The 129,410-nt window shown below is 43.6% G+C and overlaps 3 protein-coding genes across 7 annotated transcripts; all 3 read left to right on the top strand.

Annotated features, from left to right (window-relative positions):
• The first annotated feature begins 3,774 nt into the window (after positions 1–3,774).
• On the top strand, positions 3,775–71,434 carry slc26a6.2 (solute carrier family 26 member 6, tandem duplicate 2). Its single transcript, XM_078414683.1, has 21 exons — positions 3,775–3,862; positions 6,406–6,622; positions 23,081–23,220; positions 24,945–25,055; positions 28,282–28,463; positions 32,261–32,425; positions 40,381–40,533; positions 42,240–42,322; positions 46,767–46,914; positions 48,340–48,453; positions 50,924–51,001; positions 51,599–51,694; positions 54,103–54,209; positions 57,630–57,699; positions 60,991–61,083; positions 63,442–63,555; positions 64,322–64,564; positions 68,042–68,096; positions 70,536–70,675; positions 71,211–71,270; positions 71,408–71,434. Exons 1-21 carry the CDS (start codon positions 3,775–3,777, stop codon positions 71,432–71,434), a joined length of 2,484 nt encoding a protein of 827 aa, XP_078270809.1.
• A 16,104-nt stretch (positions 71,435–87,538) lies between these two features.
• On the top strand, positions 87,539–100,194 carry LOC144601765 (hyaluronidase-like). 2 transcript variants are annotated; one of them, XM_078414155.1, is made up of 5 exons: positions 87,539–87,888; positions 90,633–91,613; positions 95,998–96,087; positions 97,047–97,155; positions 99,516–100,194. In XM_078414155.1, exons 2-5 carry the CDS (start codon positions 90,708–90,710, stop codon positions 99,767–99,769), a joined length of 1,359 nt encoding a protein of 452 aa, XP_078270281.1. In that variant the 5' UTR covers positions 87,539–87,888; positions 90,633–90,707; the 3' UTR covers positions 99,770–100,194. The 2 variants fall into 2 exon arrangements, with proteins under 2 accessions (XP_078270281.1, XP_078270282.1); XM_078414156.1 differs by lacking the exon at positions 99,516–100,194 and having other exon boundaries at positions 87,542–87,888; positions 97,047–98,489.
• A 937-nt stretch (positions 100,195–101,131) lies between these two features.
• Positions 101,132–121,560, top strand: naa80 (N-alpha-acetyltransferase 80, NatH catalytic subunit). 4 transcript variants are annotated; one of them, XM_078414150.1, is made up of 4 exons: positions 101,132–101,317; positions 104,025–104,144; positions 110,095–110,139; positions 116,606–121,560. In XM_078414150.1, exons 2-4 carry the CDS (start codon positions 104,070–104,072, stop codon positions 117,770–117,772), a joined length of 1,287 nt encoding a protein of 428 aa, XP_078270276.1. In that variant the 5' UTR covers positions 101,132–101,317; positions 104,025–104,069; the 3' UTR covers positions 117,773–121,560. The 4 variants fall into 4 exon arrangements, with proteins under 4 accessions (XP_078270276.1, XP_078270273.1, XP_078270274.1 ...); XM_078414147.1 differs by having other exon boundaries at positions 101,132–101,293; XM_078414148.1 differs by having other exon boundaries at positions 101,132–101,275.
• The last annotated feature ends 7,850 nt before the right edge of the window (positions 121,561–129,410 follow it).

The following is a 129,410-nucleotide window of genomic DNA, read 5'->3' on the forward strand; positions in this document are numbered from 1 at the left end:
TAGGGTGGTCAAGAAGGCGTTCAGTAAATTGACCTTCATCAGTCAGAGTATTGAGGATAGAAGTTGGGATGTCATGTTACAGTTGTACAAGATGTTGGTGAGATCACATTTGGAGTATTGTTCAGTTTTAGTCATTCGGAAGTAGGGAGGATGTTGTTAAGCTGGAAAGATTGTCGAGAAGACATAAAAAGGTGTTGCCAGGACTTGAGGTTCTGAGCTATAGGGAGAGGTTGAGCAGACAAGGACTATGTACTTTGGAGTGCAGGAGGATGAGAGGTGATCTTATAGAGGTGTATAAGATCATGATGGGATTAGACAGAGAAAATTCAGTCTTTTACCCAGAGTAGGGGAATTAAGAGGGCACAGGTTTAAGGTGAGGGTGGAAAGATTTAGTAGGAACCTGAGCAGCAACTTTTTTTACACAAAGGGTGGTGGGTGCAAGGAATAAGCTGCCAGAGCAGGTAGTTGAGGCAGGTACTATCACAACGTTTAAAAGGCATTTATAATTTATACAGGTACTAGGTTAATTCCCGGAATGGCAGGACTGTCATATGTTGAAAGACTGGAGCGACTAGGCTTGATTACACTGGAATTTAGAAGGATGAGAGGGGATCTTATCGAAACATATAAGATTATTAAGGGGTTGGACACGTTAGAGGCAGGAAACATGTTCCCAATGTTGGGGGAGTCCAGAACAAGGGGCCACAGTTTAAGAATAAGGGGTAGGCCATTTAGAACGGAGATGAGGAAAAACCTTTTCAGTCAGAGAGTTGTGAATATGTGGAATTCTCTGCCTCAGAAGGCAGTGGAGGCCAATTCTCTGAATGCATTCAAGAGAGAGCTAGATAGAGCTCTTACGGATAGCAGAGTCAGGGGGTATGGGGAGAAGGCAGGAACGGGGTACTGATTGAGAATGATCAGCCGTGATCACATTGAATGGCGGTGCTGGCTCGAAGGGCTGAATGGCCTACTCCTGCACCTATTGTCTATTGGGGATAGGATATATTTAGATACATTGTATCTCTAAAATAAATTAAACTAAACAAGTAGGCAAGGTTTAGAGAGATATGGGCCAAACGCAGGGAGGTGGGATTAATGTAGATGGGGTATGTTGGTCAGCATGGGTAAGTGGGTTGAAGGGCCTGATTCGATGCTGTATGACTCTATGACTCTAACACCATGTTCCACAAGAACGTTTTTAAGATCAACAGTTTTTGTTCATTGCCAATGGACTGGATGTGTACATCACCAGCAAGACTAGTGTGTCCAAGTGTCCAAGTTGTCCAAGTGTGAGTCTTCTTTGAATAATCCTTATTCAGTCAATCAAAAATATTGGTGGGTCTGAGGTCACATATAGATGACATCCAGGAAAGATGGTTGGTTTCAGTCCATGACGAACATGAGTGAACTAGAGAGATCATACAACAATCCAGCCGTTTCACAGTTATCACGACTGATACCATATTTTTACTGCAGGCTTATTTAAATATTTGTGTTTAGAATCCCCAGGTTCCAGGATCTGACTCAATCTCACATCCACAGTCTAGATCTCTGGGATACTAGTCCAATAGCTTAACCAGTGTGCTGCCATGTCTTGATTACAGCTGCCCATGATTTGAGAGCTCAAAGGTAAGGACTTATCTTTAATTCACCAGCAATTTATTTTCAAGGGCAATCCAAGAATAGTGTGGGAGAGAGCATAAAAGACACAGAGCAACGGAGTGAGAAAAATCCTGGTACATCTCTTTGAAGACATCAAGAGAGTGGAACTTGGTTCTAACGTTTAATCAAAGACGTCTAACGCAAGGTAGAGTTTTTCCTTTTTTTACGTATTTATCTTTCATAATCACAGAAGCTCCTACCTTCAGTTTCAATTTTAGTTAGAGAATGGTAAATCTGTGGAATTCATTGCCACAGAGCGCTGTGGAGGCCAAGTCAATAGATATTTTTAAGGCGGAGATTGACGGATTCTTGATTAGTAAGGGTGTCAGGGGTTATGGGGAGAGGGCAAGAGAATGGGGTTGGGAAGGAAAGATAGATCAGCCATGATTGAATGGTGGGGTAGACTTGATGGGCCGAATGGCCTAATTCTGCTCCTAGAACATAAACTTATCAACTTGAGCAAAAACTGATAAGATCACAAGATGTTACTATAAAATTGTAACATAATTGTCTACATTTTTTGAAGAACTATTTTGATTCAGCGATTTGTGTACGATAGAACAGGACAAAATGTATGGAAAAGATAGCCTAATGTATCTGCCGATATTACAGTAGGAGACTAGTTAAACAATTTGCTTAATGAACTTTGCTGGAAGTATCTCAACAGAGTGCACACTACGCTTTTGACTTTGACTTGCCCATCACAGTTCCTTCATTGCTTGCACAAACTTGATTTTTGATCAATTTTTCATTGGAAGTCATTCATCTGTAATGGAATAAAATGACAGAACTGCCTTTAAACAATAACAGTTGACAGGCAGCTTGTTCTAGAGACATTTATTTGGTTCCTCTGTGTATTCTTGAATTAACATTGAGACGGAAGAGTTCATAATTACGCATGGGCTGTGAATTAATACAGCTAAAGTGTTGTACCAACAGGAAAGAAAAATTGCAGTTATCAATTGCCTCTCCTAATCTCATGTTAACGGTTATACTGCCGAATGTCGTAATTTTGTTTTGCGTTCACTCGTGTTGGGTTTTATGTAGCTTGTATTTCATAAGAAAAAAGGGCAGCACAGTGGGGCAGTTGTTGGAGTTGTTATTTCGTAACTCCAGTGGCACAGGTTTGATCCCGACTACTGGTGCTGTCTGTGTGGAGTTTGCACATTCTCTGTGTGACCATGTGGGTTTCTATGGGTGTTCCACTTTGTTCCCACATCACAAAATCATACAAGTTAGTCGTTTAAATGGCCACTGCAAATTGCCCCTTGTATGTAGCTGAGTGGTAAAATCTGGGGGGAGTTGATGAGAATGCAAGAAGAATAAAATGGGTAAATACATGCTTGATGTCAGCACATACTCAACGGGCTGAAGGGCCTGTTTCTGTGCGCTATCCCTCTTTAGCTATCTCTCTTTGACTCTCTCTAATGCAAGAGGCCAAAGGAGGAGGAACAAAGCAATCTGTGGCAAATGATGGACCTGGAAAAGGTGGGGATAGTCAAGAGGATGAAGGGGTATAAACTCCAGGAGCAAACTTTTAAAACTGGCACATTATATGAGCAGAACCATTGAGGGTGGTGAAGATAGGAGATGGCCAACAGAATTGTGGATGGTTGATGTTTACAGAGAGGGAAGATGTCAACCCTGACATGAAAACCTTCAACTTGCTCAATCTGTGGTAAAAATGGATCTAACGTGTAGAAAGGAACTGCAGATGCTGGTTTACACCGAAGATACACACAAAAAGCTGAAGTAACTAAGCAGGTAAGGCAGCATCTCAGGAGAAAAGGAGGAGGTGACTTTTTGGGTCGGAAGAAGGGTACTTTTTTTCTCCAGAGATGCTTTCTTACCCGCTGAGTTACTCCAGCTTTTTGTGTCTATGAACGAGCTGATGTTAAGCTGAGCTGAAGTAAGGCAAGTGACGTTACGATGGACGGGTTTAGTGATGTTTTGTCTGAATCTCAGTTTGGGGTTGGACATGGTACCAAGCTTGTGGAAAATTCCCTTCAACCTGTCAAAGTTGCTGAACATGGGGGTGGAATTAGGAGAGCGCATACAGACTTGTACATGCTGGAGATGAGGACTGGGTTAGTGGTACATGGCTCAAATGCTATGGCACCCATCGCAGAGCTTCAGGGAGGGAAACGTGGATCATTCATATGCCCTGAGGTGCTTTGGCAAGTGGAGCACATGGACTTGGGTAATAGTACCAATTATCTCTGTACTGCCCACTTACTGTGAGATAAACAATTGACATGTTCAACTTAGACAGGTGCATGGATAGGAAAGATTTAGAGTGATATGGGCCAAATGCAAGAAAATGTGACTATAGACAATAGGTGCAGCAGTAAGCCATTCGGCCCCCTCGAGCCAGCACCACCATTCAATGTGATCATGGCTGATCATTCTCAATCTAGCTTGAACAAACGTCTTGGTCGATATGGATGACTTGAACTGCAGGGCCTGTTTCTGCATATATAATTCCATGACTCTAAATTCATTGATTTTTCATTCATTGGTATCTGGAACTTTTTTGAACACAACGTTTCTTATGAGATTAATTATAAGCAGCATGCTGATAAAATCTAATTTTTAAAAACTCTAAGAGAGTGAAGTTGGGCCTTGGTAATTGTGAATCGGCGGCCAATTTTATGTCAAGTACATTGGGTTAAAACTCATCATCTTGAAACATCAGCTTGGTTTCTCACTCCACTGTTGCTGCTGAGTATTTGCAGCATGTTCTCGTGTTAAAGCCAGTTTAATACCATTGTCTAATTTATCAATTTCACTTTGGTAATCTTTTCAGTTGGCTGGCTGCAGGTGTGCACAGGGTCACTGTGGTGCTTGTGAAGATTTCTTCACTTGACATTTGAACTACTATTTCACAATGTGTTGCTTATCGTGCTGGAATTACAAAACAGAGGAAACCCATGTATACATTCACAATATGTACTGACCAGACTAAGACTGTCCTCTTTCATGGTAAGGAATCGAACATTTAGGATTGAGGTGAGGAGAAATGTTATACCTCAGGGAGTTGTGAATCTTTGGACTTCTCAATCCCCAAACACTATGGATCCTCAGATGCTGATCCTCAGTTGCTGAAACTGTTCAGCTTTTGGACAAGAAAAGATGAAGGGACAAGAGGGGGGAGAGAGAGGGAAGAGAGAGTCAAGAGTGCTTTATGTCCCGAAACGTTTCAATGAAATTCTTACTTGCAGCGGCAGTACGACTGGTTTGCAAACACAGTACTCAATACATAATATAATAAACTAACAAAAAAAATCAATGAATAACAAAAACAATATAGTACAAAGCCCAAAGACAAAGCCCATAGTGCAACCCAGGCACTTTGTAGTTCGGAGTTTAGTTGTAGTTCGTAATATTTAATAACCTGATGGATGTGAGGAAGAAGTTGTTCCTGGAGCTGGCTGTCCGTTTTTGGTCTCCCATATTTTCTTCCCGATGGCTGGAGTGATGGGAGAAGTGGAGATGTAGGGTGAGCCGGGAATTTTTTGAATCTGTGGAAAAGTTTATGAGGATATATGGACCATTGCTGCCCCTGTCTCTTATGTCATTATCTGCCTCACGCCCCACACTCAAACCAACTTGTAAATTGTGAATAGAAGAACGTTCCTTTGGGAATTAACATCATGGGAGAGCATTCCGCACGTTTACAATATTACTCACGCATGAGGTCAGATGCATTCACAGTGCCATAAAACTTCTCATCAAATTGTGTTTACGAAGGAACTGCAGGTGCTGGTTTGTGTTTAGTTTTGTTTAGAGATACGAATGGCATGGTTTCAGGTGCTTTGGCCCACCCCATCCACAGCGACCATCAATCACCCGTTTACACTGGTCCGGTATTAGAAAGTGTTCTTATCCGCCCCCTACACACTCGGGGCAATTTACAGAGGCCAACTAACCCAGAAACCCGCACGTCTTTGGGATAGGAGAAGATGGCTTGTATACACTGGAATTTAGAAGGATGAGAGGGGATCTTATCGAAACATATAAGATTATTAAGGGGTTGGACACGTTAGAGGCAGGAAACATGTTCCCAATGTTGGGGGAGTCCAGAACCAGGGGCCACAGTTTAAGAATAAGGGGTAGGCCATTTTGAACGGAGATGAGGAAAAACTTTTTCAGTCACAGAATTGTAAATCTGTGGAATTCTCTGCCTCAGAAGGCAGTGGAGGCCAATTCTCTGAATGTATTCAAGAGAGAGCTAGATAGAGCTCTTAAGGATAGCGAAGTCAGGGAGTATGGGGAGAAGGCAGGAACGGGGTACTGATTGAGAATGATCAGCCATGATCACATTGAATGGTGGTGCTGGCTCGAAGGGTCGAATGGCCTCCTCCTGCACCTATTGTTTATTGAAACTGGAGCACCCAGAGAAAACCCACTTGGTCACAGGGAGAACATGCAAACTTCACACAGACAGCACTCGAGGTCAGGATGGAAGCCGGGTCTCTGGCGCTGTGAGGCAGCAGCTGCACCACTGTGCCACCCAAATAAACGCATGACTCAGAGGTTTCCCATCCACCAACCCACCATAGACATAATCGGACATATGGATTAGTGCCGGGAACTGAACTCAACATTTGAAGAAACATTTGTTTTAGGAAAGATGTGGTATTCTTTGGAGTTGTCTCTCCCCATTACAGTTATTTCCATCGTGCGTGAGCTGTGTGCTTATGTGTTGTTTTTGTTTACTTTTGCCTCGCTGTTTTTCTCCAGTTTATTGCCCTGCTTTCACTCTTCGAAGGTCCGTGGCAAATCCAGAAAGGACAATGATTACCAATTCAGAAGACAGAGGAGCTTCCGAGCTTCGGGTGCGGAAATCCAACTACTACGTGGATCGACAGGTCATGGATGAGAAGGATCTGGAAATAGTGGCACAGCGAACAGAAAGAGCTGAGCCATCAATAAGGGAAGGGCTGAAGGAACGCCTCAGGTTAGTGGCTGCTTGCTTGCTGCTCGAAGGTGGGCATCAGTGCTGAGAGGAAAGCATTTTATTTCCACTTATAACCACTTATAACCAACAGCCCAATGCTTACAGCACTCGGGTCAAGACAAGTTGAGTATATTGTCCTAACCATAAGTACGGTGAGGTACAGATTAGTTTAGTTTATTGTCACGTGTACAGGGGTACAATGAAAAGCTTTTGTTGCATGCTAACCTGTCAGCGGAAAGACAATGCATGATTACTATCGAGCCGTCCACAGTGTACAGATACATGATAAAGTGAATAATGTTTAGTGCAAGATAAAGTCCAGTAAAGTCCTGTTAAAGATCATTCAAGGATCTCCAGTGAGGTAGAGACTAGCTCAGGACTACTCTCCAGCTGTTGGTTGGATGGTTCAGTTGCCTGATAACAGCTGGGAAGAAACTGTTCCTGAATCTGGAGGTGTGCGTTTTCACACTTGTATACCTCTTGCCTATTGGGAGTGGGGAGAAGAGGGAGATGAGACACATCTTTGATCATGCTGGTGGCCTTGTGGAAGCTTCTTTCCACGAGTGATAGATCTACTCAATAACCAAAGTCTGTAGTCTCTTTTTTGCTCTGGTTTATTTCCACCCACATGTTTAGACCGTAATGTTGTATCCTTATTGTTTTGATGTGTTTATGCTTTATTCTTAATTGTTAACTGTATGTTTGTGTTGTCATTTGTGAGTGGAGCACCAAGGCACATTCCTTGTATATGCACATACTTGGCCAATAAACTTACTCATTACCATTATTATCATTATTGCCGAGGCAGCGTGAGGTGTAAATAGAGTCAATGGAAGGGAGGTTAGTTTGTGTGATGGTCTGGGCTGAATCCACAATTCTCTGCAATTCCTTGCGGACTTGCATGGGGCTGTTCCCAAGCTGTGATGCATCCCGATAAAATGCTTTCTATGGTGCAGCTGTAGAAGTTGGTGAGAGTTGTTAGGGAGATGGCTTTCAACCATCTCTACTTGGGCATCATCAATGTGTACCACTTCGCTTTCTGAAGTCAATCACTATCTCCTTGTCTTGCTGACATTGAAAGAGAGGTTGTTGTCTTGACATCAGGTCACAAGGTTCTCTGCCTCCTTTACTCCTGATACAATGACAATCTCACACAGCAGCATCACAGGCAGCTGGATGTCATAGAAAATACATAAATAACACATCAATTCTACAAGACAGTGAAAAGTGAAAAGAGAAAGACTGCAAAAAAACCAAGACGTTAGTCAAACCACAATTAGATTGCAAGTCCATCGTATCGCAACAGGTAATGTAAGGTGTTCCGTTGTTGAGGTAGGATTAGTGTTGTGCAAATTGCTTCAAGAATCTGCAGGTTGTAACTAGGTTTAGGTTTATTATTGTCGTGTTAATGATTAACAGCATGCAATCCCGTCAAATCAGGTGATACAACCAAGCCATACTGAAGTACAATAGGTAGAGCAAAACAAAAGATAGAGTGTGGAATATAGTTCTCAACATTTTTTTTCATGCAACAGTTCCAGTGATAAATTCCAATGTCTGCCATGAGATAGAGGAGAGTCAGACTGCACGCTAGGATATAGAAGGACTATTCAGAAGCCTGGTAACCTGGTAGCCTGATGACACTAAAATGGGTGGTATTGTAGAAAGTGAAGTTGGTTGTCAGAATTTGCAGCAGGATCTGATCAGTTGGGCAGGTGGGCTGAGGAATGTTTGATGGAATTTAATACAGAGAAATGTGAGATGCTCCATTTCGGGAGGTCTAGCAAGGGCAGGGCATACACAGTGAATGGTAGGGCACTGGGGAGTGTTGTAGAGCTGAGAGATCTAGGAGTGCAGGTACACAGTTTCTTGAACGTGATGTCACAGGTAGATAGGGTGGTCAAGATGGCTTTCAGCACATTGGCCTTTATCAGTCAAAGTATTGAGTATAGAAGTTAGGAGGTTATTGTTACAGTTATATAAGACATTGTTGAGGCCACAATTAGATACAGCGTAGAAACAGGTCCTTCGGCCCACTGAGTCCACGCCAATAACAATCACCCGTACACCTGTTCTAATCTACATACCAGGGATGATTTACAGAATCCAATTAACCCACAAACCTGCACATCTTTGCAAAACCGAAGCACCCGGAGAAAACCTACCCAGTCATGGAGAATGTACAAACCCCGGACAGACTGTACCCGTAGTCATGGTCGAACCCAGGTCTCTGGCGATGTAAGGCAGCAACTCTACCGCTGCGCCACTGAGAGCTGATGGGAATGTGGAGAGGATGAAATAAAATGAGTGTAAATGTGTGCTGAAGGACTGACAAGGACTTGGTTTTGAATAGATAGAGTGCATGAAAGAATAAAGTGTTCTCAGCAGAGTAATGAAATAAATTCTAATCCTTTACACCGATAGTCAGGGTCGAACAAAGATCGCTGTGAGGTAGCAGCTCTACCAAGTCACGTATCGTCGGCACAGTATGATATGAATTACATGGAATATAAAGGTTTCTTCAATATTTAATTTCAGGGCACCAAACCTGTCACACTAGCATGGTATTTCCAGTTTGAATGCCAGCTGAGGTTTGTAATCAACAAGGCTAATTTGTTATTAATGTTGGGAGGGATTAGATGTTTGAACCAGGACTGGGCATCCTTTTAGTTCAAGTCGTTGGAAATGGCAGAGAGAGGAACCTTTATACCTATGGCCTGTCCTAGATATGAATCCAGAGCCTGACAAATAGTATGGAACTGAGCCTGTCATTTAATTCTCCTCTAACTCAACTTTGGGAAGTGAATGCGTAGGATGGAACTGCAGATTCTGGTTTAAACCGAAGATAGACATAAAACACTGGAGTAACTGTGCGGGTCAGGCAACATCTCTGGAGAGGGTCTGAAGAAGGGTCTCGACCTGAAATGTCACCTCATATCATCATATCATATATATACAGCCGGAAACAGGCCTTTTCGGCCCTCCAAGTCCACGCCGCCCAGCGATCCCCGTACATTAACACTATCCTACACCCACTAGGGACAATTTTTACATTTACCCAGCCAATTAACCTACATACTTGTACGTCTTTGGAGTACATCCCTCCCAACATCTTTTCCCCAGAGATGCTGTCTGACCTGCTGCATTACAATAGACAATAGGTGCAGGAGGAGGCCATTCGGCCCTTCGAGCCAGCACCGCCAATCAATGTGATCATGGCTGATCATTCTCAATCAGTACCCCGTTCCTGCCTTCTCCTCATACCCCCTGACTCTGCTATCCTTAAGAGCTCTATCCAGCTCTCCAGATTACTCCAGATTTTTGTGTCTATCTTTGGGAAGTGAATAGTGCTTTTATTTTCTCGACAGCCCCTTCTATCACACATGTGCTTTTGAATTGGCCGCAGAGAACATTCATATTACGGTCGCAAATCACACAGAGTAAATCACTGGTGAAAAAGCGATTTTAATAGTTGAAATATGCATGAACCTTGAACAAAGTGTGTAACAAATTGCATATTATACGGAAATTCCCCAAAGTTCCTTTGAAAATAAAACGTAATAATTATATGGCAATGTTTTTAAACCTGTTTACATTTTGAAAAATTATATTGTTTTATTTAATTTATTGAACGTTTTTGTGTTTATTGTAGTATGTTTACATACTGTATGTGTGGTGCTGCTTCAAGTAAGAATTTCATTGTTCCATTTCAGGACAAAAGGCAATAAAACACTCTTGACTCGTGGAATATGAGATACAGCAGCTCATATTCCACAAGGATGGCTTACAATCCAATGGTAACATATAACAACTACAGCATGGAAACAGGCCTGTCCGGCCCTACCAGTCCACGCCGACCATTCTCCCTGACCTAGTCTCATCTACCTGCACTCAGACCATAACCCTCCAATCCCCTCCTATCCATATACCTATCCAATTTACTCTTAAATAATAAAATCGAGCCAGCCTCCACCACTTCCACCGGAAGCCCATTCCATACAGCCACAACCCTCTGAGTAAAGAAGTTCCCCCTCATGTTACCCCTAAACCTTTGTCCCTCAATTCTGAAGCTATGTCCCCTTGTTGGAATCTTCCCCACTCTCAAAGGGAAAAGCCTACCCACGTCAACTCTGTCCGTCCCTCTCAAAATTTTAAAAACCTCTATCAAGTCCCCCCTCAACCTTCTACGCTCCAAAGAATAAAGACCCAACCTGTTCAACCTCTCTCTGTAGCCTAAGTGCTGAAACCCAGGCAACATTCTAGTAAATCTCCTCTGTACCCTCTCCATTTTGTCGACATCCTTCCTATAATTTGGTGACCAGAACTGCACACCATACTCCAGATTTGGCCTCACCAATGCCCTGTACAATTTCAACATTACATCCCAACTTCTATACTCGATGCTCTGATTTATAAAGGCAAGCATACCAAACGCCTTCTTCACCACCCTATCCACATGAGATTCCACCTTCAGGGAACAATGCACAGTTATTCCCAGATCCCTCTGTTCCACTGCATTCCTCAATTCCCTACCATTTACCCTGTACGTCCTATTTTGATTTGTCCTACCAAAATGCAGCACCTCACACTTATCAGCATTAAACTCCATCTGCCATCTTTCAGCCCACCCTTCCAAAAGGCCCAAGTCTCTCTGTAGACTTTGAAAATCTACCGCACTATCAACTACTCCACCTATCTTAGTATCATCTGCATATTTACTAATCCAATTTGCCACACCATCATCCAGATCATTAATGTAAATGACAAACAACAGTGGACCCAACACAGATCCTTGGGGTACTCCACTAGACACTGGCCTCCAACCTGACATACAATTGTCAACCGTTACCCTCTGGTATCTCCCATTCAGCCATTGTTGAATCCATCTTGCAACCTCACTATTAATACCCAACGATTTAACCTTCTTAATCAACCTTCCATGTGGAACCTTGTCAAATGCCTTACTGAAGTCCATATAGACAACATCCACAGCCTTGCCCTTATCAATTTCCCTGGTAACCTCTTCAAAAAATTCAAGAAGATTAGTCAAACATGACCTTCCAGGCACAAATCCATGTTGACTTTCTAATCAGGCCTTGATTATCCAAATAATTATATATATTGTCCCTAAGTATCTTTTCCATTAATTTTCCCACCACAGACGTCAAACTAATAGGTCTATAATTGCTAGGTTTACTTTTAGAACCTTTTTTAAACAAAGGCACAACATGCGCAATGCGCCAATCTTCCGGCACCATCCCTGTTTCTAATGACGTTTGAAATATTTCCGTCATAGCCCCTGCTATTTCTGCACTAACTTCCCTCAATGTCCTAGGGAATATCCTATCAGGACCTGGAGACTTATCCACTTTTATATTCTTCAAAAGTGTCCGTACCTCCTCTTCTTTAATCCTCCTAATTTCCATCACTACTCTACTTGTTTCGCTTACCTCACATAATTCAATATCCTTCTCCTCGGTAAATACCGAAGAAAAGAAATTGTTTAATATCTCCTCCATTTCTTCCGGCTCAGCACATAGCTGTCCACTCTGACTCTCTAATGGACCAATTTTATCCCTCACTATCCTTTTGCTATTGACATATCTGTAGAACCCCTTGGGGTTTACTTTTACATTACTTGCCAAAGCAGCCTCATATCTTTTTTTCGCTTTTCTAATTTCCTTTTTAAGATTCCTTTTACATTCTTTATATTCCTCAAGAACCTCATTTACTCCCTGCCGCTTATATTTATTGTATATCTCCCTCTTTTTCCGAACCAAGTGTCCAATTTCCCTGGAAAACCACGGCTCTTTCAAATTATTATTCTTTCCTTTCCACCGAACAGGGACATAAAGACTCTGTACTCTCAAAATTTCACCTTTAAATATCCTCCATTTCTCTATTATATCCTTTTCATAAAACAACAATTTCCATTTCACTCCTTTTAAATCCTTTCTCATCTCCTCAAAATTAGCCTTTCTCCAATCCAAAATCTCAACCCTTGGTCCAGATTTGACCTTCTCCATAATGATATTGAAACTAATGGCATTATGATCACTAGACCCAAAGTGCTCCTCAACACATACCTCCGTCACCTGACCCATCTCATTTCCTAACAGGAGGTCCAACACTGCCCCTTCTCTGGTAGGCACCTCTACGTATTGCTGCAAAAAACTATCCTGCACACATTTTACAAACTCCAAACCATCCAGCCCTTTAACAGAATGTGATTCCCAGTCTATATACGGAAAATTGAAATCACCCACAATCACCACTCTGTGCTTACTACTAATATCTGCTATCTCCTTACATATTTGCTCTTCCAATTCTCGTTCTCTATTTGGCGGTCTATAATACACCCCTATAAGTGTTGCTAAACCTTTCTCATTTCTGAGTTCCACCCAAACAGCCTCCTTAATCGAGCCTTCTAGTCTGTCCTGCCAAAGCACTGCTGTGATATCCTCCCTGACAAGCAATGCAACACCCCCACCTCTTGCCCCTCCGATTCTATCACATCTGAAACAATGAAATCCTGGAATATTTAATTGCCAATCGCAACCCTCCTGCAACCATGTTTCACTGATCGCCACAACATCATACTTCCAGATGTCAATCCAGGCTCTAAGCTCATCCACCTTTCTTACAATGCTCCTAGCATTAAAATATACACATTTAAGGGACCCATCATTTCTTATTCTCAGTTTATTTCTTTTCCCTTCTTTCTCTCCTACATTTTGGGTCTGAGTGTTTCCCTTTTCTGCCTCCTGCCTCACACACTGCCTATTAGCTATCTGTGTTTGAGTCCCTCCCCCCAACCGTACTAGTTTAAAGTCTCCGCAGTTATTTTAGCAAATCTCCCCGCCAGGATATTTTGTTCCCCTCGGGTTCAGATGCAACCCGTCCTTTTTGTACAGGTCATACTTCCCCCAGAAGAGGTCCCAATGATCCAGAAACTTGAAACCCTGCTCCCTGCACCAGTTCCTCAGCCACGTATTTATCCTCCACCTCACTCCATTCCTATTCTCACTATCGCGTGGCACAGGCAGTAAGCCTGAGATTATTACTTTGGAAGTCCTTTTTTTTAACTCTCTTCCTAGCCCCCTGAATTCTCCTTTCAGGACCTCTTCCCTTATCCTACCTATATTGTTGGTACCTATATGTACCACGACCTCTGGCTCCTCTCCCTCCCCTTTCAGGATATCCTGGACACGCTCAGACACATCCCGGACACCGGCACCAGGGAGGCAAACCACCATCCGGGTCTCCCGACTGCGTCCACAGAAACGCCTATCTGACCCCCTCACTATAGAGTCCCCTATTACTACTGCTCTCCTCTTCCTTTCCCTACCCTTCTGAGCAACAGGGCCGGACTCCTTGCCAGAGGCCCGGGCACCGTCGTTGCCCCCAGGTAGGCTGTCCCCCCCAACAGTACTTAAACAGGAGTACTTATTTCCAAGGGGTACAGCCACCGGGGTACTCCCTAGTCCCTGCCTCTGTTCCTTGCCCCCCCTAACAGTGACCCACTTGTCTACCTCCCGTGGTCTAGGAGTGACCACCTCCCTGTAACTCCTATCTATAACCTCCTCACTCTCCCTGATCAGACGGAGGTCATCAATCTGCTGCTCCAGGTTCCTAATACGGTCCCTTAGGAGCCCCATCTCGTCACACCTGGCGCAGATGTGGATGTCTGGAAGACTATCAGACTCCCAGATTCCCCACATCTGACACCCAGAACAAAAAACTGCCCTGGCAGTCATACGCTCCAAACAAAGCCCCGCGCTCGGTTACTAAACCTACCGCCCGGCCGCTACTCCAACCGCTCCAACCGCCCACCCAAAAGAACTGAGTGATCTCCTGGGAGAGGCGAAAAACCGGATAAAAAACCCAGGCCAATTTGGGAAAAAATCCGAGAAATTCCTCTCCGACCCCAAGCTAGGCGATCGAAACTAGTCCGGGAGATCACACAGGTCTTACTCCTTACTATCCCCACACAATCCCCACACACTACTTCCCAAGCAACACAGCTTGGTGCTGCTTGCTGCTGCTTGCTGCTGCTTGCTACTGCTGCTGCTTGCTGCTGCTACTGCTGCTTGCTGCTGCTGCTCCTGCTGATTGATGTACAAACATCAAATTCTCCAATTTTAGGTCACTTCTATAAATCCCCTTCCCCCACTTCTTTTCCCCGCTACATCCCCTCCCCCCTTTCCTTACCAGTGCCCCACCTGGACTAGCATCTATGTCTCCCCTCCCCCTCCCTTTCCTCCTAAATAATTTTCCTCTGGCTTCACAATTTGCAACTCTTCAATCCTTCTGTCTCACACCATCTGTTCTAATCTCTGGCCTTTGTTCCAACCATCTGCCTATCAAATACCCCTCTCGCGTGTGTCCACCTATTACCTGTCACGCTTTGTCCTGCTTCTCCTCCCTCCCAGCTTTCTTCCACCACCACCTCTCCACAATCAGTCTGAAGAAAGGTCCCAACCCAAAACATCATCTATCCATGTTCTCCAGAGATGCTGCCTGGTCCACTGAATTACTCCAGCACGCTGTGTCCATTTGGGACCATATTTCTCCATAGATGTCGCCTAACCCGCTGAGTTACTCCTGCACTTTGTGTCCTTTTGAGACCATATTCAATTCCCTTGAAGCCGAGTGTGAATCGGTCGTCTTTTATCCAGTGTCTACATTGCTAATTCCAAGCGACTGTTCTCCACTGCTGATGTTTCACCTGAGTTGACCCACAACACTGACATTTCCTTTATGGTGGCTCCAGGCTAATGATCTGAAGCTTAAATACCACCAAAGCAGTGAGGAAATCCGATCTATTTAATTAGCGTTAAAATGACTCAACTACTTTGGTGGGGTTTGAGTGAACATTTTCAGATCATTAACCTAGGGTCACCAGTCCAATGACTGCTGTGATACCATTAGATGACTCTTGGATTGGCAATAAAATGAGAATTAATTAGAAACACAGTTACATGCTTGAACCTGCCAACCGGTTTTCCATGCAGAGGCCAAATGCTTCCTCACAGAGAATAAAAATCAAAGTGAGTCATTTTTGTGCATTCCGAGATCAGGACAAATTTAGTACTTAGAGATACAGCGTGGAAACAGGCCCAACAATTCCATGACGACCACACTATGCTACTATGCTATCCCATGTTCGCATCCACTAGCTGCACGTTCAGGACAATTTACAGCAGCCAATTAACCTACAAACCGGAGCACCCAGAGGAAACCCACGCAGTCACGGGGAGAATGTGCAAACTCCGTATAGACAGCGCCTGTCGTCAGGTTAGAGCCTGGGGTCTGGTGCTTTAAGGCAGCAATACTGTGGCTGTGAGGCTGCAGGTCTACCAGCTGCACCATTGTGCCACATGCCACCCAAATATCCACTGGCTGTAACAGACACAGCCCAGCCATAAAAATAGCTTTGGAAAACCTCAAAACCTAAGAGGGTGAAGAGAAATATCGCAATCAGCCAGATGACAGTTGATGCAAAAACTGTCACAGTAAAGTGTGGTGCAGGTTCCACAGCCGCTGACAAACAGAAAGAACAGAGGTGAAGGTTTCAATAGAACAACTCTTTTTGCAAATGCAAGAGGTCGTGCTTTAAAGCCAAAGAACAGTGGCAGAGCTCTCAATAGAACATGATAGTGTTAATGTGCGGGGATCGCTGGGCGGCGCGGACTTGGTGGGCCGAAAAGGCCTGTTTCCGCGCTGTATATATATGATGATATGATTTATTGTCTCATGTACCAAGGTACAATGACAAGCTTTTGTTGTGTACTAACCCATCAGCAGAAAGACTATTCATGGTTGCAATCGCGCCATCCATTGTGTACAGATACACGATGAAGGGAATAATGTTTAGTGCAAGATAACGTCCAATAAAGCCAGATTAAAATGGTCCAAGGGTCTCTAATGAGGTAGATAGTAGTTCAGGACTGCTGTCAGAATGGTCCGGTTGCCTGATAGCAGCTGGAAAGAAACTGTCCCTGAATCTGGAGGTGTACGTTTTTACCCAGATTGGTCTTGATCTTGGGTGCTGCCTGTGTGAAGTTTGCACTTTCTCCCTGTGGCTCCTGCGGTTTCACCCACATCTCAAAGACATGCGCGTTTGTAGGTCAATTGACCACTGTAAATTGCCCCTAAAGTGTAGGAAGTGGATGTGAAAAGTGGCATAACATAGAACTAATGTGAATGAGTGATCATTGATTGGCATGGACTCAATGGGCTTAAGGGCCCATTTCCATGCTGCATCTTTCAATGAATCAATCAATTCAATCAACCAATGTAACCTTCTTTGTTTAGGAAGGAACAGCAGATGCTGGTTTATACTGAAGATAGACACAAAATGCTGGAGTAACTCAGTGGGCCAGGCTGCATCTCTGGAGAAAAGGAATGGGTGACGTTTTGGGTCAAGACCCTTCATCAGACTGAGAGTCAGGGAGGGGAAACTAAGGACTCTGCTGGAATCCAGAGCACCGAATGCTAATGATTTCATGATTTCTGGCTCCATGACACTAAATCTGCTGAGTTTCCGAGTTCAAAACACAACAAACATAAGATTGAATATAAATTAAGTAAATCTATTTAATTGTGACTGAATTGATTGGGTCATGATTGTCCTGTAGGAGGCCAATCATTCGTACGTATCTCTGATTAATGCTGAGATTTAAATATATAAACACCATCTGAAGTAGCCTAACAAGATATTCAGATGTATAATTAATGGCCTTGTAATTTTACCCCCCTGCATGCTCTCTTTTAATTCGCCGCTTAAAGTCTATCCCTTCAACTAAACTTTTGACCATTTACTTTATTCACCAAGATTTAGTTGTGTATTGCTATCCCACTGAACAAAACTGCAAAATTTCCCCCACCTAATTGCTTGTACGTTTCCGAGGGCCCTTGAGCAGATTTGCTAGAGAATGATGTTTACTCTAGGCCTGGTATTTTCAAATGTCAAGCTAATGTTTCAATGAATTAATGCATTCATGATTTGGATCAGTATCAACAGTCATGTACTGGAATTTATTGCGGGAGTACTGTGGTTCAATAGTTCATTGTATAATTCAGGGTCATAAAATAGATTACTAATTAACCTTTGGTCTATACATGGGCAACTGCAAATGTTAGAGTCAGTGAGGTACAATGTCCACACCTTCCTCTCAGAGTCACTGATATTTCTATGTTGTGATTTCAAACGTTGCTAATTAAGTTTTCAAGACAATCTTTCATATATATTCAACCAATTATTTATCATCTATTATTTCCTTCTATCTATTTGGGGTGGCGCAGTGGTAGAGTTGTTGCCTTAAAGCGCCAGAGACCCGGGTTTGATCCTGTCCACAGGTGCTGTCTGTACGGAGATTGTACGTTCTCCCTGTGACTGCATTGGTTTTCTCTGTGTGCTCTGGTTTCCTCCAAAGACGTACAAGTTTGTAGGTTAATTGGCTACAGTAAAAAAAACTGTCCCTCGTGTGTAGGATAATGCTGGTGTAGGAGGCTGATCGCTGATTGGTGGACCTCTGCACTGGACCACGTGGACAATAACAGCACATACACAAAGCTGTTGTTCATAGATATGTTCATGGACTACAGTTCAGCGTCCAACACCACCATCCCAGCCAAACCGGTTACCAAGCTCACGGAACTGGGTCTCTGCGCATCCCTCTGCAACAGAATCCTCGACAACTCATCAACAGAATCCTCATCAACAGAACACACTCGGTATGAATTGGCAGCAACATTTCCTGCTCAATAAACATCAGCACAGCAGCACTTCAAGGCTGTGTGCTCAGACCCCAGTTCTACTCACTCAATACCCATAGCTATGTAGCCGGACATAGTTCCAATTTGAATCCTCCATAGCTCCATCTTCAAATTTGCTGATGACACCACTGTTGTGGGACAAATTCCAGATGATGACGACCCAGAGTATAGGGGAGAGATCGATCAACTGACTAAATGGTGTCAGAACAACAACCTTGCTCTCAACATCAGTAAAAACAACAAACTGCTTGTTGACTTTAGAAGAGGATCAACAATGGGACAGTCACTGATAACCATTGTGTGTGCCAGATCTGCCCCATTCTGATGGTAGCTCATTCATCTGCCCTCTGCATTTTCATGAATGGCCAGATCTCTCTGCACATCACCATTTCCCATTCGTTCACCATTTGAAAACTCTCAGTGTTTCTGTTCATACACGAGTTGTGTAATAGAACATGTATTGCTCCAATGTACTGTTGACAATATTACCTCCATGGGATATCAATTGAAAGTGTCAAACAAAGGTACCCTCATCAAGAAAAAAAAGACACAAAGTGCTGGAGTAACGGGTCAGGCAACATCCCTGGAGAACATGAATAGGTGATGTTTCGGTTTGAGGCCCTTCTTCAAACATGGATAGGTGCCTTGTGAGTTGGAACACTTCTTCAACAAGGATAGGTGACGCTTTAAGTCGGGACCTTCCTTACAATTTCATCTTTATTACGGGTGGCGCTGTCAGCAAAGGCAGCCTCGCCAACCGTCTGTCTTTTTGTCTTTTTTGTTATTTTTAGTGTGTTTTAGAAAGTTTGTGTTAAAACACTTGATTTATACTAAATCTCTGGTTTGTTTTATGTGGGGGGTGGGGGAGGGAGTCGGGGAAAACTTTTTTTCAATCTCTTACCTAGCCAGAGTTGCAATTGTTTTCTGGATCGTATCTCCGGTCGCTCTGCGGCCTAACATCATGGAGCTGGCGGCCTTGCCCCGGACTGACTTTGAGCCCCACCGTGGGGCCGTGGACTTACCATTGGAGCCTGCGATCCCTTGCCAGGGATCGACGCTCCATCCGTGGCCCGCGGATTTCAACATCGAGGAGCTCGCAGTCTCGGGTAGAGACTAACATCGGGAAGCTCCAAAGTCGCAGGAGATTCGACCAGACCCGGGGTCTAATCACCTGGCGCGGTGAGCTGAGATCCCCCTGATGTGGGAGCTTCATTGCCCCGACGCGGAGGGCCCATCCACTGGCTACGGGAACCAAGATCGTCCCGTCAACGGAAGGCTCTAAGCCCTCGACCGCGGGAGAACAAAGAAGGGAAAAGATTGAACTGTTTTCTCGCCTTCCATCACAGTGAGGAATGTGGAGGAGTCACTGTGGTGGATGTTTATGTTAAAATGTATTTTGTGTGTCTTGTTGCTTTTTATTGGTATGACTGTATGGCAAATCAAATTCCGTGTATGTTCCCGATGTTGGGGAAGTCCAGAACAAGGGGTCACAGTTTAAGGATAAGGGGGAAGTCTTTTAGGACCGAGATGAGAACGTTTTTTTTCACACACAGAGTGGTGAATCTGTGGAATTCTCTGCCACAGAAGGTAGTTGAGGCCAGTTCATTGGCTATATTTAAGAGGGAGTTAGATGTGGCCCTTGTGGCTAAAGGGATCAGGGGGTATGGAGAGAAGGCAGGTACGGGATACTGAGTTGGATGATCAGCCGTGATCATATTAAATGGCAGTGCAGGCACGAAGGGCCGAATGGCCTACTCCTACACCTATTCTCTATGTTTCTATGTCTATACTTGGCTAATAAAGTATGATTGTGATTGTGATTGATTATGATTATGATTTATTTGCACTAGATTTACTTCAGCATGCATGCATTGCTTTGATTTCGAATAACTTCACATTTGGTTTCCAATAACTTCACATTTGGTTTCCTGTTCCAATTTATCACTTCTTATACCAAATCACAAGACTCGCAGCTTGGGCTCAAATACGACCCATGTGAAACGAGCTATCCAGATTCACCAACAGACAAGAGCTTAAACTCAAACTGGAAAGATTAATAAAACAAAACTCAAGTAGAAAAAATAAATTATGTTCAAGGTCAAATTGGAAGCATTTGTAGTTTGGGGTTGGCACTAAAATTCAACTGAATTATTCTTATGGTGCTTAAGCTGACATTAATAATTTAATAGTAATTAAAATGTTATTTAATGATATAACAATAATAATTATATTTTGATCAATATAATAATAATATTATTATATTATAATTCATATAATATAATTGTACCATATTGTATGATATTAATATAATATAATATAATTTATATTATTACATTAATAATATATTTATGTAAATAATATTATTGTATTTATAAATGTAATAATATATTTACAATAATCAACGTGAATGGGTGATTGCTGGTCGGCGTGGATACTGAGTAATAAGAGCCTTTTTCAATGCTCTGTCTCTAATAATTTCACAAATGTGGGTCCCTTGAAGGCAGACACGGTTGAAATTATTATGGGTAACAAGGAAATGGCAGAAGAGTTGAACAGGTATTTCGGAACTGTCTTCACTAAGGAAGATACAAACAATCTCCCAGATGTACTGGAGGACAGAGTGTGATAGTCGCCTAGACTTATCCATGAAATAATCCAAAGAACACAAGACTCAGTTAAAACCTTTTACTTTAACACCAAGGTGGGAGAAGACACAGAGACCTGAGTGTACCATCGTTCACTCAGGCACCTGCTTCCATCTTCTCAAACAATACACGGATTACAGGCAATATTTATACAGCTCAAAGCAGCACAAAAAGCACTAATGGGACTGAAGGATGATAAATCCCCTGGGCCTGATGGTCTGCATCCCAAGGTCCTCAGGGAGGCGGTTCTAGAAATAGTGGACACATTGGTGGTCATTTTCCAATGTTCAATAGATTTGGGATCAGTTCCTGTGGATTGGAGGATAGCTAATGTTATCCCACTTTTCAAGAAAGGAGCGAGAGAGAAAACGGGGAATTACAGACCAGTTAGCCTGACATCGGTGGTGGGGAAGATGCTGGAGTCAATTATTAAAGAGGTAATAACGGTGCATTTGGATAGCAGTAAAAGGATAAGTCCAAGTCAGCATGGATTTATGAAAGGGAAATCATGCTTCACTAATCTTCTGGAATCTTTTGAGGACGAGACAAGTAAAATGGATGAAGGGGAGCCAGTGGATGTAGTGTATCTAGACTTTCAGAAAGCCTTTGATAAGGTCCCACACGGGAGATTGGTGACTAAAATTAGAGCACATGGTATTGGGGGTAGGATGTTGACATGGATAGAAAATTGGTTGGCAGACAAGAAGCAAAGAGTAGGAGTTAACGGGTCCTTTTCAGAATGGCAGGCAGTGGCGAGTGGAGTGCCGCAAGGCTCGGTGTAGGGGCCACAACTGTTTTCCATATATATTAATGATTTGGAAGAGGGAATTAGAAGAAACATTAGCAAGTTTGCGGATGACACAAAGCTGGGTGGCAGTGTAAACTGTGAAGAGGATGTTAGGAGGTTGCAGGGTGACCTGGACAGGTTGAGTGAGTGGGCAGATGCGTGGCAGATGCAGTATAATATAGATAAATGTGAGGTTATCCACTTTGGCGGCAGAAACAAGGAGGCAGATTATTATCTCAATGGAGTTAGGTTAGGTAAGGGGGAGGTCCAGCGAGACCTGGGTGTCGTTGTACACCAGTCACTGAAAGTTGGCGTGCAGGTACAGCAGGCAGTGAAGAAAGCTAATGGAATATTGGCCTTCATAACAAGAGGATTTCAGTATAGGAGTAAAGAGGTTCTGCAGTTGTATAGGGCCCTGGTAAGACCACATCTGGAGTATTGTGTACAGTTTTGGTCTCCTAATTTGAGGAAGGACATCCTTGTAATTGAGGCTGTGCAGCGTAGATTCACGAGATTGATCCCTGGGATGGCGGGACTGACATATGAGGAAATATTGAAAAGACGGCTTGTATTCACTGGAGTTTAGAAGGATGAGAGGGGATCTTATAGAAACATATAAAATTATAAAAGGACTGGACAAGCTAGATGCAGGAAAAATGTTCCCAATGTTGGGTGAGTCCAGAACCAAGGGCCCCATTCTTAGAATAAAGGGGAGGCCATTTAAAACTGAGGTGAGAAAAAACTTTTTCACCCAGAGAGTTGTGAATTTGTGGAATTCTCTGCCACAGAGGGCAGTGGAAGCCAAATCACTAGATGGATTTTAGAGTTAGATAGAGCTCATGGGGCTAGTGGAATCAAGGGATATGGGGAGAAGGCAGGCACGGGTTATGGATTGGGGACGATCAGCCATGATCGCAATGAATGGCGGTGCTGGCTCGAAGGGCCGAATGGCCTCCTCCTGCACCTATTTTCTATGTTTCTATGAACTAAAATTAAGCTAACGTTTTTGTTTGGTATCTAAACTAACTTCAGTAGGCAACTTCAATATCTGATTTTGTTTCTAGTGGAATGGAGTTCAGTTGATTTTTATTTGGACAGGTGAGTTGTGTTCAACTATCGGACAACAATTTAGAAATATCGTTGCTGGATTTTCTGAAGGATTTCAGTAATGTCTTTATGTTGTCCATAGGGAGATCAAAAATGTCTACGAAGCTAACACTAACTAAATACCTTGATTTTTTTCAGATGTTCGAACTCCAAAGCCCAAGCTTTACTGTTCAAGTTGGTCCCGATCCTTCACTGGCTGCCCAAGTATCCTTTGCGGGAATGGCTGCTGGGTGACGTCTGCTCTGGATTCAGTGTTGGAATTGTGCAGTTACCACAGAGTGAGCACTTCATCATTTGCAAACATCAATTCATGGCAATGGCTAGGCCCCTTCCGGACATTAGAGGCACATACACAATCCCAGGAAGTATGATGGAGTCATAGACTGAGTCACCAGATGAAATACTTGCCAAAATGCACTCCAAAACATTAGGGTGGAACATCTCGTTGAATATTAATGTTTTGGCCAGCATTAGATGTCACACCTTATACTCAGTGTTACTGAGGTGAACACTAAGAGGAGCCACCATTACTGCATTGATGATCCTGTTTACTGAGTGGAATATGGCTAGTCATGTTCTGCTCTTGTTTAACCTGACTTCTAAACCCTTTTTTTTTGTAGTTCTGTGCCATATAACCAATCCCAGCTTTCTTTTTACATAATGACATAATCTATGAAACAGTCAGAGAATGCTCTTAAAAGGGATCGCTGATGTTCTGGTAGAGTAGCTGCCTCACAGCGGCAGAGAACTGGGTTTGATCCTAACCTCGGGTGCTGTTGGTGTGGAATTTGCACGTTCTCCCTGTGACTGCGTAGGTTTCCTCCAGATGCTCCGATTTCCTCCCTCATCCCCAAAACATGCGGGTTTCGGGTTAATCAGCCTCTGTAAATTGCCCCTAGTGTGCTGGGAGTGGATGTGAAAGTAGGATAACAAAGAAATAGCGTGAATGGGTGATCGATGGTCAGCATGGACTTGGTGGGCTGAAGGGCCTGTTTCCATGCCGTATCTTTAAACTAAACTAAACTTCTCATTTGTGGCTAAGAAGAGTGAACATCTATATCACCTTCTCTCTCTTGTTTCCCTGTCCCCGACTCTCAGACTGAAGAAGGATCTCGACCCGAAACGTCACCTATTCCTTTTCTCCAGAGATGCTGTCTGACCCACTGAGTCACTCCAGATTTTTGTGTCAATCTTCGGTTTAAACCTGCATCTGCAGTTCCTTCCTACATATTATTATTATTCATTGTTTAATATATAAACTAACCCCAAGGGGAACAATCTGATAGCTATTGCTTTCTCTGTCGTTGTACAACGCAATTGAGCTCTTATGGCCAGAGAAAGAATCAATAAAATCAAAAGTTGTACGATGTAATACATCTAATAAGAGGATTCCTCACCAGAGCCTCCACGTTCTAATTCTCAGGTAATTGAACAGGACAGGGCAAGCAATATACGTTTAAATAGGCGTAATATGGCCATGGATTATATGTTGAAAGATCATGAACCCAAACGTCTTTATTTCAATGAAAAAAAATCTACTAGTGTTAGAGCATTAACCTAATTTGTGTAGGAAGGAACTGCAGGTGCTGGCTTACACCGAAGATAGACACAAAATGTTGGAGTAACTCAGCGGGTCAGGCAGCATCTCTGAAGAAAAGGAATAGGTGACGTTTCGGGTTGAGACCTTTCCTCAGACTGAGAGTCAGGGGAGAGGGAAGCTAGAGGTATGAAAAGGTCCAGAACAAATCAGGGCCGGCACCGGTGACCAAGGAAAGGTGGAGCCAACAATGGTCCATTGTGGGCTGTGGAAGAGGTGATAACAAAGGGATATGCAGAGACGAACAGTGGAGCTAGCAGGACGTCTAGGGTGGGGGAGGGGCGGAGAGAGAGGGAATGCAGGGGTTACTTGAAATGAGAGAAATCAATATTCATACTGCTGGGTTGTAAGATGCCTAACTGAACCTAATTTTAAGATTAACTTAATTTGCATTTTGCTTTACAGGTATGGCGTATGCTCTTTTGGCAGCTGTTCCCCCTGTATTTGGTCTCTATACATCTTTTTTCCCTGTGCTCGTCTATTTTATATTCGGGACTTCCAGACATGTTTCAGTAGGTAAGTTCGGCACTCTTCTTTTCCTGTCAGTACTTGATCTTCCACTTTTGTGGGTGCAAAGGGACTTAGGAGTGCTGGGCAGAATTCCCAAAAAGTTAATTTGCAATTCAAATCGGTAGTAAGGAAGGCAAATGCAATGCTAGCATTTAATTAGAGAGGGCTGGAATACAAAAATGGAGATGTCAAGCCTTATAACACGGAGATGTTATAAGACACTGGGTCAGACTGCATTTGAAGTACTGTAAGCAATTCTGAGGAAGGATGTGCTGGCATTTGGAGAGGGTCCAGAGGAGGTTTACTAGAACGAACCCAGGAATGAGTGGGTTAACATATGATGACCATTTGAAGTCACTGGGCCTGTACTCGCTGGAGTTTATAAGGAAAAGGGGGACATTATTGAAACTTACCGAACAGTGAAAGGCCTAGAAAGAGTGAATATGGAGAGGATGTTTCCATTAGTGGGAGAGTCTAGGACCGGAAGTCATAGCCTCAGAATAAAAGGATACACCTTTCCAAAGGAGATGAGGAGGAATTTCTTTCGTCAGAGGGTGGTGAATCTGTGGAATTGCCACAGACGGCTGCGGAAGCCAAGTCAATGGATATATTTAAGGTGGAGATTGACAGATTCTTGATTAGTAAGGGTGTCAGGGATTATGGGGAGAAGGAAGGAGAATGGGGTTGAGAGGGAAAGATAGATCAGCCATGATTGAATGGCGGAGTAGACTTGATGGCCTGAATGGCATAATTCTGCTCCTAGAACTTATGAACTTTTTCCCCTTCTTCATCATCCCTCCTTTTGCCATCAGAAATCTCTTACCACGAAATCCATTCCCTTACGAGGAAGAAATGTCTATGTGGATAAACCTGACTGCATCCTTTTCATTTTCGCTTATGGGATCTGGGCAATGCTCAGAACAATCCATCTGAAGAAGGGTCTCGACCCGAAACGTCACCCATTCCTTCTCTCCCGAGATGCTGTCTGACCTGCTGAGTTACTCCAGCATTTTGTGAATAAATCCATCCCACTGATCTTTCCCCTGCCACCACTTTGTGACAAAGAAACTGTGTCATGCATTCCCAAAATCTCTTTGGCTTGCTCCATCTCCCCCTTGCACTTTCCACCTTCCACCTCCCCCACCCTCTGCATAGAGCACTAGTCATACATCCCATGTAGCTCCCTATTTCGACATACCATTGAGCTCACTGGTATAGGTTTATTATTGTCATATGTACCAAGATATAATGAAAAGTTATGTCTTTCATGCTATCCAGGAAAATCATAAGATCATAAGGCAAAGAAGTCTGCTCCCATCATTTGATCACGGCTAATCTAACACGTCTTAACCCCATTCTCCTGCTTTCTCCTCATAACCTTTGACGCCCTTACTAATCATGAACCTATTGATCACTGCTTTAAAAATACACAATGATTTGGCCTCTGCTGCTGCTGCTGCTGTCTGGGGCAATGAATTCCACAGTTTCACCACCATTCATCATCCAGACATGATTACAATCAAATTATATTCAAATACAACAGAAAGTGTAAAGAAAATGAAAGTAAACAGGGTGCAGATTATAATGTAACATTTCAAGAGAATGCGCAGAAATTACAGCTCCACTACGCACACCATCCTGCACTGTCTATCTACCACTTCATCCCTTGCTATCTGTTAGCTGCTGATATGACTTTTCTACACACAATGTTCCAATGCAGTTGGAGTATCCTTCCTAAGGGGATTGACTCATTCAATAATGACAAGTTGTACTTATTTAGGACATGCAACAAAAACATTCCATGGAGCATTGGCACATAAAACTAGAAACAATACCATCGGAAGGTATTTGAACCATTGACCAAAAATATGGCTAGTATGAAGGTAGAAATAAGAACATGAAACATACAATAAAAGAGTCACCTGAAACCCATATTTTTGTTGTCTTCCTTTCACACACATTCACCTGTTACTACTTGTTGCATTAGATTTACTGAATGGAAAGTAATTATTATCATCTGATCTAATCCATAATGTTAATGGCAAACTGAGGTTTTTATTAATTTCACCTACATCCATTTCTGTCTTTGCTTTTTTTCTCCCTATGTTCACCTTCCCCATTTTCTCCCCTCACCTAGTTGCATCTGGCCTTCATCTCCTTCCCATCTGGTTCCACCGATCATCGACCATCCTCTACCTCAACCCCTTCTCCCTCATTCCCCATTCTCTTCTTCCCTCTCAGTCCTGATGCAGGGTCTCGGCCTGAAAACATCGACTTACACCTTTTGCCTTCACAGATGCTGCTTGACCCACCAGGTTCTGTTTTATGTTCTGGGTTGGAGGAGGTTGCAGATGTTGGCGGATTGCTGAGTTGAGGGAAGTCAGAGAGATAGGGAGAACAAAAGAGACGTGAACTAAAGGGATCTGTAAACAAAGATGAGCATTTTAAAACTCTGCAAATATTCTACCTGGAACAAACTTCATATGTTATTTGTTGAATTTATGTTATGTGCATTACTTAAAAAAAGACCCAAAGTGCTGGAGTAACTCAACAGGTCAGGCAGCATCTCTGGAGAACATGGATAGGTGACGTTTTGGGTTAGGACTGATTGCTGTGAGGACTGGACAAAATCTAACAAGTGCTAGGTGAATACAGGTGAGGGGGAGGGGTGGAATTTAATGGGCAGATGGTTGGACAAAGTACAAAATGTTGAAGTAATAGTACGCTATGCAGTACGATTTTTTTATCATTTTATTCAAAGCACCATGAAGTGTAATGCTTTTTCATTCCATGCATGTTATGTTGTGTTACTACACGTTGCATTCGATTTACTGAAGGGAAGGTAAGAATTATCATTTGTTCTAGTCCAGAATGGGGCAGCACAGTGGTGCCACAGTAGAATTGCTGCCTTACAGTGACAGAAACCCAGGTTCAATCCTGACTGTGGGTGCTGTCTGTATGGAGTTTGTACATTCTCCCCGTGACCGCACGGGTTTTCTCCTGCTGCTCCAGTTTCCTCCCACATTCCAAAGACGTGCAGGTTTGTAGGTTAATTGGCTTCTGTAAATGGCCTCTAGTGTGTGGCATACAAAACTGGGATTACATACAACTAGTGTGACTGGGTGATCGATGGTTGACGTGGGCCGAAGGGCCTGTTTCAATGCTGTATCTCTAAACTAAACTAACGATGTTTGTATTAATTTCACTGACATCTATTTCTGTCTTGTTGTAGGATCCTTTGCAGTCCTGAGTGTGATGTTGGGGTCTATAACTGAGAGGGTGGCTCCGGAGGAGGACTTTGTGATCAGTTCTATGAATGGTACGAACGGAACAGTTGTGATAGACACGGTGGCGCGAGACATGATGCGAGTGAAAGTGGCAGCGATGGTCACCTTCCTTGCTGGGATCTTCCAAGTGAGTTATCACAAGGGAACTCGGAGCGAGTATTCATGTGGGGCAGAAAGGTGGAAAGGTATGATTGAGGGCTGCATCGTTTAAGATATGAAGCACAAAAAGTTAGCCATGCAGGTGCAGCAAGTTAATGGGAAGCAAATGGAAGTTCAGGATTTACCTTTTGGAAACTGCCCCTAAGTGCAATGCAGACAAGGAGGGGCAATTTTCTACCCCGAGCTTAACAATTTGCAACCCTTTACCCTTTTGGCTCATATCTGTCTTCTTATCTCTGACGATCGACACAAAAAGCTGGAGTAACTCAGCAGGTCAGGCAGCATCTCTGGAGAAAAAGAATAGGTAACGTTTCGGGTCGAGACCCTCCTTCAGACTGAGAGTCAGGGGAGAGGGAAACTAGAGGAACAGAACAAACTAGATGGCACCTATGGCCATAGAGCCCACAAAGGTCGATTGTTGGCTCAGGAGGAGGTGAGACCGAAGGGATATGAACAGTGAAATAGATGCCATCAGAAATAGTCATGGCCATTTAGCATGAGCCAGTCTGCCCACACCAAGCTCACACATACAGCATGCTTGCATGAGCTTGCAAAGTTGCAATCATACATTATTTCATTGTAATGATCAGTGCGGGTAACTATCTGCTCAGATGTTCGGGCTAATTCTCCTGCTGTTCTTCAGGAAAATACTGTGGGATCTTTATATCGACTTCAAGAGCAACGGACAGCTTTTCCAATGGTGCATCACCGGGGCAACAGTGTGGATACTGTGCTCAGGTTGCTAGAGCAGGTTTTGAATGTAACCTTCTGAACCAGGGCTGATAGTGGCCCCGGTTTGATCCTTAATAGTAGGTTCTATCTGTGCAGTTTGCACCTTCTCTGCATGACCTTGTGGGTTTGCTTCAAGTGCCCCTGTCTCCTCCCACATCCTAAAGATGTGCTGGTGGGTTAAGTAGCAACAGTATATCACTGTTTAGTCTTGCATTTTAGTTTTAGTTTTAGAGATACAGCGTGGAAGCAGGCCCTTTGGCCCATCGTCCACGCCAACCAGTAATCACCCGTACACTAGTTCTATCCCACACACTTGGAACAATCTACAGAAGCCAATTAACCTACAGACTTGCACGTCTTTGGAGTGTGGGAGGAAACCAGATCAGCCAGAGGAAGTCCATGCGATCACAGGGAGAACGTGCGAACTCCGTAGAGGCAGCACTCGTACTCAGGATCGAACTGGGGTCTCTGGCGCTGTATGGCAGCAATTCTACCGCTGCGCCACTGTGCCACCCTGGTTGATGGGTATTTGTGAGAGAATCTGAGCATGTACAAAGAAACGGACTGTTGGGATTGTTTCTCTCGGGAGCTACATAAATCAATGGGCTGAATGAACTCCTTTGCATTGTTATAAGTACAAGTGGCACACTGAGACATCTTCAACACCCACATGTAAGCAAGCACAATCCATCTCTATCATGAGCACACAACTCAATCTCTGTCCAACAGCTCTCCCTGTTTCTCACACCCGAATTGCAAGACATCCAACCCCTTTTTTTCCTGACCCTTCACCAACCAGCCACCAACAACTCTGCACAATTCATGGCTCACGTCTCTACACCCAGGCCAGCCTCTGACTTGTCCCTGCTTATCATATGCTCAAAGTATAAAAAGATACCATCAGAGAGAGAAGAACGAGCATGATGTTGAATTAGTTTAGTTTAGTTAGGTTTAGTTTAGTTCAGTTATTACATGTACAAAAGGTACTGTGAAAAGCTTTTTGTTGCACGCTATCCAGTCAGCAGAAAGAAGATAAATCATTTCAATCGAGCTGTCCACTGTGGATGAATACAGGATAAAGTGAATAATGTATAGTGCAAGATACAGTGTGGAACCAGGCCCTTCGGCCCACCAAGTCCGTACCCACAAGTGTTCCCTGCACATTAACCTATCCTACACACACTAGGTACAATTTACACATACCAAGCCAATTAGCCTACAAACCTGTACGTCTTTGGAGTATGGGAGGAAACCTAAGATCTCGGAGAAAACCCACGCAGGTCACGGGGAGAAGGTACAAACTCCGTACAGACAGCACCCGTAGTTGGGATCGAACTTTGGGTCTTCGGCGTTGCAAGCGCTGTACGGCAGCAACTCCACTGCTGCGCCACCGTGCCACCCTTTGCTGTGCCGCCCTAATTTACTGACCTTACTGATTATTGCCATACATAAATACAATCCCCAATTAAGCGCCGAATATATTGAAACAGCCCATTGAGTCCATTTGTAAGGGTCACCAGGGTTTTGGCACTATTTTCACAGTCCCGGAGTGACTAGGCTTGTATACACTGGCATTTAGAAGGATGAGAGGAGATTTTATCGAAACGTATACGATTATTAAGGGTTCGGACACGTTAGAGGCAGGAAACATGTTCCCAATGTTGGGGGAGTCCAGAACAAGGGGCCACAGTTTAAGAATAAGGGGTAGGCCATTTAGAACTGAGATGAGGAAAAACTTTTTCAGTCAGAGAGTTGTGAATCTGTGGAATTCTCTACCTCAGAAGGCAGTGGAGGCCAATTCTCTGAATGCATTCAAGAGAGAGCTAGATGGAGCTCTTAAGGATAGCAGAGTCAGGGGGTATGGGGAGAAGGCAGGAACGGGATACTGATTGAGAATGATCAGCCATGATCACATTGAATGGCGGTGCCGGCTCGAAAGGCCGAATGGCCTCCTCCTGCACCTATTGTCTATTGTCTATTGTCTGTTGTCCCTGCTGCCGTTGGCTATATAAAGGCCCATTGCAGCCGTCACCTCATCAGAATCCCCAGCAAACCATCCTTCTCCACCAGCAAACCTCCTGCAGCCAACTTTGAGGGCAAGGAAGGTGCCCCACCAATAAACCAAATTCCCCAGTACTTATATGAAGTAGTTCTACTTTATCAGAAAGATTACTCTTATAGGAAGATGCGATAATCTTATCTCCCATTATATGGTCGACTTCTTTTGGTGGGAAGCACAACAAAATGATTGCAAGGGATACAATCAATACATACATGCAGGATGTAATGTAGACGTGTCTGTATTCTTATCCCATGTAATGTGTATGGGTTGGATAATGGGCATTTGCTGTTTTCTTCCACCAGTGGTTAAAATTAGATTCATTTGGCCTTATCATGGACTTTACCCATATTTGATCTTATAAAACAGGCGATGAATCTTAATGAGACCTTCAAGCAGATAATGCTGTGTTAAAGGGCACAGCATGTAAGGCAATGAAGAGGAAACATAGTTGTTCATTAATAGTGGACCTAATCAACATAGTTCTAAACAAGGTCACAATAGACCCTGCGATATGGCAGCAGGTTTAGGCCATTTGGCCCATCGAGTCTGCTCCACCATTCAATCATGGCTGATCTATTTTTCCCCCTCAACGCCATTCTCCTGCCTTCTCCCCATAACCTTTGAAACCTTTACTAATCAAGGACCTATCAATCTCCGCTTGAAAAACACCCAATGACAGCCTCCACAGCCATCTATGGCAACGAATTCCGCAGATTTACCACCCTCTGGCTGAAGAAATTAATCCTCCTCTCCATTCTAAAGGTACGCCTTTTTATTCAGAGGCTGAATAGTGAGAGATCTCCCACTATTGGAAACATCCTCTCCACATTCACTTTACCTAGGCCTTTCGTTATTCGGTGGGTAAGTCTTGGTTTAGAAAGACTGTTGGGTTACATTATGATCACAAGAGGTGAAGGAAAAATGCTTTCTGCTATCTATCTGTAAACTTTGTGCCGTTTCACGCTGTGCAGGTCCTGCTGGGGATGATACGGTTTGGATTTGTTGTCACGTACCTTTCCGACCCTCTTGTCCGTGGATACACCACGGGGGCAGCAATCCACGTGCTGGTGTCACAGCTGAAGTATGTGCTCGGCATCAATGTTTCCAGGAGGAATGGACCCCTCTCGCTCATCTATGTGAGTAATGGGTGCCTTTGTGAAATGTGGTTTTGCAATTATAACTGGAGTTTTAAACCGCCATTATAGCCAGCCTCACTGTCACGTAACTTTCCACTGAGTCTGAAGAAGGGTCCCAACCCTAAACATTGTCTTTCCATTTCCCTCCATTGACACGGCTTTTCCTCCAGTACTTTGTATTTTGCTCGTGATTCCAACATCCACAGTCTCTTGTGTTTCCAAATTCCCACTGTGCTGTCCAAAGGTGAGGAGTCACAGCAAGAGCGTTACATAGCATCTTCGGTCTATGCCATAGGAACAACAGCCTTCTTGAGCAATGTCTACCATTTGTAGAGGTGATTACTGTTCCTTGTCTGTGTCCACTAGAACAAAATATCCTCTCATCCCTTAGCATTCCAGAGGGGGTCTTAACTTCTGCACCCTCAAGGTCAGCTGTGGGAGGCGCCCCTCCCTCCCTCCCCTGGGGAACAAGGGCTGAAGAGGGCCGTGCAAGGAGAGGGAGATGTTTCGCAGGACGACCAGAACGGAGGCGACGGTTGCAACGGGCCTTTGCAGCCAACTGCAGCTGGGACTGCAAAATGGCGCCTCAGGTTTAGATTCAGTGGGCTGTTATGTACATTCTGTACTAACCGGGGGATTGTGCTTATGTATGGTGATAGTCTTGCTGAGCCAAATGCAAAAAAGGTATTTCACTGTACCCTGGAACACGTGATAATAAAGAAACCATTGACTATTCTAGTATCATACAAACTCAGCCTGGTTACCCACTGTCCACAGAGGCAGGGAGTTCCATTTATTTACACTACTATTTCAAATGAAGAACATTCTTCCAATCTCAGGCCTAACTCCATCACTTTACCATGTGACCACATGCTAAACTTGCCTGTTGAAAGAAAGTCTGTCAACCCCTCTCAAAGGGTGTGCAAAGGTTTGCAGGTTGATAATTGGTTAAACTTGCATAGCAATTAGTCATTAATCAATATCTTATAGTTAGAAAGAGAAGGAGAGAGGGAGGGTGGTTCGGTACAATGTTTCTTTTCAATCTAGAGAAACAGCGCAGAAACAGGTCCTTCGGCCCACTGAGTCCGCACCGACCAGCAGTCCCCCATACACTAGCCCTAAGGACAAGTTACAAGTTACAATCTTTACCAAAGCCAATTAACTTACAAACCTGAGGTAGACACAAAATGTTGGAGTAACTCAGTGGGACAGGCAGCATTTCTGGAGAGTAGGAATGGGTGACGTTTCGGGTCGAGACCCTTCTTCAGACTCAACCCGAAACGTCATCCATTCCTTCTCTCCAGAGATGCTGCCTGCCTTGCTGAGTTACTCCAGCATTTTGTGTCTACCTTCGATTTAAACCAGCATCTGCAGTTCTTTCCTACACAACTTACAAACCTGTATGTCTCAGGAATGTGGGAGGAAACTGGACCACTGAGGAAAATCCTCGCGGTCAGGGGGAGAACGTACAAACTCCATACAGACAGCACCCGTAGTCAGGATCGAACACGGGTCTCTGGTGCAGTAAGGCAACAACTCTACCGCTGCGCTACCTTGCCGCCCCCAATGTTAGAGAGCAGGATACCAGTCGTGAGTCAGAGAGAGTACATAGGGTTTGCAGAGATTTCTAGAGCTAGTTGAGGTTATTGGTTCGGGGCTGGATAAGTACAAAGAGAGATTTGAATAGAAGATACAAATGTTAAATTTGAGTAATTTGTGAACTGGAAGCCCTTGAAGGTTAAAAAGTATACTGTAAACAGGTGAGCAGAACAGTGTCTATTAGGATACGGATAAAACATAATGCAGGTAGACACTAGAACACCAAATATCTCAAAGTGCATTAGACTATCAACTAAAATACCTGCCCATTAGATGCATTCAGTTCATATCTGATACGTGACTCAATCAAGCAATAGGATATGTGATGAGAAAAAGTCATGCAACATTTAAAAAAAGACATTGGAATTGTTGCTGATTTTAATTCTTTAACAATGATGATGTATAAACCATCAGTAAAACACCCGTCAATTTGCTTTACAAATTACTCGGTGTTTCACAAGGGGTGAATGTGCTAGTGTCTGATCTGATGCCACCAAGGGTTAAACTTTATTTTGTTTGGCTTCATGTGAACTTTACCCACCCTATTGAATGTCATGGAGACGGCAATATGTGAGTTGATCAAGAAGATAAATTGCCAATTAATTGATGGGTGTCAATTTCCACTGTTCAGAAAGAACACAGAACACAGCCAAGTGCAACCAGTCGTTGTTGATTAGCGGAAAGCTTGTAAACTAACTGAACTTCCAGGGGAACCCAGTCACCAGGATGAACACTCCCAAATTTCATCGCAGGCCAGAGTTTAAAGAGGAGGCAGACTGCATGCAAATGGTATCTGATTACAACCATAGAGATAAGAATAATCTGACAGAGGCATATGAGGAATGATAGATCATTCTCTGGTTGACCAACTTTCTCCATTCATGGAGGTCGCAGTTTATCTGCATCCTAATTTCATTTAGATGTTGCGATAGGAAAAAAAATATCCATTTCAGATTTACAGTTTCTCATTTTAGTACAAATTTTAGGCCCACCCTCTTTTCCTCATAAAATGTTTTCCAAACATCTCTACGGAACATGGTTCCATCATTGTTACTTAGATCTACATGGATTACCTACATGGATAGGACGTTTGGAGGGATATGGACCAAGCGCAGGCAGGTGGAACTAGTGTGGCTGGGACATGTTGACAAGGTGTGGGCAAGTTGGGCTGAGTGGCCTCCTTCCACTATGACTACCTTGGGTCCAAGTCTATAACTCTCTGAAAGTGGCGACACGCATAGATAGAGTGATATTGAAGGTGTATGGTATGCTTGCCTTCATTGTTCGCGACATTGAGTCAGGAAGTCATGAAGCAGCATTATAGCACGTCGGTTCGGCCACATTTGGAGTATTGCATGCAGTTCTGGTCACCCTGTTAGAGCTAGGATGTGGAGGCTTTGGAAAGGGTGCAGAGATTTACCAGATTGATGCCTGGATTAGGGGACATTAGCTACAGGGAGAGGTTGGACAGAGTCGGATTGTTTTCTCTGGAACACTGGAGGTTGCAAGGAGACCTGGTAGAAATATATAAAGTTATATGACATGCATCGATAAAGTAGACAGTCAGAATCTTTTCCCCCGGATGAAATGTCAAATAGTGGAGGGCATAGCTTTTAGGTGAGATGGTCAAAGTTTAAAGGAGAGGTGAGGGGTAGGTGTTTTACACAGACAGTGGTGAGTGCCTGGAACGCACTGCCAGGGGTGATGGAGAAGGCAGATATGATAGTGGCATTTAAGAGACTTTTGGATAGGCACGTGGATATGCAGGGAATGGATGGATATGGATTATGTGCAGGCAGATCAGAGTTGGTCTTGCCATCATGTTCATGCAGATACATTGTGGGCCAAAGGGCCTGGTCCTTGTTCTGTACTATTCAATGCAGGAAGGAACTGCAGATGCTGGTCTACACCAGTGCTGGGGTAACTCGGCAGGTCTGGCAGTACCTCTGGCGAAAAGGAATAGATGACCTTTCTGGTTGGAACCCCTCTTCAGACTGAAAGTAGAGAGGGGTGGGGGGAGAACTGGAGGTAGGAACAAATCAGGGCCGGCAACATATGACCAAGGAAAGGTGGAAGTCATAATGGCCCATTGTTGGCTGGGGAAGAGGTGATGTGAACAGTGGAACTAGTAGGACGACTGAGTCTGGGGGAAGGGCAGAGAGAGGGAATGCAGGGGTTACTTAACATTAGAAAAAATTACCATTCACTCAACATTGTAAGCTGCCCAAGCGAAATATGAGGTGCTGTTCCTCCAATTTGCATGATGCCTCATGACTGTACTGTTCCAGCTTCGGTACTGTGATCTGCGTTCTATGCATTTGTCCATGGCACCCCCACAAACAATTAAAATATTTCTCTCTGTGCAATCCTTTCAGATTATTTTTGAAAATCCTGAAAACCTTATTTAAATGATCCTTAACACCCGCATGGAGTTTCATTCTAAACTGGGAACAGAGATCAAGAGTGACATTTCAGTGCTGTGCTGAGAGACTGCAGGGTGCCAGCTTACAGATGAAACCTGAACCAAAGATCCTGTCTGCTCTCTATAGTAATTAGTTCCATTATTCCCATCGTTCTTGCCAATATTTATCCCTCAATACCAGATTGGCTGGTGATTATATCTCTGTGATCTGTGTCTGAATTAGCTGCTGCATTTCAAAGTGACTATTATTCAATGGTATCTTAAGTGTGTTGGCATGTTCCGAACACAATGTGTAAGGTGCTGTATGAGCAGACATCCTTCTTTTTGAACATTTTCTAATCCAGGTACAGTAAAGTGGTTTAGATATCAGTAAGTTATATAAATAAAGACACAAAGTGCTGGAGTAACTCAGCGGGTCAGGCAGCATCTCTGGAGAACAAGGATTGGTGACGTTTTCGATGAAGGCCAAGTGCACAGAAGCCGTCTGCTGAGCCCGCATGCAAGAGGTGCCATGTTTTGAAGGGACTTGAAAGAGGGATGACTCCAAGGGTCCTAACCCGAAACGTCACCTATCCATGTTCTCCAGAGATGCTGCCCTACCCGCTGAGTTACTCCAGCACTTTGTGGGGTTTTTAAACCAGCAACTGCAGTCCCTTATTTCTGCAAGTTATATAAATAGTCTGCTTTCACTTCAAAAGACTTCAAGGATTTATTGTCACTTGCACGAAGTGCTAAGATAAATTCTTTATCTTACAATTAGTCCAGTAGAGTATTGCCATACCCCAGATTAGCAAGTGTACAGAAATAGTCTACTAAACCCGCATACAAGAGACGCCATGTTGTGAAGCATCTTGAAAGAGTGGATGACTTCAATTTCTGGAACTTGGACAGTATTTAAGATTTTATGCTGTGTGATGTCTTGAGAGGTCGGGAGCTTTTCTCTTGAAGGTTGGGAGGTGTGGGTGCCGGAAATTAAGACAGAAAAGTTCTTGTTTTCAAACTTAAATTCCATATATTTAGTCTTTTCCAAAAACAGGTAAACTTAATTGTTTGCAGACAGGTACACAAAACCAAAACAGGTAGTTAAATCAAAACTGTAGCTTGCTGCCTTCTTACAAAAATATAACTCAAACACTGCTTCTCTCCCTCTCTGCTCCAGTCGTTGTCTCTCTCTTTAAATATACTGCTTCCCTTCCCTTTTAGCTCTCTCACTGAGGCAAGCAGCTCATCTGGTTCAGCTGGGCAGCAATCAGTGTCAGCAGCCATCAGTGTCAGCAGCCATCAGTGTCAGCAGCCATCAGTGTCAGCAGCCATCAGTGTCAGCAGCCATCAGTGTCAGCAGCCATCAGTGTCAGCAGCCATCAGTGTCAGCAGCAATCAGTGTCAGCAGCAATCAGTGTCAGCAGCAATCAGTGTCAGCAGCAATCAGTGTCAGCAGCAATCAGTGTCAGCAGGGCAGGCAGCCCTGCTGAATATGGGTTTTGTAGTCTTTTGCTGGCAGCCATGATTGTTTGTAGTCCTTGTTGCATCCACCGGGAGGAAATGTATCTCCCCTCTATGACTCTACGTCTCATGATATCACAGCTGGAACAGAAATGGATCACCATCAACTAATTAGAACACATTTTCCTCCTTACTGGAGGAGATGGGAAGAGAACTGTTGACTTGGCATGGCTGCAACATATGACATCTTATCATGAATTAAGTTAATTCTCTATCATGAACGCAGTTATCTATTATATTCATCAAATACGTCAACAGGTTCTGAATGATTGACCAGCTAGGTAAAAAATCTGGTGTGTGCGATGAACAATGGGGCTCTTCAATCCACTCCAGGTCTTTCTTCACCATGGGCAATGAGTTTACAAATGAAAGAAGCTCAGCTCAATGCCCAAGAATTAAAGCTGTCAGTAGTCAAGCAATCAACCCCTCCCACCTCTTGCAATCTCTAAAAACATATCAAAGTATCATAAATACCTACTTGAGTAATTGAAATAAATGTTATCTTTGTGTGAGAAATCTGCTAATGGAGAATGAAGTTCAAGTTAAATTATATAAATAGTCACTTTACTGTTCAGATAAACTTCAAAGTGAATCCACCAAGATTTATTTTTAACTTTCTGCGTGTTTTTCTTTGTTTCTGGCCAACCTTCTATCATTATGTGCTGGGGTATTGGGCGGCACAGTGGTGCAGCGGACGAGCACCAGAGATCCAAGTTCAATCCTGACCTCGGGTGCGTGCTGTCTGTACGGAGTTTGTATGTTCTCCCTGGATTTCTCCGGGTGCTCCGATTTTCAAAGATGTGCGGGTTTGTTGGTTAATTGGCCTCTTTAAATTATCCCTAGTGCATAGGATAGAACTCGTGTATAAGGTGACCACTGGTCGCCGTGGACTCGGTGGGCCGAAGCACCTGTTTCTACATTATATCTCTAAAGTTTAACGTGTAAAGTCTAAAAGTCTAAAGTATGGATTCATGGTGCTATGTTCAGTTTACTGTCATTCCATGTAGCCACATACAATGGCAATAGAAGTGTTGGGGAGAGAGGGACAAGAATTCAGACATTAAATTAGTACTTTTTTGTTTGGCTGATGGGTTGCCATGATCAGGAATATGTTACCTACAAATGTTTTAGTTTAGTTTAGAGAAACAGTGCAGAAACAGGCCCTTTGGCCCACCGAATCCACGCTGACCAGCAATCCCCATTACGCTAGCACACACTACACACTTGGGACAATTTACAATTTTTTAACCAAAGCCAATTAACCTACAAGGCTGTATGTCTTTGGAATGTGGGATGAAACTGGAGCACCCGGAGAAAACCCACATGGTCTTTGGGAGAATGTACAAACTCCATGCAGACAGCACCCATAGTCAGGATCAAACCCAGGCCTCTAGCACCGTAAGGCAGCAACTCTAACGTAGCGCCACCGTGCCGCCCTTTCCAAAAATTAGAATTAATATGAACTTGTTTATAGTGGTCCAAGTCAATCCTATTCCCCGAGTTTTTCTCCACAGTACGGTGTAACTTATGGGCAGCAGGCCAATTGGTTCTGCTAGTCTTTAATATTCTCAACCACCCAGATTCTTAGTCTGGCTGCCACTTTGATTTCATCCGTGTTCATTATTGCTCTCAGTCTGACTATATTTTGCCTTATCCACCCATGAAATGTTTACCTAGTTTCATTTTTGAAAGCTGCAACCGAATTTGCATCCACCACACTTATGGACAGTACATTATGGAACGTAACTCCTCTCTATGTAAGAGTAATTTTTCTTTGCATCTCCCAAGGATCTGTTGCCAATTACCTTGGATCTGTCAGTCTGGTTCCTAACTCCTCTGCTTAAAGAGGCAGAAACTCGATTCAGGTTCATCAAAATGTTGCTTCAAATCTCAGTTCTGCCTTTCAAGCAAAAATGCCCAGTTTCTCCAGTCTTTCAACATGACAGAAATCCCTCATCTGTGAAACTATTCTAGCAAATCTCTCCTGCACCCTCTCTAGGACCTTCATGTCCTTCATAAAATGCAGTGATCATAACTGGACACAGAAAATGCACTTCATAAAGATAAAGCGTTCAATGAAAGTATTTGACTTGGACAAAAGTACAGAATGTAGAAACAAAGAACTACAGATGCTGGTTTACAGAAAATGCTGGAGCAACTCAGCAGGTAAGGCAGCATCTCTTGAAAACACGGATATGTGATATTTCGGATCGGGACCCTTCTTACACTGGAATTTATTCAAAAACCAGGGAAGCTTTTCCCTCCAAACTTAACTAAAAATGTCAATGAAGGTATTGCCTACCTAGTGCAAGCTTTCCTGGAGATCAAACTGATAAAAACTCAGTCACTAGTTTGTGCATTTAAACCCCTCGGTTGTATGTCACTTGCCTTGATCGGGTACATTTATATTGATCTTTTATGTTCCCTACAGACCTTAATCGATGTGTTCAACGTGATACACTTGACAAATATTGGCACCCTGGTTGCAGGTTTAATCGCCATGTCCACAATGCTGGGAGTGAAGGTGATAAATGACTATTTCAAATCAAAGCTGCCAATACCGATTCCTATTGAACTCATTGAGGTAAGAATAAGTGTTGTCTGATGGATTAATGAAGTCGGCTTTCTTGGTAAGACACTCGCACATATTTCAATGCATTTACTGCACCGACGTGGAATATAGAACATAAACTGTACAGGCCAGGAACATGCCCTTCTGCCCACTATGTCTATATTAACACGATGCTAGTTTAAACTAACCCCTTGTGCCTGCACATGAACCATATCCCTCCATTCACTGCATTTCTATACACCTACCTAAAAGCCTCTTAAATACATCTATCTTATCTGATTCCACCATCACCCATGGCATAACATTACAGGCACCTACCACTCTCTGCTTACAAAAACATGCCTCACTCAACTTCTTTAAACATTTTCCCTCTAACTCTAAAACGATGTCTTCTAATGTTTGATATCCTCACCCTGGGAAAATGGTTCTGATGGCTCTACCTCTCATAATTTTATAAACTTCTATCAGGTCTCCCTTCAACCTCTGACGCTGCAAAGAAAACAACTTAAGTTTGTCCAACCAAGTTTAGTTTAGTTTAGTTTTTAGTTCATTATTATTGTCATGTGTACTGAGGTAGAGTGAAAAGCAATATTGTTGCATGCTATCAGGTCAATAAGAAGACCATACATGATTGCAATCAAGCTGTCCACGGTGTACAGAAATGGGGTAAAGGGTATTTCGTGCAAGATAAAGTCCAATAAAATCTGAGTAAAGATAGCTCAAAGGTCTCCAATGAGGTAGATGGTAGGTCGGGACCACACTCTAGCTGGTGTGAGGATCGTTCAGTTGCCTGACAACAGCTGGGAAGAAACTCTCCCTGAATCTGGAGGTATACCTTTTCAAACTTCTGTACCTCTTGCCTGATGGGAGAGGGGAGAAGAGTGGTGAGACTGGTCCTCGATTATGCTGGTGGCCTTGCTGAGGCAGTGGAAAGTGTAGAAGTATAGATCCTCTCCTTTCCCGTATCGTCTAATCCAGGCAGCACCCTGGTAAACTTTTTTGCACCATTCAAAGCCTCCACATCCTTCCTGTAATAGAGTGACCAGAACTGCACACAATACTCCAAGGGCAGGTGAACCAAAGTTTTATAAAGCTACACAGTGACTTCCTGACTCTTGCACTCAATGCTCCAAAGATAACAAGGTCCAAGGTACATCAAAATTCTTCTGCACCCTCCCTTTCTTCTCCACTGTTAGCGCTTGTCTTGCTCATTTGCCTCCTCTTAAAAGGTGGAAACAAGCCAAAACATTACTGATATTGTAGCAAAAAAGCTGATATTAAATGTCAAAATTAAATTCAATTGATTTTGCAGCTTTAAACATCAATCTAATGAGCAACAAATAACTCCAATTCTCTGAAGTTGTGAGTAGCGAATCAGTCAGTGAATATGAGAATACTGTTTGTAAAAACAAGGTGGTTTATACCAAAGATAGACACAAACTGCTGTAGTAACTCAGTGGGCAGGCAGCATCTCTGAAGAAAATGGATGGGTGACGTTTCAGGTGGAGACCCTTCTTCAGACTGACGATTCAGGTCGGGACCTTTCTTCAGACTGAAGAAGGGTCCCGACCTGAAACGTCACCCATCCTTTTTCTCCAGAGATGCTGCCTGACCTGCTGATTAACTCCAGCAATTTGTGTCTATCATGAGATTACTGTTAGTTGTTTAAGGAAAGTTAAAAACCAACAAGGCTAATTTTATGCTCTGCCCTCAAATAGGTAATAATTGCCACGTTGGTTGGCACGTACGTGGACCTGTCTGGAAAGTATGGAATAGAAATTGTTGGAGATATACCGAAAGGGTATGTTGATCATGAAATACTTCCTTAAAATGGGCAACTGGATGAATTGGAAACCACTCTTTGCACGCACGCACGCACGCACGCACGCACGCACGCACACACACACACACACACACACACACCCCCCCAATGTCCCCAAGTCTATGTAGTTCAGAGCTTATTTGGAGGTTTGTGTTTAAAAGTGTTTTTAGCCTGATGGCTGTAGGGAAGAAGCTATTCCTGAACCTGGACGTTACAGTTTTATAATAACCAAAGGATTGCCATTTTATAAAATCATTTATTCTCTCATAGAATATGAACCTCTTTGACATTAATTGTCTCGTTCTAATTGCCCCTGGTCTGAGGAGGCACTTTGTGGGTCTGGAATCAAATAATAAACTTCCGCCCTGATGGCCTCTAATGTACCTGATAGTCTTTCACTTGCTTCCATTACTGACACAGTTATTATTAAGTTCCAGGTTTATTTGATTGTTGAATTTAAATTCCCTGGTTGCTATGGTAAAATTCAAATTCATTTCTCCAGATGAATGGTCCATATCTCTGAGAACTGGGTCAGAAACTAACGATTATGCTTTCCATTCCCCACGAGAGAACACTGTTAATAATGCAAAATCACTCTTCCTGCCTGAACAATCTATCATTGAATCTCCTGATCATTATACATAACATTAGTGTGAAATGTTAGATTTCAAACCCTTTGAAGCAATTTTACAAAATAGTGGCTGATCTATTTTTCCCTCTCAAACCCATTCTCCTGTATTCTCCCCCTAACCTTTGACACCTTTACTAATTGGGAACCTACCAATTTCTTCTTTCAAAAAACCCAATGACACGACCTCCACTGCTGTCTGTGGGAATGAATCCCACAGATTTGCAAATATGCAAAGAGCTTGCTTAATTTAGATTAGAGATACAGCATGGAAACAGACCCTTTGGCTGAGTCCACACCGACCAACGATGCCTGTACACTAACACCAGCCTACACACTGGGGCAATTTACAATCTTTACCTACGAACCTGTACGGTGTGGGAGGAAATGTGAGCACTCGAGGAAAATCCACGTGGTCATGGGGAGATCATACAAACTCCGTACAGACAGCACCCGTAGTCAGAATCGAACCCAGGTCTCTGGTGCTGTAAGGAAGCATAGAAACATAGAAAATAGGTGCAGGAGTAAGCCATTCGGCCCTTCGAGCCTGCACCGCCATTCAATATGATCATGGCTGATCATCCAATTCAGTATCCTGTACCTGCCTTCTCTCCATACCCCCTGATCCCTTTAGCCACAAGGGCCACATCTAACTCCCTCTTAAATATAGCCAATGAACTGGCCTCAACTACCTTCTGTTTGCAACTCCACCACTGCACTACTGTGTCGCTCATTTTTCCATTGTCTTTTCCATTTTGTGGAATATGATGTTCGCCCTGATGTACCACTTAAAAGTGAGCATATCGAAGAGGACTTGGCCTCATCTTTGACCTGCTTAAATGAGCAGAATCTCAAGACAACCAAGAATTGCCTGAAATGGGGCTTCTACTCTGGCTAGCTCCTGAGATGCTTGCACAGTGGGGATGGAGTCCTCGTGGAATTCAACAGCACAATGCAGACTTCCTCAACTTTCCCAGCATTTAAGGGTTGGGATATCTTCCCAATGAATCTGCTGCAAATCCAGCAAGTCAATTGAAACCATTAGAAAGAAATGGCTGAGAGGAGAATTGCAAATACAATCATTTCCTTTTAAATCAATTGAGCTGATTTAAAAGGAAATCTTAAACTAAAAGATATTTGGACAGGTGCATGGATAGGAAAGGTTTATATAGATATGTGCCAAATGCCAGCAGGTGGGACTAATGTGGATGGGCCATCTTGGTCGGCCAGGGCATGTTGGGCTGAAGGGCCTGTTTTCATGCTATATGACTCTAAGACTTAAACCATATAAAACATATTTGTTCATTCTTAATTCCTTGTGGGCATCAGTCTTTATCTTTTAATTCAAAATAATTTAATTTGTTGCAGTGTTTCCTTTTTTTTTACAATGCTTGACTCCTTTGTGAAATATTAATGACTGTCACAGATGTTCAAATGAATGTGAGTTTTGTTGGCTAGTCAACTGGGGAATCTACAGCCTCTTCAGCTCCACATGTAACCCAGAGGGCAGAGCCTGTCAGTTATGCTGGGCTAACCTTTGCACTACACAGGTGCAACCAAACAACTGGGAGCTGGTGCCCCAGTAGGTGACCGCACCCAATGATCTATCTAAGAAAGGGTGGTCTCTAAGCCGGGCAACCACTGCTTGGTTCCAGAAGGTGACCAAGCAGATCTAAGAATAAAGGGGAGGCCATTTAAAACTAAGATGAGAAGAAAATTTTTCACCCAGAGAGTTGTGAATTTGTGGAATTCTCTGCCACAGAAGGCAGTGGAGGCAAATTCACTGGATGAATTTAAAAGAGAGTTAGATAGAGCTCTAGGGCCTAGTGGAATCAAGGGATATGGGGAGAAGGCAGGCACAGGTTACTAATTGTGGATGATCAGCCATGATCACAATGAATGGCGGTGCTGGCTCGAAGGGCCAAATGGCCTCTTCCAGCACCTATTTTCTGTTTCCATGTGACTCACTGCACCAAAGGACCATCTAAGAAAGTGTAGGCTCTCAGCCAAGTGAGCAGTGAGTTCGGACAGCTCGTTGATCAGTGGAAGATCCCCAACCCCCAGTATCTTTGAACATCACAGGTTGAAGTTTAAAAACATGTCATGGCAATATAGTTCAGTTGGTAGCATTCTTTGCTTCTGATATCAAAGGTGTGCTGTTCCAATTCTGTAGAAGACACAAAAATGTAGGAATAACTCAGCGGGTCAGACAGCATCTCTGGAGAAAAGGAATAGGTGACATATTGGGTTGAGACCCTTCGTCTCAGGGGTGTCATCTATTCCCCTTTTCCAGAGATGCTGCCTGACGCGCTGAGTTACTCCAGCTTTTTGGGTCTATCTTCAGTTTAAACCAGCATCTGCAGGTCCTTCCTACTCTAAAATGTAGGCTTGAACTTCAGGTCAATACCAAGGGTAGAGTGCGGTGTTGATGTCGTTGGTTTGGATGAGATGCTTACCTGAAACCCCATTCGATATATTTTAAAAGATTCTGTATCACTGTTTTGAAGACCTCACAGATTTCTCTGGTGTCCAGACCAATACTTTTTTTTTCTGTTGAGGAGAAGCAGGTTATTTAATCATTAATAGACAATAGGTGCAGGAGGAGGCCATTCGGCCCTTCGAGCCAGCACCACCATTCAATGTGATCATGGCTGATCATTCTCAATCAGTACCCCATTCCTGCCTTCTCCCCATACCCCCTGACTCCACTATCCTTAAGAGCTCTATCTAGCTCTCTCTTGAATGCATTCAGAGAATTGGCCTCCACTGCCTTCTGAGGCAGAGAATTCCACAGATTTACAACTCTCTGAGTGAAAAAGATTTTTCTCATCACCGTTCTAAATGGCCTACCTCTTATTCTTAAACTGTGGCCCCTGGTTCTGGACTCTCCCAACATTGGGAACATGTTTCCTGCCTCTAATGTGTCCAACCCCTTAATAATCTTATATGTTTCGATAAGATCCCCTCTCATCCTTCTAAATTCCAGTGTATACAAGCCTAGTCGCTCCAGTCTTTCAACATACAACAGTCCCGCCATTCCGGGAATTAACCTAGTGAACCTACGCTGCACGGCCTCAATAGCAAGAATATCCTTCCTCAAATTTGGAGACCAAAACTGCATACAGTACTCCAGGTGTGGTCTCACTAGGGCCCTATACATCTGCAAAAGGACCTCTTTGCTCCTATACTCAACTCCTCTTGTTATGAATGCCAACATTCCATTGGCTTTCTTCACTGCCTGCTGTACCTTGTTTTGCTATTTGTGGCATCTTATTGAGTGGAAGCTGACAGCTATGAATCTTCATTGCACAAGTGACAACACTTCAAAAACACTTCAGAGGGACATTCTGTGGTCATGAAAGGCACCATATAAATCTTGTGTAGGAAGGAACTGCAGGTGCTGGTTTACACCAAAGATAGACTCAAAATGCTGGGGTAACTCTGCGGGACAGGCAGCATCTCTGGAGAAAATGAATAGGTGACGTTTCGAGTCGAGACCCTTCTTCAGACTTTTCCAGTCTGAAGAAGGGTCTTGACCTGAAACGTCACCTAATTCCTTTTCTACAGAGATGCTGCCTGACCCGCTGAGTTACTTCAGTATTTTGTGTCTACCATATAAATCTTCCTCAGTCTGAAGAAGGGTCCCAACTCGAAACGTCACCCATCCATTTTCTCCAGAAATGCTGCCTGACTCATTGAGTTACTCCAGCACTTTGTAGCTATCATTGGAATAAAGTGTTCCAATATAAAACTTCCTTGTTCTCTCTGATCTCTCTTCTCCTTTGTACTCTCCAGCTTGAGAGCTCCAGTTGTACCTGAGTTCAGCCTTGCCTCCAGCCTCCTGGGAGATGCCTTTGCCTTGGCCATCGTAGGGTACGGCATCACAATATCTTTGGGCAAGATCTTCGCTCTCAAGCATGGGTACGAGGTGGACAGCAATCAGGTAACGAGAGGTTCATTTAAGGTTCCGGTCATTGGTGATGTTATCACAAATTGTTCGACACATCATGTGGAAACCAAAAACTGCAGATGTTCGTTTATACCAAAGATGGACACAAAGTGCTGGATAACTCAGCGGGTCAGGATCCATCTCTCGAGAAAAAGGATGGGTGGCATTTCTTGTCGGGACCCTTTTTCAGACTCTCCAGAAGAGTCCTGACCCAAAACGACACCCATCCTTTTTCTTCAGAGATGCTGCCTGATCCGCTGAGATACTCCACAATTTGAATCTATCTTTGTTCGACACATCAGCCTGCTTTGCCATTGGCAGCATTGAAGTTAATGCCAACTTCTCAGCACTGCTCCCAAACCAAGGCCACCAGCTTTGTGATCTTGTTTATGAGTTGCATTTGCAGCACCTCACAGTTCAACGGGTGTCAGAGGTTATGGGGAACTGCCAGGAGAATTGGGTTAGGAGGGAGAGATAGATCAGCCACGATTGAAAGGCGGAGTAGACTTGATTGGCCGAATGGCCTAATTCTGCTCCTATCGCTTATGCTCTTATGATCTTATGAACTCCTGGCCAATCACATCTGACTCCCATGAGATTCAGATCGTCATGTGATGACTAATGGATAGGGTGGCACAACTGGCAGAGCTGCTGCCTCACGGCGCCAGAGACCTGGGTTCGATACTGACCTTGGGTGCTGTCAGTATAGAGTTTGCATGTTCTCCCTGTGATCGTGCGGATTTCCTCCAGGAGCTCTGGTTTCCTCTCACATCCCAAAGACGTGCGGGTCTGAAGGTTAATTGACCTCTGTAACTTATCCCCTGGTGTGGAAGGAGTGGATGAGAAAGTGGAGCAGCATAGAACTAGTGTGGCCTCGATCCTGTCCGCGTGTGCTGTCAGTATAGAGTTTGCACGTTCTCCCCGTGATCGCATGGATTTCCTTTGGGTGCTCCGGTTTCCTCACACATCCCAAAGATGTGCGGTATTGTAGGTTAATTGGTCTCTGTAAATTGTCCCAAGTGTATAGGATAGAACTAGTGTATGGGTAATTGTTGGCCGGCGCGGACTCAGTGGGCCGAAAGAAACCGTCCGAAGAAGGGTTACGACCCGAATCGTCACCTATTCCTTTTGTCCAGAGATGCTGCCTGACCCACTGAGTTACTCCAGCATTTGGTGTTTATCTTCAGTGCGCTGAAAGGCCTGTTTACAGGCTGTGTCTCTGAACTAAACTAAATAAGGGCATATTTCAGTATTTTGTACAATAAAGTTGATTAGGATGCATCTTGTTCTATTTCAAGTTAATTCTTTAATTTCATGTCTGGTTGTCTGGAATTTCCCATTATGACAATGAATATTATTATAGAAACTATGGTGTATGTTAGAACAAAGCCCTCCACATCATTTTCTATTACATTTTAGGAGCTGATAGCACTGGGCCTCAGCAACATTATGGGAGGATTTTTCCAATGCTTTGCTGTGAGTTGCTCCTTGTCCAGGAGCCTCGTTCAAGAAACCACTGGAGGAAACACACAGGTAAAGAGACTTTCTGTCCACTGGAACTTTCCCCATGTTCCACGAGTATCACAAGTGATGACCGTGCCTTTTTAAGTGTAGGTGTAGCATCTGAATGAGAGGGCAGTGAGGAAAATTAAGCAGCACAGTGGCGCAGCAGTAGAGTTGCTGCCTCAAAATGCCAGAAACCTGAGTTAGATCCTGACTGCGGGTGCTATCTGTGTGGAGTTTGTGCGTTCTCCCTGTGACCGCGTGGGTTTTCCTGGGAGCTCCCACATTCCACAAGACGTGCAGATTTGGAGGTTAATTGGCTTCTGTAAAGTTGTCCCTCGTGCATTGGATAGAACTCGTGTACCGGTGATGGATGGTCGGTGCAGAGTCAGTGGGCTGAAGCAGTATGGGTCAGCACAGTTCTGCAGCTGGTCGAGCTGCTGCCTCACAGCAACAATGATGCTGGATTTCTCTAGAGCTGCTGTCTGACCCGTTGAGGTACTGCAGCTTTCTGTGTCTACTCTGGTTTGATCCTGACTTTGGGTGTTGCCTGCATGGAGTTTGTACGTTCTCCTTGTGACCACGTGGGTTTCCGCTGGGTACTCTGGATTCCTCCCACACCCAAGAGACATGCGGGTTTGTAGGTTAACTGAGAGAGGATGCGAAAGTGGGATAACGTTGAACTAATTATGTTAGAACATAGAATGAGTGATCAATGATCAGCGTGGACTCAGTAGACCAAAGGGCCTGTTTCCATGCTGTATCTTTTTGCTTGAAAAAAGCCTGAATAACGATCTGGACACCTTTGTTTAAAATTTGCAGAGAATTTAAAAACATTCGCGTAACTAAACAAAACCCAGAATAAAGAGTTGATTTCAGTAATGATGTCCATGATACTGGTTCAGTGGCCCAATGGTTCAATGGTTTCTCTCTTGTCACGTGTACCAGCTACAGTGAAATACATTTTTTGCATTCATCTCAGCAAGACTATCACCATATATGAGTACAATCGCCCTGATCAGTACAGAGTGTACAGGACAGCCCACTGAGTCCTTCTCTCCAGAGATACTGCCTGTCCCGCTGAGTTACTCCAGCTTTTTGTGCCTATCTTCGGTTTGAAGAAAGGTCTCGAGCCGAAACATCACCCATTCCTTCTCTCCAGGGATGCTGCCTGTCTCGTTGAGTTACTCCGGCTTTTTGCATCTAACTTCGGTTTAAACCAGCATCTGCAGTTCCTTCTTACCCAATCACAGGTCAGTGTTGAGTGCCTATTCATCGAGTTTCCCCAGAGTTTTTGTAAGTTTTGTACATTAACACCGATACAATTACTAATCACTGATAAACTGGTGGGACATTCCTTTTGTCTGTTTTAATGAATACTGCACTGACTTTTTCATTAAAATGATCAACGGGAGAATTTGCCTCTGTTTTTCCCATGCTGTGCAATCAAATTGAGGCAAGCCAAATTGTTGTTATTGATTAGGGTCATTATCAGTACAATAGTGATGACTGAGGTCAGCTGAATTGTTTAATGTTTATTCTGGCAATGAATGCACCATTATAAAATGAGCAAACAACAAGAAAACAGCAAAAACAGGACATTAGAAGGCAACACTATCTTTTGCAAAATTGTTGAATGGGGGTCAGATCTAAAATCAACATTTTTATTTCATAGCTTTCTACCAATTTCTAGTTCATATTCATTTCTGTGTAGGAAGGAACTGCAGATGCTGGTTTATACCGAAGATAGACACAAAATGCTGGAGTAACCCAGCGGGTCAGGCAGCATCTCTGGAGCAAAAGGATGGGTGGCGTTTCAGTTTGGAACCCTTCTTCAGACTGAGTCTTTCAGATTTTCAGTCTGAAGAAGGGTTCCTATCTGAAACGTCACCCATCCTTTTTCTCCAGAAATGCTGTCTGACCCGTTGAGTTTTTTCAGTACTTTGTGTCTATCTTCCTATTCACTTGTTGTCCACACTGGAGCTATTTTTAATACAGTATTGCATGCTCGTAATATCATGCCCACTAAACATAGCTGAGGTTAAGCCATAGTCTGGTCATACTGATGTCAATCATTAGGAGAGGCACAGTGGCGCAGCTGGTAGAGCTGCTGCCTCACAGCGCCAGAGACCCTGGTTCGATCCTAACCTCGGGTGCTGTCCGTGTGGAGTTTGCATGTTCTTCCTGTGACCAAATCAGTATCCTCCAGGAACTCCGGTTTCCTCCCATGTCCTAAAGATGGCTGATTGGCAGCTTAATTGGTCTCTGTAAAATTGCCTCCCGTGTGCAGGGAGTGGATGCAAAAGTGCGATAACTTAGAACTAGTATGAACGAGTGACCGATAGTCAGTGTGGACTTGGAGGACCGAAGGTCCTGTTTCCATGCTATACCTTTCAATAAAATTAATTCAATAGTCTTTGTCAATAAGGAAATGACTGTTTTCTGCATATTCCGAAGTATGATATTACTGAATCTTTTTCTTTGTTGTAATATGTTCCAGCTGGCTTCCGCCATCTCTAGCGTTCTTATCTTGGTGATTATTCTGGAGATCGGAGCACTGTTTAGCTACCTACCTAAGGTATTTCCACCTCTTCATTTACATCAGTAGATCTGATACGTCCAAGAAAATACATAAATGTGCTAGCTATTGTTAAAGATGACACCATTTAATAGGCTGGTTATCCAAAACAGAAATACATTGGAATAATCAAAACTGCTTTAAAAATGCATTATCATCGTGGTTAATGAATCATTAGCTTTGATGAAGCACAGAAGCATACATGTATATACAGACACACCTGCAAGCCATGTCAATATGAACAGGAACTGAGTGCAATCCTACCCATGCAGCGTCCCTTAGAGCTGGTTCAAATTGCCAATGAAAAATAATTGCAAATATCTGGTCATAGGAGATGCCCTATACTGTACAGCGAAGGAGAGGAAAATATAAGAAAAGTGAGCTCAGGAATTATTAAATTGCATTGACAACTACTTAATTCCCTCACCTGATTTGCTTTCATGTGTGCGTCTTTTCTTCTTGAGTGATAGCGAAAGGATATTTGAGTGTTCTTAAATCAAGATTTAATTGCTCAAGTCCCCTAAAGGGAAATTGATCTAAGGCTGATTTAGTTTACTATTTAGAGACAGTTTAATAGCAATGTTTTTTTTCCTCCAGGCTATTTTAGCATCTATCGTGATCATCAATCTCAAAGGGATGTTTGAACAGGTCACTGATATTTGCTACTTCTGGCGAACAAACAAAATTGATCTGGTAAGAAGGTGCATGATGGCTAGTGCAGCAATAAAACAACACAGCGGCACAGCGGTAGAGTTGCCGGCACAGCGGTAGAGTTGCCGGCACAGCGGTAGAGTTGCCGGGACAGCGGTAGAGTTGCCGGCACAGCGGTAGAGTCAGAGATCCGGGTTTGATCCTGACAATTGGTGCTGTCTGTACGGAGTTTGTTAGTTCTCCCTGGGACCACGTGGGTTTCCTCTGGGTGCTCCGGTTCCCTCCCACATTCCAAAGGCATGCAGGTTTGTAGGTTAATTGGCTTAGGTAAAATTGTCCTTAGTGTGGATATAGAACTAGAGTATGGGTGATCGCTGGTCGGCGCAGACTCGGTGGGCTGAAGGGCCTGTTTCCAAGCTGTTCCTCAAAACCAAAACAAAACCAGTAGGACCACTAAAACTGGAAAGCCGCGGGAGGAACTCAATGGGCCGGGCAGCAGAAGTGGAGGCAAACACATACGTTTCCATCAACATCGACAGTCAACGGTTTGGATCAAGACCCTTCATCTGGACTGTAAGAATAGAGGGAAAGTAGTCAATATAAAGAGGTGGCAAGAGGACTGGGGCGAGAGGTAGCAGGCAATAGTTGGAAACATGTGAGGAAGGGTTGATTGGCAGATATGGGTTAGGTGGGGGAGAGACGGCTGGAGATTACAACAGAGGCAGTGAGGTGATGAGTGGGGAACGCAAGGCTGCGGATTCTGGAATCTGATGGGAAAGAAAGGTGAAGAATGGAACAATGTGGGATAGTGGCAGCTGGGAACTACAGAGGGAGGGGAGGGGTGAGCATTAAGGAGGAAGGGCATCTAGTGGGAGTACTGTATGGTGGGGGGAGGAAGGAACAGGATGATAGGTGGCAGGGGGGTGTAAGGTGAAAAGAACGAGATGTGAGAGAAGGCCAGGATAGATAGGATGAGAGTGAATGGGACAGAGGTGGACCAAGAACCTGAAATTGGAGAGTTCAATGTTCAAGCCAGACTACCCAGGCAGAATATGAGATGATGTTCCTCTAGTTGGAGTTTGTCCTTGCCCTATTAGTGGAGGAGGTCGAGGAATTGGAGACACAAGAGACACCAGCTGTTCACCTTTTTTTGCTCCAGATTCCAGCATCCTCAATCCCATGTGCCTCCAAAATAAAGTTATTGATTGGTGAAAAAAAGACAAAGGGTGTTGGAGTAACTTAATGCGTCAGGCAGCATCTCTGACGAACGTGGATAGGTGATGTTTTGGGATCATTCCTCAGGCCCCTTCATCTTTCTTGATTCTGAAGAACGATACCAATCTGAAATGTCACCTATCCATGTTCTCCAGTGATGCTGCCTGACCCACTGAATTACCCCAGCACTTTGTGTCCTACACAAGATTCCAGCATCTGCAGTTCCTTGTGTCTCTCCAATTCACATTTTCCTTGGTTTCATTATGTCCAAAAAAAATGATCAGTCAAGTTAGATAGAGCTCTAGGGGCTAGTGGGATCAAGGGATATGGAGCACCCGGAGAAAACCCACATGGTCTTTGGGAGAAAGTACAAACTCCATAATGACAGCACCAACTGACAGTGTAAGAAAATAACTGCAGTTGCTGGTACAAATCAAAGGTATTTATTCACAAAATGCTGGAGTAACTCAGCAGGTCAGGCAGCATATCAGGAGAGAAGGAATAGGTGACGTTTCGGGTCGAGACCCTTCTTCAGTCTGAAGAAGGGTCTCGGCCCGAAACGTCACCAATTCCTTCTCTCCTGAGATGCTGCCTGACCTGCAGAGTTACTCCAGCATTTTGTGAATAAGCACCAACTGACAGGATGACTAGAGGATAACTTTCTAGTTGTTGAATATATTCAAGGCCTAAAGCATAGAAACATAGACAATAGGTGTAGGAGTAGGCCATTCGGCCCTTCGAGCCAGCTCCGCCATTCACTGTGATCTACAAGGATGTGCCAGGATTTGAAGGCCTGAAATATAAGGAGATATAGCAAGGACTATAGTTTTGGTCTATTGTTATGTGTACCAAGGTACAATGAAAAGCTTTTTTGTTGCATGCTGACTGGTCAGCGTGAAAACTATACATGATTACAATCAAGCCATCTGCAGTGTACAGATGCAGGATAAAGGGAATAACGTCGAGTGCAGGAGGCTGAGGGGTGATCTTACAGAGATGTATAAAATCATGAGGGGAATATATAGGGCGTATGCACAGTCTTTTACCCAGAGTAGGGGATTGCCAACATCTGCCAACCCTGTTGGTATGCTTTGAGCTGAAGGATCATAGATTCTTAACTCCAACCTACATTAGAGAAATCAACAGTTTCAACATATCTGATCCCAAGAGGACATTTTGCAGCATTTGAGTTTTCTAATCCTTTGATCAGACCTGTGCAATTTTCCTCATTGTAGATGGTTTGGGTGGTCACTCTGATCTTGACCGTGCTCTTAGGTATGGATCTTGGACTAGTCGCCTCCATAGCTTTTGCATTGCTTACTGTGATCTTCCAGACACAACTGTGAGTAACATATTGCCTCAAAGGTATCTTCCACTGACTCTTCTGTTGAATTCTCTCTTCTTTCCCACACTCCATGTTTATATTTTGTCCAGAATTTGTATTATAGAGTGTAAGGGAGGTGTAAAACAGTGCTCTGCCCAATAGCAAATCTATCCTACTCGGACCCGGATCAGGTTCAACAATGACAAGCCCTGGTTTACAGCAGAACTCAGACAGCTCCGCCAGTCTAAAGAGGAGGCCTGCAGGAATGGGGATGCAGACCTCTACAGGCAGGGCACTCAGGTCAAGGCCTCCCTGTACATGGACGATGTCGCCGTCTTCTGCTCGGATCCAGGGTCGGTCCGCAGACTGATCAGCGTCTGCGACCAGTTTGAGTTGGCCACGGGGGCCAGGGTAAACCGCAGGAAGAGCGAGGCCATGCTCTTTGGCAACTGGCCCGACCGATCTTCCATCCCCTTCACCATCAAGCCTGACTTCCTGAAGGTGCTGGGGATCTGGTTCGGGAAGGCTGAGGCATGTAACAAAAATTGGCTGGAGCGGATAGCCAAGGTGGGGAAGAAGCTGGAGCTGTGGAAGCAGCGCTCCCTCTCCATCACGGGGAAAAACCTGGTCATCAGGTGTGAGGTGCTCTCGGGGCTGCTGTACTTGGCGCAAGTGTGGCCCGTCCCTCCCTCCTACGCCACGGGGATCACCCGGGCCGTCTTCCGTTTCATCTGGGGGTCGGCGATGGACCGGGTGCGACGAGCCACAATGCATAAGTCGGCAGACAACGGGGGTAAAGACGTGCCCAACGTCGCCCTCATTCTGATGGCCACTTTCGTGTGTGGCTGCATCAGGCGGAGCATAGAGCCAAGGCACGTGGGCACCAAATGCCACTACCTGCTGAGGTTCTACCTGTCCCCGGTGTTGCGAAGGATGGGCCTGGCGCAGATGCCACGCAATGTGCCAGTCAGCTGGACATTGCCGAACCATCTGTCGTTTGTGGACAGGTTCTTCCGGACCAACACCTTTGACCACAAGTCCATCGGGCAGTGGTCAGCACGGAACGTCCTGCGGGCACTGCAGGGGAATGACTCCATGGATCCTGTGGCGTGGTTCCCAGAACAGACAGCCCAGCTTGTCTGGCAAAATGCCTCATCGCCAGTACTCACCAACAAGCACCAAGACCTGGCTTGGCTGGCGGTGAGGGGAGCCCTCCCAGTCAGATCCTTCCTGCACCGCCGGAACCTCACTACCAGCGCACGCTGCCCTCGGGACGGCTGCTACGGAGAGGAAACGGTGGCCCACCTCTTCAAAGAGTGTGGATTTGCCAGGAGAGTCTGGAGAGGTCTGCAGGGGTCCCTGTCACGATTCATTCCGAGCAGCTCCGTCACAGAGGACTCTGTGCTCTACGGACTGTTCCCAGGGACGCATTCCGAGACTGACATCGAGTGCTGCTGGAAGGTCATCAACTCGGTGAAAGACGCCCTTTGGTCTGCCCGATCCTTGTTGACCTCCCAGCGGAGCGAGCTGTCCGTCAAGGAATGTTGCCGACTGGCCCACTGCAGACTGCAGGAGTACGTGCTGAGGGACGCTCTGAAGCTCGGTGCAGCCAACGCCAAGGCCCTGTGGGGGAGGACCACAGTCTAGGGTCCTTCCGCTGCTGGACATGGGGGGCAGGGTGTGGTGGAGAGAGACGCCCCTCCAAATAAGGGATATGTATGTAAATGTATGTAAAGGTCTAAGTAAATGCCTGTATTGAATATGTAACCTCCGGGAATGTCGGATGGGTTTGTTTTAAAAATGATGTTTTGTAAATGATATTTATAACTTGAATAAAGTATTTTTTGATAAATAAAAAAAAAAAAGTACAAGCTGAGAAGCGGAATCAGAGCTGCCAAGGAAAGGTACTCTGCGAAGTTGAGGAGCAAGTTCTCAGCTAATGACCCTTCTTCAGTGTGGCAGGGGTTGCAAGAAATCACCAGCTACAAGAGGAAAACCCTTGCTCCTTGGACAATCGTCAGCTGACCAACGACCAGAACGAGTTCTACTGCAGGTTCAATAGACAGAAACATAACCCCGGTACCCCCTCCCACCCTCCTCCACCCACTCCTCCCCAATCACCACTTCACACCTACTTACAGCCTGACTCCAGTCTTCAAAGACTGTCCCCTTTCCCACCCACTCCTCCCCAATCACCACTTCGCACCCACTTACAGCCTGACTCCAGTCTACAAAGACTGGACCCTTTGCCACACACTCCACCCCAATCACCACTTCGCACCCACTTACAGCCTGACTGCAATCTGCAAAGACTGGGCCCTCATCCACTACCCACCCCCTCCTTGCTGCCCAACATCAGTCTGGCCACTTCTCCATCACTAACAATAGCAATTGAGGAGGTGGAAAAGCTATTCAGGAGACGGAAAAGCTGGAAATCTCCAGGATCGGACAATGTTTCCCCCTCTACCCTCAAGCTCTGTGCCGAACTACAGGCACCAGTCTACACAGACATTTTCCATCGGTCCCTGCAAACCTGCACTGTCCCTGCCTGCTTCAAAGTCTCCACAATTGTTTCTTTACCCAGAAAGCCAAGGATCACTGGTCTTAATGACTACAGGCCTGTCGCGCTGACCTCTGTAATCATGAAGACCCTTGAAAGACGTGCTGGCCCAGCTGAAAAACTGCAGTTTGCATACAGGGCCAATAGATCAGTGGATGACACAGTCAACCTAGGCCTGCACTTCATCTTCCATCACGTAGACTGCCAGGGGACCTGTGCAAGGATTTTGTTTGTGGATTTTTGCTCTGCATTCAACACCATTGTGCCAGAGCTACTACACTCCAAACTCTCCCAGTTAACTGTGCCTGAACCCCTCTGTCAGTGGATCATCAACTTCCTGACAGACAGGAAGCAGCATGTGAGGCTGGGAAAGCTCATCTCGGACCCGCAGACCCTCAGCATTGGAGCACCGCACGACTGCGTACTCTCCCCTCTCCTTTACTCTCTCTACACCAACGACCGGGGAGGGGAGGAGGGATGAGGGAGGGGGGGGTGGAGGAGAGGGTGCTGCACGAATGCAGGAGAGGTTTGGGCACTCTCATAATTTTGTCCAGATTAAAGATGGCGCCAGACCATCAGTTGCTGGAAAATCAATGGTGGACCTGTACAACATTTCTGCTTCCAAGTTCTCTTCCACAAAGTATGACAATAATCCTAATAAACGTGGTCAGAGTCTTGCTTTCAACCCTTAGCAACAGAGAACTAAAATCATTTCAGACAGCTTTCGAACACCTTTTCAAGAGTTTTGATGGAAGGTTCATTTTCCAGTAAAATTCTATTCAATTAAAATAATAGGATTGTTGCTATTCTGGTTATTATTTTAACATTTCATTTCAGATTTGTGGCTAATTGCTCGCACTTTCTATTTTTTTTTCCAGACCCAAATATTCAATCCTGGGCCAAGTTCCCAACACTGATATCTATCGAGACATCAAGCAGTTTGATGAGGTAGTGTGCATATTAGATATTGCATTAACAATTTGTGTACATTGCCTGACAACCTAAGGCCCGTGGGCCAAATCCAGCCCGCCGCCTGTTTTTGTACAGCCCGGAGTTAATAATGATTTTTGCAGTTTTAAAAGGTTGAAAAAAAATCAAAAGAAGAATAATATATCATGAGACATTAAAATGATATGAAATTCAAATTTCAGTGTCCATAAATAGTTTTATTGGAACACAGCCACGCTCATTCGTTTATGTATTGTCCATGTATTGTGTACCTATCGTTCACGTATTGTACATGTTCTAATCACTTCACACTGCTGCTCAACTCACTACAAAACCGAAGACGCTCAGTGACTAAATATAACTCGAGAGCGTTTGGAGCGCTACACTCCTCTCTGGAGTACAGCAACATTCTGTTTTTTAAAATGATTTTACCAGTGCATACCCATCATGTCAAAAGAAGAAAAGAGGAGATAAGAGATAAGGACATTCTTGCTATTGAGGGAGTGCAGCGTAGGTTTACTAGGTTAATTCCCGGAATGGCGGAACTGTCGTATGTTGAAAGACTGGAGCGACTGGGCTTGTATACACTGGAATTTAGGATGAGAGGGGATCTTATTGAAACATATAAGATTATTAAGGGATTGGACACGCTAGAGGCAGGAAACATGTTCCCAATTTTGGGGGAGTCCAGAACCAGGGGCCACAGTTTAAGAATAAGGGGTAGGCCATTTAGAACGGAGATGAGGAAAAACCTTTTCAGTCAGAGAGTTGTAAATCTGTGGAATTCTCTGCCTCAGAAGGCAGTGGAGGCCAATTCTCTGGATGCTTCCAAGAGAGAGTTAAATAGAGCTCTTAATGATAGCGGAGTCAGGGGGTATGGGGAGAGGGCAGGAACGGGTTACTGATTGTGGATGATCAGCCATGATCACATTGAATGGTGGTGCCGGCTCGAAGGGCCGAATGGCCTACTCCTGCACCTATTGTCTATTGTCCATTGAACTTGGAATGTCGTGCTTTTAAGGAACAGTGGAGTGTGGATTATTTTGTTACCGAATTAGATGGCAAGGCATTGTGTTTATTTTGCAGTGACACAATGGCTGTGCTAAAAGAACACAATATACGGCGACATTACCAGATTAAGCACTCATCACAATATTCCCAACTCTCAGGAAAGCAACGGTCAGACAAATTAGAAAATTTAAAACGTAATATCTCATCACAGCAGAATTATTTGAAGAAAAAACCAAATGAAAATGAGATTGCAACCAAAGTATGTTTCCGAGTGGCTCATTTGTTAGCTAAGCAAGGAAAACCATTTACTGATGGCGAGTTAATAAAATCATGTGATACATTGTAATCTAACCGGCCCGCTGCTTGTTCATTAATTCATGATCCGGCCCGTAGTAACAAAATGGTCGCCCACCCCTGCCTCACAATATGTATAATAACTGAAGAATTGATGAACAACCCAGAAATTGAGGAAAATTGCAGAATGCCCTCTCCTTAGACAGTCCCTCCAGTTTGTCAGTGACTCACTTTCCATTTCATTTCTGAGCTAGCTAATGAGCCCAATGAGGAAATGAGATAATTCACCACTGGATGGGCGGGGAGGGGGGGACAGGGCGGGGGATTTTATGGGGCGGCAGGAGGGAAGCCTGATTGAATGAAAGATGCAGCATGGAAACAGGCCCACCAGCCCACCTAGTCCACACTGACCAACTCACACCGGTTTCATGTTATCCCATTTTGACGTCTCCTTCCCACACTCCAGTTGCAATTTACAGAGGCAATCAACTTACAAACCTGCACGTCGTTGGGATGGGGGATGAAACATGTGGGGGACTAAGGACGAAAATACAAACTGCACACAGACAGCACCCGAGGCGAGGATCGAACTAGGGTCTACGGAGCTGTGAGGCAGCAGCTCCTCCAGTTGCGTAGTACACTCCTCCTGCCATTACAGTGGGTTTCTGTGAACTCCCAACAAAGGGACAATGTCGTCAGTGCCTCAACACTCCTCCTCCATTTTGAGTGAATTCCATGAGTTGGTTGGGATGTTACGATTTTGCAGATGGACTCTGAGAACATGCTTGACCTTTTCCTAGCCCACCACATAATCACTTACCATGCTGCATCTCAGAGTTGTGACTGTTTTGGGAGTCTGTGGCCAGTCTCCTGATGACATGGCCCTCCAGTCTGAGCTATCGGAGTGTAATTTGAACTTTGCCTTGGGAAAAGATGTTAACATTGGCTCCAGTATCCTGCCAGCTGAATTGTTGGACGTTGTTGAGATAGCATTGATGGTACTTTGAGGGACCTACCATAGATGGTCATGAAACATGTAGGGAAGAGGGAGGCAGGCATTACTGCTGCCCAAATGACTATGAGCCTTCTGCCTGGTTTGAGATTTTGACCTTCAAACACTCATAAAGCCAAAGGTTGTTCAATTGCAGTGAAAACAACAGTGCCTTTCGCCACAGAGAGATGGTACTAGTGTATGGGAATAGGTCCATATTTTCTGGGGTCCTGTCATAGATTTTAATTGTCAGGGGGCAGCATTATGCTGCAAGGACAGGTCAGCAGAAGACTTTTGTTTTGTGCATGTGTAGGAAAGAACTGGAGATGCTGGTTTAAATCGAAGGTCGACACAAAATGCTGGAGTAACTCAGCAGGACAGGCAGCATCTCTGGAGAGAAGGAATGGGTGACGCTTCGGGTCCGAAGAAGGATCTTGACCCGTTTTTTGTGTCTACCTTTTGCTTTGTGCATGTTAAGTGTAAGCCTCGTCATCTCATTTACCTCAATGAACAAGTCTGAAGAAGGCTCCTGACCCAAACCATTGCCTATCCACTCCCTCCACAGATGCTGCCTGACCCGCTGAGTTGTTCCAGTCGACAATGGCTCTGCTTCCAAATGTCCACACGTCCAAGATGCCATCTGCATGCTGCAGCAAGATGGCTTAAATTGAGGTGACCTTAGTTTGGGAGTGCAATTTGCACCCCTTCTCAATCATTCTATAGGTTAGAACCACTCCAATGAGAAGCTTGGAAGGAATTTGTCGCAGTATTGCAACAAGAATGATTGAGAAAAGTGTTAGAGCGATACCACACCATTGCCGTAAACCTTGCGTGCACTTAGACTGGTTCTCTGCCGTACCTGAGATCATGTAGCAGATATAGAATGAGACAAATTACCGAATGGAGTCAAGGTTTTTGTAAGATCGTGTACTATGTTGAGTTAATAATCAAAGCACACTCGTACTTTATTTTAACTAAAGCTCACTTCTTTTTAGGCAAAAGAAATTCCAGGAATCAAAATCTTCCAATCATCTGCAACCATATACTTTGCCAATGCTGAGTTGTATGAAAAGGCACTGAGGCAGATGGTAAGCACATAGATTTAAACTTCCATTTCTATTATTATTTTAATTCTGGGAAGAATTTACAATCAGTAAATCAAGGCCACATTTCTGCTCTGCGTCGCTGCAAGATATGAATCTGGCTGGTTGGGATTTGTTCTCTTGACCAGCTTGTCGGACCTCCTTCGGAAACAACTAATATGTTGAAGAACAGGGGGTCGGGCAGTATCTGTAGGTAGAGAGGAAAAGTCTACGGGTGGAGAAATATACATCATATTCTTCCAGAATATTGCTTGTTGATCCAGTTTCTAGTATCTGCAGTCCTCTATGTCTCTATCAGACAGGTGATGTTTTGGATCGGAGTCCTTCTTCAGAGTTCCAACCAGAAACGACGTCAACTGTCCATTCCCTCCACAGATGCTGCCTGGCCAATGAGTTTCTCCAGCATTTTGTGATTTCACTCACTATTTTAGCATCTGCAGCTTCTTGTGCCTTCTTGATGCCAGACTTGGCCAAATACTGGCATGGTGCCAAAGGTAATCGTTCACCTCTTCCATTGAATCCAGCTCTTTTTTCCCACATTATGGAAACTACCATTGGAAACAAGTGCAATCTTACCAAAATCACTTGCATCCTATTATATGTTATGATATTAATATTCTTAAATTATATGCAACATTGTGAACAATCGTGTCTGAAAACATCACACCTTTTAGCTTTAACAACTTTCCAGCTTTAATTGTGGTACAAAGAAAAGGTGTATGGTATGCTCACCTTCATCAGTCAGGCATTGAGTACAATAGGCAGGAAGTCATGTTGCATCTCTATAAGACTTTGGTTAGCCCCCATATGGAGTATTGCATTTAGTTCCAGTCGCTGCATTACAGAACGGATGTGGAAGCTTTGAAGAGGATACAGAAGAGGTTGACCAGAATGTTGCCTAGATTAGAAGGTATTAGCGATAAATTGAACAAACATGGATTATTTTCTCTGGAGTGTCGGAGGCTGAGAGGCGATCTGATAGAATTCTTTTAATACGATGAAAGGCATAGATCATTAGTTTTGCAAGCCTGGAATGTAGGAGGTTGACGGGGAGTCCTGATAGAAGAACATAAACTCATGAGAGGCATAGATAGGGTAGATAATCAGAGCTTTTTCCCAGGGTGGAAATGTCAGAGACGAGGCCAGATAACTTTGAGGTGAAAGGAGAAAAGTTTAAAAGATGTGCAGAACATGTTTTTTACAAAGAGAGTTGTAGGTGCCTGGAATGCGCTGTCGGGTGTGGTAGTGGAGGCTGATACGATCGTGGCGTTTAAGAGGCTTTTTGGTACATGGATATGGAGGGATATGGGTCACATGCAGTGAGAAATAAGTCATTTAATTCAGTCATGTTCAGCACACACAATGTGGAGGACGAAGGGCCTGTTCCTGTGCTGCACTGTTTTATGTTCCATATTCACCCTCTCTGTTAATGTTCTGTAGCTACCAGTTTCCTTGTCTTAAGTGGGCGGATACATGGCAGATGCAGTTTAATGTAGATAAGTGTGAGGTTATTCACTTTGGAAGTAAGAATAGAAAGGCAGATTATTATCTGAATGGTGTCAAGTTAGGAGGAGGGGGAGTTCAACGAGATCTGGGTGTCCTAGTGCATCAGTCAATGAAAGGAAGCATGCAGGTTCAGCAGGCAGTGAAGAAAGCCAATGGAATGTTGGCCTTCGTAACAAGAGGAGTTGAGTATAGGAGCAAAGAGGTCCTTCTACAGTTGTACCGGGCCCTGGTGAGACCGCACCTGGAGTACTGTGTGCAGTTTTGGTCTCCAAATTTGAGGAAGGATATTCTTGCTATGGAGGGCGTGCAGCGTAGGTTCACTAGATTAATTCCCGGAATGGCGGGACTGTCGTATGTTGAAAGGCTGGAGCGATTGGGCTTGTATACACTGGAATTTAGAAGGATGAGGGGGGATCTTATTGAAACATATAAGATAATTAGGGGATTGGACACATTAGAGGCAGATAACATGTTCCCAATGTTGGGGGAGTCCAGAACAAGGGGCCACAGTTTGAGAATAAGGGGTAGGCCATTTAGAACGGAGATGAGGAAGAACTTTTTCAGTCAGAGGGTGGTGAAGGTGTGGAATTCTCTGCCTCAGAAGGCAGTGGAGGCCAGTTCGTTGGATGCTTTCAAGAGAGAGCTGGATAGAGCTCTTAAGGATAGCGGAGTGAGGGGGTATGGGGAGAAGGCAGGAACGGGGTACTGATTGATAGTGATCAGCCATGATCGCATTGAATGGCGGTGCTGGCTCGAAGGGCTGAATGGCCTACTCCTGCACCTATTGTCTATTGTCTATTGTCTATAATAAGACTCATTGCTATGATTTGCCTGCAGGCTGGAATTAATGTCACTCGTTTAATTTCGAAAAAGAAGAAAAGAATCACAAAACTCAAACAGCAGTTGAAAAAACAGGAAAAACAGGACAAGAAGAAAGCCAAGAAAGAGAAGGTAGAAATGTTCCTCTCAAATAATTAACTATCTGATCTCCTCAGAACTGTGTGTCTCCGTTTTGGATAAGAAAATATTATTATCCCAAGAAACTTTCCTTCTCATATTGTTACATTCTAGACAGGCAGCCAAGGCTGGAATTGTTTTGTGACTTCCAACAATCAAAATCAGTACAATAAATGCAATACTGCTTGGTTGTGTGTCCTATTATAAATCACTTCCAATACTGTTCTCAGAACAGTGACTAAAATTACATTGAATCTTAGAAAATAAACACTGGCTGGACAATCCATCAATCAGTGGCAATTATTTTTGAACGATCTGCCAAACAGCCACACATTTTCCTCACAACAATGAAGAAAAGATATAGTCCTGATCCAAGGACTTTACCTCTTCCTTAAGCTATGGGGATATAAATCTAAAGGCAAAACTTGAATCCAATTTTAAGAATCTGCAGGGTTTTTTAAATTGTATATTATAGTCAGGTACAAATGCAGAATTTTTGAAAAATATTTGATCCACAGCTGGGCTAACTGAAGTGAGGGAGAGAGGGGAATTTACAAAAATAATGTTCAGTCCTCGAAACAAAAATGATTGTTCCCACTCATGGATTTGCTTAGAACATGTGGACCCAAAGAAACAGGGTTAATGGATACATTGAAACTCCTTCCTGTTTCCTGATGTTACAACACTCTTCATTATGTTCATTAAGATGTTGTCTTTTATTGTTACGGTATATAAATTAAAAAATATTATATTTTTCCAGAAACTTAAAGGGCTTGAATCAGGGACAGGTAACCAAGACGACATCTCTGGAAATTTTGGCAATGTCAACTCTATCAGCTTGGAAATGGATTTAGGCCATGAATCATCTTCTAAAGTTAACAAGAAGCCAGAGGAATATGATCTCGAGTCTCTTGGGCTTCAGAAACCAGAGGTGCATTCTCTTATCCTTGATCTTAGTCCAGTCAACTTTGTAGATAGCGTCTGCATCAAGATTTTGAAAATTGTAAGTCAAGCCTCGGCGTCACTTTCACTGTTGTTTTTTGTGCTCCGTCTCAGTTTCAAATAATCAAGTCAAGTGTGGCAAATTTCAGTTTAGTTTGTTATTGTCATGTGTCCCGAGGTACAGTGAGAAACGTTGTAGTGTACTATCCAGTCAAACAAAAGATTATACATGATTACAATCAAGCCATTCGCAGTGTACAGATAAAGGATAAGGTAGGAAGGAACTGCAGATGCTGGTTATAACCAAAGATAGACACAAAAATCTGGAATAACTCAGCAGGACAGAAAACATCTCTGGAGAAAAGGAATAGGTGACGTTTCAGGTCAAGACCCTTCTTCAGGATAAAGGGTACAGGATAATAGTAAATATAGGGTGGATCGAGTCTGAAGAAGGACCCTGACCAGGAATGTCATCTATTCATGTTCTCCAGAGATGCTGCCATTACTCCAGCATTTTGTCTCTTTTTTTAGGGGGAATTGGTTTATTCACTAAGAAATTAGCCCCAGAACAAGCATCCCATTCTTTTGACTCAAATGACAACAATAACAATGGTGATTGAGTATATGAATGACAGCAATCCCAGATGTACTAGAGGACAGAGGATCTAGGGGGATAGAGGAACTGAAAGAAATTTGCATTAGGTGAGACTAATGGGACTGAAGGATGATAAATCCCCTGGGCCTGATGGCCTGCATCCCAGGGTCCTCAGGGAGGTGGCTCTAGAAATTGTGGATGCATTGGTAATCATTTTCCAATGTTCAATAGATTCAGGATCAGTTCCTGTGGATTGGAGGATAGCTAATGTTATCCCACTTTTCAAGAAAGGAGCGAGAGAGAAAACGGGGAATTACAGACCAGTTAGCCTGGGAAAGATGCTGGAGTCAATTATTAAAGAGGTAATAATGGTGCATTTGGATAGCAGTAAAAGGATAAGTCCAAGTCAGCATGGATTTATGAAAGGGAAATCATGCTTGACTAATCTTCTGGAATTTTTTGAGGATGTGACAAGTAAAATGGATGAAGGGGAGCCAGTGGATGTAGTGTATCTAGACTTTCAGAAAGTCTTTGATAAGGTCCCACACGGGAGATTCGTGACTAATATTAGAGCACATGGTATTGGGGGTAGGGTGTAGACACGGATAGAAAATTGGTTGGCAGACAGGAAGCAAAGAGTAGGAGTAAACGGGTCCTTTTCAGAATGGCAGGCAGTGGCGAGTGGAGTGCCGCAAGGCTCGGTGTTGGGGCCACAACTGTTTACCATATATATTAATGATTTGGAAGAGGGAATTAGAAGCAACACTAGCAAGTTTGCGGATGACACAAAGCTGGGTGGCAGTGTAAACTGTGAAGAGGATGTTAGGAGGTTGCAGGGTGACCTGGACAGGTTGAGTGAGTGGGCAGATGCGTGGCAGATGCAGTATAATATAGATAAATGTGAGGTTATGCACTTTGGCGGCAAAAACAAGGAGGCAGATTATTATCTCAATGGTGTTAGGTTAGGTAAGGGGGAGGTGCAGCGAGACCTGGGTGTCCTTGTACACCAGTCACTGAAAGTTGGCGTGCAGGTACAGCAGGCAGTGAAGCAAGCTAATGGCATGTTGGCTTTCATAACAAGAGGATTTCAGTATAGGAGTAAAGAGGTTCTGCAGTTGTATAGGGCCCTGGTAAGACCACATCTGGAGTATTGTGTACAGTTTTGGTCTCCTAATTTGAGGAAGGACATCCTTGTAAATGGGGCAGTGCAGCGTAGGTTCACGAGATTGATCCCTGGGATGGCGGGACTATCATATGAGGAAAGATTGAAAAGTAGGCTTGTATTCACTGGAGTTTAGAAGGATGCGAGGGGATCTTATAGAAACATATAAAATTATTAAAGGACTGGACAAGCTAGATGCAGGAAAAATGTTCCCAATGTTGGGTGGGTCCAGAACCAGAGGCCACAGTCTTAGAATAAAGGGGAGGCCATTTAAAACTGAGGTGAGAAGAAACGTTTTCACCCAGAGAGTTGTGAATTTGTGGAATTCTCTGCCACAGAAGGCAGTAGAGGCCAAATCACTGGATGGATTTAAGAAAGAGTTAGATAGAGCTCTAGGGGCTAGTGGAATCAAGGGATATGGGGAGAAGGCAGACACGGGTTATTGATTGTGGATGATCAGCCATGATCACAATGAATGGCGGTGCTGGCTCGAAGGGCCGAATGGCCTCCTCCTGCACCTATTTTCTGTTTCTATGTATTTTTATGTAGTTCCCAATGAACCATTGTATCAATGCTGTATGTATCAATGTATCATTGTGTTGACATATCATTGTACCAATGCTATATGTATCAATGATTCATTGTATCAATGTTGTGTCAATGTATCATTGTATCAATGTTGTGTCAATGTATCATTGTGTCAATGTATCATTGTATCAATGCTATATGTATCAATGTATCATTATATTAAGGTATCATTGTATCAATGCTAAATGTGACACCACCACTCCCTAGTCCTGTCAAGACAAATTGGGGAGATGACAAAAAGCATGATCAAAGTAATGCCTTACAGATTTTAAAAAAGGGTCAGAGATGGAGAGGAAAGGCGTCTCAGCAGATGATGGAGCAATTAAATCCAGGGATGTTCAAACGGCCGGAATTGGAAGACTAAAGATATTTCAGTGGTGAAAGGGCACTTGCTGATTACAGGGATGGAGGTGGTAAGGCCATTGACGATTCTGAAAATGAGGAGGTGAATTTTAAAATTGAGGATTTGCATGAATAGGTGCTTTTGTGAGTCAGAAGTGGTTACAGAAATTTAACGCATTAGGAAGAAGGCAGCCCAGTTTGGATGGCCTCCATTTTGCAGGATGGGGGAGGGTGGACGGACACAAGGTGGGAATGTCGGAAGTGTATTGGAATAATGAATTCAGGCAAAAGTAGTATTAGGTGACGTTTTAGAAATGGAAATAGCCAGGTTTGGTGATAGCACATTTACACAAAAGAATAAGAAATAAAAACAAGAGTGGACAATTTAGCCTCTCATGCCTTCTCCACCGTGCCTTACGTTTAACCTCTGCACCAGTTCCCTACATTAACCGAATATCTCTTGAGTTCTAAATATTTTGAAATGGTCCAAAGCTCCTTTTGAGGTTAAATATAAAATTATGGTCCCGTTCAGCTTCAGTATGTTTATCTTGGTCCTGTCTTCAACCATGTACTATACACCACAATCTACATGACAGTAATATGTGATTTCCTGTACCAGGCCCAAAACCTGAGTTTGCTTGACTTCCTACTCTTGTGTTTTAATGGGACTGGGAATAGATATCTGATTAACTAAGTTTTCAGTTGCCAATGTTTTGGAAGCAAATGATCGCAACTTGCAAGGAAGACATAGTTTCTGAAACCGAAGCTCCATCTTTTGTTTAAATTTCTAATTAATGCAACTATGTTTCTGCTCCTTCTGAAGCAATTTAATTTGTGTTTTTAAATTCTAGATTTTCCGAGATTTCAAGGACATTGAGGTTGACGTGTACCTGGCTGGATGTCACTGTAAGTACGTGGTGGGCCGTTTCTGATGGGGTCAGCTTGTCTGTCTGACATGATATTGCAGCCTTGTTGCAAAATAGTATGCCCCAAAAAGCCCAGATAAATGTAGTAGATACTTCTGATAAATCACTACCTATTCTACCCAAAGTCTCCTTTACAACGAGACTTGTTAGCTAAGCTGGTTAATACAATATCAAAGGCGGTAGCAAGAAGTAATTCTAACCCAACCTGCAATTCAGAAATAAGGTCAAAATAGAGTCCTGTGATGATTTTGCAGCCTGACTAATATTACCCTATTAATTTTAGAGCCATTCAGAGGTTCATCAGATTTGGAATAAACCTCTTGAGTTGGCTTTGGTTTAAATTACCCGCAAAGAAGCCGGGAATATCCTGCGTTGAATCAAAGTTGACCTCAGTCAGGCTGTACTCGACTGTGCCATGAATGTTATTGTTGGTGGATGGCACGGTGGCGCAGCAGTAGAGCTGCTGCCTTACAACACCAGAGACCCGGATTCGATCCTGACCATGAGTGCTGTCAGTGTGGAGTTTGCACATTCCCCCTGTGACCACGGGTGCTTTCTCCGGGTGCTCCGGTTTCCTCCCACACACTCCATAGACGTGCAGGTTTGCAGGTTAATTAGGTTTGGTAAAATTGTAAATTGTCCCTAGTGTGTGGGACAGTGATAGTGTACGGGGATCATTGGTCGGCGCGGACTCGGTGGGCCGAAGGGCCTGTTTCCATGCTGTATCTCTAAAGTCTAAAGTGTAGATGATTATCTCCACATTAGCCCATGAATGGCCCTTGTGTAGAGAGCACACTTTAGACAACCATTAGGAGGCAACCATAGATTCATTCTGCCAACATTTATAAATATTCATGAGATACAGGAACAGAATTAGGCCATTCGACCCATCCAGTGTGCTCCATGCCATGGCCATATTTGCCGTGTGAGAGAATGTGTAGGGCCCTCCCCACCGTGCATGCAATATGTTGGCTGCCTTTCCGAGGCAGTGTGGAGTGTAGATGATGTTTAGTTTAGTCTACTGTCACATGTACCGAGGTACAGTGAAAAGCTTTTGTTGCGTGCTAACCAGTCAGCAGAAAGACAATGCATGAATGGGGTGGGGAGGGGGGGTGGGGGGGGGCACGCATGCAGTCCAGTCCATCACGGAAATCAGTGTCCCCCCTATCAATTCCATCTGCACCTCACTCTGCCTCAGTAAAGCAGCCAACATAATCAAGGACCACTCACACCCTGGTCATTCCCCCTGTTCCCATGTCCCATCAGGCAAAAGATACAAAAGCTTGAAATCATGTACCATGTTTAGGAACAGCTTCTAACCCACGGTTAGCATACTATTGAAAGAATCTTCGCAGGTTAAGAATAAAATCCTGATCTCCCAACCTTGCACTTTTTTTATCTGCACTTTCTCTCTACCTGGTGCACTATATTCTGCACTCTGTTTATTTTCTCTATGCACTACCTGTTATACTTGTGTTGTGTATGGTTTGATTGTACTTGTGTATGGTATAATTTGCCTGGATTACATGCAAAACAAAGATTTTCACTATATCCTGGTACAGGTGGCCATAGAGCCATTAGGAGTCAAGGAGTCATTAGGCATGGAAGCAGGTCTTTTAGCCCAACACCCACACTGACCCACATGCTCCATCCACACTAGTCCCACTTGACCTAGCTAGGCCCATTTCCCTCTAAACCTGTCCTGTCCATGTATCTGCCCAATTGTCTCTTAAACGTTGCGATAGTACCTGCCTCAACTATCTCCTCCGGCAGCTCGTTCCATACACCCAACACCCTTTGTGTAAACCAATACTGATATTGTATAAGAGTCTCATCACAGCTGCCTTGCTTGCCTTTGGACTCCAGAACACTAACTGGTACCAACGTTTGCTGTCATAGTCTGCAGAATACACCTGCTCACCTCTAGCCCAGTGACTCAGACACATAGAACTCTACTCTTCAGGGCAGTCCCCTTGCTTCCATTAGCAATTCTCCCTCTTTAAGACTGTTAGTATAGTTTAGTTTACTTTAGTTTAGTTTAGTTTAGTTTAGAGATACAGCACGGAAACAGACCTTTCAGCCCACTGAGTCTGCGCCAACCAGCAATCCATACACTAACTATGTTACACTCACTAGGAACAATTTACAATTTTACCAAGCCAATTAACCTACATTATTGTCATCATTGGAATGTGGGAGGAAACCAGAGCACCCGGAGAAAACCCACGCAGGTCAAGGAAAGAATGTACAGACAGCATCCGTAGTCAGCATCAAACCCAAATCTCTACCGTTGCGCCACCATGCTGCGCTGATTGTTGTCCTAAGAATCCATGGTACTTAATGTTAGCTCCTTTTTTTTTGCAGGCCACAGTGCATTTCAGATCACAATATGTTCTTAATTGCATTTTGCTTCTTGCAGGGTCTATTGTTCAGCAGTTTGAACAAGGAGAATTCTTTGGGAAGGACATCAGCAAATCCCAGCTTTTTACCACAGTGCACGATGCTATTACATACTGTCTGACGAAGCACAATTCATCCACTGATCAGCCTCTTTGTATGGTCTGTTGTTTTCATTGCTATTTTAAATTACTGTGTAATCTTACATTTTTGTTCATGAGAGTTCCAATTGCCATGATTTAAACTATTCCTTTGCCAGATGTTCTTGCATAAAATAAAATGGCAACTTTTACGACGAGAGGAACATTTCTCAATTCCTGTCTCCCCATCTCAAACCGAACAGATCTGGACCCCTTCCCCCATCTTCTTCCACTTGTATTCCTTCCTCTGGCTTCACATTTCACGTCGCTACTCTTCTGATCTCCTTACCCCACGGCCTTTTGTCTTTTCATCTCTGGCCTTCGTCCAACCAATCAACCGCCCCTCACCTTTATCCATCTACCACTTAAGATAGACACCAAATGCTGGAGTAACTCAACGGGACAGGCAGCATCTCTGGAGAAAAGGAATGGGTGACATTTCGGGTCGAGACCCTTCTTCAGGCTCTGTGGAAAAAGAAACAGAGATAACATTTCAGTTCGTGCGCTGTTCCCCACTCCTGAAATCGTATAGTAACATTCTGATCTTTTATTGCCAGAATGGACGCCTCTCACTGGCCCCACCACAGGAGCAAGAGCAAGGGTCCAGCCTTGCCGCGGTAAGACATTTCCTTGATGTAAACTCTTGTATGTTGCTTAATTTTCCATTGCAAAACCCAGTGCAATTCATTCAGCAAAAGCAGATCCTTGGCTCGCACTACTTGGTTCATTGTTGACCGTGTTTACTGCACTGCAGCCCAGCTATTACACTTCAGTACACTAAGCTTCAAACTCCCTGCTCTTGGCAGGTGGAATAGCAGTTGGCAGAATCTCATTATATCTTGGGCAAGATACTTGTTCCAACAAACAGGAAAGAAAGCTCTGGGTATTTTTTGCTGCCATTTTTGGTAGGAGTGTTTTTTTAATATTCAGCTTGCCTGGAAAACACAGGCAAAGCAAGCCAGATTTGATCAAAATGCAACAAATGAATCAGGGCACACAGGATATTGAGTTAATTGGACAAGATGGTACCCAAGCCAGGCGACTCTCTGCGTGCAGGTCCCAGAAGTGGATCTGAAATCACTCATTACAATCGCTCCACTCTTTTAAACATCTCATGTATCTGTACACTGCGGACTGCTCGACTGTAATCATGTATAGTCATAGAATAATAGAGTCACTGCCATACAACCATGGAATAATAGAGTCACTGCCATGGAAACAGGCCCTTTGGCCCACTTTGCCCACACCGGCCAACATGTCCCTGCTATACTGGTCCCACCTGCCTGCGTTTGACCCATATCCCTCCAAATCTATCCTATCCATGTATCTTTCTAACTGTTTCTTAAACGTTGCAACAGTGCCTGCTTCAACCACCTCCTCCGGCAGCTCATTCCATATATCCACCACCCTTTGTGTGAACACATTACCCCTCAGATTCCTATTAAATCTTTTCCCCTTCACCTTAAACCTATATCCTCTGGTATAGTCCTCGGCTATAGTCTTTCTGCTGACTGGTTAGTAGGCAACAAAAAGCTTTTCACTATACCTCGGTACACCTGCTAATAAACTAAACTAATTATTATAGAAGCAGGCAGTAGGCACTAGGTTCGTGAATGGTCTGCTGGTCAATTGTGAAAGACATTGCATTAGAGTGATGACCAATAGTAATGGTGTTGCAGCCCATTACAGACTGAGTGCTAAAGTTTGCTTTAATGTTGATTCGTGGCTGTTGAGTGAGCAGAGAATGAGCAAAATTGGCCTAAATTGAAGGTGATCTTATTGAAAAATATGATTCTAGAAGAGAGACTGACGGGTGTGGAAAGGCCGTCTCCTCAGGGTGAAATGCCCATCGCAGTGGGGCATTGCATAAAAATGAACGGGTTGGACATTTGAGACTGAGATGGAGGGGAAGTAGCGTCACCCAAAGAGCAATGAATCTTGGAGGTCTTTGTAAGAAAATAACTGTAGATGCTGGTACAAATCGAAGGTATTTATTCACAAAACGCTGGAGTAACTCAGCAGGTCAGGCAGCATCTCAGGAGAGAAGGAATGGGCGACGTTTCGGGTCGAGACCCTTCTTCAGACCCTTCTTCAGACTTTACTCAAGAGAGCTGTGGCGAGTCAGCCAAAGAAGATATTCAAAACTTGAGATCAGTAGATTTTTGGACACAAAGCCAATGGAAGGAAATGGTATTGATGAATGAGGAGGAGGATGGTGGGTATAGAGGTAGTGGAACTAGACTAAGTAGCAGATCACCCATAATCTTATTGGATGTTGCAAGGCTTATTTAGGAATGATTTTATGTTTCACTAAAATCAGAAATAATCTAATTACAGCACAGATGGTGTAACTGGTAAAAGATTCATTGGCCGGTTGTAAAGGCAGATACAATGTGTAGGAAGGAACTGCCGTTGCTGGTTTACACCGAAGATAGACACAAAATGCTGGAGTAACTCAGCAGGACAGGCAGCGTCTCTGGAGAGAAGGAATGAGGGACATTTCGAGTCAAGTCTGACGAAGGGTCTCGACCCGAAATGTTACCCATTCCTTCTCTTCAGAGATGTTGCCTGTTCCACAGAGTAACTCCAGCAGTTTGAGTCTATCTTAAAGGCAGATACAATGATGGCATTTAAGGGGCTTTTGGATAGGTGCATGGAATGAAGGCAAATGGATCTTTTGGCATCAAGTTTAACTTGCCTTCATTGTTGGCCAGACACTGTGGGAGGAAGAGCATGGTCCTGTGCTGCACTGTTCTATGTTCTATGTTCTAATGATAAACCAGTGATGGGTGTTTTGGTAGGACAATGAAACATCCAAGTTGACAAACCTAAATATGTCACAGCAGAGCACAACCCCAGTGAGGAAAAATAAGAATTCCAAAAGCTGACATCTGACCACCAACAGAAAATTGAGGAAATATACAATCCTGAAAAGGGAGGTGGAGGCATAATTCCTTCATCATAGGCAGGCACATGAGTGAATTTCCAGTGCCTTTGGAGGAATGGAAAGTTATGGGCTCTCTCACAGATCCACTGTACTTGCTTTTCCATTGACAGGTAAATCTCAAAGTTTCCAGGAAGGAATTCTTGATAAATTCCCCAGGTTACGTTCAATCCCTTTTTGAATTTTGGGTTTCAATAAAGTCAAGTTCAATCCTCCAAACTCCAATCAGTGGAGGATTATCGGATTTCCCTTTGACAACATTGACAACTGCACTCATGCAGAACTCATGGGCTTCATTAACTTCACCACCAATTTCCACCCTGCACTCAAATTCACTTGGACCATCTCCGACACCTCCCACCCCTTTCTTGATTTCACCGTCTCCATCTCAGGAGATAGACTATCGACTTACATCTATTACAAACCCACTGACTCTCACAACTATCTCGACTACACTTCTTCCCACCCTGCTTCCCGCAGAGACTCCATCCCCTACTCCCAATTACTCTGTCTACGCCGCATTTGCACCCAAGATGTGTTCCATACCAGGACATCCGAGATATCCTCTTCCTTTAGGGCACGGGGGTTCCCCTCTTCCATCATCGATGAGGCCCTCACTCGTGTATCCTCAGTACCATGCAGCTCCGCCCTTGCTCCCCCTCCCCCTAGTCGCAACAGGGACAGAGTCCCCCAGTCCTTATCTTTCACCTCATCAGCCATCGCATACAAAACATAATCCTCCGACATTTGTACTCGCTGGAATTTAGAAGAAAGAGGGGGGATCTTATAGAAACTTACAAAATTCTTAAGGGGTTGGACAGGCTAGATGCAGGAAGATTGTTCCCGATGTTGGGGAGGTCCAGAACAAGGGGTCACAGTTTAAGGATAAGGGGGAAGTCTTTTAGGACCGAGATGAGAACGTTTTTTTTCACACAGAGAGTGGTGAATCTGTGGAATTCTCTGCCACAGAAGGTAGTTGAGGCCAGTTCATTGGCTATATTTAAGAGGGAGTTAGATGTGGCCCTTGTGGCTAAAGGGATCAGGGGGTATGGAGAGAAGGCAGGTACAGGATACTGAGTTGGATGATCAGCCATGATCGTATTGAATGGCGGTGCAGGCTCGAAGGGCCGAATGGCCTACTCCTGCACTTATTTTCTATGTTTCTATTTTTGCCACCTCCACCGGGATCCCACCACTAGTCACATCTTCTCATCTCCACCTCTTTTCGCCGTCCGCAGAGACCGTTCCCTCCGCAACTCTCTGGCTGACTCATTCCTTCCCACACAAACCACCCCCTCCCCAGGTACCTTCTTCTGCAACTGCAGAATATATCTCCTATATCTATATCTCCTCCCTATATCCTCTCTCTCTCTCTCTCTCTCTATATATATATATATATATATCCATATCCTCCCTATATCCCTATATCTCCCTCGACTCTGTCCTGGGACCCCAACAGTCCTTTCAGGTTAGGCAGAGGTTCACTTGCATCTTCTCCAACCTCATCTACTGTATCCGTTGTTCAAGATGTGGACTCTTATACATCGGTGAGACCAAACGTGAGCTGGGCGTTCATTTCAGGATTCAGGATTCAGGATATCTTTATTTGTCATCCAAAAAACAAGTCTTTTGGACGAGATTTCGTCACCCACAGTCCAACAATAAGAGAAATAAAATAAGCAAATTACACAACCCCAACCAACACAAAACACACAAAAAAAAGAAACATCCATCACAGTGAGTCTCCTCCAGTCACCTCCTCATTGTGATGGAAGGCCAGAATGTCATTTCTCTTCCCCTGCCGTCTTCTCCCGCGGTCAGGCTGTTGAGGTTGCCACGTTCCAGTCCGCGCCAGACGGTGAAAGGTCCGCAGCGGGCCGACGCAAGGTCTGCGATCCGGGGCGGGTGAAGACACTGCCGCTGCTGCTGCACGTCGGGGCGGTCGTGGCTCCCGACATCGAGCAGAGAAAAATCCCGCGGCCTATTTCAGGCCGCGCCGGACGGTGAAATGTCCGCGGCGGGCCGACCCAAGCCCCGCGATCCGGGGCGGGCGAAGACGCTGCCGCTGCCAGAGTTCCCGATGTCGGCATCCATGCGGCCCGAGCCGAAGGCGAGTCGCAGCCAGTCCCGCAGCCTCTGAAGACAGCCGGCTCCGCAGATGGTAAGTCTGGTCCACGGGCTCTGTGAACCAGAGCCCTGGAGGCTGCCAGCTCCAGGAGTTTGGCCGATGGTAGGCCGCAGCAGGAACGGAGACCCGACCCAGAAAACGAAGGTCGGGTCTCCGTTCGGAAGGGACAAATTTACAATTTTACAGTCCCCCACCCCCACACATAGTACACAACCACAAAAAAACACGACATCACATCTACAATTAAGACAAAAAACCCAACAAAAACACAAAGACAAACGGACCGCAGGTAAGCCGCAGCTGCTAGGTCAGCGCCGCCATTTTGGTTTCGCTGAACACCGCTCAGTCCTCCTGGACCTACCTGATCTCCCAGTTGCTAAACACTTTTATTCCCATTCCCACACTGACCCTGTCCTAGGCCTCCTCCATTGTCAGAGTGAGGCTAAACACAAATTAGAGGAACAGCATCTCAGAGGAACAGCATCTCATATTTTGCTTCGGCAGCTTACAGCCCAGTGGTATGAATATTGATTTCTCTAACTTCAAGTAACCCGTGGATTCCCTCTCTCTCCATCCTTCCTCCACCCAAGTCATATCAGCTTTTCGTTTTCACCTAGCTACAGGTAACAATGACCTGTTTCCTTTATCATTGTTACTTTTTTGCATATCTTTCGTTGTCTACATCATCGTATCTTTCGTTTCCCTTTTGCGTGATGTTCAGTCTGAAGAAGGGTCTCAACCCGAAACGTCACACATTCCGTCTCTCCAGAGATGCTGCCTGTCCCGCTGAGTTACTCCAACCTTTTGCGTCTATTTTCTGTTTTTAATGTGTGTGCGATACGCCATCTGCTGATAGCATTGGTAATAGCACGGTTTATTCTAGTAAATTTAATTACCCCATTGACACTTCAAGAGTCAAGAGTGTTTTTATTGCATATGTCCCAAACAGAACAATAAAATTCTTACTTGCAGCAACATGACAGAATATGTTAGCATTGTACTCTGTCAACAATATAATAAACAATATGTATATATATATATAGGTGTGTGTGTGTGCAAATATATATATATATATATATATACACACAAACACACATTAAAAACAAACAAACAATAATTGTGCATAAAGATAAAACCAATGCCCCCAAGTCACACAAAGGGTGGTGGGTGTATGGAATGAGCTACTGGAGAAGGTATCACAAAATGCTGGAGTAACTCAGTGGGTCGGGCAGCATCTCAGGAAAGAAGGAATGGGTGTGGTTTCGGTCGAGACCCTTCTTCAGACTGATGTCAGGGGAGGGGGCGGGACAAAGAAAGGATGTAGTTGGAGACAGGATGACCGTGGGAGAACTGGGAAGAGGGAGGGTAAAGAGAGGGACAGAGGAGCTATCCAGGGGTATAAGCTGCCCAAACGAAATATGAGATGCTGTTCCTCCAATTTGCGGTGGGCCTCACTATGACAATGGAGGAGGCCCATGACAGAAAGGTCAGACTGGGAGAAGGTAGTTGAGGTAGGTACGATTGCAACATTTAAGAAATATTTAGACAGGTACATGGATAAACATAGAAACATAGATACATGGATAAACTTCGAGCCAGCACCACCATTCAATATGATCATGGCTGATCGTCAAAAATAAGTACCCCATTCCTGCTTTTTTCCCCATATCCCTTGATTCCGTTAGCCCTCGGAGTTAAATCTAACTCAGGACAGATTGAGAGAGATATGAGCCAAATGCAGGAAGGTGGGACTAGTGTAGATGGGACATGTTGGCCGTGTGGGCAAGTTGGGCCGAAGGCCTGTTTCCTTGCTGGTGGAGAGGGGAGGGTTGCAGTTGATTATGAAACAGCAGAAGTCCTCAGGTGCATCAGAGTGCAACAGGCTAGAAATGACCAGTTTTGGGTACATAAACGCACTCTTGCTTAAGGGGTGGGGGACTGTAATGAAATATGAGCAGGTTTTGAAGAATCGGATCAATGATGGAGGAAGAACACTCCATCAATATGAACTTAAGAGCAAAAACATTCATTGAAACAAGCATAAAACTACAAGCAAATAGTAGCAAAGCAGCAGCTACTCACATACACATTGAAGTTAGGGTACTCACCACCAGCAGAGCTGGCGGCCTTCGGAGGCTGTGGTGGCGCTGCGAGAACGGCTGCAACTCGCCTTCGGAGGCTTCGGCCGCGGGTCGCGTGGATATCGGACGCTCGCAGGCCCCTGGGTGGGGGCTGACATCGGGAGCTCCGGCAGCGGCAGCATCTTCACCCGCCCCAAATCGCGGAGGTTGGGTTGGCCCACTGCGGACCTTTCACCGTCCGGCACGGCCTGAAATTGGCAGCGGGATTTTTCTCTGCCCGGCGGGGGCTTCAATGTCGGGAGCCACGACCGCCCCAACGTGCAGCAGCAGCGTCTTCGCCCGCCCCGAATTGCGGGGCTTGGGTCGGCCCGCTGCGGACCTTTCATCGTTCGGCGCGGCCTGGAACATGGCAGCTTCAACAGCCTGACTGCGGGAGAAGACGGCAGGGGAAGAGAAAAGACATTCTGGCCTTCCATCAAAGTGAGGAGGTGACTGGGGGAGACTCACTGTGATGGATGTTTATTTTTTTTGTTTTGTGTTGGTTTGTGATTGTGTGTGTTATTGTTTATTTTTATTGCTCTTATTGTTGGACTGTGGGTAACGGAATTTCGTTCGAAAGACTTGTTTTTTGGATGACAGTAAAGGTTATTCTGATTCTGATTCGGATTAAGCCTCAAGCTAGTTTCGTATGTCTCTGAGAAAGAAAGGTATATCTTATCTTCTCACTAGGTGTCCTTTCAGCTGCATGACCTCATAATAAACTGGCTCTCTGCAGATGCTGGTTTACACCGAAGATAGACACAAAGTGCTGGAGTAACTCAGCGGGTCAGGCAGCATATCTGGAGAAAAAGAATGGGTGACGTTTCAGGTTGGGAACTATCTTCAGACAGATTCTCCCACCTTTTAAAACATGGTTCCTGCAATGGGGCGGTACAGTGACACAACAATGGAGTTGCTGCCTTACAGTGCCAGTGATCAGGGTTTCTCCCAAGCACAGTGCTGTTTTGCTAAGTGAGCCTCCTTGCTTAACGGTGCAATTTAGCTGAAAAGTCTGTTTAATGCTTGCATTCATTTAGTTTAGTTTGGAGATACAGCGTGGAAACAGGACCTTCGGCCCACCGAGTCCACGTCAACCTGTGATCACCCATACACTAGTTCAATTCTACACATGAGGGACAACTTAGAATGTGGGAGGAAACCTGCACGTCTTTGGGATGTGGGAGGAAACCGTAGCATCCGGAGAAAACCCTCGCGGTCTCAGGGAGAACATACAAACTTCGTACAGACAGCACCCATAGTCAGGATCGACTGTGGATCGCTGGCGCTGTAAGGCAACGACTCTACTGGGCACTTTACAGTCAGGGGCATTCAGTACAGGCTGGTCAAGGAATCGTGGCAAGACGCTAATCAGACAGCAACAAAATGATAGGCTATTGGGCTTGGGCTTGGCACATGGCTTGTGTACTCAAGCTGAGCTCTACTCCAGGTTTGTATTCCAATGCCTCACTGGTCATCATCCCTACCTCCTTCCTCCAGCTCATCTAAAGCTTTCTGAAAGTAATTTGACAGCACACAGTGCCAGAGATCCAAGTTCGACCCCGACAATGGGTGTTGTCTGTACGGATTTGTACATTCTCCCCATGACCGCAGGGGATTTTTCCAGGTGTTCCGGTTTCCTCCCACTTTCCAAAGACGTACAAGTTTGTAGGTTAACATGCTTTGGTAAAAATTGTAAATTGTCCCTAGTGTGTAGGATCGTGCTAGTGTGCAGGGATCACTGGTCGGCGCGGACTCGATGGGCCGAAGGGGCTGTCTCCACTCTATATCTCTAACCAAAACTAAACACATTGACTGCCCATGATCCCAGTGTTTGCTGTTCCCCATCTCACTGTCAACTTTAAAATGTTTCATTGTGTCATCCCTCCATATTTTCATAAATCTTCCTTAGCCTCAGCAAAACTTCCCATCCTCTCCAAACCCATTTCATCCTTTCCATCATTCTTTCAGAAGTTCCTTCCCAATTCCTCAGCACTAGAGTGGCATCGTGGCGCAGCTGGTAGAACTCCTACCTCTCTGTACCAGAGACGCGGGTTTGATCCTGACATCAGGTGCTGTCTGTGTGTAGTTTTCACGTTCTCTCTGTGACTGAGCAGGCTTCCTCTGGGTAGAGTTTTCTCCTACGTCCCAAAGACGTGTGAGTTTTTAGGTTAATTTGCCTCTGTAAAACTGCCCCTAATATGTAGGAAGTAGATGGGAATGGGAAGGTGGAATGTTATAGTGTATGCTGGTGATCAATGGATTCAGTGGGCTGAAGGGCCTGTTTCCATGTTGTATCTCTAAACTAAACTAAACCAAAACTCATTTAAAGCATTCTGTAAAGAGTTTTATCTCTCCTTAATATATCCACCTTGGTTTTCTTTACTCCCCAGTTGAGTGCCTGAATCACTTTTATTCCATGTTGAGGGGTTGCTGTTATTTTTACTGTGACTGTAAGCAGAAGTTGACAATCCATGCAAATCTACATGGAGATCCCAGTCACAAAATGGAAATTAATTATATCAGCACTACAGTTCTGCCTAACCCCTTGAGTTACTCCAGCACTTAGTGTTTTTTGCTCAGAACTATATTCCTTCGTTTATTTCTTTTCAGGATACAAGCACAAAATTTTAATACGAAGATTTGGTGCTGGGATATAAGAGCTGCACATTTTGGAAGAAAGAGACAAAATCTGAGGAAAACCCAAGATTTTCATTCTTCCAGTGAAAAGCATCTCAAGCGAACACATTCTCAGTTCTGTGGTAAAGAAACATGAGAAGGATGAAAGAGGAAACTGTGAAAATCAATCTCAATTTGAATACTGTACAAAATAAGATCATGGAAAATATGGGGTTGTGTATTTGCAGAGCATTTTACCTCTGGAATTTGTGCAGTTCAATCCCGGAGGAAAGTTTCATTCCTCTGGTTTCCTGGAATATTCTATGCACAACTCAAATTCTCCCTCTTTCTCAAACTTCTGAATAAAACTAATTTTGATCAGGCACCTACACATGACACAGCCTGAAACTATTATAATCTATGTCCTACTTAATCATTTTCAAGCAATATCTCTCTCTCAATTACCCAACCTACATCCCACCCCAGCAGTAACTCTTCTTCATAGGTGACACTTTCTCAAGGGGGCGATCTTAAATCAGAATTCTAGAATGATCTAGGAGCCTGGTGCTTCATTTTCAGAGGCTTCCTCAGATCAATTATATTTTCTGTTTTATCAAAGCCACCATCACCCAGGTAATGTGCCGAGGTTTTTTTTCAGCTGGGATAAACAACGGCGGCTTCAGGCTGGATCAGAGATAGATGGGCAATAGACAATAGACAATAGGTGCAGTAGGGAGGCCATTCGGCCCTTCGAGCCAGACTGAATCAATTCTTCTGATTCAGTCTGAAGAACGTCCCGACCCAAAACGTCACCATTCAATGTGATCATGGCTGATCATTCTCAATCAGTACCCCGTTCCTGCCTTCTCCCCATACCCCCTGACTCCACTATCCTTAAGAGCTCTATCTAGCTCTCTCTTGATGGGCTCATCACATCACGTTAACTGGCATTCTAAGTAAAGGTGCATTTTTGAAGACTGCTTTGTGAATTCATGATATGTTTGAATTTTTTATAACCAGAGACACCCTTTTGTTTTTGAGTGGGGGTTTTTTCCAATGATTAAAATATGCTGCAGAAATATACATTTTGAAATTAACCTATATTTTCTTAAATGTTTGCATCTAATTATTTGCTCATATAAATGTACCATGTTAAAATTTAATCTTCCATTTGATTTCCAAAGTATGATGCACAATAATTATCGTCCCTTATACAACATATTAAACATCAAAATATACACGATGTTTGAGATCAGTACTTAGCTTCGGTATTCTTTAAATAAATGGTTCATTGCAACAGTGCATATTTAGATCCAAATGTAATACAGCTGTTTATTGAGAGATGTAATCTAATAGCGCTGGAGTTTCACTTAAAGGGTTACTTTTAGAACATTAAACCACTGAAAAAGAATTAGAGTTTTATATGCTCCATCAGTATAGTTTATATAAAATATAATTTATGCAGTTGATGCATGTGGCCACACAGTATATTTTTTTAATGACACTGAAAAGCAATTATTGTTTAATCCAGTCCACTTTCCGAATGAGTCAGCTATGATAGATGCATAATGGTTATGTTACTGAACTTTTCATTTGGAGACCTGGTCTAATAATCTAGTGGTGAGAGTTCAAACTATACTATGGCAACAGGGAAATAAAATTCAATTAATTAAAATAAACCTGGAAAGAAAGGCCTGCGGACCTCAAAACTATCAAATTGGTGTAAAAACCCCATCATTTAAGCCCTTCATTATATAAAGTCTATCCATGATGGAACATCGCAACAAATTAGTTGACTCTTAGGGGCCGGACAGTTGCACAGCACTAAAGTTGCTGCCTTACAGAGAGCCTGTACAGAGCTTGTATGTTCTCACTGTGACCGCATGGATTTTCTCCGGGTGCTCCGGTTTCCTCCCACACTCCAAAGACATACAGGTGTGTAGGTTAATTGAATTTGGTAAAATTGTAAATTCTCCACAGTGTGTAGGATATTGATAGTGTAAGCAGTGATCGCTGGTTGACACAGACTCGGTACGCAGAAGGGCAAGTTTCCACGCTGTATCTCTAAAGTCTAAAAGCTACATAGATTATACAGCCTTGTTTGACTCTGGTCTGCACTTAGTTTCGGATCTGTGTTGGTCCAGTTGGTTGGCATTATGGCTTGCAAGCTAGCATGTATTATATGTTGCATCAAATGAATTTCTGAGGACCAGCAAATTTGAGAAGGGTTGGGTTTGGGATTGAAGGGAGGTGCCCACTTGATAACCCCAATTATATACTTGCATTACAGGATTAGTTGTTTTTAAGGAGCTAGTTAATATGTAGTTTTTTTTGCATACGAAGCTATTGTAAGTTGGTATATTTAGTTAGTTAGATAATACTTTGGCTTTGGGCTTGGTTTTCTTAGTTGAGCGCTTATCCTGGAGTTATAGCACAAGTACTTTGTGTTTTCTAGAAGTGCAGGTATATCGTTGCCTGAAAGTGGCATCACATGGTATCACATGTCGACAATGTTGTAGAGCAAAGTGATACAGGGCAGCAGGTACATAGTTTCCTGAAAGTAGCATCTCAGGTACATTGGGAGTGTTGTAGAGCGAGGGATCAAGCAGTGTAAGTACATTAACCACGATCAGTGATGATAGGGGTCAAATCATCCTCTATGATAATCCTCAACACTGGTGCTCAGCCCCTTTCTTTACTGCTTGTACATCCACTATTGTGCAGCGATACACAAATCTAATTCAGTTCGCAGGCGACACCACCATTGTGGGCCAGATATCAAATAATGATGAGACGGAGTACAGCAAGGAGATTGAGAACGTTGTGACCTGGTGTCGAGACAAAAACCTTTCTCTCAATGTCAGCAAGCCAAAGGAGATAGTGATTGACTTCAGGAAGCAAAGTGGTACACATAATCCAGCTTGCATTAACGGCGCTGAAGTAGAGATGATTGAAAACTTCAAATTGCAAGTTCAAGGACACCATGGTGGGCTTAGAAAGTTTGCCATGTCCTCTACAACCCTCACCAACCTCTTTGAGGGGAAAGGAGCATCGGCCAAGTGGGATGTTTTTACTAGTGTACCGAAGAAAGCTCACGATGTGAACGTCCCCGTTAGAGTTAAGGGCAAAACAGGCAAACGTAAGGAAGCTTGGCTACTGAGGGAAATGAAGAAGTTAGTAAAAACAAGAAGGATGCATGGGACAGGGACAAGCAGCTGGGATCAAGTGCATCCATGGAGGAGTTTGGGGAACGAAGGAGCAAACTAAAACAGGAGATCAAAAGAGCAAATAGGGTCCAGGAGATAGCTCTGGTGGGTGGCATTAAGGACGATCCCAAAAGATTTTATAAATACATAAGGGGGAAAAGGGTAACTAGAGAGAGAGTGGGACCTCTCAGGAATAAAAGCGGTCACCTCTGTGTGGAGCCACAGGAGATGGGCAAGGCCCTAAATGAGTATTTCTCCTCTGTATTTACCGAGGAGAAGGACAGTAGGATGGAGGAGATTGGAGCAGTCACTGGAAGTGTCTTGAGAGCAGTCGGGGTTACCGTCGAAGAGGTACTGAAGGTATTGTTGTGTTTGAATATAGACAAATCTCCAGGGTTTGATATGATATATCCAAGGACATTGCGGGAAACTAGAGAGGAAATTACGGGAGCCCCAGCTGAAATTTACGTGTCGTCCTTAAATACAGGAGAGGTGCTGGAAGACTGGAGGGTGGCAAATGTTGTACCTCTTTTCAAGAAGGGCTACAGGGAAAATGCTGGGAACTATAGCTTAACATCTGTAGTTGGTAAGTTAATGGAGACATTCTGAGGGATAGGATATACAGGCATTTGGATGGGCAAGGGCTGATTAGGGATAGTCAGCATGGTTTTGTACGTGGGACGTGTTGTTTCACAAATTTGATTGATTTTTTTTGAAGACGTGAGCAAAATGGTTGATGAGGGCAGAGCTGTAGATGTTGTATACATGGTTGATCTGTCGGACAGGTATTTGGGGATTTTTATTGTAGAGAGAATTCTTCTGTCATCAGCTGTGGAGGTCTTCCTTGGCCTGCCAGTCCCTTTGCGATTAGTAAGCTCACCAGTGCTCTCTTTCGTCTTAAAGATGTTCTAAACAGTTGATTTTGGTAAGCCTCCGGTTTGGCTGATGTCTCTAACAATTTTATTCTTGTTGTGTAGGAAGCTTCCCTCCCCAGGCACTTTCCCCAGCAACCGCAGAAGACCACTCCCCAGGCACTTTCCCCAGCAACCGCAGGAGATACGCCACCTCCAACGGGATCCCACTACTGGCCACATCTTCCCATCTCCTCCCCTTTCTGCGTTCCGCAGAGACCGTTCCCTCCGTAACTCCCTGGTCCACTCGTCCCTTCCTACCCAAACCACCCCCTCTCCAGGCACTTTCCCCTGCAACCGCAGGAGATGCAAGACCTGTCCCTTTACCTCCCCCCTCAACTCCATCCCAAGGACCCAAACAGTCTTTCCAGGTGAGACAGAGGTTCACCTGCACCTCCTCCAACCTCATCTATTGTATCCGCTGCTCTAGATGTCAACTTCTCTACATCGGCGAGACCAAACGCAGGCTCGGCGATCGTTTCGCTAAACACCTTCGCTCAGTCCGCCTTAACCAACCTGATCTCCCGGTGGCTGAGCACTTCAACTCCCCCTCCCATTCCCAGTCTGACCTTTCTGTCATGGGCCTCCTCCAGTGTCATAGTGAGGCCCACCGCAAATTGGAGGAACAGCCCCTCATTTCTCGCTTGGGCAGCTTATGGACATTGACTTCTCTAACTTTAGATAGTTCCTCTGTCCCTCTCTTCCCCTCCCCCTTCCCAGTTCTCCCAGTGTCTTCCTGTCTCCACCTATATCGTTTCTTTGCCCTGCCCCCCCTGACATCAGTCTGAAGAAGGGTTCCGACCCAAAACGCCACCCATTCCTTCTCTCCAAGATGCTGCCTGACCTGCTGAGTTACTCCAGCATTTTGTGATACCTTTGATTTATTCTTGTTTCTCAGTCTCATAATGGCTTCTTTGACTTTCATTGGCACAACTTAGGTCCTCATCTTGATAAACAGCAATAAAAGTTTCCAAAGGTGATGGAAAGACTGGAGGAAAGACGAGATGCTGAGAGCTCTCTTATACCTGCATTAAGGAGGCAATTAAACACACCTGAGCATTAAAGACACCTGTGACGCCATGTGTCCCAAACATGATGGCACCCTAAAATGGGGGGACAATGTTTAAACACTGCTGTAATTTCTACATGATGAAACCAAAATGTATAAAAATGGCCTTCAATAAAATCTGACAATGTGCACTTTAACCACGTGATTTTTTTCTATTACAAATCTCAAATTGTGGAATAAAGAGGCAAATAAATAAATGATGGGTCTTTGTCCCAAACATTATGGAGGGCATTGTGCATTTCCAGCCATGCAGGGACCAACATAATCTGTTCAACAGAAATTCAAAAAAGGGATGGAAAATGCTACATTTGGCTAAAAGTAAGTGAAATTAAATATGTAAATGTTTACAATTTACAAATTTAAATTTCTGTCACTTTCCATAAACAAATATGTCAAGCATAATCCAAAATCTATGAGTTAGTGGTAGTGATTATCAGGAAAAGATTACACTCTATGTCCCTTCTCTCTCCTGATCTACCCAGGTCCTCTTACACACCCCTCTTCATTGGAAACCTCCCATCAGCCCTCTATCAACTGATTTATTTCCCCTTGCTCACCTACTCCATCTGCCCATCACCCACACATTCCTACCACTCCGTCCCTTATTCCGTCTCACCGTTTCCCTTTGCCTACCAATCTTCCAACTTTTTATCCGATTCTATATTCTGCAGCCCTTTGTTGTCTCCTCTTATAATCTCCCAGCCCGTCACTATCTCCATCCTTCTGTCCCCTATCCAACTCCATTTCCCAATTAACCCCACTTCATCTGGATCTACTTTTTATCCCTATCCTTCCACCTCAGTTCTTTATACTGACGAGACCAGGTGCAGTATTTGCTCTCGCTGGCAGTCTGTTTGTCCTTTTTGTTTGTGTGTTGGTGGTGGGGTGTTTTGTTTTGGTTGTGTATGTGGGGGGGGGGGGGTGAGGGGGGTGGTGAGGGTGGGTGGGTATGTGAGGGGGGGTGTGGGTGGGGAAAATCTTCTTTTTTTTTTTTAGGTCTCTTCCGCGGGGCCTTCCTTCGCCCGGCACGGCTCGGCCGCGGCACTGAACAGTGCCCGGTGCGGCTCGGCCATGGGGCCTTCCATCGCCCGGTGCGGCGCGGCCGCGGGACACCATTCTGCTTTAGTTAAACATTTTGTTCAAGATGGCCGCGCCGTTGTGTTTGGCTGCCTGCCACTGTATGTTTGTTTTTTTGGGGGTTTTTTTCCTAATCAGTTGTGCAGCACTTTGGTCAACGTGGGTTGTTTTTAAATGTGCTATACAAATAAAATTGACTTGACTTGACTTGACTTAATTGCAATGTCATTCATCCCAAAACTTGATTTAGGCAATGGGACCTCCATCTGCAACTGGCTTCTGAACTCCACCCTGACCCTCAACTCTGCTGCCCCTCAAGGTTGTGTGCTTCAGTCCCTTGCTCTACTCCCTGTACACCCATGACTGTGTGGCCATGTACAGCCGATAATACCGTATTGTTGGCCAGATCAACACTGATGTTGAGATTAAGTATGGGAAAGAGGTCAAGAATCTAGTATCCTGGTGTCAGAACAGCCCAGCCATTAGTTTAGTTTAGTTTATTGTCCCATGCACTGAGGTACAGTGAAAATCTTTTGTTGCGTGCTAACCAGTCAGTGGAAAGACTATACAATCAAGCAATCCACAGTATACAGATACATGACGGGCCGAATGGCTTCCCGCGTTGGAAAAATCTAGTTGAACAATGAGTTCAATCACACTTTGGTTTCTTTACAGTGACCTTCATGTGAACAAGGAATTTCATTGCACCCTGTATTGCATCCCCCCCCCCCCGCCCGATCTTTTCACCACCCTTCCTCCCTTCCCCTTCCCTTGAGGAGCTTTGGTTTGTAACTTCCCCCTTGAGGACCGTCGATCTGCAACTTGGGATGGCCGTCGCACCACATCCGCGGTCTCCGGCCTTTACCCCACAAGTTTCGAAACACTTCGAGAAACGTCCGATCACACTCGACTCACATGACACGGCTGCAGAACCGCCTCTTGAGCGGCTATTATTGAGCGGGCGAGGCGGCGTGATTTCTCTACCGCTTATGAAATTGAGGAATGCAGCAAAACAGGGCTTCGCTGGGCTTGTAACAGCAGCAGCCGGGGGCTGGATTAGGACGGTGCAAACTTTGGGATAAGAGACTTCACGACTGCATTGCAGCAGAGTGCAGGCATCAATCTGGATCTGTGCCCTGGAGAGGAAATGCATTTTGGGGAAAAGTAAGTAACTTTAAACCCCCAAAAACTAGAATTTCCTGATCCCCTTTTGAATTGATCCCCTTTTCAAAATTCCGCCGTGTGCCATGCCTCAGAAAGATGGGTAAAAATTGATACACTGGGTCTGAAGAAGGGTCCCGTGCCGAAATGTCTCCTATCTGTTTTCTCCAGAGATGCTCCCTGCCCACCGACTTACTCCAGCACTTTGTGTCTATCTTTGGTATAAACCAGGCAGTTCTTTATTTCTACATTCTCGCATGCTATCGATTGTTTGTGTATTTGAATAACGAACGAGAGGGGTGTTTTTACTCGTTGTGATGTGGATGAATTTGAATACTCTGGCTGAAAGGAGCTTTTCAAGAGGAAATTACATATGCAGGGACATGGCATAAATTAGTTGGAGTTCTTTAAAGGAGCTGACGGGCATAGACAGGACGGGCCGAATGGCTTCCCGCATTGGAAAAATCTAGTTGAACAATGAGTTCAATCACACTTTGGTTTCTTTTGAGTCATTGGGTCTTAGTTTAATACAAGCAGACAGCACAAAAGCAACGCTTTGTGCCTTTTTTAAAAAAACATACAGTATATCATTACTGATTCTTGAATTGAATTGAAAGATGCAGCATGGAAACAGGCCATTCGGCCCATCGAGTCCACACCAACCATCGATCAAAGATAGACACAAAGTGCTGGAGTAACTCAGCGGGTCAGGCAATATCCCCGAAGAAAACGAATAGGTGGCGTTTTGGGTTGGGTCCTTTCTTGACTCCGTCTGAAGAAGGGTCCCTTTGGTATAAACCAGCATCTGCAGTTCTTTGCTTCTACATACTGACCATCAATCACCCATGCACATTAGTTCTATGTTATCCCACTTTCACATCCATTCCTTACATATTCTGGGCAATTTTTGTAGCCAATTAACCTACAAACTCGCAAGACTTTGGGATGTGGAGGGAAACCGGAGCACTGGAGGAAAACCAAGACGTCACTGGGAGAACGTGCAAACTGCACACAGACAGCATCCGAGATCAGGATCGAACCCGGGTCTTTGACGCTGTGAGGCAGCAGCTCAACCAACTGTGCCGCCTATTCTAACTTTTAAATTCACAAGCTGTGAAGAGATTTCATCTAGATCATTACTCCTACAATGGTTTCAGATTATCATTATAATCTGTCATATTATCATTATTAATAACACAGTCATAATACAGAAACAGCAGCAAGAAAACAGGTCCCTGGTGACAACACTACTACTTTCCATTCCATTTGTAACATGCATCTGATTTGCGCATGCATCCAAATGCAACCAGTGATAATACACCACTCTTGGACACCCATTTATTTCAAAAGTATGGTTTGTGGCTACTTAAGTAAGTATCATATCTGACCATTGTTTGCAGAAAACATATTCAACCTGAGGAATTTAAGCCATTTCCCTTCTCCAGTTCCAAGTCTTCAGGTGGCACAGGGCCCTGGTGAACCAAACTGACCATTCCAATTCTATTGCTATTGGGGATAGTTAGATCCTTAGCAGCCATGCAAACCATCCTCTGGTAAGCAGCTACACCTTGTTTACCTGACCCCAGTGGGAGTCACATATTTCATCTAAGCCATTACTCCACATAAAGAAACAAAGAACTGCAGATGTTGGTTAATACTCAAAAGGACATAAAGTTCTGGAGTAATTCAGCGGGTCAGACAGCATCTCAGGAGAACATGGACAGGTGATGTTTCGGGTCGAGATCCATCTTCTGAAGGGTCTCGACCCAAAACGTCACCTATCCATCTTCTCCAGAAATGTTTCCTGACCTGCTGAGTTATTCCAGCACTTTGTGTCCATTAATATACATTGTTGAAGTTAAATTTGCAATGTGCCCTTGAACACTAATTTCATTTGAAGCCTGAAAAACAGAATCCTTGCAGTTTACCATGAGCTCGTTGTTGATGGTCAGATCATCAACAGATTTGGTTTGAAGAGTCACGTTTCTTTGAAAGTGAATTGTGATTATTGACATTGGTGCGGTATGGTGGCGCAGCAGTAGAGTTGCTGCATTACTGCACCAGAGACCCAGGTTCCATTCTGACCAGGGGTGCTGTCTGTACTGAGTTTGTACATCTCCCTATGAGCACGTGAGTTTTCCCTGGGTGCTCTGGTTTCCTCCCATACTCCAAAGATGTACATGTTTGGGGTTTAATTGGCTTTGGTAAAGATTGCAAAGATTGCAAATTGGACCTAGTGTGTAAGGTAGTGCTCGTGTATGGGGATCACTGGTCAGCGTGGACTCATTGGGCTGAAGGGCCAGTTTCCAAGCTGTATCTCTAAACTAAAAACTAAATTGGCTTTCCCACAGGCCATCAGGACTGTCAACTTTTATAACCCCAGAGACTAAATTTTTGTCGACACTAATAGTAACTTATTAACTTTATTTATATGCTGTAACTGTAATTCTTTTTTGTGCACAACCCGCAGGCATTGCCACTTTCATTTCACTGCACATCGTGTATGTGTATGTGACAAATAAATTTGACTTGACTTGACTTGACTAAACTAAAACTTTGAAAGCAGATGAGATATGAAGCAGATGAGCCATGTTCATAATAAGATGGTATCTCTATTGACACTAGTACATCTATGTTTGAATAATATTTCTGAGATCACTAACTGTGATAAGACGTTTTAGTGAAAATAGATGTGATGTGAAAAATTTGCTGTCTTTTCCATAATACTTTCCCTTCTAATTCTACAGCACAATATTTAACAACACACAAAGTGTAACCAGGCTGATTTGCCAGAGAGTGAAGGGATAACAAGCTGAGCAACAATGTTCTTCACTACGGCACCAATAGTTCTTCTGTGCATGTGCACTATGACCCTGGGACAACTATTGAAACAAACAAAATCCCCAATTATCTCCAACAAGCCATTTATAACTGTGTGGAATGCTCCCACTGCGGCCTGCAAATCCTCCTTTGACGTTGATCTTAACTTGGGGATCTTTGACATAATTGCAAACCAAAATGAGTCATTTATTGGGCAGAATATCACTATCTTTTACGAAGATAAACTGGGCTATTACCCCCACTACGCTAAAAGTGGGGTGTCTGTCAACGGAGGCACTCCGCAGAACGCCAGTTTGGAGGATCACATTACAAAGGCCAAGGTAGACGTGGAGACACTCATACCACAGAAAGATTTTGACGGGATATCAGTCATTGACTGGGAGAGCTGGAGGCCCTTGTGGTTCAGGGACTGGGATCAGAAAGATATCTACCGTACGAAATCCAAGCAGCTGGTCCGTATGCAACATCCGGACTGGTCTGAGAGTCAAGTGGCAAAGCAAGCACAAATTGAGTATGAACAAGCAGCCAGAGCCTTTATGGGACAGACCTTGAAGGTATCAAAAGGTCTTAGGCCCAAGGGGCTGTGGGGCTATTATGGTTTTCCTTGTTGCTACAATGATAAATTTTACAAAGATTACACTGGGGAATGTCCGGATGTTGAGATGAAGAGGAATGACCAGCTGGCGTGGCTCTGGAAAGAGAGTATTGCATTGTATCCAAGCATCTACCTCAGTGCCAAGCTTCGATCGACACTGAATGCACAGAGGTTTGTTCACTACCGAATGAAAGAAGGTCTCCGTCTTGCTGAAATGGGAGTGAATTACAGTTTGCCCGTCGTCCCCTACGCTCGGATAGTGTATGAAAACACCATGGACTTCCTAACTGAGGTAATCCATTCAATTGCCAGCCCCCTGGGAAGGCACTCAAAAGAGGGGTGAGCCTTCATGCATGTCCTTTCCCAGCAGAAAGGGTTTCTTGCAGATCATAAAATGGGTGGGTGATATTCCAGAATGATGCCCTAAATGTTGTACCCTTTTTCCTTTGTATGTGCACTGTGGGCTGTTTGACTGTATTCATGTATAATTTCCTTTTAGAGATACAGCGCAGAAACAAGGCCTTCATCCCACCATGCCGTCCAGTGATCATGCTTTACATTAACACTATCTTTACACATAGAAACATAGAAAATAGGTACAGGAGGAGGCCATTCGGCCTTTCGAGCCAGCACCGCCATTCATTGTGATCATGGCTGATCGTCCCCAATCAATAACCCATGCCTGCCTTCTCCCCATATCCCTCGATTCCACTAGCCCCTAGAGCTCTATCTAACTCTCTCTTAAATCCATCCAGTGATTTGGCTTCCACTGCCCTCTGTGGCAAAGAATTCCACAAATTCACAACTCTGGGTGAAAAAGTTTTTTCTCACCTCAGTTTTAAATGGCCTCCCCTTTAATCTAAGACTGTGTCCCCTGGTTCTGGACTCGCCCAACATTGGGAACATTTTTCCTGCATCTAGCTTGTCCAGTACTTTTATAATTTTATATGTTTCTATAAGATCCCCTCTCATCCTTCTAAACTCCAGTGAATACAAGCCTAGTCTTTTCAATCTTTCCTCATATGATTGTCCCACCATCCCAGGGATCAATCTCGTAAACCTACGCTGCACTACCTCAATTACAAGGATGTCCTTCCTCAAATTAGGAGACCAAAACTGTACACAATACTCCAGATGTGGTCTTACCAGGGCCCTATACAACTGTAGAAGAACCTCTTTACTCCTATACTGAAATCTTCTTGTTTTGAAGGCCAATATTCCATGAGCTTTCTTCATTGCCTGCTGTACCTGCACGCCAACTTTCAGTAACTGGTGTACAAGGACACCCAGGTCTCGCTGGATGTCCCCCTTACCTCACCTAACTCCATTGAGAAAATAATTCGTAATTTGTTTTTGCCGCCAAAGTGGATAACCTCACATTTATCGATATTATACTGCATCTGCCGACTCACTCAACCTGTCCATGTCACCCTGCAACCTCCTAACATCCTCTTCACAGTTTACACTGCCACCCAGCTTTGTGTCATCCGCAAACTTGCTATTGTTGCTTCTAATTCCCTCTTCCAAATCATTAATATACATGGTAAACAGTTGCGGCCCCAACACCGAGCCTTGCGGCACTCCACTCGCCACTGTCTGCCATTCTGAAAAGGACCCGTTTACTCCTACTCTTTGCTTCCTGTCTGCCAAACAATTTTCTATCCGTGTCTACACCCTACCCCCAATACCATGTGCTCTAATTTTAGTCACCAATCTCCCGTGCGGGACCTTATCAAAGGCTTTCTGAAAGTCTAGATACACTACATCCACTGGCTCCCCTTCATCCATTTTACTTGTCACATCCTCAAAAAAATCCAGAAGATTAGTCAAGCATGATTTCCCTTTCATAAATCCACGTTGACTTGGACTTATCCTTTTACTGCTATCCAAATGCACCGTTATTACCTCTTTAATAATTGACTCCAGCATCTTCCCCACGACCGATGTCAGGCTAACTGGTCTGTAATTCCCCATTTTCTCTCTCGCTTCTTTCTTGAAAAGTGGGATAACATTAGCTATCCTCCAATCCACAGAAACTGATCCTGAATCTATTGAACATTGGAAAATGACCACCAATGCGTCCACTATTTCTAAAGCCACCTCCCTGAGGACCCTGGGATGCAGACCATCAGGCCCAGGGGATTTATCATCCTTCAGTCCCATTAGTCTACCCAATACTATTTCTCACCTAATGAAAATTTCTTTCAGTTCCTCTCTACCCCCCTAGATCCTCTGTCCTCCAGTACATCTGGGAGATTGTTTGTGTCTTCCTTAGTGAAGACAGATCCGAAGTACCTGTTCAACTCTTCTGCCATTTCCTTGTTACCCATAATAATTTCACCCGTGTCTGCCTTTAAGGGACCCACATTTGACTTTGCTACTCTTTTTCTCTTAACGTATCTAAAGAAGCTTTTACTGTCCTTCTTTATATTATTGGCCAACTTCCCCTCTTACTTCATCTTTTCATCCCGTATTGCCCGTTTTGATACCTTCTGTTGTCTTATGAAAGTTTCCCAATCCTCTGGCTTCCGGCTACTCTTTTCTGTGTAATACATGTTTTCTTTTAGTTTTATTCCACCCCTAACTTCCCTTGTCAGCCATGGTTGCCTCCTACTCCCCTTAGAATCTTGAGACAATTTTATAATTTTTACCAAAGCCAATTAACCTACAAACCTGTACATCTTTGGAGTTTGGGAGGAAACCGGAGCACCCGGAGAAAACCCACGCGTTACCAGGGAGAAGGTACAAACTCAGTTCAGACAGCACCCATAGTCAGGATCAAACCCGGGGCTCTGGTGCTGTAAGGCAGCAACTGTACCGCCCCGTATAATCTTTGATTGGATGGCATACAAACAAAAGCTTTTCGCTGTACCTCAGTGCACGTGACAATAATAAACTAAGTTTAAAAAATCAAAAGCACAACTGCAGTTACAGGAAATCTGAAATAAACAAACAGAAAATGCCTTTAAAGAGTAGATCAGGCAACAACAGTGGAGAGATAAATGGAGTCAACATTTCAGCTGGTAACCCTGAAATATTAACTTCCTGTCTCTCTCCACAGATGCTGCCTGACTTGAATGAGTATTCCAACATTTTCAATTTCAATCAGTAATGTTGTGATCTATTAACCAGGAGTAAAGTGTTACAGAATCTCTTCAATAATTCTCAATGCGAGTGACTCAATCCACAGCGGCACAGGGTGGTAAAGAATGGATGAGACAATAGATATCCTGTTTATTATATGACGTTAATCTCGACTTGTGCTCCAGGAACATATTTGAAATAAATATATAAATTTCAAATTTAATTTCAAATTTAAAGTTAATTTCCAGTCAGGGAAATTAGCATTATGGTTACATTGTACAAACAAGGCGCTGCAGATGCTGGTTACCAAGGAAAGTTCTGGAGTAAATCAGCCGGTCATGCAGCATCCCTGGAGAACATGGAAAGGTGACATTTTGGGTCAGAACCATTTTTCAGACCTTCTACAGAACTACCAGACAGTCTTTTACAAATAAAATAATAATTTGATTTACTATCATTGGTTAGGGCAGGAAAACCCCATCCTTTCACTCACTTTGGAGGGTACTTAGTGAGAAGCGAAAACGCATTCCGTATCCCAAGAAAGAATACATTTGTAAAAGCCAATAATTATAGTTCATTTCAATGCGGCTCAACTGTGACAGGGAAATTTCTCTGGCATCCAGGAATTTATTGATCCTGCGAGAAATTGTCTATGTTTGTATAAAATCATTCCAACATTTGAAGAAAAACAAATAAACATGGTAAAAATGCTTTATTTTCCAATAACAACTCAATGAAAGTAGGGAATACAATGATTAAAAAAATGATGAGAGAATACGCTCAATGCTCAATAAAATTAAGTTGTGTCACATTTAGTACTGGTGTAACTCAACGGGTGAAGGACATCGATAGGCAGACGTTTCTGGTCAGGACCCTTCTTCAGACTGACTGTTGTAAACCGGCATCTGCAGTTCCTTGTGACATGACCTCCACAGATGGTGCCTGACCCGCTGAGTTACTCCAGCACTTTCTGTGTGTGTGTGTGGTTTTGTAAACCAGCATCTGCCATTCCTGTGTGTAGGAAAAAACTGCAGATGCTGGTTTAAATCGAAGGTAGACAAAAAATGCTGGAGCAACTCAGCGGGACAGGCAGCATCTCTGGAGAGAAGGAATGGGTGATGTTGCGGGTTGAGACCCTTCTTCAGGCTGCTGTTCCTTATATCTACCCTTTATTTTCAACACTTCTTTTAGAGCCATGGTGCAGATATCCAAATGAGACGGGACAGCTGAAAATGTAGAAACAAAGAATTGAAGATGCTGATTAATACACAAAAGGACACCAAGTGCTGAAGTAACACAACAGGTCAGGCAGCATCTCTGGAAAACATGGATAGGTGACATTTCAGGTGTAGACCCTTCTTCAGACTGAAGAAGGATATCAACCTGAAACATCACCTGTTCATGTTTTCCAGAGATGCTGCCTAAACTGCTGAGTTACTTCAGCACTTTGTGTTCTTTACAGCTGAAAATGTACCGGTTGGACTGCAGAGGGAGCTGCTGTGACCATGCCCAGTGTGCCAGGGGGAGAGATTGAGAAGTGGCTGGGTGCCTTGGATAGCAACAGTACAGTTCTTTTTCTTCAATTTTCTTAGATCGACTTGGTCCAGAGCATCGGAGAGAGTGCTGCAATGGGAGCTGCAGGCATTGTCCTTTGGGGGAACAAAGACTACGCCCACTCACAGGTAAGACCTATCCTTCAGTGTGCAGTACATAGAACACTCACATTGTGTTGACATTCTGTGACCACAGAGACTAGTTCTTCCCAGCTGTTATCAGGCAACTGAGTGGTCCTCTCATCAGCTGGAGCATGGTCCTGACCTCTCATCTACCACTGGAGACCTTCAAACTCTTTAATCAACTTCATATCTAAAACCTTCATGGTTCTCCTTTGCCAGCAGAGAGGGATTCTTGCAGATCATAAAATGGGTGGGTGATATTCCAAAGTGTTGCACTAAATGTAGTACCCTTTATTCTTTATTGGTGCACGATGGATCGCTTGATTGCAATCATGTATAGCCTTTGCTTTGACTTGATAGCACACAAACAAAAGCTTTTCACTGGACCTCGGTACATGTGACAATAATAAATGAAACTAAACGTAGACATTCTCTGTCATTCTAGCTTGCACCTTAACAGGCAACTTGACTGTGTCGAGATTTACAGCAAATGACTTGACCTGCTATTCCTAGAACTGAAAGACATTTTGTACTCTTTTAACATTGCTTCCCAGTTATTAAAAAACACCATTTTAAAGATTCTTTGGCACTTTATCATGTCATAAGACGTGGGAGCAGAATTAGACCCTTCGGCCCATTGACTTTGCTCCGCTATTCGATCGTGGCTCATCTATTTTTCCCTCTCAACCCCATTCTCCTGCCTTCTCCATGTAACCTTTGATGTCCCTACTTATCAAGAACCTATCAATCGCCGCTTTATCAGAGGAGGGAATAAAATTATTCCGAATCCTTTATCACTGTACAGTTGTCGACATAATGATTCTGGCCATATGATAACATGATATGAAAGATGGTCTGATGTCACAACTTTTAGAATCTGTCAAAATTCTTTTGATGTCTAAATTAGACTGCCAAAGATGATGGAAGATTGTAATTTTTCAAAGTAGTATTTGTTTCCTCTTTAGGAATCTTGCCTGGCTTTAAAAGCCTACATTAATGGACCGCTGGGGACCTACATTGTTAACGTAACCACTGCTGCAGTGGTCTGCAGTCAGCATTTGTGTAGCAATCATGGTAGGTGCGTGCGATCGAACCACAGGACCCAAGCCTACCTGCACCTGAACCCAAACTCCTTCGCCGTGAAGGTGAACCCAATGGGCAAAGGACCGCCATTCTCCCTGTGGGGGCAGGCATCTAAGAGGGATGTGGTAGAGATGGCTGACAGATTCCGGTGCCAGTGTTACAATGGATGGATGGGAGCACATTGTGAGATCACAAGTGATACTATTTAATCTCTACCCAGATTTCAAGACATGATGTAAAACTAACATTTGTCTGTAGTTGTAATGGCAACGAACTACAGTGGATGTATTTCCAAAGAAATATACAAAATGCTGGGGTATCTCAGCGGGTCAGGCAGCATCTCTGGAGAACATGGAGAGGTGATGTTTCAGGTCAGGATCCTTCTTGAGATCCACCCACGAGCACAAGACTTGATTTGAAGAGGGGTTCCGACCCAAAGCGTCACCTATCGATGGTTCTCCAGAAATGCTGCCTAACCTGCTGAGTTACTCCAGCACTGTGTCTTTCCTATGTGCCTGGAATTTATTTATTTACAAGCAGAGTTTTTTCCTATGCCTCCCCCTCCCTTTCCCCTCTCCCCTTCCCCTCCCCCCCACTCCATCCCCCTCAACCCCTCATCCTCCCCCCCTCTGTCCCTCCCTCCACCCCCTCCCTCCCTAGGAGATAGATTTAAACTTTAAAATATGAATAACAAATAATATAACACCAATTTCAATGAAACTTCTTTCATTAGCACGGTGAGTAAGGTGGGCCTAAAATTGTCGCGCTATAGTGTACCGTTTCGGCTGTAGTTCAGGAACAAACAAACAAACAGTGAGTTTTAGTATATAGATAATAATACCCTTATCACTATTCTGCAGAAATAAACTAACCCAGTCAAGACGAGCATTTATGTTTCAAACCCTTTTCAGAACATCTCACAGTGTGTTACAGTGAATGAAGTGAAGTTACATCTCCCAAATCAAATGGGACCAGACATTGAAGCCAACGTGATAATGAATAGATATTCTCCTCTCCTAATGCTAGGTCTGGGTTAAATCTTGACCTCAGGCCACCACGTTTTTCCCGTTTTATGTCAATTAAAGCTATGGTTATCTGGTTAGATGTAAAAGATCAGCCAGGTTCCTATTTCATGTTTAGAGTCATGGAGTCATACAGCATGGAAACAGGCCCTTCGGCCCAACTTGTCCATGCTCGTCCCATTCGCCCACATTTAATCCATATCCTTCTAAATGTTTCCTATCCATCGTACTTGTCCAAGTGTCTTTTAAATGTGAAATGCACACAAAGAGCATGGGTAGGTGACGTTTCGGGTCGGGGCCCTTTTCAGACTGATTGTGGGGTGGGGTGGGGTGGGGGGGTGGGATGGAAGGAAGCTGGAAGAGAAAAGAGGCAGAAAAAAGCATGGCAAATAATAGGTGAAAACAGGCGAGGTAGGGTTTTTGATAGGCAAATGGCTGGAACAAAGGCCAGAGATTAAAACAGACGGTGTGAGACAAATGGATTGAAGTCAGAGGAATGAATAGGGAAGGAGAGGAAGAATTGGTGCAAGTCCAGTTGGGGCACAGGGGTGGGGGGTGTGAGAGAGAATGGGAGGGGACTTGGGAGGTTACCAAAATTGGAGAATTTCAAATGACAATTCCAAATTTTGGAAAAACCCAAACGGAATATGAGGTGCTGTTCCTCCAGTTTACGTGTGACCTCACTCTGGCAATGGAGGAGGCCCAGACCAAAAACGTCAATATGGGAATGGAAAAGGGAGTTAAAAAGGGCAGCAACCGGAAGATCACACAGGCCTTATCGTACCTGTTGCTGTGCTGTATGATCCCATGAGTAATGATGGAAGAGACCCCAGTGCTGCAGTAGTTTGTATGTATACATAATAAATACCTGGTTGACATAATAATTGGAATTTGTTATCTTCACTGTTTCTGAAAGAGCCCAGATCCCTCATTTAATTTATCTGGCCTTTATTTGCTTTCTACCATTGGCAAGCAGGTAACCTAATTCCTATCTTATGTTGAAACTGCAAACTTCTACCTCACTTTTCTTATAACAATAACTTTAAAATTAAACAAATTCTGAATTATTTCTTGTCGGTGGTTGAGAATTTCTCTTCCTTCCGGTAAGCTTTGACCCGAGTCCAGAATAAACAGTATTAATTAATTACCACATTATCATTTACATGGGTTCTTAAATCCTTTATAACTATTGTATACTTCAAAATTAGGTCTTAAATAGGAAATTATTTTAACATTGTTAGTAGTAGATAATAACTAGGTGATTGGAATATGCAGTAATACTGATTGTCACAGACTTGTGACTATGCTGCCAGTTATTATTTGTTGCAGGGAAACACAAGGAACTGCAGATGCTGGAATCACGAGCAAAACACAAAGGTGCTGGAGGAACTCTGGGTCAGGCACCATCTGTGGAGGGAATGGATAGACGGCATTTCGGGTCGGGACTCTTCTACAGACAGATTCACTCATTCATTGATTTTGTACATGCTATATTATATTGTGGTTTGACAAAGGGCTCTGCTCTCCCTAATCCAAGTTTTTTAGTCATTCTAATATCCTTTTCGTCCTCACTGAAGCTGTAACATACTGCAGGAAAAAGTCCAGAATCCATCTCAATTTTCCTGCTGTGGATAGACCACCTTGTTTTTTCTGCACCGTGAACCGTACTCCCAACAACTCCTTGCCAACCTTCTGCATTACTTATGATACCTTGTGATGCTAATGAGTCTACAAACCCCCAGGTCTCTCTCACTTTATCCCTTAATCATGTAATTCATATTACCAGTCATCCAAAATGAATATCGTTATGAACCCTTGATAGTAGAGTTCTTGGATTTATATTTAAATAAGACCCTAAGACATAGGAGCAGAACTAGACCATTCGGCCCATCGAGTCTACTCCGCCATTCCATGATGAATCTATTTTTTCCTCTCAACCCCATTCGCTTCCCTTCTCCCCCCAACCTTTGACGCCCTGACTAATTAAGAACCTATTAATCTTGTTTTTAAAATACCCAATGATTTGACATCCATCGCTGTCTGGCAATAAATTCCATAGATTTACCACCCTCTGGCTCAGAAAATGCTCATCAGCTCCATTCCAAAGGTAGATCCTTTTATTCTGAGGCTGTCCCCTCTGGTCCTACTCTCCCACTAGTGGAAACACCCTCTCCACATCCACCCACCCTGTCTAAGCTTTTCATTTTTTGGTAACTTTCGTTGAGATCTCCCCACATCCTTCCAAACTCCAGTAAGTACAGAACCAGAAACTGCGAAGAGTGAAAGGTTATATTGAGTGGATGTGGAGAGAATGTTTCCACTAGTGGAAGAGTCTAGGACCAGAGACCTGAGCCTCAGAATAAAAGGACGTATCTTTCGAAGGGACATGAGGAAGAATTTCTTTAGTCAGAGGGTGGTGAATCTGTGGAATTCACTGACACAGACGGTTGTGGAGGCTGTCAATGGCCATTTTTAAGGCGGAGATTAAAAGATTCTTGATAAGTGCGGATGTCAAGGGTTATGGGGAGAAGGCAGGAGAATGGGGTTGAGAGGGAAAAATAGATCAGCCATGATCAATGGTGGAGTGGACTTGTGGTCCGAATGGCCTCTTTCTGCTCCTACAACTTATGAGAGCCATCAAACGCTCCTCACACGTTAACCCGATCATCCCCGCGATAATTCCCATTAGTCTCAGTTGAAAATCGCTCTCGTATTTACGCTCAACTGGTGTTGGGGCGGCGCAATACCTGTCGAAATACACCAGCGAGTAGCGCCGTCCCGGCTGATCGCCTTCTTGTTCGGCCACCGGCGGTCTCACCCCGTTCCTCCCACCAGCAGGCGGCGCTGGAGCTCAGTTCCTCCCAGCAGTAGGCGGCGCTGGAGCTTAGTTCCTCCCACCAGCAGGCGGAGCTGGAGCTCAGTTCCTCCCAGCAGAAGGCGGCGCTGGAGCTCAGTTCCTCCCAGCAGTAGGTGGCGCTGGAGCTCAGTTCCTCCCAGCAGCAGGCGGCCCTGCATGGGCTCCTGCTCTGCAGCCCGACCAGAGGCAGGACGCCAAGGCCGGACCCTCCCTCACCCTCAGACCATCCATGGCGAGTGCGGGGACAGCGGTAACCAAACTAACACGTTAGAAAGTCAGTGGTGATGTGCGACACGCGGGGACTGTCTGGGTGCTTGTAGTTGTCTTCAGAGAGAGTCAAGCGTGTAATATGTCCCAAACATAACACACTGACATTCTTACTTGCAGCAGCACAACAGAATATGTAAACATAGTATTTATTCACAAAATGCTGGAGTAACTCAGCAGGTCAGGCAGCATCTCAGGAGAGAAGGAATGGGTGACGTTTCGGGTCGAGACCTTTCTTCAGACTTCAGACTAAACATAGTAACTCAGCGGGACAGGCAGTATCTCACTCGGTCGAGACCCGCTTCAGACTGAAGTTACTGCCGCTGAGTTACTGTCTCCAGCATTTTGTGTCTATCTTCGGTTGAAACCAGCATCTGCAGTTCCTTCCTACACATCCTACATAAAACCATCCAATATAAAATATGTATCCATACGGAACTTTGTGTGTGTGAGTATATATGTATGTATTTATTCACAAAATGCTGGAGTAACTCTGCAGGTCAGGCAGCATCTCGGGAGAGAAGGAATGGGCGACGTTTCGGGTCGAGACCCTTCAGACTAGTTATGTATGTGTGTGTGGGTGTGTATAATAAAGTATATCTAAATATATGAACTTGTGTATGTGTAAATATACAAAGTTTTATATTTATATATACATGCTGAACTTTATATATATATATATATATAATTGTAATTAATTTATTAGCCAAGTACGTAAAAACATACAAGGAATTTGATTTGCCATACAGTCATACCCCTCTTCCATTATAGATGAGACTCTCACTTAGGTCTCCTCGTTGTTATTAGTATATGTATACTTTAGTATATGTGTGTGTATATATATATATACACACACAAAAACAACAATGAAAAACACACACACACTGAACTTTATATGTGAGAACTTTATGTGGCTGAACTTTCATAAACAACTTATTCAGTATATATGTAGATATATTTTAGTGTATGAAATTAAGAAATGTGGAGATAATGTTGTGGAGTTGTGTATTGTATTTTTAAATTTATTAAAGATTTTTTGAAATTCTACTGTGGCCTGAATGACTGCTGAGCCACGTGTCCAAGGGCTCTGCTGTCAAAGTCAAAAACAACTTTTTCTTCATCCAAGGTCAACATATCACAACTTTTCAGTAAAGATTATTCAATGGAGCTTAGGAATGAGTCCTCCACTTGAATTCTTTCTCCTGCCTTCTGTCCTACTTTAAACAAGTCCCTCTTATGAAAATAGAATTTGAAAATAACTGCTGTATTCCAGTTTTATTTGAATCTCTGAAATGTTCTCCATACACCACCAGAGAATTAAGTTGAACTGGTGGAAATTATAAAGATGGATTACTATGGAAGGTCATGAAGGATCATGATCGAAAATTAGACCCTGGCCTTTTGTTAAGATACAGAAGAAAGGATAGTAGAAATCTTGTAACTCCCCCAAAATTGGCATTTCTTGTTGAATCATCTTTTGAATTTAGATACAACAAAGGTGAGTATGATTTAAAACATGAAGCAAAATGTAGAAACAAAGATCTGCAGATGCTGGTCTATGCTGAAGATAGACAGAAAGTACTGGAGTAACTCAGTGGGTCAGGCAGCATCTCTGGAGAAAATGGATAGGTGACGTTTTGGGTCAGCACCCTTCTTTAGATCTTTGTGTCTATCTAAGACTTGAAGCAGAAGTGTTCCATGGTGAACAGGCTCAGATGGTTTTAAATAACCAAAATATTCATAGATTCCCCCTAATCATATCATATCATATATATACAGCCGGAAACAGGCCTTTTCGGCCCTCCAAGTCCGTGCCGCCCAGCGATCCCCGTACATTAACACTATCCTACACCCCACTAGGGACAATTTTTACATTTACCCAGCCAATTAACCTACATACCTGTACGTCTTTGGAGTGTGGGAGAAAACCGAAGATCTCGGAGAAAACCCACGCAGGTCACGGGGAGAACGTACAAACTCCTTACAGTGCAGCACCCGTAGTCAGGATCGAACCATGATTTCCAAACAAATTCCTCATTCAAGGCCATCGCACAAACGATTATAGAACAGCAGGAGTAAAGAAGGGAAATAGTCTTCCGTCGTCACTGATTAGTTTATCATCACGTGTACCGAGGTCCAGTGAAAAGCTTTTGTTGCATGCTGACCAGTCAGCGGAAAGACAATACATGATTACAATTAAGCCATCCACAGTGTACAGATGCATGATAAATGGAATAACGTTTTGTGCAAGATGAAGTCCAGTAAAGTCCAATTAAAGATAGTCCGAGGGTCGCCAATGAGATAGTTAACAACTGAGGACTGCTCTCTAGTTGTTGATAGGCTGGTTCAGTTGCCTGATAACAGCTGGGAAGAAACACCCTGAATCTGGAGGTGTGCGTTTTCACAATTCCATACCTCTTTCTGGAGTGGGACTTGTTCTTGATGCTGGTGGTTAGAAGGGCTGAGTCTCAGCCCATTGCTCCAAAGTCAGGAGATATATCTGTTTCCATCAAGTAGCCACAGTAGTTTATCCTAAATGCTTCCTTTTGTTCTAGGTATTTCTAGGTAAATCTAACGTTAGCACGTTCAACAGACAGAATGAGGGGAAAATTGACAAAAGACAAAATAATCTTGCATGCACTGCTCTCATTTATTAATCTTGGCTTATCAACCCAATAGTATTTCTTACTGGTTAATATCTTGCCCTGCTGCAGGCATGCCTCCCGTTGGTTGATGACAAAGTACTTCCAGTCGTGGGTATGTTGAAGACTTGGGCCAGCCCTCCCACAGGGGCTGTCAACAGATGTACAGAGTTAGGTTCGGGAAAGATCGAGGTAAATCTGTGATCCAAGTATGGTCAGCCAAACGACCGCACTTTTGAGTGAAGGGTTAATGCCTTTAAAATTTACATTTTAAATACTAAATCTTATTGCCACGCTTGTCCTTCCTTTAAGAAGCATCTTAAAACCAACCGCTTTGCCATAGCTTTTGCTCACATGCCCAAATGCTTATCTTTGTGCTGTCGTCTGATAACGCTACTGTTAAGTCCCTTAATATGTTATGCTATGTTAACAACAATTTATTGACATTAATGTCTTCTGAATTCTGTGAAGCCTTACCCTAAACGAGAACGTCCTTTCACAGCCCTTGATAAAAGTGTTCATAGCAGCTTCTGTTTCCACTCGCTATTTGGGGTAGTCTCAGAGCTGTTTATTATTGTGCCTCCTCTCCCCAACTGAGGGGTGAGTCAGATGGCCAGGTGGAACAAATGGCCAAAAAATCCTTCAGCAACTAACAAGATTGATAGATTGAAAGATACAGCATGGATACAGGCCCTTTGGCCCACCGATTCCACGCCGACGATCAGCATTCTCTCTCATCTTGTCATTTTCTTTTGAAAGACATTTCATATTATATAAACTAATCCTCAGTTAGGTCAAAACCTGATTATTGTACTTATTTATGTTATGTGCAGATATCAACAAGTTTAAACATAGAGCTAAAAGGCAGTTAGTGTACAAAAGCAATTAGATATCCCTAGAACTTGTGCTTGGAATTGACAGTGCAAATGAGTTGGATAATCAGGAGGACTGAGGTTGAGCAACTCTTGGTGTTTATGATTCTATCTTTTACTGATACGTTTATTTCCTGCTTTATAATCATCGCCCCTTATCCTGCTGGGTTTGTTGACTTCGCTGAAAAGATCTACTGGTTGATCACAACCATCAATTCAACGGCTAACAGGAAGCTAAAATCTAATGTCCATGATGGTTTTTACTAACAGGATACCAATAGAGGTCCATGCTCTTTATCTGAACCAGATGAAACCAACCAATGGTACTGAGTCACACTTGGACACAATTTCAGTTAGTGATTGTGTGGTGGTGACCTGGTATTTTAATAGTTCATTTTCCATGTGCTAAGATGAGCAAAAGAAGCTGGTGGAAGTATAAATCAAGCAAACCCAATTTGTATTTACTCTTAACTTGGATTGGATTGGTCTATTATTGTCATGTGTACTGAGTGAGATACAGTAAAAAAAACTTTGTTTGCATGAAAATAGGACAGTACAGCACAGAAACAGGCCCTTTGGCCCACAATATGCTGATCGTAATGCCAAGCTAAATTAATCTCGTCTGCCTACCTATGATCCAAGTTCCTCCATTGCCTGCACATCCATGCGCCTGTCTAAAAACCTCTTAAACCCCATCACCGTGACTGCGTCCACCACCACTCTTGGCAGCAAGTTCCAGGTACCCACCACTCTCTATTAAAAAAAACTTGTCTCATGCATCTCCTTTAAATTTTACCTCAAGTATCTTAAAGCTATGTCGTCTGTTATTTGACAGTTCCACTCTGGGGGGAAATGTTCTAACTGTTTTCCCTATCTATGCCTCTCATAATTACAAGGGTCCCCTCAGTCTCCAGAGAAAACAATCCATGTTTGTCCAACCTCTCCTCACAGCTAATACCCCGTAAAACAGGCAGCATTCTGGGAAGCCACTTCTACACACTCCAAAGACTCCACATCTTTCCTGTAATGGAGCAACCAGAACTGCACGCAATACTCCAAATGCAGCCTAACCTAAGTCTTGCAAAGCTGCAATATGACTTCCTGATTCGTATGTTCAATGCCCTGACCTATGAAGGCAAGCATACCATATGCCTTCTTTATCTACTTGTGTTGCCACTTTCAGGCAGTGCTGCACTTGGACCCCAAGATTCTCCTGTACATCAATGCTGTTCAGGGTCTTGCCATTAACTGTATACTTTTCCCTTGCATTCGATCTCCAAAAGTACAATGTCTCACACTTGTGTAGGAAGAAACTTGCATGCCCTGATATAAACTGTAAAATTACACCTTGCTGCGGTAAATAAAATATGTTGCAGGATCGGAAGTGGTCATTTTTGTTTAAGATGTTGAATCAGTTGGGTGGATGGATAAGTTCCCAATGCACAGTTTGTTGATGATTAGAATGTCTAATATGCATTTCTTAAAAGTCATATTTATCTGAGTCAGCATCATTTTCATCGCTGATAATGGATTTTGTTGCTGAGATGAACACAAAAGTCCAGACTGACAATCCCAACTAGTGATGATGGCTGATGACAGTACTAAGGGAGTGGTGCACCACTGGAAGAGCTTCTAGATCAGATGATCAATCTAGTTCCAATTCTTTTGCTGGGAAAGTAATAAAGGATCTCACAGTACCATCTCAAAGAAGGGTAGGGAAGTTATCCATGCCCCAACCAACACAACACTCAGCCTAACAAAACACAAGGCAGATGATCGGGTTACTGTTTGGGCAGGCCTGCTATTGACTACACTAAGTAATTAAAATTAAAGGTGTTTCATATGAAGTGCTATGGACTGTCCTGAATTCAGGAAAGCTGCTATAGAAATTCAAGTCCTTTTTTCTCTCAAACAACATTGCTGCAAGTTATCTATTTCATTTATTAACTGCACACGAAAATCAGGAGCAGGAGAAGGCCACCTGGTCCTTAGTATCTGTTCTGCCATATATCAGGGTTATGTTTGGAGTATATAGTTCCATTTTCCTGCTTTGGAGTTGTACAACGTAAAATGGGCCCTTCAGCCTACTGCGTCTATGCAGATTATCATGCTTTACTCATCCCACTTGCCTGCATTAATTCAGTATCCTATGTCTTGCCATTCAAGTATCTATCCAGATGCCTCTTAAGTTGTTACTGTTCCTGGCTCCACCATCTTTTCTGGCATCTCATTCCAGATACCAATTATTTTTTGTGTGAGAAATATACCCCTCAGATTCCCTTTAAACCTCCCTCTCAGCTTAAACATATGCACTCCAGTTTTAAACAGACCTACCATGGAAACACACTGGCTACCGACTCTGTCTATGCCTCTCGTAATTTTACACTACTCTGTCATGTCGCCACTTGGTCTCCTTTGCTCCAGGGAAAAAAGTCCCACTCCATCCAATCTCTCTCTCTATCTCAAGCCCTCCATTTCAGCCAACATCCTTGAGAATTCTAGATAAACACAAAAAGCTGGAGTAACTCAGCAGGACAGGCAGCACCTCTGGAGAGAAGGAATGGGTGACATTTCGGGTCGAGACCCTTCTTCAGACTTCAGACTAGATATTTGAGAATTATTTCTGCTCCCTCTAGATTAATTACATCTTTCCAGTTGTGTGGCAACCAGAAATTTCTTGTACTCTTCATGCCTCGGCTGATGAAAGCAAGCATGCCAAAGACTTTCTTTGAATTCAAAATTTGGGCTTGAATTTAAAATTCTCACCTTGTTATCAAATCTCTGTAGGCTGCTACTTTATCTCTCTGGCCCTCTTCACCCATAAAACCTCTAAAGATTTCTGATTTGCTCCAGTTCTGGCCTTTTGCATATCCATTTTTTTTTAACCATTGGTGACTTTGACTTCAGTTGTTTTTGGTCCTGATTTCTGAGATTTCATCCTAAATTTCCCTTTCGCTGCAGCTCCATAACCACTTTTAAAGTGGTCTTTTAATCTTGTCCGATATTTATTTTTGAGGCTCTGTTTCAAGTTTTGTTTAATGCCACTCTTGTGATGCGCCTTTGAACATTTTACTGAGTTGAAACTGTACCGTGAAAGTGAGTTAGTATTGCTATCCATTCTCAATGCAAACTATCTAACTTTTGCCTATGTCAGTGGTTAGGCAGGTGTGATACCAGATTCCAAAAGCACTCTATTCCAAGCTCCCTATGGAGAAAAGATTACCAGGTGGGCAGAGGGGAATATTCCAGATATTTGCAAAGCCGCCTTAAAAAATAATGCATTATCCCAATTGACTCATCTTGGAGAAGATGCATTCAGGATGACACCGAGAATCTTGCCACCAACTTTTGGGGGCCCAGTGTGAGGTGTGTGAAATAAACTAATCCTCCTGTCCCATTAGACATCCCGAGCCCCAACTAAGGTAAAGTTTATGCTTCCAATGTTGGCCTCATCAGTCACCCCAGACCCCACAAATCTAGAGTAAAAGTAAGCCGTACTTGAACATAAGGGACTTCTGAAGAAAAAATATTATGTTACCTCAATTCCCAAATTTCAAACCACAAATAAATCAACTCTTTACATCTGGTAGATTTGTTTTATTGCAATATCTTGAGCTAACCGTCAAAGTATTTTGACATTGCAACCGACAGAACTTGTGCAAGGGTCTGTGCTGTGGTGGATGTGTTGCACAATTTAAATCTGAGAAAGATCAGATCAAATTAAAAGTTTTTATTGCTAATTTTACAAACTAGATGTTCCTAATCTCGACTGCAGTTCCCAATCTGTAATTGTCTTTTTCCAGGAAAATAATACATCTGGCGAGAGAAAATAGGGAAAAGCCTGTCAGCTACAATATTTCCTATAAAATAAGAGATGCATTCAAAATACAGCACTAACAAAAATACTGATGACTGAATCATCGTGGTGATTAATTGCCCTGTAGTTTTTACTTCTCCTGAAATCCTGTTAGAAGGCATTGATAAAATAATTGAGACAGAGATATATATTATAAAATTGTGGAGTAACTCAGCAGGCCAGGCAGCATCACTGGAGAAAAGGAATAGGTGACTTTTGGGTCGAGACTCTTCATCCAGGGCAAAGGTGAAGGATTTGATTTGTTGAATCCATTCCAGCTCCTCAAATAATAATTCCTTCAGTGTCATTACTTAGCCATTTGCACAAAACCATGAAAATTGCTCCCCTTCCATTGCTTATCTATTTACTGTGAACATAATAACTCCACATAGGGTCATAGAATCATACAGCGTGGAAACAGGCCCTTCGGTCAACTTGCCCACACTGACCAACACCCATCTACACGGGTCCCATCTGCCTGCATTTGGCCCATCTAAACCTGTCCTATCCATGTACCTGTCTAAATGTTTCTTAAACGCTGCAATAGTACCTAACTCAACTACCTCCTCCGGTAGCTCATTCCATACACCCACCACCCTTTGTGTGAAAAATTTACCCCTCAGGTTCCTATTAATTTTTTTTCCCTCACCTTAAACCTATGTCCTCTGGTTCTCGATTCCCCTTCTCTGGACAAGAGACTCTGTACATCTACCCGATCTATTCATCTCATGATTTTGTACACATGTAAAATAAGATTCTTTTCTTTGCGTTCTCCTTGGGTCGTTTGTCCTGAACCATTGTCCTGAATCCTTGGAACCATTGTAGGAAATGCATCCTAGATCCACATCGGGACTTTTACATCCTTCCTAAAATCAGGTGACCAGAGTTGGACTCAGTAGTCTTATTGTGATCTAATCAGTTTAATTCATAGTTTCAATCCAACTTCATCTCTTTTTGTGTCGGATGGAGCTGCAGATGCTGGTTTAAACCTCTTTTTACTTGCTGTGCTTCTATTTATGAATCCTGGAATCCCATTGCATAACTAATCTCACTCATCCTAGTCTATTAGCCGTAATTGTTTTGTTATTATAAATGATGGGATAGTGTGCACAGAGATTGTGGACCAAATGGCCTGTTCTTCTGTGCTGTGTACATACTGTTCTGTATAAAACTGTTCACAGTATTTAAGGTGTGGCCCCACCAGTACTCTATACAATTATAAAGGTACTTCCCTACTGCAACCCTCTTGCAATAAAGGCCAATGTGCCATTTGCCTTCCTAACCAGTTGCTGCATCTGCCTGCTAATGTTTTGCAATTTGTGCTTAAGAACATCCAAGTCTTCTTGGTTTGGATAAGATCTGGATGTTCCTATCCAAGAACATGATGGATAAGAATGATAATCTTTTTACACAGAGGGTGGTGGACATGTGGAACCAACTTCCAGAGGACGTGGTAGAGGTGGGTACAATTGCAACATTTAAAAAGCTCTTAGACAGTTATATGGATAGAAATGGGTTGGAATGATACGGGTCAGGCACATGTAAGTAAAACTAGCTCAGTTAAATAACTAGATTGGCATGGTGGATATGTACCAAAGGGGTTGTTTCCATGCTGCATGACTTTGACTATTGATGATTTGGGCAGAAGACCCCATTTCTATGCATATAGCTCGATGACTATATGATTCTATATCATGTAAGAAAATAACTGCAGATGCTGGTACAAATCGAAGGTATTTATTCACAAAATGCTGGAGTAACTCAGCAGGTCAGGCAGCATCTCAGGAGAGAAGGAATGGGTGACGTTTCGGGTCGAGACCCTTCTATTCAGACTGAAGAAGGGTCTCGACCCGAAACGTCACCCATTCCTTCTCTCCTGAGATGCTGCCTGACCTGCTGAGTTACTCCAGCATTTTGTGAATAAATACCTTCGATATGATTCTGTATCTCTATCAGGGCAACTAAAGCTTTCTCCGCTCCAAGGAAAACAAGTCCAGCCTGTCCAATCTCTTCACATAACTAAAATGGATCATGAAATAATGCTTGGAATTAAGGTGAATAAATCTTACATGGGGTAAGGGCACCATTCCAAGCTGTATAACCAAGATTCAAAATGAACTGGTTGCACTACACATAATGTTTACAACACTTCTCTGCGCTCCAAGAGCACAACTCTGAACATGACTTTATATTTCAAAACCCGAGGCTAAACGTTGTCCAAATAAAAAGACACTTTTTTTCTTTTGACGATGCCTGAATAAGTTATCTTTTAGAAAGAGAAGTATTGATGAATGCTGTTTGGGGAACTGTCATAAGAGGATCAGTCACTTCCTGCTGGTTGGGTGCAATTAAGCCCTTCAGTTGGTATTAGCATTCCTGCAATGCTGAAGTCTTTCTACCGATTTCATCCAAGTCGTTGCTAGAAAAACATTTCCATCACAGTGGCATTTGCCACTTGGTAAGTCAAACACTGCCAAATGAATAAGCAGATTTGTGTGTTCTGACATATATTTTGAAGTGAGTTTTTAAAATCACAGTACTCCAAAATTGGAAGATTTAAGAAAGTGATTGCAAGTGTCGATATTGGTTGCCGTTTTCACTCTCGCTCTGAAGGATATCATTATCTGGATTTGCATTTATTACTGATTATCGATGGAAATTTGTTACAGATTGAAATTCAAGTTCTTTTCTTGGGTTCCTCTCCAATTCTCTTACTCCAAAAAGGTTTAATAGATTCTCTGCTTCTGTCTTTATTGCTCATGGGATATAGATGTTTTTTCTTTTTCCGCTGAATTGCTATAGGAATTGAATTTCGAATCTTGCCCTGTCTCTGCAGAATTAAACATGTGCAGATCAATCACTTGGATCGCGTAGGTCGCCTGTGTAATGATAAGATGTGGAATGTTATTAGTGATCCGTGTACACAATTGTGGACGCTGTTGTAAAATGAGGGACTAGCGTCACAAAGTTTGCAGCAGGATCTATCAGCATACGTGTAGCATTTTTTTCATGATTGTATTTATTTGCTAACGATCTACAAAAATAGCCAGGATCAAAAGACATGTGGAAGTCATTAAAGAGTCAAAGGGCATGTGAGGTGGAGCAAAGGACATCAGGATCAAAAATCTATACTTTCTTCTATTGTTTTATACTGAACTTGGATGTATCCAGGAATCCATTTTAAAAGGCTGATTAAGTACCAATGTTCATGGGTCTCTCACAGTGAGCAAATCTTATTTGTGTATGACATGAGAATTGTTTGTGTTTTTACATTGAAACAGCCTCAATAGCCTTAATGGTGGATAGTGTGGTGAAGAATACATATGGGATGCTTGCCTTCCTAGTTTGGGACTAAGAATGTAAAAGTTGGGATGTTATGTTGCAACCTTACAAAACACTGGCTAAACCACATTTGGAGTATTGTGCGCAGTTCTGGCCACTGCACTTGCACTGGTGACAGTCCAGAGGAGATTCACCAGAATGTTGCCTGCGTTGTGGGGGGAGATTGGATAGGCTGGGTTTTTTTCCCTAGAGTGAAGGTTGCTGAGGAGTGAACTGATGGAATTATATTAAATTATAAGAGGCATAGATAGGGCAGATAGCCAGAATCTTTTTTCTCTTGGAAGGGGTATTGAAAACAAGAGGCCATAGGTTTGTGAGGGGGTGGGGGTAGTTTGAAGGGGATTTGAAGAGAAAGATTTCTGCATAGAGAATGGTTGATATTTGGAACTCACTGCCAGAAGAGGAGGTGAAGTCAGATGCAATTACTTTTAATAGACATTTAGACAGACACTTAATTAGGCACGGGTTAGAAGGATACACACCCAATGCTGGCAAATAGTATGGCCCATTTCTTCGCTGTACAATTCTGTGACTTATGACTATTGATGGCTCTTTATCTTTCAAGAAATGAATACTATTGTTTTGTTTTATCTCCCACAGGCTCAGGTTATTTATTTTTCTCCATCTCTTTTTGGTTTCCTCTTCATTTCCGAGTGATGAATTATATCTCCATTTTAATAGCATTTTGGGTAAATTAGTCAAAACAGCTGATTTGGTAGTGGTTTTTGAGCTGAAGGAGAAAGTTGGAGGATTAATCCTCGTAACATGCCTTGAGTTTTATTGTTCATGCAGACCTGAAGGTGAATTCCGATATGTTCTGTTTTACTATACTGACAGGCCCCCGATTACATAGGGGTTCTGTTCCTCAGTACTGCCCTGCAGCCGATTTCACCGTGAATCAGAAACGTCTGTTTTCTAAAGCTACCCATATAATATCACTTTAGGCTTTAGACTTTTTTTAAATTCCTGGCTCAAATTAGTTTTAGACTTTAGAGATACAGCAAGGAAACATATATAATCCAGGGAGCCCCTGTAGATGGGTCAAACGTTAAACCTAGGTTCTGTCCACCTGCACCAGGATATAGAATACAGTCTTAGAATAAAGGGGAGGCCATTTAAAAGTGAGGTGAGAAGGAACTTTTTCACCCAGAGAGTTGTGAATTTGTGGAATTCTCTGCCACAGAGGGCAGTGGAGGCCAAATCACTGGATGGATTTAATAGAGAGTTAGATAGAGCTCTAGGGGCTAGTGGAATCAAGGGATATGGGGAGAAGGCAGGCACGGGTTTTTGAATGTGGACGATCAGCCATCATCACAATGAATGGCAGTGCTGGCTCGAAGGGCCGAATGGCCTCCTCCGCACATATTTTCTATGTTTCTGTGATATCACTAACTTGTCAATAGAAACACACAGGGAATGCTGCAGCAGCTTGTGTGACGTGGTCAGTAGTGACCACTTAGGAGGACAAGGGTAGCAGGGGCATGTTTCTTTCATCACTTACCCAGTTACTCCTTAAGTCACAAATCTTCACTGTGGAACTACCTTCATTGCAGAGATTGCTGTGGTTCAGGATCTGGGAGTGAGCAGAAATGTTGCCCATCCCCACAAGAGAATAGAAAAAGTATCATTCAGCAGATGGGCGGAGCAGTGGCAGATGGAATTTAATCCTGAAAAGTGCGAGGTGATGCACTTTGGCAGAAATAACTTGGAGAGGGAGTACACCATGAATGGAAGGACCCTAGGGAAGACAGGGGTACAGAGGGACCTTGGAGTACAGGTACACAAGTCCTTGAAGGCAGCAGGACAGGTGGACAGGGTGGTTAAAAAGGCATATGGGTTACTGGCCTTCATTAGCCGGGGCATCGAATATAAAAGTAGGGGGGTAATGATGGAATTGTACAGAACACTGGTGAGGCCACAGCTGGAGTATTGTGTACAGTTCTGGTCACCACATTATAGAAAGGATGTGATAGCTTTGGAGAGGGTGCAGAGGAGATTCACCAGGATGCTGCCAGGGATGAAGGGCCTCGGCTATGAGGAGAGACTGAGTAGACTGGGGTTGTTTTCCCTGGAGCAGAGAAGGCTGAGAGGGGACATGATCGAGGTGTACAAGATCATGAGGGGCATAGATAAGGTAGATGGCGGGGAACTTCTTCCACTGGTGGAAGGTTCAACAACGAGGGGACATAGATACAGGGTAAGGGGAGGGAGGTTTCGGGGGGATGTGAGAAATAACTTTTTCACCCAGAGGGTGGTTGGAGTCTGGAACTCACTGCCTGGGGTGGTGGTGGAGGCGGGAACACTCACAGCGTTTAAGAGGCATTTGGATGGGCACTTGAAATGCTACAACATTCAGGGCTACGGTCCAAATGCGGGAAAATGGGATTAAAATTAGACTGTGTTTGGTAACGGGCGGCACGGACACGATGGGCCGAAGGGCCTCTTTCTGTGCTGTAGGACTCTATGACTCTATGCCTCTCATTATGCAACAAAGCCATCTGTTAACGACAAGCTTGGAGTAATTGTGTAATATAACAATTCTGTACTCGAGCTGCGGTGTTTGGGCATTTTAGTGGAATGGGAACCAAATTGTTGACACAATCGCTGCAGTCGTACCACAACTAGTCATGAATTAGCCACAGTTGGAGGCCACACCTTAGAACACTGAGAACCCGAGTTCCTTTCCTTCCTTCATGTCAGATGTTTGCTTATATTAATTCACAAAGTGTTGTAGTACCTGAGCGGGTCAGTTAGCATCTCTGGAGAATATACACATGCAACATTTTGGGCAGGGAGGTCTGAAGAAGAAATTCCAACCAGAAACGTCACCTATCCATGTTCTCCAGAGGTGCAACTTGACCCTCAGCATTTTGTGTTTTTTGCTCAAGATTCTTGTGTCTACTTTTTCATTATGTTGATATTTTCCCTTTTCTCACCTTCTGTAATTTAACACATTGTAATGTTGCTTCTGAAGCCTCAAGCACCATTACATACTTTGTTGCAACCCACCCAGCCATCTTTTACTTGCTTCATTGGATTTGTGTGGAAAGCTTTGTCCCATCCTTTGCTAGAATGTTTTGTCTGATTCTCTCCAAACTTGTACCTCCCATTGATTTTTAAAGGTACAATCCCTTCTAATATTTTTTTACTCTGATACCCTGTTATTTTTCTCGTCCATTCATTATGGCCTCCTGTAATCTGCCCTAGGGTCCAAGACATAAAGCTTCCCTTTCATTCATTAATTCACCCGTCTGACCCATTGTCCTTCAATATTCCTGACCTGAAGTGTTGACTGACTATTTCCCTCCACAGATGCTGTTTGACCTGCTGACTTCTACCAACAGATTGTACGTTACTCCAGATTCCAGTGTCTGCAGTCTCTTGTGTCACCCTTCAATACTCATTCACATCCTTGCATTTCCTCTCCTTTGCCTTTGGCCCCGTCTTAAACTTCAATTCTGCATAGAGAATGGTTGATATTTGGAACTCACTGCCAGAAGAGGAGGTGAAGTCAGATGCAATTACTTTTAATAGACATTTAGACAGACACTTAATTAGGCACGGGTTAGAAGGATACACACCCAATGCTGGCAAATAGTATGGGACTAAGAATGTAATAGTTGGGATGTTATGTTACAACCTTACAAAACACTGGCTAAACCACATTTGGAGTATTGTGCGCAGTTCTGGCCACTGCACTTGCACTGATGACAGTCCAGAGGAGATTCACCAGAATGTTGCCTGCGTTGTGGGGGGAGATTGGATAGGCTGGGTTTGTTTTGCCTTTGGCCCCGTCTTAAACTTCAATTCTAATTCCACCTTCAATCTTCACGACTGCAGTTTATTCCGTACTCATCCATGTTTCATTTGCCCTTTGTTTTAATTTTCTCTTGCTTGCTCCATTCAGTTCCTCACACGTGTCCACTAAATTCTTTTCAATTTACCACAATGTCTTTTGGGTATTAATGGAATTTGCTGATCTAAGGTTTTAGATTTTAATAATTTAATGTGTGCGGGTGCTGCCTTAATGTGTTCATTCAAAGCTAATTGCTAACTTTGTGCAGTATCTATGTATAAACTTTTCATGTTTCCTGTGTCAAATGATGCATGGGCGGTGTTTGGTTTGTGGTGGTTTGGAGTCTTTTGTTGCAATGGTAATATAATAAGAGAAAATCATATTTCTATTTACAGCTTATTTTGTTAATCTTTAATTTCTTAGATTAGATTAATGCTAATTTATTGTTTCATATCATTGCATTGTTTTTAAATATTTGAGTCAAACTTTTTTGCACCATACAGTTCATTTCTTCCCATGTGCAATGTTGCAAGGGATCATCTAGCGTAAATTAAACAAAGAACTTCCAAGTAGCCAATTAAAGAGAAAGATTGATGCAATGGCAGGAAATAGCATATGTAATCTGAAATCATAATTGGGATGCAAAAGAAAAATGAGTCAAATAAAAGATATATGCATCAGAACCCTAAACTGTTTGAATGCAGCCTGACCTCCTTACACAAAGGTGAGGCCTTGTTTTGTCAGCTTCTTGATGCTTAATTGAATTCTAACATTTTATTGCTGTTAGTGTGAGAAGATCCTAACTGAAGAGTTGAGAGCAGTTCCTCTGCACTACTGTCCAGAGCTTGTGGAGGCCTGTGCAGACCTCATTAATGAAGAATGGAAGAGGAGCAAAGCATCTCGGATTCACACACTGCAGAAATCTTCCAATAGCTTCCCAGTTTGTCTCGTGTTGAAAAAGATTCTAAAGGATGCTGGAAGCACGAGCATTGAAAACAGGAGCCAACTGGTGGGTCACAGCAAGCTGTCTCTTGTGGTCGGCAAATCCACTGGCTTGTTCGTGGAGACAGTCGTAGTTGCTAAGGAATTTCGAGGCAAAGGTTATGGCAGAAAATTAATGGAAGCCACAGAAGCCTATGCTAAAAACCGAGGATTCAAAACTCTGTATCTCACTACTCATGATAAACAAGACTTTTATTCCCACTTGGGTTATGTACTCACTGATCCAGTGCAGAATGCAGGGTCTATAAGCACATTCATGAACATGGAATTCCTTGAAAAGTTGGCTCCTCCAACAATTTCACCACCACGTAGTTCTCTACTATCCTCTTGTTTATCGCCACATGTGCCATCCCCTGCTCCACAACCACCTGCCCCTCCTGTGTTTGCACCTGTTCAGAAACAGCGACTAAATCTTCCTTCAGCACCTCATCCTGCCCCATCTTCTCAGCCTAATGCACCAGTGACTTTTCCCTCATCTCTTACTGCATCCTCTTTGCAGTCTGAGCAACTTCAGACTTCAGTGTCCTGTTCCTCAACCACTTCCCAGTTAGATCAGCATGTTCTTATTCCTCCCCCACCTCCGCTCCCACCATCAATACCGGGTTTGCAAGCAGCCCCTTGCTCCCTAAATACTTCACAGTTACATGGACAGACCCATGCTTGCAACGCGTCCTCTCCATCTCCCGCTCTCCCCATTTCACAAACGTCCCAGTTGCATTCTCCTTCAGCTGTTCCCCCTCAACGTTCCTCACCAACTGCTGATTTGGTGGCATTGCCTCCCGCACCCCCACCTTTGCCTCGTGCTTCTGAAACATTTTCAAAGTTATTCCCATTTGTATGCGATTTACCTGAATCCTGCCAAGGGAAAGGAAAAGCTACACAAAACCAGTGGGAGACTCCTTACCAATGTGTTAAAGGTCTTCCTGTCTTCTGGATGAAGAAAGACATATAACTTGATCAAATTTGGTCCAAATGATTTGAAGAATATGTTTGAAAGTTGCCTTGAATTAACTGGTGCCAAATGAAGTACATTGGAAAATGTTCTAAAAGAACCACGAGGTTTGGTTGGAAGTGGTTTCAAAGAATGAGAGGCTGTTTAAGTTGGTATTTCAGAATAACAACTACGAATAGTTGAATTGTATGAATTATTTTCTTTTAAGTATGGTGTAGACAAATGTCCAATGTAAATGCGAGAGGCAAGAGGTCTTATTAGATTATGTTTGAACTGACATTAATGTTCCAGGTCTGAAGAAGGGTCTCGACCCTTCTAACAATGTTCTAGGGTAGACACAAAATGCTGGAGTAACTCAGCGGGACAGGAATGGGTGATGTTTCGGGTCGAGACCCTTCTTCAGACAATGTTCTAGCATGTATTAACTAAAGAACAGAATTGAATACTTTTATACATGTGAAACCCACTATTAACTCCATTCACGATATGCTGCCTGTTATTTTTCTAAGCAACAATATTCTCATTTAATTTCATTGCTTGAAGTAAGTTGTGTGCATGAATCACGGTTTCTTAGCGTTTACAGTCCTTTTTTGCTTTTTATGGTTCCATTTCCTCGCCTGGCAATTATTTTCTTGAATGATCTCTTGAACTAGTTGTATGATTTATGTTTCAATCATCGTGGATGCTAAACCAAGCTGCATTCCTGAGGTTTATGACTGTGGTATGAAATGGTGGTGTTAAACAAGGAATATTAGAATCAAGTTAAACAATTGAGAATTGGGAATATTTCTTAAGATTACAGTGAAAATAACTGATTCTGAAACAAAGTTAGCATAACTCATGGTAATTGTCATGAATTGTGGGTTTTGAATGAAGTCAGAGAGGATAGCAGTCTCTGGCTGGAATTTTAGTGGTCTTAAATGCGCTAAATGTGCCAAGACACTGGGGTGCAGCTAACGAGAGGTTTGATAAAAAAATTAAGTAAAACAAGGTAATTTTCCACCATTTGTGGCCAAACTTTTTGCTTTAGAGATACTGCATGGAAACAGGCCCTTTTGCCCACCGACTCTTACCAACCAATGATCACCCTGTGCACTAACACTATCCTACACATACAATTTACAGTTTTTACCAAAACCAATTATCCGACAAACCTGTACATCTTTGGAGTGTGGGAGGAAACCGGAGCACCCAGAGAAAACTCACTGGGAGAACGGCCAAACTCCATACAGACTGCACCCGTACTCAGGATTGTACCCGGGTCTCTGGTGCTGTAAGGCATCAACTCTACCATTGTGCTGCCGAACTCTTAAGGTCCATAAATGTGGATAAAAGTAGTGTAAGAAATGTACGCTGAATTAAGCACATTCAGCAAAGCCATTGACAGAATATGCCTAAAATACCCAGAAGGTCAGGCAACCTCTGTGGAAGAGAAACAAAGTGATGACCTGGAGTTGTAGTCAGTGCAAGATGCCCACTCAAAGCTAACCTCCAAAGTTTGAAGTTGCTTTGTTCGTAGTCCTCTGTGGTTTTAGGAACAATCAAGGGAGATCCTCATCAGACAGCCGCTGTATGATGGCGGCCCAATTGAAAGTCATAGAATCATACAGCACGGAAACAGGCCCTTCAGACCGACTTGCACACGTTGGCCAAGCTGCCCAATCTACACTAGTCCCAGCTGCCTGCGTTTGGCCCATATCCCCCCAAACCTATCCTATGCTTGTACCTGTCTAAATATTGTGATAGTACTGCATCAACTACCTTCTCCGGCAGCTCGTTCCATATACCTACTTTGTCTTTTACTTTTACCTACTTTTACTTTGTGTAAAATATGGTGCCCTTCAGGTTCCTATTAATGCTTTCCCTCCTCAACTGAATAAATAAAACTTAATAAACAAAACATCATTTGGAGCATCTTGTTACCCATAAAATGGTTAAGTTAATTGGCTTCTACAATTTGCCCCTTGTATCTAGGGAGTGTTTGCAAAAGTGAGATAACAGAACCAGTGTGAACAGATAATCGATGGACAGCATGGAGTTGGTGGCTGTGTCTTTCAATTAAAAATAAAAATGTTGAAAAGGCAAGACATCCTCCAGTTAGTCTGAAACTCAGAGATTAAAAAGAGCTTAACGTCTGAAGTCTGAAGAAGGGTCTCGACCCGAAACGTCACTCATTCCTTCTCTCCAGCGATGCTGCCTGTCCCGCTGAGTTACTCCAGCATTTTGTGTCTACCTTCGATTTAAACCGGCATCTGCAGTTCTTTCCTACACAAAAAGAGCTTAAACCTCCTTTACAATCTTTAAGCACATCTCAAAATGTTTTACAAACTTTTGCACACATACACTACATTTACAAAAACTTTTAACCTGATATTGTTTCAGAAACTTATGCAATTTATTTCAACACTGTTGTGAAGTTTAAAAAAATGCAAATTCTTCGTAAGTTCAATTCTGTGAAAACATTTTACTGGATTCACATTCTGAAAGGAACAATTTGTGAAAGGCCATGAGTATACTTACAGACTCCAGAGCCAGCTGTTGAGGGTTTCAAAAGGAAGCTGGAGAAGTCACAGTTGTATTTGCCGACAAGGTTACAGGTTTTTTGCTCTGGAGGATGAAGAGGTCTGAAGATGGGTCTCGACCCGAAACGTCGCCCATTCCTTCTCTCCAGAGATGCTGCCTGTCCTGCTGAGTTACTCCAGCATTTTGTGTCTTTCTTAGGATGAAGAGCTTAGTCTGCATTCAAGTTAAGTGAAGAATGGACACATCAGTTATGTGAATGAACTATACAGTGACACCACTCCTGTCTTCATATTGTGCTGCTATAACCCACACTGTATATAGATTATCCTGGGAGCGGCACAGATACAACAGGTATTTCGAAGCTATTGCATATTGCCAGCATTAGACAGGAAAATTAAAGTCACCATTGATTTGTGGGGGGGAAAAAAAGCCCTTAAATAATGTTAAAATATTTTTAATTGTTTCTAAATGAGGCAATTAGAGAGGAAAAACTACTGCATTAACTTTTAAAGCTATTTTTTATAATTAGGGCGGTGCAGTGGCAGACTGAACAGGGAGACATTCTTTCCCCTGATTAATAATTGAATTGAATTGAATAAATTTTATTAGCCAAGTGTGTATACATACAAGGAATTTGCCTTGGTGCTTTGCTCACGTAACAACATGTCATACAGTAAACAATTAAGAATAAAACATTATAATTTACACATATGAAGAATGAAATAAAATACCAGAGCAAAAGGAGGCTACAGACTTTTGGCTGAATGAATACATGATCCACGTAATTTGATTTAAAAAGTCACAAAGAGTGAAGAGATAACCTGGGGGAAAGTGTATTCCATTAAAGCATTATTGGAACATGAATTCACATGGAGTGGTTGTTACACTGTATATTTTAAAGGTAAAAATAAATAAATATTTAAACTGGCCAAATAAACAAATTATGGAAAAAAATGTGGTCAGCATGACTAATTTTGGATTGGTCTAGTATAAAAGGACTAATAATGAGCCAAATGTTTACCTTTGAGTAAAATGTTTGATCAAGAACACTCCTAGCTGCCAAAAGTTCTTGGCCAGCTATATTTCATCAATTCCTTTACATCAATTCTTCAGAATAAAGCAAAGTGTTCCTGTGATATATTACTTTTTATTCTTTCAACAAATCATTTGAACATTGAGTGGGCTACATATTGGTGAGTTAATGTTTCTGAATCAAATACTGTTTCCCAGTATCTGGCATGTGATTGTGAATTTTTATGTACATTGGAAACCCACATTTTCTTTCAGACTGGCACTGCCTTTTCCAAATAAATCCACCCAGCTGAATATTATTTTTATTTTTCTCTTTGAACCATGGCATCGATTAACTACAGCGATCAATGTAGTGCCACTATCTTGTTCTGCAGTTCTTTCTTTAATTCCACAGTTGTAGGATGTTATCGTTTTGCATCGCGGTCTGTGCTAAATCAGTGAAGAATGATGAGGTTAATTTTATTCAATGACAATATAATTAGACTAGTCAGAGAAGGGTTTCGACCTTTCTCCAGAAATGCTGCGTGTCCTGCTGAGTTACACCAGCATTTTGTGCCTATCTTCAGTTTAAACCAGCATCTACAGTTCCTACACAATATAATTAGAAACTGATTAGAGATAAGACTCCACCTAAATGCAGGGTGAATTTTGATAATTGCACCTAAGTTCCAAATAAGACGAACACTGAAACAAAATTGCAGACAAGCAATACTGACTTTTTATTAAAGTCATAATTTTCAAAAGACTAGGCATATTTGTCTCTGAGGAAACAAAAAAGCGAATTAAATGGCTTTAACTTGATCCACGGAACAGCACAGCCCAGCAACGAGGCCTTCAGCCCAACATATCCTGCACCGACACTGATACCAACCTGCCAGCACATGGTCTGTACACCTCTAAATCCTGCTTGTTCATTGTATCTATCTAAATGCCTTTTTTAATGTTATCAAAACTTGTTCTGTCATCTCCCATGTCAACATGTTCAAGGCACCTCCCACTCTGTGTGGAAATACTTGTCTCGCACATCTCCTTTAAACTCCCCCCCCCCCACCTTAACCTTATGCCCTCTAATATTTGACATTGGGAATAAAGACTTTGATTATCTACCCCATCTATGCCTCTCATGATTTTGTATGCTTCTATTAGGTCACCCCTCAGCCTCCGACACTCCAGATAAACCAATTCAAGTTTGTCCAACCTCTCCTTATGGTTAATATATCCAATCCAGGAAACAGCCTGGTGAACTTCCACTGCATCCTCTACCAGGTTTCCATATGGGTGTCAACTGCACCCAATACTCTAAATGTGGCCCAAAACAGTGTTTTAAGTAGGGCAATTTGATTTTCCATCAATCGATGTAGGCAAGCGTGCGGTATGCATTCTTTACCACCCTATCTATTTTTAGTGTCACTTTCAGGGAGCTAAGGATTTGTACCTCATACCTCCTATATCTTCCCAATGACAGGAGTGAAATGAGAGTGTGGCCAAGGTGGTGAGAGTCACTGATGATGCTGGCTGCCCTTTTGAGGCATGGAATCCTGTAAATTCCTTCAATGGTGGGGAGGTTAGTACCCATGGTGGACTGGGGAGTGTTCACCACTATTTGCGGTCGTCTTAGCTCCTGGGCATTCAAGTTGCTGAACCAGGCCGTGATGCTCTTTACTGTACACCTGTAGATGTTCTCTGACTTACCGATTCTCTGCAATCTTTACAGGAAGTAGAGGGGTTGATGGGCTTTCTGTATATGCGCTGGGTCCAGGAAAGATCTTCAGAGATATGCACACCCAGTAATTTGAAGCTTTTGACTCTCTCCACCATTGTCCCATCGATGTAGACAGGTTTGTGGGTCCTCATTCTTCCTCTTCCAAAGACCACAATCAGTTCCTTGGTCTTACTGACAATGAGGGCAAGGTTGAGCTGGCACCATTTGGTCAGTCGGTCAATCTCACGTCTATACTCTGACTCATCATCATCTGTAATTCATCCGATAACGCTGGTGTTGTTGGTGAGCTCTTTCTCTACTGCATCTGTTCTAGTGATGAGGCCTTCCACTCCAGGACATCTAAGATGTCCTTTTTCAGAAAATATGGCTTCTCCACTGTGGGTGTTGGAACCTTCAGCAGCTTCTCCATTTCCCACACTTCTACTGTCCCCCCCACCCTACCTCCCACTCTCTAGATTGAACTGGGATAGAGTTCCCCTGGTCGTTAGCTTTCACCCCACCAGCTTCTTCATCCAGCGCATCATTCTTCAGCATTTCCATCAGCTACAATATGATCCCATTACCACTCATATCTTTCTCCCCACACTTCTTTCTGCTTTCCACCGAGACCACTCTGCTCCATGGCCCCCTATTTCGTTTATCTCTTGCCATCCATTATCATATCATATCATATATATACAGCCGGAAACAGGCCTTTTCGGCCCTCCAAGTCCGTGCCGCCCAGCGATCCCCGCACATTAACACTATCCTACACCCATTAGGGACAATTTTTACATTTACCCAGCCAATTAACCTACATACCTGTACGTCTTTGGAGTGTTTCTTACCCAATCCCAGACACCTCCCTCCCCCACTCTCCCACCCCATCCACAGGAGGTGTAGCACTGTCTCTATGATGTCTCTCCCTCGTTTCCATCCTAAGATCTAAACAATCTTTCCAGGTGAGTCCAAGATTGCATGCATCTTCTCCATCCTTGTCTTGTGCTTTTGATGCACTTGGTGTGGCTTCCTCTATATCCATTAGACCAAGCACAGACTATGACTACTTTGCTGAGCACCTGCAGTCTGTCCACCATGGCCACTTAGATCTCCTGATGCAAGGCATTTTAATTCATCTTCCCAGTACAACACCGACTTCATTGTCCTGGACATTCTCCACTGCAAGAGTAAAGCCAAATGCAAACTAGAGGAACAGTACCTCATATTCCATCTGGCTAGTGTATAACACCATGGCATGAGCATTGGATTTTATAATTTTAGGTAACCCCCTCAGGCCCTTTCTTATCCTTCTCTACTTTTGATCTACTTGGTCCTATCACACAACCCTTTCTTCCTCCCCCTCACCACCCCCGCACCCCCCAAACACCTACAATATAGTTTCTTTTCCCCCCTCAACCCCCACTTCCACTTACCTAATCACACTCACACTTCTCCCATAGGATCCCCTATCCCCTCCGCGTCCCTACAGTTCGCACCTGCCCACCACCCTTCCCTTAGTTAGTTCCACTCTTCCTTTCTTATCAGATTTCATAATCTGTAGCTCGTTGTTGTCTCCACATCCTCTTCAGCCGATACCGCTTTCTCCATCCTTTCCTCCTCCACGTGACCCCCATCTCCCACCAATTCTTCCTCACCTGAATCACTTGCCCGGTATTGCCCCACACCTCTCTGTCATCTCTTTATACTGGCTAGCCTCCCTCTATTCCTTCAGCCCAGATGAGGAATCTCAACATGTTGATTGCTGTGTGGCTTCCAGCTCTGTTTCCAGCCCACCCGTTTCAGGCTTAGTTGACTTTTTTCTCACATGTACCGAGGTACGGTGAAAAGCCATTTTTGTTGTGTGCTATCCAGTCAGCGGAAAGAATTTACATGATTACAATCAAGCCGCCCACAGTGTACAGATACAGGATTAAGGAAGCAGAAGCATTCCGTCCTCGGACTTGAAGGAAAAGCATTTAATAATAATAATAATAAACATTTATTTTATATAGCGCTTTTCCAAATGCTCAAAGACGCTTTACAAAAACAGTCATGACATAAAAACAAACAGACGAACTGTCCTGACGGAGAAGCGGCGAACAAATAACGCCAGCGTCCTCTCACGTCAGGGTCCGGCAGTAGACAATAAAGAACACAAGGCACACAATTACAATTTTAACACAAACAGCCATCACAGTGATTGCTCCAGGCACACCCCCACTGTGATGGAAGGCAAAGAAAAGTCTTATCTCCTCATTCTTCTCCCATGGTGCCACGAGGCGATCGAAGCTCCCGACTTTTGACGCCCCCACCGGGCGATGGAAAGTCCCAGGGCCGAGCCGAGCGGGCCGATGAAGGTCCTGAGCCCCCACCGGGCGATGGAAAGTGCCGCGGCCAGGCCACGCAGGGCGATGAAGGGCCTGCGAGCGGGTCGATCAAACCTCGCGCTTCGGGGCGGTCGAAGCTGCTACGGCTGGAGCTCCCGAAAGCCGGTCGCCAGCCAGGGACCTGCGAATTCCATATGTTGCGGTCTGCAGGACCCACGGCCGAAGCCTCCGAGATGGTAAGTCCAGGCCCTGCGACCGGAGTCTTCAAGGTCGATCCCAGCTGGAGGCCGCCAACTCCCCGGTGTTAGGCCGTAGCGCAAACGGAGATACGATACGATGAAGGTCGCATCTCCGTTGAGGAGGAGATTAGAAATAAAGGTTTCCCCCACCCCCCACCACCCCCCACATATACAGAGCTAAAAATAGAAAGTGAGTCTGGGGAACATTGTAAAGGCAATATAGAAAGTGAGTCTGGGGAATTAACAGGTGACTTAAACGGGTATTTTGCTTCTGTGTTCATAATAAGTTATAAGCCAGAAAATGCTGCAAATCATGATTTGGAAAAGAAGGGGGAAGTTGGGGTTAGTACAACCATCAGGGAAGTGGAACGGAACAAGATTGTCGGAGCTGGTATGTCTCAGTTCTGATGGACTTAAGGGAAGTGGCTAATGAAATGGCTGATTAATATTCAGTCTGAAGAAGGGTCTCGACCCGAAACGTCACCCATTCCTTCTCTCCCGAGATGCTGCCTGATCTGCTGAGTTACTCCAGCATTTTGTGAAGAAATGGCTGATTAATTGGTTTTAATTTTCTAAAATTCCCAGATTTAGGGAAGGGAAGCAAAAAGCTAAAAAGTACATATCTTTTAATGGTTAACATCTGTCAATGGGAAAATGGTGGAAGCCATTACCAAAGACATTGTGGAGGACATCGAAAAATTCAAGATAATTTGTCAACAAGATTATGAGAAAGTGAAACATGTTTGAACAATTTACTGATGTTGTTTGAAGAAGTAACACGCTAGATGGATAAAGAGAAACTGATGGATGTAGTATATTACGATTGCAGAGGACATTTGATAAGATGCTGCATCAGTTATTATAGATAATAAAAGCTCATGGTGTAGCCAATGATATATTTATGTGGTTAGAAGAATGACTTGCTGACATAAATCAGGGAAGTGTAAATGGGTCGTTGCCTGGATGAAGTGACTTAACAGTGGTGCAAGTCCTTCAATTTACACAATTTGATAAAGGCGCTAAAAGGTACGGCTGCAAAATTTGTTGATGATACAGATAGTTAGGAAATTCTATTCTGGAGAGGACATAAGGAGACCACAAAGGGATAAGGATAGGTTAAATGAATGGGCAAAGATCTGGCAAATGGAGAATAATGTGAGATAATGAATTTGTCCAATTTGGCAGAAAATCTTTAAAAAAATATAAGCATCAGCTTAAAACCCAGCAGTATGAATATTGATTTTTCTAATTTCAAGTAACCCTTGCATTCCATCTCTCTCCATCCCTCCCCCACCCTAGCCATCCGACTAGTTTTACTGGTCATCTCTCTGTTATTACCTTCTCCACGGCCAACAATAGACCATTGTGGGCTCCTGGGTAATCAGTGCCAGCTCTGATTTGTTCTATACCTTTTCAGACCTCTCGTTTCCCTCTCCCCTGACTCTCAGTCTGAGGAAGGGTCTCAACCCTAAACTTCACCTATTCCTTTTCTCCAGAGATGCTGCCTGACCCATTGAGTTACTCCAGCATTTTGTGTCTATCTTTGATGTAAACCAGCATCTGCCGTTCCTTCTTACACAAGCATCTTATCTTAATGGTAAGAGATTGCAGAGGGTGTTCTGGTGCATGATTTGCAAAAGGTTAGTATGCAGGTAGAACAAGTATTTAGAAGAAACTCATGGATGGTTACTGTTTATTCTGAGATGAAATTAATGTATTAAAGTAGAATGCTTATGCTTAACTCATAAAGGGAATTGGTGAAAGTGCTGGAGTACTGCATATAATATTGGAAGCATGTAAATTCAGTGGAATCATATCAGAGAAGGTTTATTAAACTCAAACATGCAACATTCAAGTTGTCTTTATCAGGAAAGGTTGGACATGCTGGGTATGATTCCATTGGATGTGGAATTTGATTGATAAAGTAGAGTGGTTTAATTTAGTTTAGAGATGGGGTCAAGGAAAGAGCGTTCACATCGCAGCCCCGCTTCCACCAATCTTTCCACCACTACGCACGAGAAGCGCAAGACGCCATTTGTAGGCAGATGCCGAGAAGTATGTTCAACCCTGGCTGAACAATTTCTAATCTTGTGATGTGGACTCGATAAGAAGAAGTTTAGAGATCCAGTGTAGAAACATGCCCTTCGACCCACGAGGTCCACGCCGACCGGTGATCCCAGCACACTAACACGATCCTACACACACACACTAGGGACAATTTACAATTATACCAAGCCAATTAACCTACAAACCTGCACGTCTTTGGAATGTGGGAGGATAATGGAGCACCTCGGGGTCACGGGGAGAATGTACAAATTCTGTACAGACAACACCCATGGTCAGTATCAAACCTGGGTCTCTGGAGCTGTAATGCAGCAACGCTACTGCTGCGCCACTGTACCGTGATGAACAATTCGTGCATCGATTCCTCAACCTCTGTAGAAATTGGTAAGAATCATTAGAATCGTTGGTAACAGTTTAGGATGGAAATGTATATATTTTTTCTCTCAGAGGGTTGTGAGTCTCTATGTCTGCTTGAGGAAGAAAATATTTTTAAGGCAAAGATAAGCAGATGCTTGTTAAGCAAGGGAGTTAAGCAACTGTGGGTAGACTGGAATGAGAAGTTGAGGTTAAAGTCAGATAAGTCCTGATCTAATGAAATAATGGAGCAGACATCATAGGTCATGTGGCCTACTGCTTCTAATTTGTACGTTGTTATGTTGGACTTGGGGAAACAGATCCATTTGAAAATACAAAATCAATCAAAATTAATCTGAAGCTTGAAGATGGGTCCTGAACTGAAAGGTTACCTATGAGTCTGAAGATGGATCCCAACCTGAAACATAGTCCATCCATTCCCTCCACAGTTGCTGCCTGACCTGCTGAGTTCCTCCAGCACTTTGTGTTTTGCTCAAGATTCTAACATCAGCAGTTTCTTGTGTCTCCAATCTTAATATTGTTGTGTTTTGACTTCACATGTACCTATGAGAAGTCTTTGGAGAAAAAGTGCTTGATGTCCTTTTGAGCCGTTGTTTGGTGTCCTTTTCTTTCTGAGATCATTTTCTTTTCACCTGGCAGACTTTTTTCCATCATTTTTAGGAACCTTTTTCCTTTTACAGATCATGAACAATTCTCTTCCGGGATGTATACTATCTATATAATTCCATTCAGAAGTTAAGATTGTCCCAATATGCTTTACAAGCAATTAAATAATTCTGAAATCCAACCTATCTGACCTTTTTGTCCTGGGCCTCCTCCATTGTCAGAGTGAGGCCCAGCGCAAATTGGAGGAAAGGCACCTCATATTTTGCATTGGGTAGCTGACACCCCAGCTGTATGAACATTGACTTCTCTAACTTCAAGTAGCCCTTGCTTTCCCTCTCTCTCTATCCCCTCCCCCTTCCAGTCCTACTGTCTCAGACTGCATTCTATCTCTGTCCCGCCCACTCCCCTGACATCAGTCTGAAGAAAGGTCTCGACCCGAAACATCACCCATTCCTTCTCTCCAAAGATGCTGCCTGTCCTGCTGAGTTACTCCAGCATTTTGTGTCTACCTGTTAAGGACCTTGGCTTAACTAAATTTAGAATCTCTCATGAGCCACTTTTAATCGACACAGTACAAACAATTTATTCAGACTAAATGGTTGGTGGACTTTTGCCTCTAATGGAAAGGCACCTTCTCTTCCCAACCAATAACTTTCACCCAACTCGTGCAATCCCCCCCCCCCCCCCCCCCCCAAAGGCGATACGGAACAACATAAGTTTAGTTTAGTTTAGTTTAGTTTAGAGATACAGCATAGAAGCTGGCCCTCTGA

Source organism: Rhinoraja longicauda, chromosome 17, assembly GCF_053455715.1.
Source record: "Rhinoraja longicauda isolate Sanriku21f chromosome 17, sRhiLon1.1, whole genome shotgun sequence".
Classification (NCBI taxonomy): domain Eukaryota; kingdom Metazoa; phylum Chordata; class Chondrichthyes; order Rajiformes; family Arhynchobatidae; genus Rhinoraja; species Rhinoraja longicauda.

Excerpts from the sequence above, each read along its gene's own strand:
- LOC144601765 (XM_078414155.1), top strand. The coding sequence starts at position 90,708 with ATGTTCTTCACTACGGCACCAATAGTTCTTCTGTGCATGTGCACTATG. Across the intron at positions 96,088-97,046 it reads AAGACTACGCCCACTCACAG|GAATCTTGCCTGGCTTTAAA; the intron begins GTAAGACCTATC and ends TTTCCTCTTTAG. Across the intron at positions 97,156-99,515 it reads GCATTTGTGTAGCAATCATG|GGAAACACAAGGAACTGCAG; the intron begins GTAGGTGCGTGC and ends TATTTGTTGCAG.
- slc26a6.2 (XM_078414683.1), top strand. The coding sequence starts at position 3,775 with ATGGCACCCATCGCAGAGCTTCAGGGAGGGAAACGTGGATCATTCATA. Across the intron at positions 28,464-32,260 it reads TCCTTGCTGGGATCTTCCAA|GTCCTGCTGGGGATGATACG; the intron begins GTGAGTTATCAC and ends CACGCTGTGCAG. Across the intron at positions 48,454-50,923 it reads CCACTGGAGGAAACACACAG|CTGGCTTCCGCCATCTCTAG; the intron begins GTAAAGAGACTT and ends AATATGTTCCAG.
- naa80 (XM_078414147.1), top strand. The coding sequence starts at position 101,273 with ATGGCGAGTGCGGGGACAGCG. Across the intron at positions 104,145-110,094 it reads TAGGTTCGGGAAAGATCGAG|AGGGTGGTGGACATGTGGAA; the intron begins GTAAATCTGTGA and ends CTTTTTACACAG. Across the intron at positions 110,140-116,605 it reads TTCCAGAGGACGTGGTAGAG|TGTGAGAAGATCCTAACTGA; the intron begins GTGGGTACAATT and ends TATTGCTGTTAG.